General features: G+C 41.2%; 5 protein-coding genes and 1 long non-coding RNA gene across 19 annotated transcripts; 4 read left to right on the top strand and 2 right to left on the bottom strand.

Annotated features, from left to right (window-relative positions):
* The first annotated feature begins 444 nt into the window (after window positions 1-444).
* On the top strand, window positions 445-37,587 carry LOC147323603 (neurotrypsin-like). The gene is made up of 15 exons (XM_086304063.1): window positions 445-463; window positions 1,403-1,585; window positions 6,059-6,101; window positions 18,498-18,740; window positions 22,059-22,197; window positions 22,287-22,465; window positions 22,620-22,767; window positions 28,103-28,281; window positions 28,598-28,739; window positions 28,898-29,118; window positions 30,352-30,493; window positions 30,589-30,867; window positions 32,915-33,037; window positions 33,150-33,418; window positions 35,498-37,587. The coding sequence occupies exons 1-15, from the start codon at window positions 458-460 to the stop codon at window positions 36,031-36,033; spliced, it is 2,832 nt and encodes a 943-aa protein (XP_086160189.1). The 5' UTR covers window positions 445-457; the 3' UTR covers window positions 36,034-37,587.
* LOC147323604 (E3 ubiquitin-protein ligase TRIM21-like) lies at window positions 8,152-16,973 on the bottom strand. Its single transcript, XM_086304065.1, has 3 exons — window positions 16,400-16,973; window positions 14,755-14,861; window positions 8,152-11,781 (listed from the first exon to the last, which is right to left on the bottom strand). Exon 3 carries the CDS (start codon window positions 11,777-11,779, stop codon window positions 10,061-10,063), a length of 1,719 nt encoding a protein of 572 aa, XP_086160191.1. The 5' UTR covers window positions 11,780-11,781; window positions 14,755-14,861; window positions 16,400-16,973; the 3' UTR covers window positions 8,152-10,060.
* A 7,170-nt stretch (window positions 37,588-44,757) lies between the features above and the next one.
* LOC147323602 (calcium/calmodulin-dependent protein kinase type II subunit gamma) lies at window positions 44,758-86,689 on the bottom strand. Of its 14 annotated transcripts, none has more exons than XM_086304048.1 (23): window positions 86,419-86,689; window positions 84,282-84,376; window positions 74,676-74,735; window positions 71,387-71,441; window positions 71,168-71,233; window positions 66,080-66,152; window positions 64,847-64,949; window positions 64,313-64,396; window positions 63,917-64,011; window positions 63,343-63,465; window positions 63,112-63,195; window positions 61,896-61,938; window positions 61,040-61,102; window positions 58,427-58,467; window positions 57,587-57,670; window positions 55,712-55,756; window positions 55,517-55,571; window positions 55,231-55,311; window positions 52,566-52,706; window positions 50,116-50,191; window positions 49,913-50,007; window positions 48,495-48,731; window positions 44,758-47,347 (listed from the first exon to the last, which is right to left on the bottom strand). In XM_086304048.1, exons 1-22 carry the CDS (start codon window positions 86,481-86,483, stop codon window positions 48,499-48,501), a joined length of 1,860 nt encoding a protein of 619 aa, XP_086160174.1. In that variant the 5' UTR covers window positions 86,484-86,689; the 3' UTR covers window positions 44,758-47,347; window positions 48,495-48,498. The 14 variants fall into 14 exon arrangements, with proteins under 14 accessions (XP_086160174.1, XP_086160176.1, XP_086160180.1 ...); XM_086304050.1 differs by having other exon boundaries at window positions 55,526-55,571; window positions 86,419-86,688; XM_086304054.1 differs by lacking the exon at window positions 52,566-52,706.
* LOC147323601 (uncharacterized) lies at window positions 85,602-89,050 on the top strand. Its single transcript, XR_015130757.1, has 3 exons — window positions 85,602-85,767; window positions 88,628-88,816; window positions 88,919-89,050. It is a non-coding gene; the product is annotated as an uncharacterized LOC147323601 (long non-coding RNA).
* A 5,356-nt stretch (window positions 89,051-94,406) lies between these two features.
* On the top strand, window positions 94,407-104,288 carry LOC147323600 (uncharacterized). The gene is made up of 3 exons (XM_086304802.1): window positions 94,407-94,519; window positions 96,101-96,428; window positions 102,990-104,288. Exons 2-3 carry the CDS (start codon window positions 96,161-96,163, stop codon window positions 103,295-103,297), a joined length of 576 nt encoding a protein of 191 aa, XP_086160928.1. The 5' UTR covers window positions 94,407-94,519; window positions 96,101-96,160; the 3' UTR covers window positions 103,298-104,288.
* Window positions 104,289-110,614: 6,326 nt separating this feature from the next.
* LOC147323599 (uncharacterized) lies at window positions 110,615-113,253 on the top strand. The gene is made up of 4 exons (XM_086304801.1): window positions 110,615-110,649; window positions 111,135-111,329; window positions 111,519-111,922; window positions 112,466-113,253. Exons 2-4 carry the CDS (start codon window positions 111,191-111,193, stop codon window positions 112,640-112,642), a joined length of 720 nt encoding a protein of 239 aa, XP_086160927.1. The 5' UTR covers window positions 110,615-110,649; window positions 111,135-111,190; the 3' UTR covers window positions 112,643-113,253.
* The last annotated feature ends 436 nt before the right edge of the window (window positions 113,254-113,689 follow it).

Here is a 113,689-nt window from a genome sequence, read left to right as displayed (position 1 = left end):
GAGGAGGCGTTGGTCTTCCATCTGTCCATCCAAATTCACAAGAGTCACTGCTCTTCCTAGAGCATTGATCAGAATTTTATCAAACTTGCGGACAGTGGTCACCTAATGGGTCTTCATCCAAATTGTACCCCAGATCAAGGTCACATGTATCGCTTTATGGGCTGATCTTCATGGACACTAATAATTTCACCACATTCTCTCTCATGATGTACTGAACAATATTCAATTCAAACCCTTTACCATTTATTAACATAAGATTCTCAATGCACAAATTGATAAAGACCTTGAACTGAAATGAGGAACTAAGTGATGTGATAGCTTTAATCCTGTTCCATGTTGCATCCTGGTAAATGAATCTTTTTTCTCATAATTATATAAGGAAGGGTCCTGTTGGTTGACTCCAACATTAAGACGGTGCAGATGGGACCTTCCAGTGGAATTCTCATTAGTTTGTGCAATGAAGGTAACCCCTTTTTTCCTGTACTTCACACATTACAATAATCTGTGATTTATGTGCAATATTAAGCTGGATGAGCTTCCACGTCACTGATGTTCAGGTTTTATCTTCATGAGAGATGAGTGAAGCTGTGACACCATGAATGCAGTGGGTTACTCGACCGATGGCAGTCCCTGGCTTAAAATTGCTGCTTAAAACACATTACTGACTGAGTGCTGTGAAGCAAAACACCACTGTTCTGCTGACCTGAGAAGAACCATGCTCCTAATAAAAACTAATAAATGAGTTAATGCCCATCTAAGCAATTTGTAGCTGCTAGTGAACGTCCCAGGCTCTGCTTTGCAGGTAATCCTCGAATGTGTTTACCACCCCATCATAAGTCAGTCTGCTTTGTTTTTAGTGGCATCTCAAAATTGAGACAGTTTTAACTCAAGTTGCTGAATTTCCTTGACATACAAGGGTCTCTGGTTGTCATATCACTACTAATATTTTTATGTGTCCATTTGCCCCCTATAAGATGTTAAAAAGCCATCATTAATCATGCCTAAGTGACATGTCTTACTCAGAAATGTATTCATTTTCATACATTTTAAAGGTCACTTGGAGAGTTTTTGAGGAAAATTTTCTGCATAGTCTTAAATCTGCTACAGCTTGAGACCAACGACATAAAATGAAGTTAAATTCAGTTAAGTAATTCACCCTGACAAAAAATGTGTCCGCGCGCGGGCGTGTGAGCGCGACATGCTCGTGGCATTAAGTTTTTGCAGAGCTCAACATTATTTCACCCAAGACTGGTTCAGCGTGTGTGTGTGTGTGCGTGTGTGTGCATGCATGACTGTGTGTTTCATCCCGTTTATAGTGCCGCACCCTGCCTTCTGTGCGTAAAAGCCACCACGTAGCCGACATCATCATCATCATCATCACCGCACACCACGTTTCTTCCAGCAGCGGGACGAGCCGGAGGATAACGGTTCACCTCACGGGCAGGTTGGACACAGAGATGGGAGAGGAGCGGCGGCTTTTCTGGCTATGACACAGACACAGCGGGCGGGAAGGATGGCTCTCACCAGCCGGGAAATGTTGTGCTTGATCGGAACCGCCTGTCTCTGGCTGCCACTGTTAGCTGAGGTACTGTATCCTGCCTGCTGCTGATGAGGATGTGTTTTTTCTTTATAGTGCAATGTGCCCTGATTTATTTCTTTTCTTTTGTGTGTCTCTCTGTGTGTGCTTTCCTTTTTTTTGAAGCCATGTCCCGTGACGGTCACGCTTTGCTGACCTCTGCTGCATTTCATTAAAAAAAACCCCCAAAAAAACCAAAAAAATCGAATTAGTCCGACAGCCTGATTAAACTGACAGTTGTATTGATAAGCCTGTAGAAGAATTCAGGGCTGTGCCGCCACGTTGTAAGGTCTATATCACAGAAAGGATGCTTTCGTGTTTTTTCTCTCTGGGCTGCATTTCCAACAATGCAAGTGCAGGTCAGAAATTTAAAGAGCACCACATTTTAGCCAATTAATGGTGGCATGAAGGTACACTGCCCAATTAAGCGGAGTCTACATTGTTGCACACACCCATTCGTGCTGGGTGACAAACACAACCCCTCCACCTTCCTCTCTTTTCTCCTGCTCCTCATCCTCTTCCTCCACCCCCCGCGGCAGGATATCATGAGAAGAACCCGTCGGTGCCTCTTCTGCCCCCGCGGTGTTTGGGGAACGGACCCAGCACGGGCTGTTAAAGCTGTCACTGCATGTCAGCGTAGAAATGTTAAATTCGAAACGCGAGGAAGCAGGTGTTTCTGTCATGCGTGGGTCAGCTGGAAGTCAGGTTCACTCATTTGTTCTGTGTCTTGCAGAAGCAACGCAATCAATTAATGATCAATCAATCAATTATTCGTCACATTCGTCCAGTTTTCTTCTCACTGCAGTTGGAGTGTGTTGCGTTAATATGCAGCATATGAGCCGAGTAGCCAGTGTAGAAGTCATTAGTGGAGTACAGCAGTGTGCGGGATTTAATTAGACCCACTTACACTGAAAGCAGCCGTGCACATCGAGCACACCGAGCACGCTGCAGATGAATTCCTAATTTTTCATCTTTATTAGACAGTTTGTTTTTTCCCCCCTGGCAGGAATTCTTGGAATTCAGAAGCTCTTCATTTTGTTGGAAACATGTGAACAAAACAGAAAATTAATCTGGAGATCTCTATACCCTACAAACTGCTTTCCTGTGGCTCAGTCTGTGGAGACTAAAATGCTTGTATGTAAACAATAGGCAGAAACCAGCCTCCAATTTACATCACAGAATACATTTTTGTGTCATCTTCACTTAATAAAGAGCCAATATACAGCAGATTTACAAATATGAATTATATTATTAATAATACAGTAGCATAATGTTAAATAAAATGAATGTTTCTGCAGATTATGAACCCTTATTAGAGGCTACAACATCAAAGTTAATGGGATTTGTGATAAAATTGCTTTATGATTTACCTCTGCCAAGGAGGTTATTTGATGTATCGGAGGGTTGAACAATATTTTATCACACAAACTGAAACATCCAACTAAGAATCATATTCACAAATCTACAGGATACTAGTAACAGCAGAGGGTGGCAGAAAACACCCTCACTGTGAAATAAAACAGGGAGCTTAAATTGAATTGGCCAGTGAGGACATGTGCATGAACAAAGCTGTTTGTAGTCATCTATGGAATCTAAGGAATTTGATTGGAAGATTGGAATGAGGTTTTTTTAGGTCCTGTGTTTGCATCACTTTTGTGTTGGAGGAACTGTAGATTCATGAATGGTCATTTGCATGTCTTCAGGGACTGCAGTCCTCCAGGGATATTGGTTGGATAAAAGAGTGGAGCAAAAACAGTTGAGTATTGAGTATAGATGGTGCTTTCAGTTGGAGGACCTCTTCAGAACACTTTAGGACAAGACCCCATTCCCGTGTTCATTGCCAAGAAGATCATGTCTGTTAACTGGAGTAAAACATCACCACTACCACAAATCCTGTAGACACACGCATAATGGCGTTAGCGAAGCTGTGAATTAGTATGGATACATTCATAATGTATAAAGTCACAATGGCCTTGAACCCTTTAAACCTTAATTGTCAAGGAATGTTCAGCCATACTGTGTCCAGTGTTTAGTGTTCTGTGCAAGATTTATGAGTTATTAATAAGAAGTTGCAGACTGTTTTACTTGTTTTAGTTTTTTACCAAAGGTGTGGCTTGACCCACAAGTGGTTAACTTTTGAATTTAATCTGGATCTGAAGCCCCTTTTTCACAATAGTCATAATGAAAGAAGAAAAACTGTGAGACATTGTCATAAACTAATCTGGATCCAAAGACTCAATGAATGTGTGGTGTGAGGGGACCTTTCGGCCTTGGTGGAAGCATGCTCATGTATTATAATCAACTGATTTACTTTACTTTACTTCAGCTTTGTTAAATAAAAAAAAAGTCAGCTAGGATATCTGTTTATATCAGCTGAACCTCCATATAAATCGATGCTGATTTTGCACTGGCTAAACATTGAGGTTACTGTAGCGAGGAACTTTTTATAATCAAGATTTCTTTGTGTCACTTGCATAAAGGGGGGAATAAAAAAAATCATCACCTGTTTTGCCAAATTTTCATATTAAACATCAGGATTCAACCTCAATTTAACAGTGAGGTCAGTTAGTGGAGGAGAATCCTCCTAATCCTGCTCTGCTGGTTATAAACTAACCCTCTCTGCAGCTGGTTTGCTGTCAGACCTGATAAATACTTTCACTTTTCTTATCTGTGCCTGACAATCATTGTGTCACTATGCTTTCAGCACCACCGTGAAGTCTTCTGCAGGTCCCCAGGCTCCCTTGTAATAACACATAATAAGAAATGCCAAGTAAAATCACTCTACCCTTTAAAGGTTTTGACCCTTTTAAGGTTTCACATCATAAAAGTGACAAAAATCATCATTAATATCCCAAAACCTTACCAGCAACAGTCATCTAGGTGGCACGCACGAGTGTGATCATTTATGACTAAAAGCATCACTTTGGAGCAACTTCCTATCTCAGTGCTGCAGCGGTCTCGATTATTGCTTATTTATTTGTTGCCCTTCCATCTGGTGTGGTGCGTCTGTTTGCATGGCCAAACACTGGACGCAGGTGCAAGAGCAGATTAGTGCCGTAATTGAGCCGTGTGATTGACATGAGCGGAGATATCGGCACCCGTGTCTGCTATCACAGGTCGCCTGTTCCTGATGTAATACCATTAAGCTGAGTCTTCTGGGAGGCGTTTGCGTGTTGGTTTCACGCGTGCGTGTGCAGTGGCCAGAAACAGTGACAGGAAGCAGAGAGCAGAACTCACTTGTGTGACGGTGAAATGCGCTGTATATCGCTGCCCTCTCAGCAGAGCAGATGGGCTGTGTGTTGTGTAAATGTGTATCTGATATCTAAAATGAAATAAACACTGCAATATAAACTCTGATGCTGTCTAGTACTGTGTGTGTTTGCAGTTACTGTGCTGTACTGTCGTCCCTGGGTTGCTTATACTTATACTTCAAGTGGTGAGAATCAGGGAGTAAACTCATTAATACATCGAAAGTACATCGAGATGACTTCATGTTCAAGGATAAATGCCAACAAATCAGAATACTTTAGGGGGAAATGCTTGAATCTGCATGTAAAGTTGCACAAAAACTAAATATACGCAATACTCAAGGGATTACCCCGTGTGCAGTAAACCATTAAAGAGGACCTCTTCTGCTCGTCTCCAGCTCCATGTTTTTTATTCCATGACTCAAGAGTAGCTTTGCATGATTCACAGATCAAAATAATCCTTATTTATCTTATTCTGGGCCTTGGTGCACCCCCTCAGTTCATCCTTTGTCTGAAATAGAGAGTTTCAGTTTCTCTACTCTTCAGTTAACTTTTATTCTGAGTGGCTGTCCCTCACAAGTATTAGGCTGGAACAGCAGGTGAGCAGGGCACCTGTGCTTCAGATATATCCGCTCCTTATGACGTCTTACAGAGCCATGTTTAACACGAGCATCTGTGTATGAGGCATGAAATGAAACGAAATTATCTAAAATATACACCTTATAGATAGAAAATTACCTGTCTTATTTTATAACAATGGCCACAGTTGCTTTCGTGCTCAGTGAAGGTAATTGTAGAGATAATCTTGAGACCTTATGACTCTCTGTCCATTAAATTTGTTTCTAATTAGACTCAATGAAAGGTTTTTCCCCTTTTTGGGGGTGTTAAGGCGTTATTATCGAGCTGCAGTCCAGCTGTTTTGGTGCTTTCACATTTGCTTTTTGCAATTCATAATTATGAGGAGTCAGATACGGCCTGTAACTAATCATCATGCATATTTTAGAATGTTGTTTATGCGTCACGACTCACTAAAGTTCAGACTTTGTGGTGGAAAATGAATCATGCGCTGGTGGCCTAATTTCCACCAGTTTTCAACCAAATCTGCTTAGAAGATCTTTGCCTTTTTATGTTTGCTTTTAAATGAATTTCATGTTTTTTTCTTGTTCTTTGTTTACTATTATACCAAGATGAAATTCTGGTCCTTTGTCTCACTCTCTTTCTTTTGTGCATGCAGGTGGTGGCTGAAGACAGCTACTTAAATGAGGTGCAGAACTCAGGTAGGCGAGAGGTGACGCTCTCATCCTCTTTCTGTGCATTTACTTTCTCCTCCCATCTGTCCTCCCCTCCTACACCATCGCTCTCCTTTCTGCTGTTTTCTCCGTTCCCTCCAGTTTAACCCACATTCTGACTCAGACTCTCACAAAGCCCCTCCCACTCTTTCCTACCTCTCCTCTCCCCCTCATCCTGGCCTGCGCCCCTCTGCCTTTCATTTTCCTCTTCTTTCTTTCTCCGCATCCCTGAGAGGAGTGAAGGGCATGATGAAGATAGGAGGGGGGGTTGGGGCAAAGAACTCCTCCCTCTCGGCTCATTTCCAGTGCGGTGAAACATCTCCGCTTTAACACTCGCTACACACTGACAGACCCATGCAGTCAGAAACACACCATCCATCACGGGGAATTCAAATTGTGGCTTTTTAACAATACTGAACACCTGCATAAATTCACATACTGCTAAAATTGCCTCTTTTTATTGGGTGGAAATGAGGATAAATGGTGTAAAAGCAAATTTCCTCAGGTTTCCAGATTTATTAGTGTGTTTTGTGTAGAGGATGTTGTTGCTACACACCCACCCCCCATACAGCCAGCCTCCGACTGTGAACCGTGTCAAATACTCATTGTGGCTGGGAAACGGATTACGGGAGAAGGGAGACTGAGTGTTCCCATGGCGATGGGCAGAGTGCGGTTGTCGTGGCAATGAGGAGGGTGTCGAGTATTGTGTGAAATGCATTAAAGAGCGTAGTGAAATATTAAAGTGGTGAAATATAAACAAGGGGAGAATTTAGGGATCATATTGAGACATGAAAAATCATAATAAATGTTAGTTTTGAGCAATACTGAAAATGTTGCTTTTCTTTAGTTACGTAACGCTTTTTTACTTTATTAAAATTTTATGAAGCTGAAGATAAAAGTTTGATTAATGCTACTGTGCAGCTTTTAAGCATGTTTTTGCCATTCAGCACAACAAATGCAAAATATATATGTGAAAATATTACATGATTTACATGGTAAGATTACGAATTACAAAGCAGTAAGGGAACATGGCAGTGTATCCTGTGTTTTTTATTTGATGATTGTTTGTTTGTATTTGTGCCTAAGTGCTTAAAAAGAAGGAAAAATGGCTCAAAGATAAAGTTGTGCATTTATTTTTCATCAGCATCGACACAAAATGTCAGCGTTAACTCTCCAGCGACCCAACTAGTAACTACAATGACCTTGAGGTGTAATTCCTATCTCCAATTGTGTTTATCTCATCTATTATTTCTTTTCTCTTGCCGATATTCTAAAATGCTCAACTTATTTTGATTTTCAATCATTTTTAGCTCATCCGGCCAAACGTCTGATGTTTTATGCCACGAATATGTGTCAGATGGACAAGAATTGCAGGTGTAGTACCTGAGCACAGTGATCATATAGTGGATTTTCACCCAAATTCTGCTCAAGGCCAAAGTCATGTTTGTCACTTTATTGGAAATTTTACCATTTTTCAACTTCGGGTATTTATGGAAGAGGATTAGGGCCACTGAAAAACAAAAGTGGGCACGTCTTTTTCCCCCTGCTTTTCCAGAATTCTGAGAAAAAAGTCACAAGTCTGACTTTAATCTCAGAATTTTGACTTTTTTCTCAGAATTCTGGAAAAGAAGAAAAAAAAAAAACGTGCCCCCCTTTTTTTTTCTTCTTCTTCCTGTGGCCCTAATCCTCTTCCGTAGGTATTAGTATTAGTATTTAGTATTTATTTATTTATTGTCATTGTCAAGAACAATGAAATTGCGTTTGGGGCTTCCATACAACCCAAAAAAAGAGAAGAAAATAATAAATACCCCTTAAAACCCAAGTGTACATATTTAACCCAGTGTGACTCCAATGCAATAAGACAATCCTTAGCAATAATGTTCGTAGAAATTCAGACAAAGACCTGAGAAACATGACAAAATACAACAATGCAACCCATTCAATATTATTGTACTGTGAGATATGATATCAGATATGATAGTTATCTATTTAAGAAAGAGGGGGGGCAGAAGGGGGAAGAGAATAAAGATATGATGCACCAATGCAGACCAGTTCATTGCTATTAAGAAGTTGGATATGGTTATTGTCCGTGAGAGGGGGGCAGAGAGTTCAGGAGCCTCACAGCCTGTGGATACAGGCTGTTGGCCAGTCTGGATGTTCTGGCCTGTATAGACCTGTACCTTCTCCCTGAGGGCAGCAGATGGAAAAGGTGGCGCGCAGGGTGATGTTGGTCCCGCAGGATACTGTGCACCCTCCTCAGACAGCGAGTGGGGAAGATATTACTGATCTCTGGCAGACTTGTTCCAATAATTCTGCCAGCTTCTGCCGGTACTGTCCAGATTTTAGTGCAACAACATTAATTTGCCTTGGACATGACTGTTTGGCTCCTCCTTGACTTCTCAGTGTATTTTAAGCCTCATTTGTTTGCGGAGTACTGCCAACTAACCAGTAACACAAAAACCTATCACTTTCTTTCTGTACACATTACATTAACTTCTAAACTGTGCTGGATATGAGAGAGGTGAAAAAAGGAGCTACAAAATCCACAAATTGTAGGCAAAAAATGTCATTTATTTTGACTTTCATTCCCCACAAATATTATTTATTTGGATATTGCAAAAAAATACAAAAACCATTGCAATGAGTCAGGGAATTATGACTCCAGTTGACACTTGAAAATTAAATCAGATCGATGTTCAATCAGGTATATATGTAATATTAAATATATCAAAATTAAAGGGACAGTGTTTTTCTCTGACTTGCTATGTGGATATATCTGTTGTATCTGTTTAATATACTGGAATCTACTTTAGCAGTGCTCACAGTGCCCAAAAACACATACAAAAGAATACACTACTCCGCAGCAACATTTCTTTCTACAAATCCGTAAACACGTGCAAAATGTGCATCTATTCGTGACTTACAGACGCACATCCTTTTAGTCCTTTCACCACTTTACCGACTCCACTCGTACCTCCATGTCGGCTATATAAGTAAGAACACCTGGTGAATTCATATTTTGTCTTGAAATCACAGGGGTTGCTCCCATTTACAGCACCACTTTCTTTTCAGTTAAATCCTCAATTTTATTATTTCCACCCATTCTTCCCCCTCGTTAACATGCTGTTCAATCTTCTGTGCACGAAGTGCCGAACTCGTTACAAGCCTCGAACCTTTCACCCTTAAACTGACGTCACCATATGTAGCAGAAAAAACCCCCCTAGTCTGCAGATGAAGCCACCGTCCTACATTCATAAGACAATTATGAAGCTGCCTGGCAATGTGTCATAACGTGATAGACTAAATAATTTAATTATTATACGAAAAACTGTGATAATAAATAACTCATTAGTCATTAAATGCACATCTAAACTTTCTGAAGGTTTGAATATTATTTTCCTCCTTAAAACAAACATTGAGAGACTTTCATATTGAGATTCACATTCACTGTTTTTATCAGTTTGCTTTTCCTTTTTATTTGTCAAAACTGGATTTATTCTACTGTCATTTCTTTATATTTTCTTTCCAAGGAGCCAGTCTTTCTTGTAATTTTAAAGTGGTCTGCAGCAATAGTTCTTCAGGCTTTCTGGAAGATTTTTCCATCATTTTCAGTCCCATCCTTGTACCTGAACATTTTCAAACGAGAGAAAAACGCCCAAATGTTGTGTCAGTTTGACGAGGAGCTGAAACACGTTAGAATTGTTGATCTATTTTTCTCTAGCTAATTAATAGCAAAAAGAAACCAAACAAAACTGAAAAAAATCTGTACTTGGATAGGCGATTAGCAAATTTAGCAAGAAAACCTCACATATTCACATTATCTCACTGATAAATATCTGATAAAGACATTAAATATCCAAAACGTCCTTCATATTGGATATATGTCTTTAAATGTAAGGCACTTGGCTTTTACCCCACAAAGACTCAAACAGAATAAAATATTTGATTCAAAGGGTGAGTCTCTGAAGCCCCGCTGACTCGCTTTCACCAACAGGAACTATTATCATGGGATCTAAATTGGAGCCAAATTCATTGTCACAGGGATTAAAGTACGGATATAGCTCCTCGGTAAAGAAACACTCAGTGAAAGAGTAAATAAGTGTTGCAGCCTCCGTGTCCCAAAATGATATTTGACCTTGGTCGTAATCCACAAAAACCCCGATCCGCTCCACTTTCCCAAAGTGTACCAGCTCATCCGGAGAGTTGAAGGTTTCAAACTTATTTTCCAGGAACCACATGGCCCACAGCCCACTACGCGAATCCCGACTGAGTGACCCTCTCCTCTGGACCGACGCAGCAGCCATGCCCAGACACCACTCGGTCTTCTGGCCCACGTAAACCTCGAAGTAAAACTTGCGGGATGAGAAGCTTCTGTTTCCCAGAACTGCAAGATGCTCAGTGAACATGCTTGGGTTCGAGATTTGGTTTGCCAACCATCCTGAGCGCATGCTGTATCTTACTTGTTTCAAGTCGTCCGATATCATGAGCAGAGGATGAGCCGTGTCCGGATCCAGCAAGACGTTCACCTCGTACTGCTGCATATATCTGAGCGTGGCTTTATTTGACACGTCTGATCTGTCGCACAGTTTTTGTATGTCTGTGTTCATTTTGTTGAGCGTTGTTCGCAGCTGGGAGACGGAGTTTTTCAAAGATTCGCCTATGTGTTGTATCTCCAGGTGTCGGTTAAAGCTGAGATGGGAAGGATCCATTGTTTGAGGCAGGACAGAGGAGCTTGGGTAGTGCCGGAGAAAATGGAGCTGATCTTTAGTCTGCTTTAGCTCAATCAGCTTCACACTTGTCACCTGCAGCTCTGTGATCTCCTTCTCCATATCACTAATTACCCCTCCTGCTTCTTGTTCTACAGTTTTTTGCTTCTCCTCGATGACCGCGATTAGCTCTGTCTGACTCTTCTGAATCTCAGACACCAGGTCTGTTAGGTCCTGCACGCCGCTGGCAGTCACCTTTTCAGTTTCTGTCTTGCTTAGCTTTACTGATTCCTTCACTTTCACAACGTTCTGGAGCCTTTCCTGGATCATCCGCTGCACTTTACCCTCAGTGTGCTCCAGCAGGTTCTTCTTCTCGTCGTACGCCCGCTCCACAGGAACAACAGAGTGCTCCTTGTGGCGGGAGCTGGAGCAGACGTCACACAGCAGAGCGCTGTCGTCTCTGCAGAACCACATCAGCAGCTTGTTATGTTCCTCACAGATGCGCCCCTCCAGGCTCGCCACAGGTTCAATCAGCGTGTGCTTCTTCAGTCCAGGGGCAAGGTGATGAGGCGCCAGATGAACGTCGCAGTATGAAGTCTGACACTCCACACATGATTTAATTGCTTCTTGCGGCGTGTCGGTACAGATGCCACATAGCACCCCAGCTCCAGGGCTGGCCTGCAGTGAATGAGCACTCCAGGTGTCAAAATCTTTAGCTTTAAGCGACAAGACGTTTGACGCGAGCTCTGAAATGAAAGTGTTGACCTTGAGATCCGGTCTTCTTTCAAAAGCGTGATTACAGACAGGACACCGACAGACTTGCGCATCTTTCCAGTAGGTTTCAATACACAACATGCAGAAGTTGTGTCCACATGGAGTGGAAACTGGGCGAGTGAAGACATCCAGGCAGATGGGACACAGAAACTGGTCTTCAGAGAAGAGACTGCTGCCAGATGCCATTTCTAAGAAAACAGACAAACACTATTAAATCTAGGCCAACATTCAGATTAGCTGCTTTAGCTAAAATAAGTTCATGAGCTATTCTGGAGCTTTTAACAGCAGCTGTCACTGCATTTTTAGTGGAAGTTACATTTTTGCCTAACTCTTTAAAACAACCCCCGAGAGTTTACTTATATAAGCAAAAGGCTTATCTTTGCATTTAGTGCTGTAATTATTTAATGCTGACTTTAACCATTAAAGTTAAAACTCGAATGGCAGGTTTCGCTCTGTTGTTTTCAGGCTGCAGAACAGGATGCGACCTGTGCGATCACCTTAATGAGCCTCAGTATTGCCCGGGAACAAATTTTTCCTTTTTCAGCCAGCATCGTCCTGATAACATTCAAATCACTTCATAACCAGATAGTCTGCACTTAAACCACAGAGCAAATGTACCAAACTGCACCATCATCGAGACTCAGGATTAAATGGACCCATGCTTATAGACTGGGTTTTTAATAAATGCCATTCTTTCTCGTTTCATTTTCTAACTATGTATTTGCATCGTTTTTTTTTAACCTGTTGCTATGTAGTAAATAGGCATTTTCCTGTATAAATAAAGATGAATTTATTGCTAACTTCATGAATCTTTATTAACTTTATTAACCTTATGAATTTAAAGCCACTAACCCATATAAAAACAGCACCTGGCTGTGCAGATCTGAGCTGCAGATCTCTAATAACATAACTACTGATGTTATTCACAAATAGACTGATTAGATGAGCTAATGTGAGAGCTCACTATATGGAGATGTGGGGTAACACAAACCCACAGAGCAGACAGGTCTGGCCCGAACCTGGTGTCAAGCCGGCACTGCTGGGTGACTTCTGGCATGGGTAAGTGGTATGTCATCCAGATATGGGCCATGCCTGGCATAGATGGCACTGTTTATGTGATGGCATGCCACATCTGGCCTGATTGTGGTTTGGTTTATGTGGCCCAGGCTCATAGAAAACAGGTCTTCCCTGGATCCGGCATCAAGCTGGCCCTTCTGACTGACTGGTGTCATGGCAGGGTGTATGTCAACCAGACGTGGGCCAGGTCTGGCAATGACAGCACTATTTATGTTCCTATTTTCCTATTTTAGTTAGAAGACCCAAATGCCATGTTGCAATACTATACTGCTATGGTAGCCAACGTTTCAAATGCAGGTTTGACAGGTTTGTGAGTGTACACTTTATCCTAAACCTAGTGAGGGTTTACTCATGTTTACTACTGGTTGGCTATAGCGCAGGAGATAGAGCAGGTCACCTACTGATTGGAAGGTTAGTGGTTCGATCCCAGTCTGCATGTCAAGAGTTTGAATGTAGTTATGAAGCACTCAATTTAGAGGAAGTGGGTGAATGTGGCATGTTGTATAGAGCACTTTGTGTAATCTGGGAGAGTAGAAAAGCACTATATAAGAATCAGTCCATTCACTGTCTGAACAGAGTTTTCTCATGTTACTATTGTGTTCTGGCACATGTTGTTATTACATGGCTTGATTAAGGTACACATTAGGCTGACATCTGGGGGCAGAGCTGAAACTGTTCTGGGTCAGCAGTGTGTCTGCAACTGGCCTTGTGCGGGCCACCTCTGACAAACCTGATCTGGGCCACCAAAGGGTCGTCATACTTTGCGGTATGTGGGCCATGTGTAAGCACATTGTGTGGGCCAGATCCGGGCCATACAAATTTTGCTATGTGGGTATAAAAGCACACTACAGTCACTATGCACAAAAAGTGCAGTAAGGACAGTTAATAAGATCGGATATATTTCTAAATTCAAAAATGTGGAAATTCACAGATCTGGTCAGATTTAAAACTGGTCAAATAATATTCAGAAGAAGAAATAATGTGTTACCAAAAATTTTAAATGTTAAGTTTTCACAGACAGAGAGGGGAGCTACATTTGAAAAAACACAAAGCGAGGACAACAACGAGGAGCATGCAGTTAACAGCCTGTGGAGTGGTTTTGTGGAGTAATGTGGAGAAGGCTATACAAATATAAATCAGTTAAAAAAATTATATAAAACACCAATAAAGCACTATATGGAAGCGGTGGGGTGTTAAATCTTTATATTAAGAATGACGTATTATAAAAAGCAATACTTTTGGAGAGGTGTAGTTAAATAACTATAGATCAGTGTATAAAGGTGTATATGTTAATATAACACAGGACTGTGCATTTGATATTTTTACAAGTATATTTATAGCATATATGTATATTTTAGATTGTATAATTAAAACAGATATATACGATGAATTAATACAAATTGAACTGGATAAGACCAACATTTTTTTTCCATGTGAATGTGATGACTTTTACTGATTTATACTGACTTATATTGATTGATTAATATTGAGTCTTACTAAAAGGAGTTAGTAGCTATCACAGATGATCGTAGTTGTGCATTAAGAGGAACTGCTCGTTTGATATCTTGAACGTCATTATTTATATATTGATTTATTCATTTTTAAATCACATGTGATCATATTTGGAAGTTAGTTAATGCTTGCACTAGTTAGGGTGGATGGTTACCGAGCTGCCACTGTGATATTAAATAGGATGCTGATTTTGGCAACCAAACAACAGACTTGAAACAAAATGTACCTACTGGGGAAAATAAACAGCTGATTCCTTTTCTTCTTATATCTCAGTGCTGAATAGGGCAAACCCAGCTGTCAATCAAAGGGCTTACACCCCTTATAATCAGGCTGGTCTACGAGTCCCTGCCTCTGATAAAAATTTAAGAAATTCCCAGTGGGGTTAAAGTGTAAGTAAAATTGGCTTTCACTTTCAGTCTGAGAAGACTAGCAGGAAGCATGATCTTAGCTGTTTCAGAGCAAAAGCTACTCCTAATCAAATAAAAGAGGATTAAAAAGGATTCAGAGTGACAGATTTTGCAGTAGTCTCATGAAAAAGACAGAAACATTTCTACTGAATATCAAATACTCACCTGGTTGTTGACATCAGAATTTCCTACACTGGTGAAGTCTTCTTATATCGCTGAACCAGGGCGGCTGTCTCACATTCTGCACTTAGAAACCGTTGTTTTCAGGATGTCTGTGGAGAAAAGTTATGTACACGGATTGTTGGCTTTGCAGTTGATGGTGGAGTTGTGGTGATGGGCTGATGGGGAGGTTGCAACCACATTTCTGCGTTACATCATCCCTAATATAACTGTCATTTAGTGCATCGTTCACATTTAGAACTTGTGGTCCATGATGCTGTAAAACACATTAGAGAGCTGAGTCATTTTCACACATTTATTAGTTCGTTGATCTCAGCAAACGAACAAGTTTGCCTCCTTCTCAGTCGGAAGATTCGCAGATATGGGTAAAAGAGGGTTTACAGATGACAGATTTCCTCTATGGGAAAAAAAATATGTCATTAAAGCAGAGAAAGAAAAAATCTGCTGGGACAGAATATCATATTTTGTGTTGTTTTGTAATTGGCACAGCTGGCCAAATAGCACAAAGTGAAAGAAGTCACAAACGAAACAGTCTGTATTGCCTCGTTTTATTGGCAATAAAATATTACACATTTTAGTTTCACTTAGAAACTACACAGCAGAGTATACGCTATTGTCATATGTTTAAGTTCTGAACTTTCAAAATTCACAATTATTCTATAAACATTACATTGAGAATAGAATACATTTAAAAAAAAGTTCTAATAGGCTTAAAAATATACAGGACCACTCTAGTTTCTAAATTATTTTCATGGAAAAAGAAAAGCACATATCACACTCTGCTTATGATCCATATGTTTAAGCCTTTGAACAAGTAGAAATTTTTTTTATAAAATCTCCACGCCTTGTACAGCTGCCATGAATGGGGGAAATCATCTATAAGAACCAAATCTGTTTTTTCCTCAGGATGTACAAATGCTTTTCAGTTCAGTTCAGTTCTTTTTTATTTCAAACATGCTCTCCTGCTGTAAGTTTAGGCATCTTAACACACTCCTCTTTTAAAGCTAGCATCAAGTGGCCACTAGAGAAACTGTAGTTTCTAGCACTTCTATTAATGGATTCGGTTTTATCAACCTTTCCAGACTTGTTTTGACACAGTGAGGCAATGAATGAGAGAAACCACTTAAACTATTACTCATTTGGCCAACTATGTGTGGTACACAGGTATCATCCCACTCTGTCGGTAACCTTCAAATAGACTGGCAACTTCCTTGAACTTTATGCTATTGTTGGAGTCATAATCAGATAAACTAAAAAAAAAAAAAAAGAAAATTATAAAATTAGTCCCACGTGGCCTTTGTATCCTTGGCATATGCAGCTGGAAAGTATGTTGTTATTGTTACTTTCACTTCTCATGCTTTTTGCCCTAAAAGCTGCAGTTCAGAGTTCACTACGGACACCGGAAACATAGTGAAACGTGGGAAATTCGACTCCGACAATTAGACAACAAATATCTTCAATCGGGAATATCACTAAAGAGATCGTGTGATCATATTTTTGAGCTGTGACAACATTTCTCAGCTAAAAGGCTTTACCGGCAAAAAAGTTTATGACCGTACAGCACATAAATAATATTAATTGCAGTAGCTATGTGTTATTAAGAAAGCTTAGGTTACTAGTGACTACTTACTTGTTGCTCCTCGTTGGTGTGGGAGTGAGAATAATGAGTGTGGCTCAGTTCCCTTTCTCCAGAAGTATTTTGCTTTTGGTTTCCTCAGTGTCAAATTTCCTTAAAGGGACAGGCACCCTTTTTCTTGCTGCTTGCTCCGCATTCAGGTTTTGAGTCCAGTATGAGATTGATTTAGATTTTTTAATTCTTAAGGATACATTTGTTCTTTACTTCAGAATTGCTTTTCCTCTTATCTGCCTCCAGTCTGTCTGTGTGTGTTTGTGTGTTGCAGTGTTGGTCACTCTGCAGTGAAATCTATGGATGTGCGTTAGTGCGTGAGGTGAGCTTCAGGGTTGCAGGGCGGTGTGTGCTGAAGAGATAAGGGTTGGGGGTTGCTGATACACTGCTACCATTAATCATGGTTTAGTAGCCGCTTGGCCTCCGAAACCCCCGAAGCTTTGGTGAGGGAAAAGTAAGTTCTTTAGAGGAAGATGCAACGACTCAAGAGGAAAACACTCCTGTAGCTGTAGAAAACAACATTCAGTCGAGCTCTTTCTTTGGTTTAGGGGGTTTTCATACTTACAGATCAGCCAAAGCGAAACTTGAAAAGACAGAAGAAGAAAAAAACACTCACTAGCCACTTTATTGGATGCAACTGCTGTTCAACTACCTAATCAGCCAATCGCATAGCAGAAACTGCATTTAGGTTAACATGGTTAAGATGACCCGCTGAAGTTCAATTCAGTATCAGAATTGAACAGAAAGGTGATTTAAGTGACATAAATGTGCAGTGGTTGTTGGTGCCAGAGGGGCTTATCTGATTATTTCAGAAACTGCTGATGTACTCATAACTATTTCTAAGGTTGACAGAGAATTGTGTTACTGATGCAGGAGGAAAATGGCATAAACAGCAGTTCAGGATCCTGTTGTATCTAATATAAGTTAGATGGTAGGCTGATGTAAGCGCATTAGTGCTAAAAACTGCTCATTTCAGTCTGTTGCTAGGTGGTTGTTAGGCAACAAAAGGCAATATAGATAAGAACCTGCATGTAGCCCGAGTTGGCAGACAAAGTTGTGTATTATAGTTAACATTTTGTTGATATTTGTAATGAACTTGGCATAATTTTCACCGGGATTGTTTTATTTTTTCCTCTTAACTGTCTTCGGCTTGTTTGCTGTTGTGCTGTGAATAAAAAATGTAGTGACTGATTGTTTGTGCCACATTAAGCAGATGTTGATCTTTCACAGGAACGAGTTTGAGGTGCTGCTGCTCTGTCCACAGAATGGAAGAAAAAACAGAAAAATCATTAGCAAACATCCTGGATATCTGTACCAAAGTTCAGCCACCCTTCCCACATTTGTCACAGAAGCAAAGGACTAATGCAATCAGCAAAGGTTCAGCCATTGTTTAACATGTTATAGTTCAGTGTGGCCCTGCAGACCAACATTCCAACAAATATGCAAATACAATAAAAAGATCAAGTAACTAAAGTCAGAGAGATCCTATTTTCCACTCTACTTGTATAAATCATTTACCTTTTTAAGTGACTTTGCACCTCTGAGTGTGCTGTGCAGTGCCTGTATGTGCACCACTCTCCCCATTATATTTTTTAGCATGATTTCTTTTCATTAGCGCATTCTGTGTGCGTTTTAATCAGCTGCAGCACAAAACCTGCTCTACATTTTGTGGCCTAATTTTGCTACACTTTGATGTCAGCAGTTTCCCTCTCAGACTGTCGAAGCTTCACTCACCCATTCCTCCCTCTCAGAGAAGATTACTGGCAGTATCTGGCCACCACCGTGTTAAATAAGGAGGTTCAGGGTCATGGAAATTTCCCCAGTTCACCATGGATCAGTGTGGTTGAATGCCTTAGAGGGGATCCTGCTGCAGTACTGGAGAATCATCCATGTAGGGTTTTATGTTAAGATATAATAAAGACACGGGGATAATGTGATTTAAATAAGACCCGTTTTACTCCCATTTCACCTCTCTTTTCCCAAACTATCTCTTTTATTCTCATTGTCCTCGCTGACCCAAATACCCGTCCTTTCATCCAAAACATCTCATTCTCTCATCTTCCTCAACATATACTTACTCTCCTCTCCCTTTGGTGTGCAGTGCCTCTGTCATGCTCTGAGGGATTCACAGAACTGGGATACTACAACGGCACCGTGTCGCAGACGGACTCTGGTGCCCCCTGTCTGAAATGGACTGAGTTTCCAGACTATGTCATGCAGTACCCGGGCCGCGGCCTGGGTGACCACAACTACTGCAGGAACCCGGATCGTGAGTCCAACCCGTGGTGTTTCTTCCGACAGAACTCAGGAGCAATTGGCTGGGCCTACTGCGACTGCCACCAGGGTATATCCACAGACGCTCTGAACAGTTCATGCATGATTAAAAACAAGTTGACCTTTAAATTATTTCATTCCACATTTAGTGCTGTGCGCATCCCCCCCCAGCAGATTCAAATGAAACATTTGTTAGCTGTTGGTTAAGCTGTTCACAAGGTTTTCACACCAAAAAAAAGGGGAAGATACTCTTTTATGTAAAAGGTAATATCTGCAAAACAACTGCAACAATTCAAAATCCAAAGAAATTTGGTGTGTAAAGATAAAATTCTATTGATACTTGGCAGTCATGACTGATTAATGACTGAGCTGCAATAACGTGTGGACCCTTTGTGCACAAGTTCCTTAAACTGCATTATTTTAAATGTCCAAAAGGGGAATGTGACGCTGTTTTTCATTTTATTTATTTTAGTAAATATTTTCCTGATGAGTTTATATTCTCAATGCAAGTTTGAAGAGTTCTTTAAATCAGCAGGATGTTCATTTTGTAAATTGTGGCTCCAATTACAGTAAAACAGTCATAAACCGAACCCCAGTTCCTCTTGCAATGAAGAATAATTTCTAAATCTGGTTTCTGGCATGTAAAATCTAAACTTTCTATATCAGTATTACTCAATTTAAAAATAAGCCTCTGACTGGCTCAACAACCAATTTCTAAACTGATTAGAGTTCCAGGTATTTCAAATGTTACCAACATCTATGAACTTAATGTATTTAATAGAATAACTGCTTTCAAATCCATGTGATTGTGGGGCTTTTAGTATTTATTTACACTCACCTGACACTGAGGATCCCTTTTTTCCTTCACAACTGCTTCAGTTGTTTGTGGCTCAAATTCATCTAGATGTTGGAAACAATCCTCAGAGATGTTGGTACTGTTATGGTTCAAAAATATTGGAGATGGACACCAGAGGAAAAACCCACAATAACAACACTGGTCCGGTCGGGTTGAGTCAAACGATGATTTAATGATCACACACATGGGAGATGGACACTGTATGCAGACAGTCTCAGATCTCATCTCAAAAAACACATCTCCATAGTTTTAGAAATCAGGGTATTAGAACGCCCCCTCATGCGTAGTGACAGGTGTAATACAATCAATGTTGACAATTTTATTTAACACAAAGAATAACATTGTCTCCTTCCCGAGGGCAGACGCTAACTGCCCCCCTTCTCCTGGAACCGTCTGTACCCTGCTGAGACACAACATGGCAACTACAAGGACTCTTTCATTTATTAAGACCATCAGTGTGTATTGCTCTAAATCAAGTATATAATATTAAATGAATATTGCTGGATCAGCTACTTCTACTTAAAACATATTAAAACATGACTAAGCACAAAATCACCAAGAATGACATCTTATAAGTGCTGTGTAAGCGCGTGCGGCCTTCCAAGCTCAAAGCCTTTGCCCTCCATAGATCAGCCAGACTCGCGCTGGCTGTAGCTTTTAACCTTTAATTACCTTGAGCACAACTCTAAAATGAGCAACAAACTGCAATGTGTATGGAATGATCATAGTTACATCTGCAATGGAAAATCATGTTATTATTCTGATACCTGTAAGAAAGATCAAATTAAAGTTATCACCATCACTGTAATGCAAAGAATAATATAAGATCAAAAACTTCAATTTATGCTTAATGCAAAGCTGGTTATATACTTCTAATGAACTAATAATGGCATATTAAAATATTAAATGATAATGAGAAAAACATCCCCTCCTTATTCTACAGTACCTACTGACATGATAGCATCACATTAGTGATGTGAATCTCTTGTTCCACCACATTCCAAAGGTGCTCAGTTGGACTGAGATCTGGTGACTGTGGACTCACTCAGTCAGTTCAAGAAACCTGTTTGAGAATACCTGATCTTTGTGACTCAGCACGTTATCCTGTTGGGGCGATCGTGGCTCAAGAGTTGGGAGTTCGCCTTGTAATCGGAAGGTTGCCGGTTCGAGCCCTGACTTGGACAGTCTCGGTCGTTGTGTCCTTGGGCAAGACACTTCACCCGTTGCCTACTGGTGGTGGTCAGAGGGCCCGGTGGCGCCAGTGTCCGGCAGCCTCGCCTCTGTCAGTGCGCCCCAGGGTGGCTGTGGCTACAATGTAGCTTGCCATCACCAGTGTGTGAATGTGTGCGTGAATGGGTGGATGACTGGATATGTAAAGCGCTTTGGGGTCCTTAGGGACTAGTAAAGCGCTATATAAATACAGGCCATTTACCATTTACCATGGAATGCTTTCATGTTGTTTACAAAATGTTCTCACACTAACATGTGTGTGTTGCAGCAGAAATCAAGACTCAATAGACCAGGCAATGTATTTCCAATCAAATGCAAACTGTAGCCTCTGTTTCCTGTTCTTAGCTGACAGGAAGGACACGCGGTGTTTTCTTCTTCTGCTGTAGTCCATCTGCTTCAAGGTTCTACATGCAGTATGTTCAGAGATACTCTTCTGCACACCTTGTAATGAGTAGTAGCAGGACAGAGGACGCTTCTGCTCACTACATATTTTTTCTTTTTCAGACCAGTCTCTGTAAACCTTAGAGATGGTTGTGTGGGAAAATCCAAGTAGGTCAGCAGTTCCTCAAATACCAGCCTGTCCAGTACCAACAACCATGCCACATTCAAAGTCACATTTTATCCACTTTGTGTTGCTCAGTTTTAACTTCAACAGTATCATTTTGATTAAATGCACTGAGTTGTTTCCACATGGTGTACCTAACAAAGTGTCTGTTGAGTTAATTTTATCTGATAAATGTAAATGCTTTTTAAAAAAACAAAACAAAACAGGCCACTGGTTTTGTGTCATCTTGTAAAACTGGTCTGCTGGGAAAACAAGTTTAGTTTTGTATAGCTATATATTTGCTATGAAACAACAGACAGCCACAGATGATTACGAGCTGTTGCATGTATTGGAGGGATTAGCATTTGAAGAGACAGATATTCCCCTCTGGACAAACGAGTTTAAAGGATGACTGTCGATTTTAGATACACCTGAAACCAAACTTCAAAGGAATGCTAATGTTTGTCTGCAGGATGTGTCAACAGACAAGTGCTTGATAAAGTGATGTAGAGGTGTTCAGTGCTGAATATTGAATCAAACAGTGGAGCTCTGCCAGAGATACGATCACAATCTAATAACTGAATAACAAACACCTTGATGAGCGGTTAACCTCACAGTATGTGTGATGCCTGTGAAGACGAGTTTGTACTGAACTTATTTGGGTTATTATGTCAAAATTATGTTTATTATCTACTTGTGTTGCCATTGTGAATTTTTGAGTTTTCTGATCATTAAAATTTGCGTGTTTGTGATTTTAGGTGCTACACGTCTGGTTGGCAGCTCGATCTCTGGCAGCGGGCGAGTTGAGGTTTACCTGAACGGCCAGTGGGGAGCAGTGTGCGACTCTCACTGGACAGACCGGGATGCCAGTGTGATCTGCAGACAGCTGGGTCTGGGGTAGGTCGGATGAAACATCTGCTACGAGTTACAGTGACGTGTGACTGATGTAAAAAGTTCATTCTCACCGGTGACGTTTCTATTTTCAGCGATATCGGCACAGCATTGCAGCACTCTCAGTTCGGCTCGGGCTCTGGCCTATTTCACTACGAACGTCTAGGTTGCCGGGGTGATGAGAACACCCTGAGTAAGTGCCGGAGCAGGATGTTCGTCACTGGTGACTGTAGCCATGGAAACGAAGCAGCAGTGGTGTGCGCACCACCAGAAGGTCAGTGTGACTTCCACAATGTCGTGGCAAACGCACCTGCATGTTTCGGCCCATACATAAGAGGCACAGAGCGATTCGGTACCAATAAAATGTGTGTGAGAGCATTCAAGGTGGATGCTGCTGGATCTCATGCCATCTTTTAAACTCCTCTCAGGCAGTGGCCCTCCTCTGCGACTGGTTGGAGGTGAGGAAGACTTTGAAGGTCGTGTGGAGGTGTTTCATGCAGGAAGGTGGGGCTCTATCTGCGATGACCAGTGGGACGACAGGGAGGCAGAGGTGGTGTGCAGACAGCTCGGTTTTGGGTACGTTCACACCTCCACCACAACTAGATAAGAGATGTATGGAAACATTTTGATCTTTGTCCTAGTTTAAAGGTTACGTTGTGAGCCTCAGGCCACAGAGACACCTACTGTAGTAGGAGAGCCACAAATGTACAGATGAAGAAAGCAAACACTATGCCTGTTTTAAATTGGCTTTCTATCCCCTATAAGGTCTTCTCCTTGTGCACCTCTGGACCAGGTCCAGAACTGCTGCTATTTCTAGATCACTCCCTGTATGTCCTGTTCTCACCACCTGGCAAGTTGACCCAACTTTCATGTCAAGGATCGTCACCGGCTCGATCTCTGCTCACGAATAAGAGGCCAAACAGTTTTTAGGGGATAAGTGTACTCCTAAAGTAGCAGGCAGCATATGTACTGCGGTACCTGCAGAGTCTTTTATGTCTGTCACATGTTCTCAGCATGAACCTGGTCTCATTGGTAAAGAGAACCGGGTGCCACTGGCACTGCCTAAAGATGATGAGTGCTCATGCATCCCTCAAAGTCTGTTTGCGACAGTTAGGTTAGAAGAATGAACTTGAGTAGCCCGCTGCAGGTCCCTGTGTCGGTCTGACAGTGAGCCTCCTGATTGTACAATCGTACTCAAACAAAGAAGTAGATAACGGTTCAGCTGCTGGCTTGTCCTTCTATAGCCTTGCCCAGCTCTCCTCTTGTAACAGCCCGGAGACACAGCAAACCTTCCTGTGATGGGACGTATGGATACGCCAGCCTGAAGGAACTGGAGCATCTGTGCAACACTCAGAGTGTAGTATTCTGTGGCCACCACCTGCAAAACCATTCTGTCACGAACCAAGGTTCATACACACAGAGTGGGGATCAAAAAGCAGACTCAATACAAAATTCACAGGAACTATGTACAGATTTATTTCTCTAACATAAATGATCAGGAACAACCAAGGGAACGAGAATAAAACTCAAGCCGAGGACCTGAAATTCCCTGGGAAGCTGCAAGAGAAAGGGGAACAATTACTTGTGTGCAGGAAGGGAGAGAGTCAAAACTAAACCAGAATTAGAATGCTGTGGCTTACAATCAGAGTCAGACCGTGGGGCTTGGATGGGAGGGTGTCCGTGGGAGAGAATCCAAGGAGGGAGAGACGGAGACTGAGGGAGTTCTCTTGCACGCAAAACATGCAGGAGATGTCTTCAATTGCCAGACGGTGACCACTAAGAGTGACTAACGGACTGGCGTGGAGCAGCCATCCGCGCTGGGTGAAATAGTTCTCCGGTAATTGGTAATTAGATGGAATACAGGTGCGATGCTGTCGACCCAACCCGAGGGCGTAGCCACTGAGTCAACACGAACACTACCTGTTCCCACGGACCATGACACATTCCCTTTTTGGGACAGTTGTTGCTGCCTCTCAAGTGCACCTGTTGTCAATTTTATTTGCACTAAAGCAGATGAAATGGATTCACAGTGGTTTATGGTTCCAAATTGGAAAGATTGATATCCCTGAAGTTTAATTAACGTTGTGTATACTGTGATGTTTGTGTGTTCCCTTAATTTTTTGAACATGGTATATAAATATGAGGTTGTGTGCTGTGTATTGAACTCCCCCAGGGTCTCTGACTGCATTTACATTACTGTAACTCTTTGATGCATCTGATGGAGAAAGAGCAAACGGCACATTGGAAATGCAGGATTTTTATTAGCCAAAGCAAATGTATCACACCACCTGCCCTAGATGCCCGATTTGGCTCCCTGTGACTTTGTCCTTAAAGTGTCGCCTTTTTGACTCAGTGGAGGAGATCCAGCACATATCCCAAGTGTGCAGGTTGTTGCAGGGCTGCTCAAGGAGACGACCTTTAGGGGGATAGCAGCCCAGTGTAAATCCGGTCCAGGTTTTTATGTGTGGAGTTGCATAACTTTTTGACTGCACCTTTTGGTTGTGCAGGTGTTTATTTGTCCCACTCTCAGTGGAAAGACTAATGGCACCACCACAAAGATTTACAGTGTGGCAACTGAAACTGACTGAATTGATGGGGCATTGTGGATGACACAAATATAGGGAACATTCAGCTCTGGAAATTTCACTAATCACTTTACAAACAGAAGATGCCAGTATCTTTAAAATCCCAGAAATGATCCCTCCATCCATCCATTCGCTTCCGCTTATCCTTTTCAGGGTCGCGGGGGGCGCTGGAGCCTATCCCAGCTGTCATAGGGTGAGAGGCAGGGTACACCCTGGACAGGTCGCCAGTCTGTCGCAGGGCCAACACATAGGGACAGACAACCATTCGCACTCACACATTCACACCTAGTGACAATTTGGATTATCCAATTAACCTATCCCCACAAGCTGCATGTCTTTGGACGGTGGGAGGAAGCCGGAGTACCCGGAGGGAACCCACGCAAACACGGGGAGAACATGCAAACTCCACACAGAAAGACCCCGGCCTGATGGTGGAATTGAACTCAGGACCTTCTTGCTGTGCGGCAACAGTGCTAACCACCGTGCCACCGTGCTGCCCCAAAAAAGATTTAAAACTGAATTATTTATCAGATGCCGTTGAGTAAGCTGGAGATGTTCAGGATTCTCCAGCAGAGCAGATTACAGTTTGTCTCATCTTGAAAATACTTCCTCACACACAGAATGTAAACCCTACGGAGAAGAAAGTGAAGATCTTCCTCCATGTTTAACACGAGGTTGCATTTCATCTCCCGAAACACCGGGGGACACCTCACCATCTGTGTTTGTGCGTGTGAATAATAGATGTCCTGACACTGATGCACAGGTTCCCACACAGCTGTGTACAGCTGTGCGCTGATGTGTTTTGACACGCAAAACAAAACGAAGCAAACTCGATTTGTTTTTCCCCACATGGATTGTATTCGTTATTTTTTGTTTCGCTCTGCAATAGATAGAGAATACGTGTCAAACATGTAGACACTTTGCATGCTGGCACTAGCTAACACTACTCCTCCCTGTGAACAAACAGCAGAGGAAGAAAAACTCAAATCTGTGACAATAATCAATTACAAGTAAGAGTGCAAGTTTTTAAATATAATGAGGAAAATGGAGAAGTAAAAACATTAAATGTAAGTAATGAATGAAAAACACAAGGTTTTACTTTTTTTAACTGATTAAAAAAGTAAATTATTACACTAATAAATAATTCACAAATGAATTGATGATTCATATGAAAGAAAATAAGAATTCTTTTAAAAATTATATCTGAGAGGCTGTAATTGCAAATGTTCAGTATACATTTACCATCCGTATTTGTATTTTATTTATACAATGTTTATTTGTAAAATTTAAACAACACATGTTAACACGAGTGCATTTAAACAGAATGCAACTATACAGTGCATATAAAACGTTTAGCCACAGCTACCTTGCAGACCGTGTCCCTGGTTGGGCTTTTTAAAGACACAACATATCAATGCAAATATCAGATCAAACAGAAAACAGCAACAATGACCACACAAGCCATAATTTTGCCTGTTAATTAAAATTTTTAAGATTTGATGGCAAAGAGTTCAGAATCTGTGCGCCTTTTAAAATTTAAGAAGCTGTACTGAATAAATTTCACTGTATAAAATCATTTCTAGATAATTTCCAGCCCTTCCCTGCTTCCCGTACTCTGATTCCTCCTATTTTTTCATATTTATAAATAACAAATAATTAGTTGATGGTTTTCCTGCAACATTTTGTACAGGGTGGGCCATTTATATGGATACACCGTAATAAAATGGGAATGGTTGGTGATATTAAAGTCCTGTTTGTGGCACATTAGTATATGTGAGAGGGCAAACTCCTCAAGATGGGTGGTGACCATGGTGGCCATTTAGAAGTCGGCCATCTTGGATACAACTTTTGTTTTCTCAATAGGAAGAGGGCCATGTGACACATCAAACTTATTGGTAATGTCACAAGAAAAACAATGGTGTGCTTGGTTTCAACGTAACTTTATTCTTTCATGAGTTATTTACAAGTTTCTGACCACTTATAACATGTGTTCAATGTGCTGCCCATTGTGTTGGATTGTCAATGCAACCCTCTTCTTTAGGACTTTAATATCACCAACCATTCCCATTTTATTACGGTGTATCCATATAACTGGCCCACCCTGTAGTTTGATATGTTTTACTTTTCTTTTTAACAAACCTGCTGCATGCTATTTTTAGGTTAAACATCACTTTTAGCACAAGCAGAAGCACAAAAGGGCTTTTTATAGCAAGCTGGGATTAAGAAGACATCACAAAAAAAAAGCAGTTTATTATTTTGGATGATTTTATTTATTCAAAGAGTATCTTTAGAGTATTTTTTGTCGTAGTCGTGTTTTTCAGAGTTATATCCAGCAGACTGACAGATTTTGTGTCAATGAATCGTCCTCCTGGGAAAGCTGATCGTTTTGTGCGACACTGTGTAGCTTTATCAATGCCAAATTGTTGGGTCTAAACATGCAACCCTGCTGGAATCAGACCACGAGAGACTGCGAACAGAACACAAGATCCACTCGTACGTTTTACTTCCAAGGGGAGACTGCGCTCAGAGCTAACACAAGCACACCTGTAGCCAACTCCAAAGCTCCAGTCTCCCCTCACAGCTTTTACTCCGTTACACAACCTCTCACCGTAAAACCCCTGTGGTGTATCGTAAAACCTAAGGCACTGTGTGTGTGTGCATGCATGTGCAAGCACGTAAGTGCATGTGTATGTGTCTCTGCAGATGTGACTTCCTGCCACACAATATATGCTTACAACTGTTCAACCACATTTCCTAGTTATCCAAAGGTCATCTCCCCTCACCTGTATATGGCTTAACCCCTTTAATGGTTCGCCATATACAAGCACAGGCGAGCCCCTAAATGGCCGGGAGTAACCATCCCTTACCAGATAAGGAACCAGAAGCTTTAGATGGAATGTGCCTGCAGTTAAACACTATACCCTTCTCTACCATCCTGCATGTGGGGGAGGAGAACAGAAGAATATCTAAACATGCAGTTTAAGACAAGGTTTACAAATTTAAGCACAACAATGACAACATTTAACAATTCACCCCAACACAAATGCTGTGGGACGACAGTTTTGTACTATTCACTGTTTGGCTGCCTGACAGCATTTTATCTGATCCCTTTGTTTAAGTAAAACTGCCATCACTTTAGATGTTTGACTCTGTCAGTTAACCTGATAAATAAACTGAGGTGTTGAGGTAATTGGTTTTTAACTATTTATTAATGGCCTATTTATTCTCAGGTCCCTCTACTACCCTCTCTGCTCCTTTAGACAATATACTTATCTTATCTTAAGTAACCTTCTGGAAAAACCTGTGTGTGTGTGTTTGTGTTGTAGTGGTGTGGCGAAAGCCTGGTCCTGGGCTCACTTCGGTCAGGGTTCAGGTCCCATCCTGCTGGATGCGATGAAATGCACAGGAAACGAGCTGTTCCTGGATCAGTGTCCTCATGGCAACTGGGAGCAGCACAACTGTGACCACATGGAGGATGCTGGGGTCTCCTGCAGCCCTTATACAGGTACATGCACCCAAACACACACATACATATACACAGTCACACATAGCAATTGTACACACTGATGAGCTTAAAGCTGCTATTTATAGCCGCTGGGCTCCGAACATCAATAAATCATTACTGCATAGAGCAGCAACATCCTGTTTGTGACAAGTAGGAACAGGATTTATGTGAGCCGAGCAGTAACATATCAATACATGTGACCAAACTCCAAAAATACAGATTTTAATATTAATTTCAGATGTAGCATCTATAAAACAGAATCTTCCCTTTGAGAAAAGAGGATCTGATTTTTGCTTATAACCACAAAATGTTTCAGACGGTGTGGTGCGTCTGGTTGGAGGAGACAGTCCCTGGGAGGGCCGAGTCGAAGTGTTTCATAACGGTGACTGGGGGACGGTGTGTGACGACCACTGGACCCAGCAGCATGCAGAGGTGGTCTGCAGGCAGCTGGGTTACAGGTATGAACACAGTTTTAGTCTTTTTGCATGCAGCTTTTTTCAGTGAAAATTGCAGCTGCACTCTTTGCACCCCAAGTTTGCCATAGTTACAACTAAGAAGACTGCTGTTTGCATTTTGATCACTTTATAAGTAGATGATAAACTCTTCTCATCTCCAGGGGTCACGCTGAGGTCGTATCTGATGGGACGTTTGGCGAGGGCGTGGGCCTGATCCTCCTGGACGATGTCCAGTGCGAGGGATCTGAAACCTCGCTGCTGGATTGCCAACATGGGATCTGGGGACGGACCGACTGCTCCCACAGCGAGGACGTCGGTGTTCGCTGCAGAGGAAGGTCCGACGAGGAGACTAATGAGGTGCCGGTCATTGCACCTTCCACAGGTGAGTGATGGGGATGATTTCATGCAGTAGTTTAGGATGAATCAGCCGATTTGTTTTTTAAATTCTGAAACATTTTTAACTTTTGGGATAATTTTCCTCAGGATCCGCCCTTTACACACCTCCAATATATTCTGGTAGTGTCACATAATGCTTTTAAGTGAGAGGGAGTCAAGTAGACAAATACATTCCTGGGAAAATTTTCGCTGCTGGATCCCTGCTTTGCGTTATGAGCATCTTTTGAGGCAAACATGTTTGTCACTCAAGGTTTTCCACTTTTTATGATTCCATCACATCCTTCCTGATAGTTTCGGCAGTGTCCCACCAGGAATTGACAGATTCTGACATCTGTGAGACCTTATATTGAGGCGATGGCTGTTATTCTCTCAATAATAACTGATAAACGCTAAAAAAGCTGCAAAGAAAACATAGTCAGAAATGCATAGGAGGAATCTGCGGTACTGAACAGGCCAATCGAAGTAGTCATAGCTGTTTCAGGGGAGTTATTGCACACATACGACGCAGATTGAACGCAGAAGTTTAAACCAACTGTAAGTCATCATTTATATACAGCCTTTGTTGTGAACAACTTGAGGCTACCGCCTTGCCGAAGGACATTACAGCAGCAGCACTCACCACTTAGATTTATTTCCCCAAACTGGCAAACCTCCAGAGCTCTCCTCCTCACCCTTTAAGCCACTCATGCCCAGTGTTTGTATGGACAAAAATAAAGATCAGGTTTTAAAAATAATAACTTGAATTAAATTTACAAAGATATATTTCCTGTCTCAGAACATAATCACAATTTTAAAGAGTTTATTTTCTTTTTCATATAGTGGAAGAAATAAACCAGTTAAACCAGGAGTATCATTGCACCGCACTGCAGAGATTTGGTGGAGCTGAAATTTATTTTGCCACAAAAGGGCAAGATGTTGCTGCAGGCCGCTGCTCGCATGCTGCCTGCCTTCCTTGTTTAAACTGGTGTTTTTCTGTCCAAATGGTTTACATGTCACATGCTGACAGCTGTGAAAATAAAGCGATGTTACTGGCTCTGTTCTCCAGAGGTCCTGCTTCTCCTGTCGACACACACAGTCCATTAGAATGAGAACAGCGGCCGGATAAAGAGACACTGGATGACATTTAACACCGTCAGCGGACATACAGCTACCGTCTCTATAGATGCGCAGGCATGAATATGAATGAGCGTTGTTTTTCTTTTTTCTTTTTTTTGGTTAGGTCCCCTGGTGCGTCTTGTGGGTGGCAGCAGCAGGAAGGAAGGTCGAGTCGAAGTGTATCTCCATGGTGACTGGGGAAGTATTTGCGACTCAGGCTGGAACGATCTGAACGCAGCCGTGGTGTGCAGACAGCTTGGACACAGGTTAATGTTTGTGAGGGTGAATGAGAGATGACAGTTTTAGTGAAAACAAAAACATACCATAAAGTCACATCTTCTTGAATGTGTGTCATCCCCAGCGGTCGAGCAGTTGCAGCTGGAGGGTTTGGTCAGGGGAAAGGACCCGTCCACCTGGACCAGGTGAGGTGCACAGGGAAAGAGGAGTTCCTAGGCGAGTGTCCCTCTCTGGGCCAGAGCATCCAGGGCTGCAGACGAAGGGAGGATGCAGGGGTACGGTGTGACATCACGCCACGAGAATCAACGGCACAGATTAAGCCTGAAGAGCCGAGCTGTGGGCTGAGGAAGATGGCCGAGGAAGATGGCAAGAGGAGGAATCAGGGAGAGGAAAACATACTCAGGTAGGGGGAAAAAATCAGGTAAAACAGAATTAATGAAAATTTAAACCTGTTTTGCTTCACTTCTCAGACCATTTTCTCTAAAATATTCTCAAAAATATTCTCATTGGTGGCTTAACTGGATAGACAAATATATGTATATACACTCAACAAAAATATAAACGCAACACCTTTGTTACTGCTCCCATTCCCCATGGGATGGACGTAGAGACCTAAAATTCATTCCAGATACACAATATAACCATCCCTCCCAAACAGTGGTCACAAATCAGTCCAAATGTGTGGTAGTGGGCACATCTGCTATATTGAGATAATCCATCCCACCTCACAGGTGTGCCACATCAGGGTGCTGATCTGACATCATGAGTAGTGCACAGGTGTACCTCAGACTGCCCACAACAAAAGGCCACCCTGGAATGTGCAGTTTTGTCTCACAGCAAAATGCCACAGATGCCACAAGCAATGAGGGAGCGTGCAACTGGCATGCTGACAGCAGGAATGTCAACCAGATGTGTCGCCCGTGCATTGAATGTTCATTTCTCAACCATAAGCCGTCTCCACAGGCGTTTCAGAGAATATGGCAGCACATCCAACCGGCCTCACAACCGCAGACCTCGTGTAACCACACCAGCCCAGGACCTCCACATCCAGCAGGTTCACCTCCAAGATCGTCTGAGACCAGCCACCCAGACAGCTGCTGGAACAATTGGTTTGCACAACCAAACAATTTCTGCACAAACTGTCAGAAACCGTCTCAGGGACGCTCAACTGCATGCCCGTCGTCCTCATCGGGGTCTTGACCTGACTCCAGCTCGTCGCCGTAACAGACTTGTGTGGGCAAATGCTCACATTCGATGGCGTCTGGCACGTTGGAGAGGTGTGCGCTTCGCGGATGAATCATGGTTCACATTGTTCAGGGCAGATGGCAGCTGAGAATGTCCCAGTTCTTGCATGGCCAGCATACTCACCGGACATGTCACCCATTGAGCATGTTCGGGATGTGCTTGACCGGCGTATACGACAGCGTGTACCAGTTCCCACGAATATCCAACAACCTCGCACAGCCATTGAAGTGGAGTGGACCAACATTCCACAGGCCACAATTGACAATCTGATAGACTCCATGCGACGATGTGTTGCACTGCATGAGGCAAATGGTGGTCACACCAGATACTGACCGGTTCTGGGTCCCCAGACCCCCAATAGCGCAAAAAACTGCACATTCCAGGGTGGCCTTTTGTTGTGGGCAGTCTGAGGTACACCTGTGCACTACTCATGATGTCAGATCAGCATCCTGATGTGGCACACCTGTGAGGTGGGATGGATTATCTCAATATAGCAGATGTGCCCACTACCACACATTTGGACTGATTTGTGACCACTGTTTGGGAGGGATGGTTATATTGTGTATCTGGAATGAATTTTAGGTCTCTACGTCCATCCCATGGGGAATGAGAGCAGTAACAAAGGTGTTGCGTTTATATTTTTGTTGAGTGTATATATATATATATATATATTTGGCTCACCTCCCACCTCCTGCTGGATTATTCATGCAACCTGTGGCTTTCACAGAAATAACATATACAGCACATGCAGGACTTACAGGATTAATAATATTAAAAACGGGTTTTCTAAGATTCTTAGTTTATAATAATTTGTATGCAATTTATAAAAAGTAGAAAAAAGCTGATGGCTGAGTTGATCTCTTTCTACACATCCAGTTAGTAAATTTCATATAAGACACACTATTTAAATTGCTTTTGCCTGCCTGCAAGCTGCTTTGCAACCCACCTCCACCCCGGCTCCTCTTTTCTGTGGTGTGTCTGACTTGGACCTGCTGACCTGCTGCTCCCAGAGCAGACATATGAAACGTTTGGCTAGCTGGTGAATCTTGCACAACTTTTGCTTCCGAGTTGGAAAACATCACATATTTTGTGGTTATTTTGGTTTGACTGACATTTATATGTTGAACAAAAGTTAATTTGAAATGGCAACAAGATCAAAAAGAGAAGCAGGAAGTAGTTTTGATCTGTTCGTTCTTCTTGCTCAGGACCACGTGGCCATGGCAGGTGTCTGTGTGGCTTCGGTCTCAGGAAGAAGACAGCAGTCCTCTCTGCAGTGGCACTCTGATCAGCCCCTGCTGGGCCCTGACGTCTGCATACTGTGTCACCAGGTAAATCCAAAGCAATATTAATAAATCAGTTTCTACATTGAGGTGGAACCACTCAGCGCAGTAATACACAAGTGTAAATCACCCTTAAGTTGCTTCTGTCTCTCTCCTGAAGGTTTGGCGGCGATCCGTCCCGGTACGTGGTGATAGTTGGGGGGTCCGAGCGGCGCCTCACACCGGAGCAGGTGGTGGTTCACAGGAAGTTTAAGGGTCAGAGCGGTGGACACGATCTGGCTTTGCTTAAGCTACCTAGCTCAAAGAATCACTGTCTGACCTTTGATCCCAACACCAATGCAGCATGCCTTCCTGCCACTGACACAGACTCAGGGGGAAGTACTCCATCTTCTTGTGTGGTCACGGTTACAGCTGGCTGGACGGGTCCAGGTAGGCAGTTATATAAAGATAAAGTCTGAAAATATGTTTTAGATGAAACATCTGGGTGGAGGAGATCACCAGTTTGTGAGTAGTGTGTTTCAACACAGGTGCACAAATTTGCAGAAGTACAAGAATAACCTGGAATTGTGGAATTTTTGAGGTTTACTTTGACCAGTAAGTTTTATAGAAGGTGCTGGGCTACAAATCAGAAACACTTTCATTCTGAAAATCTGTTCAGTTACATCTGCAGTAACATCTTTAATGACAGTCTAACATTCAACAAACACATATAGAACAGTGAAAATCAGCAAATCTTCACATCAGTATTTCATAGAGGACAGAATATAAATGAGAGAGCAGATGAGCTGGACTAGTGTCAGGAGCAGGATCCCAACAACATGAGGCCGGATTGCTATGAAATTACTATGGAATTTAATACAGGTTTTCCTTTTCCACTGCAAACAAATCACAATGACATCGATGAGTTCCTAACTTTTCCTCTGGCGCCACCGTGTGGTTAATATGTGCACTGTTTGATGAAACTAGCCCTCAGTGGTACATGGATTAACAGGAAACTGCATTTCATTTCATTCCCTGTGATTTGATTTTGTTTAATTAACAGTGAAAGTGCTAATTGACCAATAGGAAAATAACTGTAAATGAGACATGACTCTAAAGGTTCATTTCTATCTGTTGTCTGGTGAAGCCAGTTACAGCAGCTGCTTGAAAATGAAAAAGAATTGTCTCAGTTATCACATGCAGTAGAGCTAATTCATACTGACAAAAAAATTAGCAAAATGCACATCAATCATCAGGCTACGTAACACAAAAGGCAACGAAGAAACAGAAAACATGACACACGCACATCTAAGCCCTCCCACAAGATGAATTTTAATAACTCTGGAGATCCCATCACATTTCATCGTCTTTGTTCAAATACGTGTACAACAATGGCATTTCCATCAGCTGCTTCTGTACTGTCGGGTGCTAATTAGCAAAAGTTAGGGCTTACATTAGAATACTAACAAGGTAATCTAAGCCTGCCCCCCCCGCATAATCACGGCTTCACAGAGCTGCTGTAATCTTTCTAAAAATGTTCTAATTTGCAGACTTTTTTCAAAGCAGAAATATAAATGTTGGATAAAGCCATATTCAAAATTATTGTTTCATTTTGTTGCGACATTTTGAACTGAAGGCCTTCATTGTTATGATAACATTCAAAGAGGAAAATGTAACAATAATCTTGAATAACTGAAAAATTAAGGTACTGATCACAGAACAACATCAATTTTCAAGACTTTGTTTAAACAGCTCGTCAGATTCTTACTATAATGATCAGTAGTTCATACAATGAATGGCAACAACACCTTTATCCAACCGTAGTTAAAGCAGATGGGCTACAGCAACAAAACCCAAAATGAGTAAAGTATTAGTATAATATTGTTATTATTAATTATTGAATTAGTGATATGTTGATGATTTTAAATACTTCTATATATTCCTCAGTAGCTTGGTCTAAAATAATGCAATTAATCTGAGAAGTTATAAGTAACTAAAACATTAAGTAAATGGAGTATGAAGTTGAATATTCACATTCAGAATGCGATGGAGTAAAATCAGAGCGCAGCATAGTACAAGTACTTGAATAAATATACTCTGTAACATTCCTGCTGGCTCTATCCATGCTCTCATCCAGTGGTTTTGGGGACTATAAGATTAATGGTACTCTACTCCAGTGGCTATGGTGGGGTGGGGGTTCAGGAAGGGTTGGTGCCACTCTATGCGATTCTTCTAGACACACCCCTGAAAGATGGTTGGACATGGATAAACATGAGACCAGTCGGGCAGAAAGATGACTTTATATTCTGTTTCTAAAATCAGTTTCTAAGTTATTGATTGCAGATGTGAGAGTGCTCTGTTGGTACTCTCTCATGTGCTTAAACACAGCACTAATGAGTCCTTTGGCCTAACATGTTATATACCACGGCCCAAAATGAGCATAGAAACATGTTTATACCTGTAGCATCGCCTCAATCAGCTGTTTGCTTTAGTATTTGTAATCCTCTTGTCTTCTTTCTCTTCTTCTAGACTCTGTTCTTGCTTCCTGGGTCCCTCTGATGTCATCATGGCAATGTAAGAAGCGCTATGGCAACAGTTTCTCCAGTCACGGCACCCTGTGTGCTGGCAGTCCTCCAGACACCAGCCTCCTCCATGACGACAGTTGCCAGGGCAACTCTGGAGGCGGGTTAGTGTGTCAGGCGGAGACAGGTCGATGGATCCTCACTGGCGTTGTCGCCGGGGGTTACGGCTGCGCTGATCCCTCCTCACCTGCGCTCTACATGCGAGTCAGCCGCTTCAGGAGCTGGATCGACGAGGTCATCAATGTGCAAGCACGCCCGGAGGCGCCAAACGCACATATACAAGGAGATCTGCCACACAATGACATAACACACATGCACAGCGAGGGCAAAGATGTGTCCTTCCACACGCACGGCAAACACGCACACGATCAGCAGCCATCAAATGAAATCAATGAGATTAAACACACACACTCTCATCATTCACACACCAAAAACACACACACACGCCGGGCGGAGGACGCAAACACACAAATTCTGGTCTGATTGAGGCCGTGCCGTTGGCTTACCACCTGTGCCATGTGACCGCCTGAGGAGGGTTAAAGGATGAGGAAAAGAAAAGAAAGATGCTCCCAATCTTCAGTCAGTGCAAATGGCCGTCTGTCAAATCTGAACTCCGTCTTCGTGAATCGCGGGTGTGTGCTGTGGGCAGGCTTTCCTGAGCTGTACGGGTCATTTGCGGTGCTCGACGTGTGAGTTTCAGCCCGTTTAGACCGAAACAGGTCGACAGATTTATCAGCACGCCGATCAGGCCCTTTTACTGAAAAAAAAAAAAAATCCCAATTGCATGTACTTTAAGGAATCTACTGCTCGCGTAAAATATTCCGGGGGGAAAATTTTGAGACGGTCACACAAGAATCTATGCTAATTTCACCTATTTACATTGTGTGAGCTTAAGAAAAAGAGCAACACATCAAGTACAAAGGCTGACTGACCATCACTGATGTCCCTTTGAGATGATTAATGTAGATAAACTCCAAACTCCTCGCAGAAGGTGAGGCTCGTCCCACATTAGGTTTTTATAAAAATCCAGATGTGGCTTTCTTTTTCAAACAGGGCTTCTCTCTTCAGGCTGTTGTCTTATACCTTTACTGGTGAAAGTGCAGTTGTTCATTTGGACCCATGACTAAGCTACTCAACTCAGGACCATACCACTGATTTAGCAAGTTTTAGTGCATTTATTACAAATGAGGTCACTTTGCGTTACACACGTTCTCCTTTAGCTTGTTTCTTATTTGTATAGATTAACCTTATTTGCCCCTTTTAAAGCGCTTATTAATGCCTTACTGAGCCAATCTCTTTGTAATCTCTTTTATCTTCCTTCCTTTCACGTCAACTCTCAACCAATCACGGTCTCTCCCTGATCCTGGTTGACCCGGAGGTCTCTTCCTCGTAAAATTGAGTTCTTCCTTCCCACTGTTGCCAACATTGTACTTACAGGGGACTGTCTGATCATTATAGTAAAAAAGTCTATTGCATCAACTGTTTGGGAATTATTAATACAAAGTTGTTGTACGATTGACTGACAGTCTCATGACCAGATAGGGCAGTTCCCTAATTCTTCTATAATAAATTAAACAGATAAAAGATGCAAAGTTGATTTTAAGTGTTGACCCTGCATTTGAAACATTTAAGGCACAAAGCAATGAAAGTGAAGGTGACCATCATTGGGCTGAAGAACCAAAATAAACCCATCAGAGAGATAGCAAAAACTTTAGGAATGGCCAAATCAGCAATCTGGGACATTCTGATTACACTCAAGAACAACAAGGCCAGATTAGGCTTTGCCAGAAAACAGAGGGACAGATGAAACCAAGATTAACTTGTGGCAGAATGATGGGAAGACAAATGTATGAAGAAGGAGAGAAACAACTCATTAAGTTCTGTCAGAGCTTTGCAAGGGAGGAAGCCGAGCATTTGGTGTTGTCCATAGGTTTTAGACTTCAGGCGGGGTTTTGATCCAAGAATTAAAAACAACTGCTATATTGAAAATAATGCCAGTTAATATGTTTTAAAATGGCTGTAATTCCCAAACAGTTAATGGAAACCCCTTGAATTAAAGCTGAGACTCTGCACTTTAACCACATATTGATTGCGTGATTGAAAATCCACTGCGATGGTGTGCAGAGGCAAAATTAAAAAAAAAATAATCTTATTGTCCAAATATTTATGGACAGACCTCTACCTTAACAAACTGATGTAGTGATAAAGTCATGCAAAGTAAGGGATTATTATGTGCTTTGTCTTGATCATTGATATTTGCAGTAAGCAGCAAATATCACACAAACTTAGACTAACCCAATACAACCAAAAGGAAATAAAAAAAATTGAAATACATATGAGAAATTTAATCATTGTGTGTTACATTATATGACAGAAATGTATGATTTTTTCTATTATGCCAGAACCTTTAATAACAACAAAATGCATATTATTCTTGGTTAAATGAAATAAATTTTAAAAAAAATGGTTAAAATAGAATTTTATAATAATGCCAATGATTTTCTTTTGGCTGTGGTTAAAAAGAAGAATCCCTGCTAGTGTGATTAATGTGTTATTAATTAATGTGATTTTTGTGCAATACTAAATCAAAATCCCTCACACTAAATGTCTTATCTGTAGATATTTTCTCAGAGTAGTCTAGGGGTAAACCAGGCCGCTCATCCTATGATAACAGCATAGAACAAACAGCTGCAGGCGTCTGATCATTGATTTCTGATGTCTGAGCAGGGAAACAAAGGAAACGGTGGCTGAATAACAACAACCTTGTTTGGAAATAAGTCAACGGTTGCATTAAGTGTACTGGTTAAAGAGCTAAAATGTGCAAAAACATTGGTATGGTCCTTTAAAATTGTACAGGCCTCTCCTTTTAAAGCCATTGGAAGCTGACTGTTGAGTCATAAATATCTTTTTGTACTGGCTCTAGATAGATAAATAGACAGGTCCTCAGATAGACAGATAGCTAGCTGCTACTTCTGCATTTAGATAGTATGTGTTCTGCATTCATTCTTGACTGGATTAGATAGCCGAGCTGGTGAAGTTAAACGTTGTCTGATCTGTTGTTCTCTGAGCAGATGTGTGATCTGACCAGAAGATGGCGACATTGCTCTATTTTAACAGGGTCCGTCAGGTACCCTGGTGGTTCTTTTTATACTGTTTATGCTGTAAGTGTATGGACTTGTGCTTAATATACTGTGAACCATTGTGTCGTGAAGCATCCTGTAACCTTCAACTCCAACATTTCTCCAAGCCTGTTGTTATAATCCTGTACATAAACTCAAGCCCTGCTACCACAGACTTGATGTTTGACCATGCAGATCCTGTTGGTTCATGTAAATACTGTATGTCTCTGGCTGGGCGATGAGGGCGCAGACAGGCTAAAGGGTTTCAGATGTACTCTTGCTTTACCTGTGTTAAACCCATCAGCTGCTCCTCAGTGTAATGTGCTGAATCATGGTTGAGTATTAAAAATGTGTACCTGCTGAGAACAAGTGAGTGTTGCTGTCGTCTCTGTTTTTAGCACCAGATATTTATTAATTAGCTTTCCTGAACTCTGTTTTCCCCATGTGGCGAGAAAACAAGAAAAGAGCTAAAAAATGCAGTTCCTCTAATGACCACTTGAGGCTCTGAAAGGGAGTGAATTAACATGTTTAGAACCTGAAACGGTGGTTTGGTTACTTTTATTGACTGTATTCTACACATGGGCACTTCTCACGCCAAGAAGAAAAGAAAAATGTGGCCAAAATGCTAAAATTCAAATTGTAAATAACCTAAACTAGTGGTTTTGTCCATCTTTTATTTACAGTCTATGTTTTCATGTCCATTAGATCAGCGATCCCCAACCTTGTCTGACAATATTTTCATGGACTGACCTTTTAAGGTGTCGCGGATAAATACAACAAAATAAAAGCAGTAACGGTACCAAAAAAAGAAGATTTATTCATAACACACAAAGACCCAGGGAAACCGAGCTAACGATAAAAAAATAACGATTAAAAACCCCGAAAACCATCAATTTTACACCCGAGCCTCAACTTTGCGGCCCGGTACCAAATGACTGATGGACCGGTACCGGTCTGTGGCCCGCTGATGGGGACCGCTGAATTAGATTATATTGTCTCAACACTTTCCACTAAGAAATATTAAACTACAAGAAAATCTTTCTGATTTTAATAATCTTGGTTGGTTTCCATACTAGAAACATGGATTTTATAAACTGGGGGGGTGGGGGGGGGGGGGGGGGGGGTGAGATTGCTTACAAAACGTTTCTACCGTCCAAGTAATTGAAAAGTAAATCTGCTTAGCTGCTGCTCTCAGTCACCCATGAGCGCTGTTAATCTCTTCTTTTGTTGGAATGGGCTCCCCTCTGAAATAAAAGGGGATCAGAGGATACCCTTGCTGGACTGGATTGTACAGACTATTGAAAACTGTAGAACGAGTGATTTATAACGAGTATAATTGAGATGGTTTTGTTGGGACAAGGCTAATTATTTATAAATCTGACTAATGATGCTAATGATTTGAACAAGATGGGATGCGATTATTGGGATACAAATTTGAATTTGGGCTGGGAATATCGGATTAACATTAAAGTGTATAAAAAAATCTTTGCTTTTTATCTTTCTCACTGTTTGTCTTCTTGTAACCTTTCCTTAATTTTCCCTTTATTCCTTTTATTTCAGACGTGGATGAAATAGTACAATTTATTCTCATTTAAGGGTACTTATACCACAATGCAAAAAAAAAAAAACCTAGAAAAAAAGTTAGTTTTATCTGACTTATAGTTCAAAATAATCCTTATTTAACTTGTACTGGGTCCTCTGCCTTAGCTCCACTCCCTTTAAACTGCCTTTCTTCTGATTGGCTGCCACTAACAAACAGCAGATGACCATATTAGGGAAATCCCCTCCCTCTGATGTCATAGAAAGCCAAGAATAGAAAAAAAAGGGTGAAATTGAGCATCTGAGCAGTCACATGTTTGATCCCATCCCACCACATCCCAAATGCACTCTGGTGGTTATAAAAGGATGGATATCTTTACTGTATACATTTGTAAATGCATTGATTGGAGGATAAGATATCTGATCAGCAATTGGTCGATAATGTGTCAGATGAGTGTATATATGATCGAAATGAAGGAAAATTGTGATAAAACCCCTTCAGATAATGCAAACTAAAAAAAAAGAATTTTCCAAGTAACACAACTTAAATTGTCTGATAAATCTGTCAAATGTAAGAAATAAATGGTACATAAAAACATCTGCCTAAAACAGGGTCAGCAGCGGTAATACTGACACAAACACCAGAGCAAAAGTTCAGACAGATAATGATGAGCTATAGAGAAACAGCGCACAGTGGTGCGTGCACACGGATAATTGCTGTGTCATTTTCTAATTTAAGCTTGCAGAGCACGTGTATGGGCTGCATTCATACCCTCAGGTGAGTGGATGCATCTGTGTGAGCCAGTGAATAGTGTTATGTGGGCCTTCGGTAGGATACAAGATAATATGTTAGTTCACCTTTAACTGAAAGATTAGAGCCAAGTTAATCTGGCTTATTCAGTATGTTTGAGTATCAGGGCAAAGAAAACACGAGCTCGGAGATGAAAAACAAAAGCTGATATTGTTTTCCAGGAAGTAACATTGTGGTTTACGTAAGCTTGCCGCCATGGCTTCCTGCAGCAGTCTCTGGTGTGAAGAACAGTTTCAGTGCTCAACCTCTGAGGTCTTCACTGAGCCCATGTCTGTTGCAATGTTTCCTCAACTTTTGTGAGGCCTGCTGGGACAATAATGACCACTGCTAGTTTGCAAACTGCAAGCAGGTTAACAGAATTTCTCCATGAACGCCTGACATCTTTGTATGAGAGTCACCTGGAGCCTCCACAGGGTTGAAGGCCTGAAGAGAAAGACATGCTGTGCAATCTTAAGATCACTGTGGACCACAGGTTGCACAAGAATCGCAGCCTTCTTCTGGACTTGCTTAGCAGGACGGAGCGTGTTTGCACTCATTCTAGACTTTGAATGAAGAACTCGACCCATATTTACCCTGTAGCACAGATCCTATGGCTATAATCCTTGTAAAAGCTTAATATCAAGATATGTATTCTACACATTAACAGGATTAAGGTTCAAAAGTGGGCATTTCAGTCCTGTCAGACCTAAGGTAATATGTTCAGATGTTCAAACACTTTATGTTTTAGTAAACTTACATTGTGGTGTGGCTCATCTAGACAAGAATAAACACCTGAGAGGATATATAGTATCGGGGTGCTGTGTGCAGGAATAACACAAAATAAACTGCAATGCTGATGCTCATGGTTGCATGATGCAATGGTCTGATGCGTTGTTAACAGTTTTTGGGCTTCAAGGACTTTTGTAAAAGCTTTATGAGACAAAAGATTTGGAGTGAATAGTGTGAAGATACTGAATTTATTCTAACACACATACAACTTCCCCCCCTTAGCTGTGCTGTTTCCTGTGATAGCCTTTGAAACTTTGCTTTTTTTTGTACTGCCAGAGACACTGAAATCTAAAAGAGAACTCTGCAACAGCAAAGATAGTGGAACAAGTTTAACTTTTAGGGGTTAAAAAGAGCTTAAAAACATTATTTTGGGGTGAAGTCAGCAAACCTTTTAAGTGGTTTTTGTCAAATTTCAGTTTTTATGTCCCTGTAACTGTCCCCAGTAAATGCTTTAAAAGCACTTTAAAACTTTAAAAGCATTTTGTACTCTTTGATGTGCTGACTTTTGGGACTTGCAGTCAGTGAGCACACATATTTCACCTGGACACTTGATGTTGAAAGCTGGGACATTTGCTCTTTTCTCACTATTATTTTTAAAACTTATATTTTAAAACGATTCCAGTTTTGCAAACTAACCAAATAAACTCACAGTGGATAGAATCTGTGGGCTGTATCTATGAGTCACTGGTGAGTTTCTAGTGGTAGTGACATCAGTGGTTACCACCTTAGGCTGAGGGATTTTGTTTGTGCGAGGCTGACAACAACCGAAATGGGTGGAGCGGGTTTGTGGACTGGATACCGGCACGCCTCGGTGGCAAATGTGTGATTTTATATGATGTTTTTTAAGTAGTTACAAGCATTTTGCAGGATCACCTTGCCACAAAAGCTGAGCATGATTGAAAAGACTTTTACAAACTCTGAGATGAAAGAATGAAAGACGGGGAAAAGTCCTTTCAGACCTCAAAGTCAAAAGTAATTTACATTCAGGAGACTTGTTCTGGCTTTTCTCCCAATTTCATAGGCACTAAAAAGTCAGAGGTCAGAGAGAGCTAACAAGACACATTCCCTCCAGAGTTCCTCCCTTTCTGTGTCTTTGATAAAGTAACTATAAGTGTGGAAGTTAACCAACTGCAGAGCTCTTCTCATTAATCACACAGAAAGCAAAGGAACCGGGGGGAGCTGTCCTACATCCCAGATTCACACACACACAAGCCAGACCCTTAAAATAACCGGGACCATCATAAATAACAGCAAAAAACCTTTTTAAATGAAGCTGAATCATTACTCAACACTTCAGTGTTCGGCTCAAATAAGACCACTGGAAAACGGTAAAGGCTGAAGTGGTGAGAAGGGAAGCTGCACTATCTGTTGAGCAGCGATTGCTTTAGTCTGTATGTATGTTAATGGCCTGCAGGCTTTGCAGTGTTACTCGGGGCTTAATCTGAATTCGTGATGCGATGACAGTCCTGCACAGAGGGCAAATATTATGCCAGCTGTTGTTGCTCAGTGACACACAACCTACTGCCAGTTTGTTTAACTCTGCTCTAATCAAAATCTTCCTCCTGCAGCAAGCCAGTGTCTCCTTGCTTAACATCGCCTGGGACAAACTAGTATCCTTCCTAAAATTCCCCAAAAGCGAGTATGGGAGCAGAGATTTTCAGCATAGCTAATCAATGTTGCAGTGTTACATAATCTGCAAAGTGTGTTACATCTCTATTAGCGCCAAATTTGGTGATTTCAGGACAAGTATGAGTGACCATGGTGACAGAAAGCACACTGGGTAAACAAAGGGTTTTTGGCAGGTTCCTCTGTCTGGGAATGGATGGAGTGCAAGCGATGGATACCTTTCTACTAAGATTTTTTTCTTTTTAAGAGAAAGGACAAAAATGTTTCCATATGACAGTGGCTTTCATGAGGTTAAAAAAAAATAGCAACAAAAAAGAATCCAAGTTGAATTGAATGAAAAACAGGTCAACAGCATAGCATTATTATCCTCTGGGGCCCACTGGGGCCAATGCAAACCAACGCATTTTAGCACATTACACCTGGTCAAGACAACCTGCTGAAGTCCAAACTGACCATCAGAAAGGAAAAGAAAGGATTTAAGTGGTCTACCCTGATCTGCACACAACCATCTTTAGGTTTACAAATAACAGTCTGATTAAAGAAGAAACTATTCAGTGTGTGGCAACTCTCTTGGTGAAAATGCCTGTTGATCTCAGAGGCGAATGGCCAGATTAGACACAAACCACTCATTCCAACTGTTGTACGCAGAGGAGTGTCTCTGGACGTACAACACATCAAACGTTTATTAAAGCACATGGGCTACAGCAGCAAAGATCACACCAGCTGCCAGTCGTGTCAGCTAAAACAAAACAGGAAGCTGAGGCTACAAGTTGTACTGAATTGCCAAAATTGGGCAATATAAGACTGATCTGTGCAGTCTGAAAAGTCTCTTCGGCTGTAATACTTGAATGGTAGGGTCAGAATTTGGTGTAAAAATTGGATCCATCCTAATTTGTACTTATAGTTCAGGCTGGTGTTGGTGTAGTGTGCAGTTTGGCACACTTTTGGGGGCTTTAATACCAATTAAGCATTGTTTAAATACCGAAGAATACCCCACGTCCATCCCTTTGACCTCAGTGTTGCCTTCTTCTGATGGCTGCTTCCAGCAGGATAACATGTCATGTCAGAAAGCTTTGATCATATCAAACTGACTTCTTGAACATGACAGCGAGTTCACTGTACTCAAGCCTCCAGTCACCAGAATCGTCATAGATGTGCAGCAGCTGTGTGATGCTGTCATGTCAATATGGACCAAAATCTAAGAGGAATGTTTGCCACAAAGGACAGGAATCTATCTGTACTAACGTGGTGTAAAGCGACAGATGAGTGCATCGTATTGACATCGGCTTGTGTTGAAGCACTCGGTGAAAGTCCTCGCGACAATAAATGACTCTAAAGACAAACCAGTGCTGAAATAGTATTTTTATTAAATACTTTCAAGATCCAAGTTTGAAGAATAACAAAGCTATGATGAAGACCAACTAACACTCAGACAAACACTTGATAGTCGTCAATTCATGGTTGTATTTCATTGTACATCATGATCATGCAAAAAAACTCCAGCATCCATGTGAAGGCTGGGGAGAAAGCGCAGCCCAATATTATATCATTACAACGCAGGGAAAACATCGAGGGCCTCATACCAAGCTACGGCTCCTGAATCTATTTTTTTTCTTTAAATTTTGCTTTTTTTTCAAATATTTTTCATGTCACCTATTAAACATTCTGGATGGAGGAAATTCATATTTCAAAAGATGCAAATATCATATATTAACACTAGCTCCATCCGTATTCCGGTAGGTACATGGTAGAAATGTGTAACTGAAACATGCATATAACTAGGTCTTCCCGCTCTGCTTCGTGACATGTGTAGGTCCCAAAAACCTGCACGCCCACACCAGAACTTTCTCAAAACTCCTCCCGACTGAGCAGGCACGATTTAAAACCACCAAGGGTAGATTAGATAAATAAATAATTTAGTCCTGATCAATATCTATCATTTCATTTCGTCTTTACTGCTTCCCTCTTTTCCCCCTTTTTTTTTTTTTTTTAAATTCCTGTGTGCGAGGGACAGTGCAGAACTCCAGCTTGGCAGATCGGCAAATTACCAAAACGACAAAGTTAACAGCAACAACAACGAAAGAACTCAAACCAGTAACACGGAAACAACAGAGAGAGAGAGGTACAAATAAACATCTCAAGAGCAGAGTCTGAACACAGAGGGAGGGGGAGGCGGGCACCTTGCAGGTTGGGGGGTGGGGACGGTTTCGGATACAACTGTCGCACATGGATGGAGACGATTAAGCAGCACGGCGAGGGCGGCGCCGATGGTTGCAGCAGCGGTGTGGATATGTTACACAGCTTAAAAACACCACCAGGCGTGCGCGTGTGCATAATATGATATGAAAAGATGGCTCACAGCATTGTGGGATCAGGACTAACGACACTATTATGAAGGTCTTCATATCTAAATATGCATCTATTAGGCTGAATTTGGGGGGAGGGGTGCTCAAACTACTTTTCAACCTGTTATTTTTCTTTTATTTTTATTCCCCGTCTCGAAAAAAAAAAAAAAAAAAAAAACCCAAACAAAAAACAGTCGTACGGCCATGGATCTAAAGCTGGTAGCCTACACAAGCGTGTGTATTCATGTTTGTCGTGATCGGTTGGAGAATTTAAATTACAGGGGAAGACAAAACCCAACAACAAATGTTGCTCCTAATCTACTCGGGGAGGTCACAGAGGTCATGGGGTGATTCCCACTGCCCAAGTGCACAGGATGAGTGTCTCTTAGATACATGTACATATATTACACTTTTCTACATATATCTATACATACACTGTATTTACACAGTGATTATAAACAAACCAGGGCCTTGCAGAAAGCAGAGAAACAGCGTGGGAGGGAAGGTTAAAAAAGAAACTGGTTAAAAGAGAGAAGAGAGGCGGGAAGGGATTAATGAGGGAGAGGTGGCAGCAGCAGCCCACTCTCTCCCTCCACTGCATATAGACATAACAGAACCTGCTAGCAGCTAAGGTTAGCTTTAAATTTGCACAATAAAAATCCCTCATTTTTAAAAACCAAAAAACAACAAAAACTCAGCTGCTTTAAAAAGGAGCCAGAAAACATAATGAAGCGAAAAGGCTCCGGTTATTCACAGGAACGCAAAAGGGATCAGGACGCTAAAAATGCAACAGAACACATACCACCCCCCCACCCCCACAATAACACAGTTTCCGTTCTGGTGAAAAAACAAACAAACAAACAAACAAAATAATAATTAAACAAGCACACAAACACATAAAAAGCCTAAAGTTCTACACTTTGGTGCGTCATGTTTTTGATATCAAGTTTCTCTGGTCATCGACTGTCTGACTGAGCCAACCTGATTTGTTTTTCCCTCTTAAATTCAGTGGGGGAAATAACAAACTAAAAATCTCCCTACATCTTAACAGCAACAGTCCAGGTAGTGAGCAGTTTCTACCCAGTAATCCCTAATGTGACCAAAATCTCAGCTGCTAACTTGACACTCCTCCCTGTTCCTCCGTTATTAGATAGTGAATATAAATGCTTGGTTGGGTTTTGGTGGTTCTTCTGGTACATCTAGTCATAATTTACACAGTATATTCATAACTCATACTCATAAACTGTCACAAGTTCAACTGTAAATTCTCTGCTCCCCCAGGACGTCTCATCTCGCGCGGGCAGAAAAAAGATGGCTGCCAGGGGAGGGACAGAGGGCAAAGACGCGCCCTCCAATCAGGCGCCAGATGCATGCATCATCCCATGGGGGCGGAGTCTTGTGTTCAGCCAGCCCCCAGCAGGTCAAAGGAGGGACAGGATTGGTTGGTATCGTGGAGAGGGATGCGATCTCGCCCGGCCGGGCTCCTGGCACTAGCCAATCCACGCAGAGGACGGACCTCTTAAACACGCTCGCTGAAAAAACACTGCCCCCCAAAACACACACTCCAGTAGACTGGAGGCTCAGGACCACTGGGAGGGGAGGGGAGAGGAGAGAGGATAGGTTGGTACCACAGCTGGAATCATCAGAATGTAAACAGTTCCAAGAATAGTTTGAGTTTATTGCTGGTTCTTATTTTTGTTGTTTCACTAAGTTTGTGTTTTTCTTACAACATCACAGTCAGTGCTGCTCCAGGACTATGACTGAAATGAACCAATCACATTTTTGCAACCTATGGATGGCAGGTGTGTCTTCAACGCTTTCTGCCAGAAAGGCTTTTCTTTAACTTAAGTTCTTACTCCTGTCAAAGCATCTGATTTACTGATAACCATCTTCGGCTAAATCTAACCCAGATTTCTCTTCTTTTTGCTTAAATTTGCCATTTTGGTGGCGCAGCAGTTATCACTGTTGCCTCACAGCAGACAGTCCTGTGTTTGGACCTTGATAGGGCCCTTTAGCGTGGAGTTAGACTGGAGGCTTGTGCTACTTTGTGCTAGTTTTCTCCAGGAGCTTCAGCTTTTCCTGTCACTGCCCATCTGTGGCCAGATTCTTGATCTCAAGAGTTTGGCCACAGATGGGCAGGAAAATGGCCACAGATAACGGTTGATGATTAAAAAAATAAAAATTCGAATAATAGTCCAACAAGCCCTTCCATCATCCATCATCATCACTTCCTTTTTTCCTATCTTCCTTCCCAATTCTTCCCAAAACTTCATTTCTACCTTCTTTTCATCTTTCATCCCTATCAGTTTTCCTTCTTTCCTTCCCTTCTAACCTTTTCTCCTTTCCTTCCATCCCATAACACCAAACCAAGCCTTATTTAAGCCAGTTGAAATAGTCCATGAAGCACCATTAATTTGAAGTTGAGGAAACAACACCAACCTGGTGATATCAGATACACTAAATAAAGTCACATTAGGGAAAAACAATACAAGATTAAAATGATCAAGGGTCCAGGGGTAGTTTTAGGGGGCATTTTTGGTCTGCCTGCAGCAGAGATTCCCAGCTGGATGTGACTAATGGGATGTCTCAACATTACTAAAAATGTTAAAAAATATATATATTTTAAATATTTAAAACTGTCTCCTGTGGACTATTTAGACTTTTCTGTAACTGATCATGTTTAACCCAGTAATGCAGAAACAAAAAAAAACTCTTGTGAGGACTAAGGATGTGTACCTGATCACTGTAGTGGTGCAGCAGGCGCTCCAGAGCAGTGGAAGTGGACGTTAAGCCACTTGCCATCGCGGCGATGCCACACTCTGGTCTCCTCTGATTGGCTGGAACGGGGGCGGCCGGTGGAATCCACGAACTGTGTGAGCCGGATGTAGGCGATGCACGCGGCGTCCTCGCCGATCAGGTGCACGTGTGGGTTGAGCAGGGTGGTATGCACGGGCTTGCTGTTTTTGCTCAACACTGCACAAAGTAGAAGATATGTCCATGGTCAGCAGCGACCTCCAAGCATGACAAATGAGCTGCAGTTCCTTCAATCCATAATCGGGTCGTACCTGAAGTTTCCTCACGTTAAAAGGTGAAACAACCATATTTAAGCCTGGCATAAATATGGTTTACGTAAACTGTAAATATTAAGGGCTTGGCTCACTGAAACTATTCAAGTCACTTCAGTGGACCTCTCGTCTTTTTATGTTACAGAATGTCATTTATGTGTATGTCAGTTTTCTGTGTTGATGTGATGCAACAGTCCATGAATGCACCATGCTAACAAAGCTTAGCCCTTCACCTTCTCACGCATACATGATTTCAGTGTGGCTGTGTTCATATTTCACTTACAGTCTATGGATCACAGCCCTCACTGGATACAGAGACACCACAGGATTAACTCACACTGACGGCCAAGCAAAAATACTCTTTGACTCTTTGACATTCACTGGGAACAATTCAGCTATTACTGGAAGAACATCTCGTCCCATAAACTGTGCAGTTAGCAGACTTGCCAGCTTTACCTGTAGGAGCCTACAGTGTACCTCACTACATGCTTTAATGCCTGGTACTAATACTGTATTCTTCTGTTATTTGTTTGCTTGCTTGATTAAAAAAAGGCTGAAATGTGTTGGTCAAGTAATACTACAAGAGTTGTCGTAGCTTTGAATTCTTGAGATCATTGTTCTTTTTTTTAAATGCACTTTTATTTAGAATTTATTTTTTCATATTTAAATCCTTAAAATAAATATTTTAAAAACACAATCACAACCATTTTTGACAGATACTCGTCTTAACTAAGGGCTGAACACTAGTTCAGGCTGTGGATTGACAGAAAAATGAGGGACAGGATGTGTACCATCATCACGGTTACATTTTCCTGCTTAAATCAGGAATCTTGACCTTCAAAATTCAACAGTTTCCCTTTTATTTATTGGACATAATTCTGTTTACAACTAACTTGAAAGAGCCACCAAAGCTGTATGAGCGGAGCTTATTTTCTTTAAATAATGAAATGATGAAGAGTTGCAGTTATAAATATTCCAATAGTGGAGTTTATCCACACTGCCAACTATTCTTGCTATTTCCTAACTTGCCTGGTATTTCAAACCCCTTAAAATAAACGGTATATTATGCAAGTAAAGAAGAAGACTCACAGTTTTCAAAGTAGAATTTGTGAAAGTCCATGCCCTCCACCAGGTTTCCCAGAGCCTCTGGTTCGAAAGAGGTGAGTCCAGGATCGCAAATCCTCCTGAACATGAAAAAAACGAAAACAAGATGAGCCTGTTACCAAATTGCACTCGTTTTCACTCACAGAAAGCATCTGCTGCTTTTCACTTTTACACACAGTTGTACTCACGTGTAGGCATCGAAATCTCCATTGTTGATTGCTTCAATCAGCTGCTCCGTAATCTTGATGATCTCCTGTTTACGAGCTGCAGACAGAACAAGAGACAGAAAGAGGCAAACAGATGGCAGCTGGTGAGATGCCAGTTGGAAGGTGAGACAATAACAGTGTGGTGGGTTTCTGCACAATGACATTTTGTCTCATCGCTTCAGCTCCTGCCTTCCTTCACGCGCTCTTCCTCTGTGGCTACGGCTCAAGTCCCCTCTTTAACCTGGTCGCCCGGATCCAAAAGCTGCCTCGTCACCGGAGCTCGACCCCCATCGCTGTCTCTCGCTCAGCTTCTCGCCTTTGCTACGACACAACAACTGACTGAACACGACTCTCCGCTGTGAGCACACACTGCCAACCAAACAGAAGCAACAACTCTGCTAGTAGAGATCACAGCCTTCCTCACTCGAGGCCCACTTAGCTTTCTCCTGCTATGACCAACTGTTAGATGCACAAGTGAGCAAACTTGCCAGACTTTGATGGTTTTATTCCCTCAGCTATTCCATGAACTGATTAACAGTATCAGTCTGATCAACTTCAATCCCTTTCCTCTTTAAGTTTCTTTATATGTTCTTAGTTAACATCTGTTCCACACCAAACAAGCCATGAACCTACAAGTTTACCATTTATTTATGCTAGTTGCTATTCAGTGTAAAGTGCCTCACACACTTTTAAAGTAACAGTAAAACCAAATGAAGAGATTACACGTGGTACAACCCTCCTCTCCACAAAATCAATCAAGCGATATTTTCTTGTAGTCAACAAATTCTATGAAAAACACTAAAACCAGCAATAAACCGAGAGCACTGCATTTTATTCTGTGCCTTAAGAGCTCTACTGATTTCTAAACACATCAGTGAACCACACTGATGGGCCAGACGACATGCTTGGTTATTAAAATCAGCATGAGCGCTACAGCTTATCTTGACTCACGTAGTTGTTAAGTTGTTCCTTCTACTTTTAAGATGAAAAGCAGAAACAATACAGACACTCCAACGAAGTTTTATTTCATTACTCGGAGCACTTAAACAAATATCAACGGTTTCTAGTAAATAATTGCTAAACATCCTTTCACCTGCATTGTCAGGATTACTGCTACTATACAGTATTACAGTATTATCTAGGTCATTTTATGTTAGTAGTTCATAAAAACTGTGTTGCATGCCCCACTTCAGGGAAAAAAAAAAAAAATTCACACCTCAAAAACCACAATTTCTGTTACTAATGATGTAACAAGTGAAATAAAGATCAGCATGACAGACACTTGGGAAATTCACATTTATTTTTGCTGTGAAAATTAAAATCATATTCATTCATTCATCTTATTCATTTTCCATGTTTTTCTCATCTATGGTGCACCCACATAATTTGAAAATCACTGCCATATCTAATGGCTGCCTATTACGATTTCAGAGATTATTACTAAGAAATTGTAGTTTAATAATACAAGTTGCTATAAAAGTTCTTGCCATCTACTACTGGTGTAAATTATCTGGCATGTTTCTATACATGTGACGTTAAAGACAGCTTTCTGACGCGATTCACTGAATTAAGGGGGCATTAATGTCTTTTTTCCCCCCACCTGACAAGTTGTATCATTACTTCAATAATAAGGCATGAACACACCTTTAATCACACACACCATCTGGCTGCCTGAAATACTCAGAAGGGCAACAAAACCAGAATAACCTCTTTTTCTTTCAGCTGCTCCCTTTAGGCGTCACCACAGCAGATTAACTGCCTCCATCTCACACTATGGTTAAAGTTAAACCAGCTCTCTGCTTGTATTCCTTCACTACATCCATGAAACCCCCTGCAGCTTCCTCTTTACCTTCTTCCTTCCATTCTCCAATATAGCCACCATCACTCTTCTGCACATGCCCAATCCATTTCAGGCTCGCCTCTCTAACTTCATTTCCAAACAGCTCATCCCGAGCCGTCCCTCTGACGTCCTCATTTCTAATCCTGTCCATTCTAGTCACTCGCAATGAAAATCTTAGCATATTCAGCTCTGCCTCCTCTCTTTTTGTTAGCGTCACCCTCTCCAAGCCACACATTATAGCAGGTCTCACTATCAACTTTGGAAATCTTCTCTTTTAGTCTTGCTGTCATCGTTTTGTTGCAAATCAGGCTTTACTTCGGATTTTTGATCTGGGTGTTTAAGCTCATCGGCCTTCACTACTTCAACATGGAACTTAAATCAAGACAAGTTAACTGTAAAGAAGCAAAACTGGCGACCAGACAATTTATTTAGAACCAGCTTTAAAAAATAAATAAATAAATAAATAAATAAATAAATACTCAAAAAAAACACTAACACACTCAAGGAATGCAGAGTTTCAGCGAGCAGCAGGTAACAGTGAGGCGCTGGCAGGGAAAACCGAGTTAGTCAGTCAGTGCGGATGTGTTCTTACTCTGCTTAGTGTTGCTTTTAGCAGCGACAGTGTTGCTCCCTAGTGGAGCGGCAGGTATGGATGACTGTGAGAGTTCAGACTCGGGGTAGGAGCTGTTGCCTGTGCTGTTCCATGCAATGCGCTTTACGTCATGCGGTGGAACTGAAACACACAAGGGGTGGTCAACAAACAAAAACATGTGGATGGACAACAGACAAAAATGACAGAAATATGATCATTTACACATAACGCGCACACATTTAGCTCATGCAGGGAAAAAAAGGTTGATGAAGGTGATGTGGGTTAGTACATTTGGTAGAATAAGAAAGAAACAGCTAACATTGCGTTTATGACAGACATGCAGATGGGTGACATGAGGACAGGGTAGTAGCTGGAAGCCAGATCAGTGCCGCTCTGATCGTGATGCTGTGTGATGTGGAAGTCAGTTAAATGCCTGCTCTGCTCACATCTACTCTACTCATAACGCTAATACACATTAACATTAAGCCTCCTCTGATGAACTGGAGCACTGAGCAAAGAGACGATCGAAGCCATTGTTTGTTATTTGCTCAAGTTATGCCTGTGGGGAAACTTAGCATGTTCAGGAAGGAAGGCAGGAGTGGAAAATGCACACAGGAAAGAAGTTAGAAGAGGAGGAGGAGGAGGAAGGGAGAGGGGGAGAGATTAGATTGTACTTTAGTGCAAGTTTGCCTTGCAAAAGCAGGAGGATGAAGAGAAGAGGTCAACAGACTAGAGGAAAGATGATAGAGAAAATTTGATTGGTGAAGAATGGTGTATTAAGAGAAATGGAAAAGAAATTAGAAGATAAAAAAAAAAAAGAGTACAGGAAGACTGAGAAAGTGTGAGGACGTGACGCTCTATGGCGTGCAAGGTTCCATTGAAGTCAGACAGGCTGCAAGGTCTGTGAGACTGGGCGACTACTTTAGGACGATCAGCCGCAAGGTAAGCAAGACTTCCTCCAGATGGAGCCGTCACATTAGGAGGACAAGGGGATAGATGTAGCCATCACCAAAAAAGAAACGCACACGCACTCTCACACACACACTCTCACACACACACACACTCTCACACACACACACACACACACACACACACACACACACACACAGGTTTCAGGGTTCCCACAGTGGCCCCGATGACAATAAAAATCTGTGTTTTTGAAATGACTTTCCACTATTAGAGTTAACATGAGAAGAAAAGAAACATAAGACAAGGTCTGTTATTTTTTAAAAGTTTGATCAGAGCACAGTGATGTTAAAGGGGACCGTGATGCTTTTCCTCATTTTCTGTCTGTTACAATAGTGGATGCTCATGTTAAACAAAGTGTCATATAGCCAGAATAAATTATACGTTTTTTCCTACTCTTGGTTCTAGATGATATCAAAAACATAATTAAAACGGTCGTCTGATGCACCCGTCCCCACCGTCCACTGTTCAAAACCTTCTGTTTGCAAGGGGCAGCCAATCAGAAAGAAGTTAGCGTAAAGAAGGGGGGTTGAAATGAACTATTGATCACACAAAACAACATTAGTAGAGTCAAAGCATTAAAAACAAGATCGTGTTAAAGGAGCATAACAGGTTCCCCTTAAAGTGTCCATTAGAAGTTACACAAGATCTGTGTTGCCTTGCTCTCACACAGCGAGCAAGAATGGAGAGCAGGAAGTGTGTCAGCAGTCAGTGTGCTTAAAAAAACCCAAACAAATAGCATGTTTGTCATAACTGCTGAAAGATTATTCCAGTTTATTACAACTTAATTTCAATAAGACTGCATATAAACTAACTGCTCATATCTGGAAATGCAGTGGCACTGTTGAGGTGAAATCCAATAGGCCAAAAACACAATTGACCGATTACCCAAGATGTAAAGCAGTGACTTAGTGATTTGGTGGTTTTCGAAGAGAACATGATGCTGATCGTGTGGTCACAGTCAGAAGACTTCGCTTGAAGCACTTATAATCTGCCCGTTTACTGTTTTTAAAATGACTGAAGCAGTTTGGGATCATCTTGACAGAGTAGAGCAAAAGGGAGGAAAACTCTTTTGTGCATTTGTGGGTACGGTGAATGAAAGATTAATTAATTATTAATTATCTGAATACTGAAACGTCTCAATGGAAACCTGAGTCCAAGAAATAGTTTTGCTACTGGGGAAATAAAGATTTGTCATTTAATTCAATGACTTGTTTCTACTGGAATCTGTCATTTGTCAATGTGCAGCAAATGCTACTGAAAATAATAGTTTTCAGAGCAAGGTAGTGCTGTTGTGTCCCCATGATCCTGTTGAAAAACTGATTATTTAAGCCGTGTTACACAGCATTAATTGGAAAGCCGTTGCTACAAGATGGCCAAATGGTGTCGTTATGCTAAAACTACCAAACTAAGATAAAAAAATGCAATAAACTGGAATTAACCTACAGAAATTTGTAAAAGCCAAACAAAGGTGAATCATTTCAAAAATCTAAAACCAGTGGGAACCCTAAAAGAAAAAAAAAAAAAAAAAAAGCTTGGTGGATCAGAGTGAGGGTGGGGGCTCAGAGATGTAAGACGTTATTTTTGGTGACTACAGAAAGCCAGGGTGGGAGTGAGGGAGGGGGGTTGGGGGGGGGGGGGTGTTATGTCCTGGCCAGAGGCGCCCGTATAGCTTTCCGGTTGCCATGGATAAACTTACTGGCAGGTGAGCTTTGAGGTGAGGGCAGAAGTGGGGGCATCTCCTCTGTAGCGCTGCCCTGACTCAGCGCCGTACTGTCCGCTAGAACACACATACAAAACGCAGCCAGACACACAATAAATACACACATACACACACAACAGACACAGTCAAAAGTGTGACAGACACGCGTCGTATCTCAGCACACCTGCCAGTCAGTACAGTCCAAAAATAAATAAATAAAAAAACTCACTAAATGGGAGACAGAAAGAGAGAACAGGATAAAGGGAATAAAACACTGGAGTACCTTTCCTACCTTTCATTTCCTCCTCGTCGTTGGTGGCATTGCTTTCTGTTGATCCCTGAGATGCAGAGGAAAGAGACAGACACATGCTGAAATCAAACGCTGCCAGGATCCGGCAGCCCATCAGGTGCGTGTGATGCTCTGCGTCGGGCTTTCAGACAGAAATAAAAACAACAAAACACAAAACATACATCTCACCTTGACGCCATCGGGAGCATTGTGCACCACTGTGCTCTGAGATTCCTGCGATACAGAACAAAACAGTTAGTCCAAAATATTGTCCTCAAAGAGTGCCTCTCAACTGGATTTAAAGTGGGCCCCCCTTTATCTTTTACCTCAGCCAAAACTTAAACATCTTCACAACAGCTAGTAGATCCAAAACTTTCAAGAGTGCCCGTGGCAATGGAGAGGAGACACTTATTTTGGGCTGTAACTAATGAATGTCTCGTCTATAAAACGCCAGAAAAGAGTTTGTAATTTCCCCAAACGCTAGTCACACACTAACATCTTCAGATGTTTGTTTGGTCTAAACACAGAGATGCTCTCAGAGAAGACGAAACACAGGGGAATCATTTGCTGAGAGCTCACTCAATCAATTAATAGCCTCATCATTTCTGGTCTGTTATCATTTATCAGATTTTACTGGAACTACACCGAGATAATGAGAGCATACAGCGTTATTGTTTTACAAAACACAGTTAGGAGAATTAAATGCATTAGCTGCAGTTTTCTGTTTTATGTGTGAAAGTATCATAAATATTACTTTGAAAAAAAAAAAAAGACGCAGATTCTGTTAGCTTTTAAATAACCTCAAAACAGACACCTGATACTTGACCCGAGACTTCACAGAGCAAAGAAAATGTGGCCACAGTCCCACAAGCACTGGGTCAAAGAGTTAACGTCCCATTTTAAACTGGAACAGTTTAAATACAACGCCCGAGGCTGCACCCAGAAGTACCACAAGATCTGGCAACTGTTTCTGTCCCATTTCAGGACGGAGCTTCTTTCCTTTCACCACACAGTCCGTCCTTCTGTTTGTTTTCAATTCTGCTCATATAACCAATAAATGCATAAATTACTTTACGGAAGGAGTTTTGTACTTTTGAGTCCATAAATAAAAAGCTTAACTATTATTACTCAGTTTAAAATATTTAAAAAATACATAATTACAAACCCTCGAGAATGAGAAGCTGCTCAGATTTTGCTCAGTTAAATGGGTAATATTTCATGATAATTGCTGCAGGTTAACAGTAGGTTGATTGGCTCCGTGTAGTTTTACCGTGTATGCATTACATAACTGGGGAACTGCTCTTTGAGCTGATCATCAGTTTCTCTATTAGACGGTTTTTTAAACATAATATTTGTGTCTTTGGGGACCTGTACCTCCAGTTGAGAAGCACTACCAAACCAACCCGACAGTGTTATCCAACCACAACACTACAAGATGTAATTTAATGCATGCTAGTAAAAGCTTCTCAAAACCACAGCATGCTAGTGCTGGATTGGAGCACAATGGTCAAGTTTTTCACTACAATGAGGATGTCAATGGGGATGTTATGGATGGTGCGAGGTTAGAATGACAAAGAACAGCTGGCTAAAATATGTAATGACAAAGAAAGATGTTAGGATGGGAAAAAGATAAGAAAGTAGCCGATTGAGGATTATATAGAGATATAAACATGGGGGCCATTACATAGGACTGAATTGTACTCTGATATTAACAGGTGGAGGTCTCCAAACGGGGTCTCGACAACTTTACGAGCTGCCACTTTAGGTGCACACAGTCCTGCAAACAAGGTCATGCTCCTGTGGCTGACAGGGTGCACATGTTTAGATTTTTTTTAACTAAATTTAAATAATTTCCAAAAGTGTTTCACCTAAATCAGGAGCACACGTGCACCACGGTTGGTAAGCTTATTGGGACAGGGGATGTTACAGAGCAAGATCTCCTGGGTGGTAGATGAAGGATGACAAGCAGATGATGGAGGATGAGGCCCAATGGGTTACTATGCAACTACTGAGGGGACAGGGGGGATTAAGAGGCAGGGCTGACACTGCGGCGGCCTACTGTACCATCTGTGCGTTCGTTGCCATGTTGGTGTCTTTCAGGGCATTGATGGCGCTCACTATACTGTTCTTACTGTTGTTGGTAGAAGGCTGGGACGAGAACGCAAACACTCAAAGTGAACACATACGTCACACACACATAGAGAAAGATGCATTAGAATTGAAACACGCCTTTCAGGAAACGGGGCTAATGTTGGTGGAAGCTCCCGGGCTATTGAGAGCTAACAGGGTAAATGAGAGGGTGAGTGCCACAGAATGGCCTCTAGATCATCCCTTTTACTGCCTCACTAACTCTCTATGCCGCTCCCACTTAACTACACAGAGTGACCCCTGGGGCAGAAAAGAAAAAGAGGAGTGGGGAGCGAGATGCTTAATAGCAGCAGAGGCTGATGGAGATTGCTGGGAAACAGAGCAGCAGACATTTGACTGAAACTGACTAAAGGTGAAAGAATAAAACCAGCATTACGGAACTAATATTTATAAATTATGAGTGAAAACGTTGGTTTAAAAAAAAAAAAAAAAAAAAAAAAAAGGTTAAAAACTTGTGGAAAGGACTGCAGGATTATGGGATCTAAAAACACGCCATAGAAAGAAACTCCTCTGCAGATATAAAACAAGGTCAATGTGAAAACGAAAAAAAAACAAACAACAACCTTAAAATGAATAATAACTACTGCACAACAAAAGATATTCATTGAAATAATAGGAGGAAAAGTGCGCAAAAGAAAGACTGTGAAAGACAGAAAAAGAACAGAAGGCAGAAAATCGAGGTCAGCTGACAGAGGAGAGATAGGACACCATGTAGCAGAACAAAAGAGGGCAGAGAGGTGATGAAGAGAACCTTACCTTAGCAGAATCTGACTTCTTGTTGAGTAAACTTTTGCATGCTGTGGAAAAAAGGAGGATAGAAGGGGAGAGAAACAGGTAGAAAAGTTAAGATTTACTGATGATGATAGTTCGTTCGTACCTCTAACCTACGTTACATCTATGAATCCCCAACACCTCAGTCACTGTGACAAAGTAAGCTTAGATGTTTCCAAAGCACAACATGCATTTAATGGATTTCTCGGGCATTTTACGCCCCTTGGCTGTACAGGCTGCTACAATCTGCAAAACCCATTCACATCATAATCCATTCATTGCCATCTGGGGATATAAGAGAAACCTGAGAGCAAAGTAAACTTCCTCAGTCCATTTCCTGCCTGGAAGACCCCAGCAGATCTAGAAAGAGAATGATGGCCAGACTCAAACTGCCGCCAGGACTGACAGTGATGAGCTAGGTTAATGTAAATCATTGATTTCCTTTAAGGGCTCCAGTCACTTTTCCTCTCAGTCTAACGCTCTCAACTCTCTCTTGCTTGCTTTTCTCTTGTTTTTCTACCAACACACACAGGTTCCAAAAATCTTATCTTGAGTTTCTTACCTTCCAATAGGAAATTGGAGAGGGATAGAGGGGGAGGGAAGAGGGGGGAGGGTTGTAAGAGAGGGCTTAGTATTTCAATACATGAGAGGAGAGATAAGGGGCACAGCATTTACAGCAGCAAACAATATCAAGTGAAAACTCATGCTCCCTAATCTTGGCTGTTGCATTGATAGCAGCTTATACTTTGGCCTGGCCATGCAGCATCCAAAGGAAAAAAAAATTTAAAAAAAATTAAAGTTTAATTTCCAGTTTTCATTTTCATTCAAAAACTAGATAAAGGACAGCTGATTGTTCACAGTGCAAACATCTGCTCTTCATTTGGCTACATCTTCTATCAAGCAGTCACCAGGGTGCTAATGTGACAGCATGGGACTACCACGTTCACATGCTCTCTAGCACAAATTTAACATGGCAAGATGGGTAGAGGTCAAGGTGACCCACAGGAGGAGGGCTTCACCACTCGAGCAAGATTCTAGCTCGGTGATGAGAAAGGAAAAATGTGTTAGAAAGCATCTGAAGGTGTGTCTCCCGAGAACATTTTGTAGGAATTAACCACACAGGACACCCACATGCGAAAGGCAGCAAGGCAAAAACCGAATTAGAAACACAGAGAGATGCTTCAAACTCACACTTCTGTCACATTCTGCTATAATGCCATTAAAAGGAAACATCATGAGCAAACGGCCAAGCCTTGCCTCAGAAATACTCAGAAGTGCAAGGAAGCAGTTATAGGTTTGCAGTGATGAGTGACATCATCAGAGGACCAAAAGCCAAAAGCCAAGAAAAAGAAAATAAAAAACAAAAATCTTGATTATGGATGACTTAAAAGGAGGAGAGATGAGGAGTCCAATCTGGAGTGATGATGTCACACATATTTACAGAAACTTACAAAACAGGCAACTTGGTCCAGTCTCAGTGAAGGAGCCCGCATTCGGAGGGCTTTAGCTGACAATTAAAGCACCACAGGCACCCCGAATCTCAGCGCACCAATCACACATCCTAGGATTAACACCCGCCTCCCCTTAGGTGTCTCAGGTGAAGTTATCTCCCCATAAACATTTTACCTTTATCCTGCCTACAAACAGATCCTATGGAGAAGTGTATAGACACTGCAGAGCAAAAAAGATCCTCCGTTCTAAAAAGGGAGACAGAGAATCCAGTCTGCTCTACATTGCTTCTAATGTACTCAATCCATGGAGCCACCATTGGAATCGCCGACCTTCACCACCCATCTCCACCGGGCAGGATGAGAGGAAAATCTGATTTTAATACTTTCAAAACAATCCCTCGATCTAATGTGGCAGACTTGCTGCCACATTAGCTTGTGGGGTTCCTGTCTCAAGGGGGAACTTTGCTTTGAAAGTACTAAAACAGACCTTAAGAGGGGGAGTTGAGACGTGGGATGCCTTTAACCTCAAGTGATTCATCAGGAAGAAACGGTGATGTTTTCAACAGTAGCGGCACTGAAGTCAGCACTCCCATCCTCCGTCTCAGTTATTCTCCCCTCTAGCTCCTCAACATCCAACTTTCTTCCTTTGTCCCATCAAACCCAGGTCTGACGATGGCAGCACGCCAACCCAGCTCTTGCCGGCCCCCTGCAATGTGAGTTCCCGCCCCCAGGATACATGCCCCTCCTCATCCCCTGCCCCAGTCCGCCCTGTGCGAGCACAGAGACGTAAGGGGTCAGCTGGAGGTCAGGATGGAGCTTGCTGGAAGTGACGCCATAACTAAGTGAAGATGAAATGTGGGTTACGAGGTCACGATTGAATGGCGCTGATGTGTGAATGTAAAAAGCACTTTTTAGTGCAGGCTGACGTAAACTCAAGTGAAGCTTATTTACATGATTGCTACACAATACCCCTAAATGAGAAAAATCTGTGAGGGGATGCATGCTTGTGGGTGTGTATGTTGATGAGGATGCTTGCAAAGGCTGCATGCAGGATTTGGGGAATGGTGATGAGGGCCAACCCTGTCCCATGAAAGAAAATAGTTGTGTATGTAAAGAGGAAGTGGATGGGCGTGTCTCTGGGACGTACCTTCCTGAGCCAGTGAGGCCGTGGAGGAGGCGGCAGCAGCAGAGTTGGTATGCTGCCGGCCCACTATTGGATAGAAATGCTACAGTTGGGAGGGGCTAAGGAAATTATGCAGGTCGATCTCATGCTGTTCAGTCATGGGCCGAGAAAGCTACAGGGGGTGCTGGCTACAGCCCAGATGCATCTTAGACTTTGATACAAACGGGCCAAAGCAAAGACGTGCACCCCTGTGGATTCCTAGGCCCAGGGTTGAAATCATTAGCCATCGACTGACCAATTACTTAAAGGCTGAGAACAAGGCTTCAACGAAAACAAGTCACTCTCAGCAGGCTGAGATAAAAAACACAGAATCTTAATAGTCACCTGGTTTTATAACACCACACTTTCCCCCAAACATTAAAAAAGAAAAATCTCATTAAAGTCTAGGCTTCGTTCTCTCAAACATGCTCCATGGGCAGCAGAAAAGAGGGACACATACGCGCGCGCACACACATACACACAGGGAGAGATACATTAGCACAGACAAGGACATAACTGGCACCCACATATAATCTGGAACAGATTATGACAGAATATCAAATTTTAGGCTGCTAACATACATGATAATGCACTCATAATAATTCAGTAATACAATATTTCTATCATATCACAAAGAAGCTTCGTGTTTCAGTTCAGTTTAATGTTGTAAGCAAGCAAACTCCTGGGCGCACACAAAAACATTGTTATTTTGAGAATGAGTGGGTGAGCGTGCGTGTGTGGTGGGGGGGTTAAAAAAGGTGCAGAGGACTCTATCCACTTTCCTTCCTCCACTCCCTCTGCATGTGCTGCGTGGGAGGCTGAGGGCGAAGGGCACACCCACCTGAGAAGTTTCTGGACACCAGCATGGTGGTGAGAATGGCTCCCTGGAGGAGGAGGAGGAGAGGAAGGAGAAGAGAGAAGTGAGGGGAGGTATAATGAGAGCATGGCGTTTTTCTTTATTTACTTAATGTTGTCTGTAAAACTCTGCCTAATGTTTAAAATAAAAAAAAAATAAAAAAAAAACCTTGTATGCTGTCTGGGGAGATGCACCTTTAACTGTACATTCTCACATCTCAAAGCCCTATATTCCTCTATGCAAATTAATTTAAATGATGTGGCAAAACAAAATAGCTGATACTTGAGGCATGAGTTTGCATCAGTGGCAGTGAATGCAAACTACAGTAACTGGAGCTGGTTGACATTTAAAATGTTTCCAATAGAGGGGGGAAAAAAAAGCTGAGGTTCTCAAAAGTGAAATGTTCATACGCAGCAATTTAGAAGATCAAAGACTTTGGCAGACATGTGATCTCAGAGTTTGGCTGATAGTTTCGATGGTTGATATCAACCCCTCAAAGCAGCATAATTTACAAACCGAAACATTTTAAACCTCGCAATCCAAAATATATGTCGAAATGATATAATAGACAGGGCAGGTTTCAACAGCTTCACAGCAAATGACAATGAATGAGATGCACAGCACAGCGAGTTAAAATATTTTCAATAGTCTCCAAAAACAGACGCATAGAGTGAACTCGAGCTTTCCAACACTATTGCATTGTTACATTTTAGAAATAATCGTCCAAACACAAGTTTCCTTATTTTTGTGCTACGTTTCTATGCTCACACAATAACTAACTCATGAAATGTCACGCACAATAACACCCATATCACAACTACATTGCACAATTATCTAAGATACACAACAATATCTGTGTAGCTTAACATATAATACACCAAACAAGGGATTAGTTACTTATTCACTGCACTGTTGTATTGTTGTGTCTTGTTATTATTATTCAATTCAGTTCAGTTAATCAGTTATATCATCTTTCTCTGCCATGTGCCCCATTCGAGCCATGAAATGCTGACAGATCAAAGTGGAATGATGAATATTTTAAGAGCACCTACATCTTTTAATAAAAGTGTTGACTGATAGATCACATCTCCCAAGAGGAAGATGGTATACTTCCACGCTGATATTTTGTCCCAGCCCTTTAAAACCACAGGATAAAAAAAAAGTAACCAATCAAGGCTGGTTTAAAGCCTGAGAAGCCTACCTTGAGTTTTCGGCGAGCATTGAACTTGCGGAGACATTCGACTGTTTCCTGTCTGTGCATCATGGACGCCACTGTAGAACGGTGCTGTAAGGGGACAAAAATGGAACAAAATAAGTCAACAGATTCTCAGGGCAAGTATGAATCCGAGTTATAGTTATGTGACGGCTTTAATATGGTAAATCCCTAGGTTTTTCCATAATGTACTCTGTGGTCATTTAGGTGAATACTTACGCAGATCCATGGGTGTTTGAGAGCCTGTTCAGCAGTGATTCTTTTGGCTGGGTTAATTGTCAACATCTGGTTAATCAGGTTCTTTGCCTCTGGGGTCACCGTGTCCCACTCTGGAGACGGGAACTGAGGAAATAGGAGAAACAAGTGATACGTCAGTTGTGAGAGATTTCTGGTCAGCTGATCAAGTGGGTTTCTAGCAGATCCATGCCATATGGAAACCAGTGCTTGAGTTAACTCCTTAAAATAGGGAAGATTATGGAGGGGGGGGGGGGTTGGAGTCACAGAAAACATGCTGCAGTTTTAAAACTCAAATCCCTGCAAACAGGCTGAAAAGTGACTTCATTATTCATCGACTGAGAGAGGAGAATACCCCTTCTCTGACTCTCACACACTCTCTCTCACACACACACACACCCCTCTGCAATGCGTCAGGAAGGCCCTGATAGGATCAATAGCTTTGGACCACATCTCAATTGGACACTATTAAATGTTCGAAAACTGCTTAGCAAACCCCTGCACTGCACCCATCACACCTAACACACACACACACACACACACACACACACACACTTACATCGTATGCCCCAGCTTTGATCTGCTGATAGAGTTTATGTTGATCTTCGTCCCAGAATGGTGGATATCCCACTAACAAGATATAGAGAATAACACCTGACAGGAAACAAAGAGGTGAGAAGTGATTCAGCAAGATCATGTTACAATACCATTTACCGTGGGCAGCAAAGAATAAAATCAAGACAAGGAAATGCAACAGTAAGAAAGGGAAAACTTAGTTATTGCAACACTTTATGAGCACAATGAAGTCACCTCTCTGAGAGAGGCTGCAAGATCATCATGCTTTTTTTTATGATTCCCATTAACCCCTACGAAAACAGTTTTACTTTTAAATGATACTTAAAAGCTGTTGAATAGGTTCATTCGACCCGAGGCACACACAGGTGTCAAAACTCACCACAGGCCCATATGTCCACAGGCTTGCCATAAGGGTCCTTCCGCAGGACCTCAGGGGAGAGATAGCCAGGAGTGCCTGCAAACCCTGCCCAACAGATAAATCAGAAGATACAATTAACTCCCGGTAAAGGCTACTTTCATGCCGTTATATAAACAGCTTAAATTATAGCGACCCGTATGAAGGGCCAGATTATGATAGTGTAGAGTCACTAGCAAATACCCATTAATCATTTCATCCCCGCCACAGAGTCAGCCAAGTGCTGGCAGCTTGGCTGTTAGCCAAGACACAATGACCTAAGCATGACCTGGAAAGTGGCAGTGAGCCTCTTAATCAATGCTCCTGCAAATATTCTGTGGCTTCAAAGCAGCAGATGTGAAACTATGTGGCTTGCTGTATGAAAGAGGGCCTGTTCAGCAGTGATTCATGCCCGGTGTAGGAACTATCAAGTGCTAAACACCCAGATAGAATAACAGATCAGGTAAAGGACCTGCTCATTTGATATGCGTGTTTGTGTCACTGTTTTTGTTTTCTTACCAAACCAAGCCTGCTGGTCCCCCTGCACTTCAATAGCAAGTCCAAAGTCTGCCAGCTTCACTGCGGCTCCCTTCATCTTACTGGCCAACAACAAGTTCTCAGGCTGAGACAGACAGACACACACACACACACACACACACACACACACACCGCAAAGCAGAGATCAAGACAGTGAGAGACAGGCAGTTAAAGGCACTCTTCAGTAAAGCCTTTCCTCAGAAATATTTATATTTGATGTGTTTGACACAGCATGTGGGGGTGGGATAAAGGTGTGAGAGCGTGATGGAGAGACAGAGGAGGTAGGGAGAGGATAAGTAGTTGAGAATCTCCCCAACACCTTATATGGGCATGGGTCCGTAGCCATGGAAACCACTCGGGAATCATTTAGGTAGAGCTGCAGACTGCATGCTAAATGGAAAGTGTACTTAGCGCGAGGCGGCGTGTGTGGCAGTTGTAAATGGCCGTTGTTTGGGCAGCGGGACATAAAGGGCTGCAGTAAAAAGCCCACTCAGGATAAAAGGCCAACAAATCAGACAGGCAGCGCTCGAGGTTATTCTCTGACATAGTGTGCACACGTACAAAAGCCGCCCACATGTGTCTCAGACATCCCTTGAGATAGCGGGTTTTTTTCCCTACCCCCCTGCCCCTCACTTCGTAGTTTCAAATTCAGTACATATATTATTAACATCTCATCAACTTAAACTGGGTTAAACGTAAAACTGCAGGCAACAGAGAAGCCATCCTCATCCTCTACTCTTTACATCTCAACCCATCAGCAATTTGGGACAAATCAAATCTCCTGACGCTTGAAGGGTGGTGTGATGTCACGCTCGTCTATGCCTCCGCCCAAACACAGCCCCCTCACGAGTGAGCTTGTGCACGTATGAGCTCTTGAGTCCTTGCCATAGGTGAGACGAACCCTTCCACGTGATCATGACTCAACATCTCTGTGCTCAACACGAACATACATCATGTGATTATGCACGCGCAGACACAAAAACACACACAGTCCCGGTCAAGGACAGGCAGGATGACAGATCTGACAACAGACAGAGGAGGGCGGGGGCAGTAGACGACAGTAGAGCAAAAATTGCGGAGAGGGAGAGGAAGAGAGATGGAGCAACTGAGAGCCATCTGTATGTTGCCATGGCCACGAGCAGAGGTGTGTGTGTGTGTGTGTGTGTGTGTACATGTGTAAGAGTGTGGTTGTCATGGAAACGGGCAGCCACTCACCTTGAGGTCTCTGTGCACAATATCATGCTGGTGGATATGATTGACACTCTCCAAGATCTGACTAATGCAGTGACTATGGAGAGAGAAGAGGGGACAGAGGGAGAGAGTGAGACGTGTCAGTCACCACCCTTCATTGGAAAAAGAAAAAAAAAAAAACACCACACATTTACCCCACATGACTCGCCTGCCAGGCAGAAAAAAAAAAGGATGCATGGTATTGCCATCATTAGAGAAAAAAAAAAAAAGAACACGCCCCCAACAACGAGACATCGTTCTTGATCACTGTGACAACTGGCAACATGAAACTGGAGCTGTCGCACAAATGGATTACATATTTTCCAGAGATAGACAAAAAAAAAATAAGTTCAGACAACCTGCAGCGTTTCCCACAGAAATAGATTCTATTTGTGGCATGTAGTGTGTGTGCTCCACTGCAAGTATTTTAATTGCCCAGTCCCTCGTGACAAATACGAAACAGCATTCAGCGTTGTATTCATTGCCTCTTCAGTTAACCTCTTGTCCCAAGAACCAACTCCACTGCATCAGACAGCACTGGAAACTGTGCTCCTTGCTTTGCTGCACAGCCCTAGTCACATCTGTGTAACAGCAGAGCCAGCGCTCCAACCTGCTGCAGGTTCTGGTTGAAGTAGCTCTCTAGCTTGCGACTGATCTCCAGAGCAGAATAAGGACTACAGTCAGCTGAAGTCCATTTGACCATTGGGCAGCTGAATGATTCAGCCCGGCGGCAGTCCTATTTTACATGCACGTTTGTGAGACAAAAATCATACAGTTTGAGAAAGAAGAGAAAACGAGCTTTACAGAGTTATTTGGTGTATCACAGCAGCAGAAAGCATTCAAAAGGTACTGCTGTCTGAACACAGACAGAAAAATCTGTCCCTGGCTAGATTTGACCATGTGTGTTTCACGTTAGCGTAACTCCTCGACCAGTTTGGGCCAGAGAGAAAATGCAAATGTTTCCTGAAAAATGAGAATTATTCTATAAGACAGCCAAATTACAAAATTCTTCCAAGTAGCTTATATGATCCTTGGGTTAAGGACCATATCGTCCTAGTATGGAAAACTGGTTGAGGAAAACAAGAAAACTTCTAACTAGCTAGCAGCTAGTTAGGAGTGATTTAAGTTTCAGTATAAGACTGAGGCGAAAATGTCCCCCAGTAAATCAATCACGGACAACCTCACGTTCTTGGACAACTGGAAAAGAAAATAATGCTGGCAAGGCTGCAGTTATCATACCTGGGCAGCCTGCCAAGTAAAGTCTATGTGTGGGAAACACTGGCTTTTGAGTGATGAATTAAACATTTCAAAAAGCGAGATGTAGTGATGGAATGATAGCCAAAAGACCCAGCTATAAGCGTTTTCCAGGCAAAACACTAATACTGCATTGCTACAGCTTTTGGAAAAAACTGCACCTTTTTGACTTTTAGCTGTATTTTAAAAAGTAGTATGAACACGTCACTGTGGATATAAAGCTTATGTAATAGACGCTTGACGGCCAAGAAAGTTAACCAGTTAAAACAGTTAACTCGATTGATTAATGAGCACACTAGCTGTTAATTGCATCTCTACCGTGATCCCTAAAAGCAATCAATTTTACGTTTCAAACCCATTATCCAGGTAGAGTAGCTTAAAGAACAAATACTACGTATCTGATGTGGGAAGGCTTGAACCATCCAGTCAATAAATCTGTATCCCAGTAGCAATTCTAATAATGGGGGCGGCAATTCAGCTGCCACCGATATTGTTGCCATTATTTCTCAACACTGGCTCATAAGCATGTTTCACACAATCCTGTGGAGTGTGTTGGCACATTACACGTATTCTGAAATTTTCTTACATGCCCGTACAAGACCATCCTCTTACTGTTGTACACACTGTGGCACCGGGTGATGATTTCACTCTCCAATGCTCATGTTCAGGTTAATGGGTCAGATGTCACCTGCCTACAAAGAGTGAAGCCCAGGCTTAAATCATATGGCTTGGTTTCTGTGGGTCTGTTCACAAAGACCCCTACGCTAACTGCAGACAGAATTCATAATCTGCCCACCACACAGCCACAGGAGGATAGTGCAAACAAAGACAAAAAGATTATATGAGACAACACCAACAAAATCAAAGAAAATCATGTAAAATGCCAAATAAAATTTCACAAGTTGCCAAGGCGAGGTCCCCTAAACACATTCAGTGAACAGTAATACAAGTCTTCACATCCGAGCAGACTGAACTGGCGTTTTTTGCCAGAACTGTTGGCTGACTGTGCAATTGTTTCAGTATTATTTGAATGGTCCTATACAACGCCTATTTTAAGACAAGTTAATCTAAACTTCACATGTCTGAATGAGGTCACTAAAATGCACAGATTATTCAATCTTATCCACAGTAGGTTATTACACACAGACTACAGACAATATAACCTCACTCCTATATTTGCTCTTGCAGCCAACGACGCAACATTTGCTGTGCTCTGCTAGCTGAGACATTTTGGAGAGTGCTACTCTCTACCCCTTTGCACTCACTTCTAAATAATATAGCAGTGACAAGGCTGGATTACACACTTTCTAGCTGATTGATTATCACTTGCTTACAGAGCCGGGAGGGCGCTCGATATGACAGTATATTTTTAACAAATTTTCATTTAAACGTCACAGTTTATTAAATCAAAACAAAAACAAATAAACAAAACAAAAAGAACAGAACTGCATTTTTACTATAATTGGGGGGGGGGGGAAACAGAGTGAGACATGTGATTAAAGAGAGAAGGGGGAGATTGGGGAACCAATGAACTTGTTGACAAGTAAATGCATTTCCTGATAAGAATACCAGCAAGCCAATTACATGCACCGCTGTGTGCTTGTGTGTTCATAAAATGAGAGTATTTATATATTTAATAGGATTATGCTGTTTGTCTGCAGTACCGTGTGTCTGCATGCAAAAAACCCATATCCCAAAAACGATTGGGCTATTAGTAAGTCATTTAAAACTCAAATGACTGAAAAACAGTACACAAACAACACAATGTTGAGAATGAGGACGATTTTTACATATATAAACACATCCATAGCACAGCATGTGAAAACAAGGATAAAGTTGAAAATTTGTTTTGTTTTCCTTAAATTTCCAAATTTGAAAAAAAATAAAATAAAAATCTATGTATCTTTCTTAACCTTGAAGATGCCACATTGTCCCAGTCTTTAAATTATTGTGGTTTAACACCAATGTAAATAGATAAAGACTTCAGTCATGTCAGCAGCTTCATAAAGGGGGCATATTTTGCCGTGCACTGGTCTGGTTCTACCTTTAGGCATGTGTGTGGTTGTGCTCCAGTTTTGCTGGACTTTGTTTTTGGACTACATAACAGTTTTGAGAGATTCCTCAGACAGAGAACTTCACCTAAACCACAGAAATACAGGAAAGCCTGGTTGCATCATTGCTTGGCAGTTTTTGTACACAGCCAGATTCTTGGTCTGAATCTCTGACCAGCCTTTCCTGTGCTGCGTCACATATTCAGATTATAAAAGCCAGAAACAAAACAAAAGCTAGGTTCTGAGCAGAAGGCTATTAGATTATTCTGTTATTATATGTTACCTTATATATGTAATCAAAGTAGTTGAATTAGAATACTGCTGTAGATCATATTATACCCTTTAATATAGAGTGTGTGATCTGTATGTAGTTTAGTTCTCATTATACTTTTGAGTTAAAAGAACATATTCACTTATTAGTTTATTAGATAAGTGTGCATCACTCTGTATCCTTGATCTGCTGTGAATGTGTTACATGCTTAATTGTTGAAACATGAAGAGAAGATTGTAAGCAGGAGACTCTGTGTCTAAGGCAGGGGAGACAGACAGACCACATTCCACAACCCCACCTTACAGAAAGCAGAGAAACAACTGCCGAGGTCATAACTTAGGCGCTGTAACAGAGAAAGAATGTGATGTTTTGGCTTTTACGACTAGATGGGGGCCACTAGAGACTATAAAAAGCTGAGCAACCCGTCACCATTTTGAGACTTGCTGTGACCCTCTTCAGGCATGTCTCCCCATCATGATGGTCCTTATGCTCTTAAGTGTTGAATTGTATGGAAATAAATGATTGTTGATTGAGCATAAATACACCGAGTATTGTCCTTCCTTCAGCCCAAAGATTCAAAGAATTGGGAGATTTCAACAAGGCTGAAGTACAAAACTTGGTGTAATATCGCACAACCAATGAGGTTAACAGGTCAATAGCACAATTGTGCATATTAAGAGATATCCTCTATTTTAGTAAAAATGGAGAATATCACCACATTAATGATTTTCCCATCCAGTATTTTGCAAAAGTAAAATCATTTCTGAACTTAAAATGGCAAAGAAGTGGGAATGTCAACATCTATGACACAGAATCTTAAATGATTCAGACAATCTGAAAAACCTCTCTACAGACGAGGGACAAGGCTAATAACTAAGATCGTCTGGCCTTCAGACAAAATGTAAATGAGAAGCCTAAGAACACTTTCTAAAAACCAAACACCATTCTCAGTGAACACAGAAGCAAAGAGCATGTCCTGCAGAGTAAAAAGTGCATCTAGCTTCTTATTGGCACACAGTTCAAAAGCCAGCATTCCTGATGGATTCAACAACGTTTGAGGGTGCTTTAGTGCACGCAGCATCAATAACTTGCACATCTGTGAAGGCACCTAAAATGCCAAATAATGTATATATTTAGGTTTTGAAGCAACAAATGTTGCCATCCAGTCAATGTCTTCTCTTTGTAAGACCTTGCTTATTTTCAGGATGACAATAACTGAATTTAAATGAGCATAATGGTGCAACAAACCTGACATCCACTGAAAACATTCCAAACTGTTGAGCAGCTGAAAATCCTTTATCGAGCAAGGATTTTACGTCACATTTTTGTTTTTTGAAGAGGTGATAAAACACAATTATGAACATGCCAGTCAATATGTTTTCATTGCACCATTTTCAAATTAATATAGAATTCAAATCAGTTGCAAATCATCACATTTGTAATTCTTTATATTTTACAAAGTGTCTGGGAAGAGCAGCTTCATTAAGGGGCGTTTACCTGGCGTCAGCCTCACTGTAGTACTCCCTGGCTACAATGTCTTCAAAAAGCTCTCCTCCTGTCACCCTGTAAGGGGAAGGGAAGGAAGAAGGGTCCGAAGAAAGAGATGGAGAGAGACAGGGAGTCAAATAACAGAGAAGTTGTTAGCATACACAAACAAACCGCAGTCACACGCACGGATAAAATGTCATTGTGTGTGTGTGCACAGAAGATACTCACAGGTCAAAGACTAGGTAATGAAAGCCTTCCTCTGAAATGCTGTCATGGAGTCTCACTGCAAGAGAGAGGGTGGGAAATGAGACTGACAGCAGCTAAGTGAAAGACATAAAAAAATAAAAATAAAAAAAAATACTGTTCTGTTCGGCTGTAAAGCTTCACGTAAACTGAAAAAAACAAAAAAAACAAAGCTCAAATATAAATATGTGAAGAGAAGAGAGGCAGACATGGAGAAAAATAAATGTCATTTATGATTGTGATGTATTGATTCTCCTTTCTTAACCACAGCAATATGAGCACACCCAATGATTAGGCAATTAGTGAGCACTTAATTCAACCATACTCTCCCTGCAATTACTGCAACTGAGTGATGGTTTCTGGAATGGACTTTGTTTGGGGCAAAATTACTGGTGGTTTAGAATACATCTTTATAATGGACACAGTAGGGTTAGCATGCAGGAGCGACTATAAGCAACTGTAATTGTAGGTTGTGATAGCATTGCTTAAAGCTATGTCTGACCAAAACAGTAAAGCCCTATCAAAAGCCCACTTTTATCCAAATTAAGTGATTATTATTTCAGGTTTAACATTACTTCAAACATATTTGGTGATAGAGAAAGGACATAACATGTAACATGTACATGTATTTAGACAATCTGGGGGAGTCTATGATAGTTGGTGGTGACTAAATAGGAACCATGTGGAGCAATAACAAACCAGGGTATATGCTAAACCATTAGATTACTTGGACACCTCTAAACAGGGGTATTTTGTCCCAAGCAGAGAGCAGTCACTCATGCACCCTTTCCTTCTTTTTACATGTCCACTTACAGGGTTTTGTTTTTCTGTTTTTCTGCCTGTTTCAGGTACACAACATCCTCATTCTTAACAAGAAAGCACAAAACAAGACCCAACGTAAACCTCTAAAATAATTAATTGCAAACAAAGACCTACAAAGACCAGAACCAGTCTAGGAAATGTTATTTTTTGTGTTTCCTGATTGCTGAGCTATCCAAACCCCTTGGTCTGAAACAGAAGTAGCGAAAGCACTAATGAGTTCATTCTGCGGTTATGCAGTAACCACGGCGGCTCTTAGCTTGTCAACTTAACTAAACAGCAGCAGAATGACGAAGCAGGATCCAGGCTGCACAATCCACGAGTTACAGGATGGGCCTGAGACACAGCTTAGGTTTAGTGTCAAGAAAGAAACTTATTGTTATGTAAAGCGAATATCAGTTGTATAATAAGATGAAGTAGGATGGCCCCTGCAGCAAGAAACAAGAGCGACTGTTCTTTACTCCTCCTCCCATCTTCTCGCTCTCCCTCCATCTGTCTCCTACTTCTGCTTTCGTCTCTCCATCTGTCTCATTTTCGTGCCCTCTTTTGTCTAAAGTTTGAACATATACGATGCTAAAATATGCCAAAAAAAGGGGAAAGGACACGAGAGCGAAATGTATATAGAAAGGGAAAGAACAGGAAAAGTAGGTGAGGGACAAATGAGTGCCGGGGAGGGGGCTTTTCAGAAAACTAGGACATGAGGAAAATAGAAATGAGCAGTGCAGTGAGAAAGATGTCATTGATTTTGTCATTTTCCCCTTTGTGCCCTTTACCAATCTCTCCTGAACATCTCTATGAGATGTATAATTCATGTCACTGCAATATGAGTTTCCATCAGAAAGGTAAATAAAATAACTAAATAAATATCACTATGTAAAGAAGGCAGAGAGCACTGCTCACAAGTCAGCTTTGATGATCTTAATTTTTCCACACACACACACACACACACACACACACACCAAGAGTCAGCTTCAAGGCAACCTTCAAGGCATCTTCACACATGCAACATAGGTCTAAACCTTTCTAGATGGTCCTTAACCTACTAGCACCCAAGCACAAACTCCGTGTGATGTCGGATTGAGCTGAAGTGTGAATATCGCAGTTAATAATCTGGTGCATTCATCGTTAGCGAGTGGGCGTCACACGTGCTGCCTCCTGTATGTTCTATCTATGCAGCTCCCTCGCCTATGAGTATTTCCAGTAGTGCGAAAGTGTTTGAAGCAGCCTATTTCCTGCTGTGTGCTACATACAAGGCAAAAAAAGAAAGGACTGTGGAAAATATCCTGACCTGATTTTCCCAAAAACTGACCAAAGTTCACGCACAACTGATTCTGTGACCTCTTATTCTGAATGGCACTGCTCATATCGTTTGTTTTTAAATTAGCGACGGCGATGTCATCAACAAATGTTTCTGTTATCATTTATAATACGCCATAACTTCCATGATTGCTACAAAGGGTAGTTTTTCGCTAGCAGGAAGTGGTGCAAACGAGCCTGATCGGTGTGTCGTTAGTAATCTAACAGCCAAACATTGGTATAGGCAAAAAGTTGTTATCAACCCAACAATTCAACCGCTGCCTACCGCAGAGACATTAGAGGAATGGGTGATGGAGATCTCCAGAGATTATTTCAAAAAATCAACAAAATGAAACCCTGCTGCTGCAAATAAGATACGACAGCAATGCTCCAGGAAACGATTAATCTTGTGATTTGATCATCACAAGCACAAGCTGGAAAATAAATACATTAACTCAATTCATGTATTTATTTTACCACTCAGTGCGTTCTTTGTGATTCTGTTTATTTCTAATGTGACAGCGGCACGTACAGTTACACATTACAGCGTATTCAAAGAGTCTGTCCTATAGATTAGTAATGGAGATGGTCACCAGATTAAAATTAAAGGGATTTTATTGATTTACAGGTATTACTGATGGGAAAAGAGGCCTACAGTCAAACCTTCAAGATCAGTATCTCCAGTTTCCTTGAATTGCTTCATATCTGTTCGGATAAGATCCATCCTGGATGTAATTAGCATGCTGACTCTCAAATGATCCATCATCGTATAGTTGACGTGTCTGAGTTAAACATTATGCCAGTGTTACTGGAGTGTTTATTCTGTTTTCTATAAACAGATTATGAAGACTTTAAGTGCATTAATTAAATATTCCAGAAATCCTAGCAGAACCACAGTATGTGGTATGTGTAACACGCCAAATGATCTATTACATAAGAGTCACCCACTTGCAGCTCTGCTTTGAAATACCACAATAATATTATAACAAAAATATCTTAATTCAAGGTCAAATCACTCGCTTTTCTTTCCTCTTATTTCTTTGTATTTTAACAACCATTTCTATTTACAAAGACATCTTAAGCCTCACAAACAATATTTCTGAAATTCTCTGCTGCAGATAACGACTACAAGGATTGCATTAATTGGTCAGCTACTCACCAATGTTGGGGTGTTTCAGGAGACGGCAGATACGAGCCTCTCTCTCAAGCTTCTGATGATCTGTGTAGACAAAACAAAAAAAGGTTTATTCAAATTCAGCCACAGTAATAAAGTATTTAATAACATAATATAATTTCCACTTGAGGAACTTTAGCAAAACATATGTTCAGCTGTACACGATGGATAAAAATAACTAAACACCTATTAAGTGACCTGAACATTAGCGTTGAGATGGGATTTACTGAGGTTAGCAGCTGATGATCATCTAGTCTGCCACATTAATTTTGCACTTCCTCCATGTTCCAAAAAGTGATGTGAAATATTATTAACATTTCAGATGTTTTATGATTAAGGGAGGTAAAAGAACTGGCTCTGGTAAAACAACAGACAATATATTATCATAAATAGGTATTTAAAGATCCTGACAGAAAAAGCTAGAGCCAGTATTTGTGACAATGAGCCGATCTGTTTAAGTCAGCTATGCTGTTCTGGGTTTACTGTCCCGGTGCATCAGTGTACCGTTGCTCACCGATGCACTGTCGAATCTGACATTGCTTTATACATAAAATAATAATTTCCTATACCTTGCTCATAGTGATTATTAGAGCTTTAATTTAATTGGTATATGTAACTAATTCTATATTGCTTAAGTATACATATCAGTAAAAGAGTTAATCCCTGAAACAGTTATGTAAATCTTCATAATTCAGTTATTTTTAGAAATACATACAGGAAAGGTAAGGGGAGTCTAAACCATGTGACATGCAATGCTTCCTTGGTGGAAATGAATGGGGGACAATGTGGTTTTATGGTGTGGGCCTTCACCTGCTAGGTGCTACATTATCACCAAATGTTTGGAACAATAATGTTTGGTTTTTACACACTGTGGTGTTGCCAACAATATACCCATTAATGTCCTGCAGTTAGAAGAGAAGGGCCACCTTTTACAAAGCCCCAAGTATAGCACACACCTTCATTATTTATGTTCTCTCCATCCCAAATAAAAATTTCAGTGCCTGAGACTAGAAAACCAAGGCACTCATGTTCCTTTTAAAAACTGAGCTACAGATGTTTAGTATTAAAAAACTACTGAGTCATCGGGCACTTTCCTGGGGAATTACGATGTATGGCAGCTGTCAGTCATAAAAGTGTCTCTGTATGCAAATATTTAAATGAAGATGTGTTTTATGTGCAGAAAGAATAAAGTAAGCCAACACTCATAAGCAGTAGCAATACAGTCATTTGCATGTAGAGACAGTCTCCATCTCTAAAATCTAACAATATGAATTAAAACTGAGCTCCAGTGCTAGCATTTCTGCACATGTGGTTTTAAAAAACACACACAATCAAACGAAGAAGTCTGTCTGTAGCAACAGGTGCAGCGGTTTGCATGCATGTGTGAGTGTATGTGCTACAGGGTTTAGTGTGAAGCTCAGTTATGGACAGTGCAGTATTTGCACTTTAGACAAAGATTACACACCCGCCTCATCTCCAAACCAACATCCTTGTTTGAGGATTTGTCCAAGTCATGTAGCAACGTGCGTTTACACGAGTGCGTTTGTGCACGGTTTGCAGGTCTAAACCACACGATACTTTTAAACTACTCCATCTAATTACCATGGGAAGAGGCCATGCAACTGCTGAGGTCAGAGGTCACATGGGGTAACTGTAATGAAGAATGACTCAGTGTGTGTGCTTTATCACTGTGGTGAAGCCAACTCAACTCCACAGCTCCATGGCGATGACACCACAGAGACACAGACTCAGTAAGATTTGCATTCATTTCCCCAGCGCAGCAACTACCTCAGATAAAATTCACATGCTGTTGCTGAGTAATCAACTATCACCTTACCCAGCTGTTCTTCTATATTGCAGTATAGCGTTCACAGGCATTACAGCATGTTACTATAAAAGGCAACGTTATTGTTCTGCAGTTTTCTAGATGGTCTCTGGCTGGCATTTCTACCAACGCTGACAGATAAATTATATTTACAAACATATGTTATAAACGCATTATAAATGGTTGCCTGAAAAGCAATTAGAACAAAAACTTTATGAACATGCACCATATGACCCTTGGCTTTTGAGTCAAGATACATCATACCTAAGATTTAAGAGGTTTATTTTTTTAAATAATAATAATAAAAAAAAATGGAGATTAAAAAAAACCCCCAAAACAACAATGATGGGCATTATCTAGTATGACTTTTGGTTTCTGGAGCTGCAGCCAACACACAGGCAGAAGGAATACTCCAAACCAGGAAAAAAGTGAAAGGTAACCAGAATTGTTAACTTAGCTCGTCGTCAAGTTCAACAAAAACCTTCCTGAGTAATACACCAATACTGCAAAGGCTTCTCTCTCAAACCTGCCGGACAGGAGGTGTAAATTTGCAGAAAAACGTAAAATCTTCCTTTTCGATCTGCTTGTTTGAACAGTATGTTATGCTACCAGTTCTGTTCCATTTTAACATGACACATCTTTTCAGATTGTTGTAAACTTGGCTCTAGGAAGACAGCATTTTTAATCCACCTATGCATAGTTAATTGAGGTTTTTATAGAAAGATATTTGCTGCTGTAGATATTACTGTTGCTGCTCTAGAAACTCAGTTTAGTTACTTATGAATATAAACATATCCTATTATATTTAAAGCCAAAGCTAGCCAATAATTTAATATACAAGATGATTAGAAAACCCCCAACCACCTCGGTGCTCTAACCCAAGCACCTACGCTCTCCATAAACCTGGGAAACATTTTGAATTTAAGTGTACAATTTATGTTTGTTTATTGTACTTAATATCGTCATAATGAAAAGCTGCAGACTTCACATCGTGAAAGCCTACTTTCTTTGCTGTATTCAGCTCTATTTTTTTAACTTGCTGAAGATTTGTTTGTCCGTCCTCCTGCACCGTGCTACAATCTCTTTTCCACGAACCTCCCTGTTGTCTCGCTACAGGTGTAGATTTCCCTCATCTAAGAGAAAGCGAGTGAATAAGGGAGAGACCTGAACCACCTCCTAATTACACCAGTGACGCAGGACAGAGACAGACAGACAGAGAAGGAGGGAGGATTATATGAAACGTCCATTTGCTAGAAGAGGATCACAGCTCCCCTGTGTGTGTCTGTGTGCATGCGCACGCAAGCTTCTGTGTGTGCGTTTGTGTACAGCTGTCTACCCTGGTGCAGTGTCACTGCAGTGCTCACTAATTCATTCAATCTCCTTATTTGTTGGTGCGAGAGTATGTGGTAGAGGAAGACAGGAAAGAGAGGGCTGGAGGGTAATTACTGGCACTTCCTGCTGCTCTCTAATTGGCCATCTGCTTTGCCATGGGGCGGGCCCACAGCCATCTTACATCAGCTGAGAAGGATGGAGAGGACCTGACACACATACGCACACCCCCCCTCTTTCTGCCACACAAAGCTGACAATCTGACTGAAGGCTTGAGGATCCAGTTCAATCTGTTTCAGGCAAGTTTACATCCAAAATGTTAGGACGGGAAATACTGACAAAATGACGGAAACGGTGTCAGTACTGGTTACAAAACCTTATTTTAGGGGTTCGTTATTTCAGATAAGTTTTTACTAGTAGGGGTGCAACGATATTCGTATCGATATTGAACCGTTCGATACAGTGCTTTCGGTTCGGTACGCATATGTATCGAACAATACAACATTTGTAATTTATTTTATCAACTTTCCTTCTGACGATGCTGTCTGTGTGGAGCGCTCAGTGAATCTGCGTTCGACTACTCCGCCTAGGCTGCACTGTCGAGCGCAGATCCACTGAGCGCTCCACACAGACAGCATAGTCAGAAGGAAGAGCGCAGGGCACCTCCCCCACCCTCATTCAGATCTGGCGTTTGGAATTATTTTGGTTTTCATGTGACGTATGACCCTGAAGGTAAGCGAGTCATGGACTAAAGTAAAACAGTATGTTGGATGTGCCATGCAATGCTCAATTACATGGGTGGGAACTAGTGTGTTAGCACAGTTAGCTCGTTAACGTGTTGGCCGTCTAGCCCCATGCACGGGGCGATCGGCGGTAGCTCGTTAACGGAGATTTGCCGTGTTGTGGTGTTAAGGTCATTTCAACGAGATTAACCTGAAAGCACTAGTGGGAACACAACGAATATGACTGCACATTTACGCCGACATCATCCTAGTGCAAAGACAAAAACAACAAGCATGCTACTAACTTTAGCCGAGTCATTTAGACAGCTGTTAGCACATGATTCTCCTTATGCTGCTGAGAATATAGCCCAGAAGAAGCGGATAGTATAGCTTTTATTTTGGAAAGAGACATTTCTCTGTAATAAACTCTCTTTTCCAAAGATGCATGATTCCTCAATCAGATACAGGGCTTGCAATATCGCTAGCCTGACGTCCTGGGGCTAGCGATTTTTTCAGTCGGGCTACCAAAATCTATCTCTTCCCTGCCCGTCGGGCTATTGTAGGAAAAATATATGTCAATGCTTTTGCATTCTTTCAGAAATGTAGCTGGGTTATTATGTCATTGGCATCGGTGAGCCACTGTCAATATGTGACATATTGAAGTCGCGTTTGAATTTGCGCTTGTTTTTTTGCTTTCACTTTGCAATCGTGCGAACTGTGTATAGAGAGCGACAGCACTGATCTGTGAGTGATGATAATTTGTGCACCAATTCCTCTGACATCGTCTTATTAATCGTTAGCTTACTATGCAAACATGACAAGTGAAATCTCCCGCAGCAAGCTTAAACATGTGAGAGGTTGATCGCAGAGAATCACTGAGCGTTATGTGAGTGCGTGTGTAAAAGCAGCAGGATGTATATTTGACTACGATGACCTGGATGACTGAGAACCTTCACAGACAGATATATATTTTAGTTCTGCTGAGCCAAATAAGACAGGTCAGGGTGAAGAAGTGACAGCCAAAGAAAAGCTTACCACAAAACGGAGAAGTTATGACAAATCAGACTATAAGGCAAAAAGAAAGTGCAGCTTTATGGTTTCATGGACAAAAGAATTTCTGTGGCTGCAATATGATGAGCTAAATAACCAGGGCTGCACATAAGTGGTCCGCAGGTGCGCATTCGCTGTCAAAATAAAAAACACGCACAAGGGTTAGGGTTAAATTTAAAAACTGTACTTTTGAGTTAAAATATATATTTATAATTTTAATAAATGACAAATTAAAAATGCATGAACATTTTTTTGTATCGAAAAAATATCGAACCGTGACACCAAAGTATCGAACCGAACCGAACCGTGAATTTTGTGTATCGTTGCACCCCTATTTACTAGAGGTGGTTCTGTGCTGCTTATTTTTCCTAAACTTGTGGTTTAAGAATTAAAATAATATACGATACAATTAAGATATAAAACTGTTTTTCCTGTTCCTTGAAAAGTATGGCAAAACTTGTCCTATAAAGTAGAAATGTTCTCAAACAAAAAGCACACATCAAGTAAAACACATGTACTATTTCAATAAGAGACACACGCACAAAAAAGTAATCATTAAATAAGCCGTGCTACACACACGCAACATGTTGCCCAACATGTTGCTTCTGAGAAATTACTTTAAAGCCACTATCAAAAAGAACGAGAAGGGAGACATAACATTGATTCGAATGTCACTGGGATATATATATATATATATAAAACCAGTTCCCCCAACAAAAGGTTTAAAAAGCTTTTGTCTGATAATACTTACCTACTATGCATGTGAAGTTTTACCTCCATTTCTAATAAGCATGTTATTGTATGATAATAATTAGAAACGTCTGCCACCACACAGCTGAAACAGTCTCGAACCCCTACTGTGTGCACGTGTCAACGCAACACGATTGGCTAATTTCCCCCCCCAATCTGACCATTTACTTCCTCCTTAAGTAAAAGCATAAAAGGTGCTCAAGGGAGTCTGAACTGTCATTTAATTTCCCTACGTCATTCAGTCAGAAAACATTGCTAATATGCAATCACCAGCCACTTTATTAGTTACACCTTGCTAGTACTGGGTCGGACCTCCTTTTGCTTTCAGAACTGCTTTAATTCTTTGTGGCATAGGTTTAACAAGGCCCTGGAAACATGCCTCAGACATTTTGTTCCATATTGACACAACACCTGTTGCACTACATCAAATAGGTGCTCTATCGGATTGAGATAAGGTGACTGTGGAGACCTTTCGAATATAGTGAACTCATTGTTTAAAAACAAAAATGTAAAAAAAAAAAAACCCAGATGATTTGAGCCTTGTGACATGGTGTACTTTCCTGCTTGGAGGCAGCCATCAGAAGATTGGCACACTGAGGTCATAAAAGGTAGGACGCTGTCAGCAGCAAGACTTAGAGAGGTTGTGGTGTTTAGACCAACCATTTAAAATGGTTTAGTACCAAGGGCCCCTAAGTGTAAGAATAGCCCCCTAAACCATTACACCAGCAGCCTAAACCGCTGTTATAAGGTAGGAGGGATCCATGCTTTCATGTCGTTTACATCAAACTCTAACCCTACCAGCTGAATGTTGCAGCAGACTCAGACCAGCGAACACTTCTCTAATCTTCTTTTGCCCAATTTTAGAGAGCCAGTGTTAATTGTAGACTCAGTTTCCTGTTCTTAGCTGATATGGAGGGCACTCAGTATGTTCTTCTGCTGCTGTAACTGCTTTAAGCTTCAATGTGTTGTGCATTTAGAGATGCTCTTCTGCATACCATGGTTATAACAACTGTTTATTTGACTTTATGTGTCTTTCTATCAGCTTGATGCAATCTGGCTATGCTCCTCTGACCTGTGGCATTTTCACACCAGTCCCTGTAAACCCTAGAGATGGTTTTCTGGGAAAATCCCAGTAGATTTCTGAAATGCTCAGACCAGCCTATCTGGAACCACAACAATGCTATGTTCAAACTCCCTGGAATCAGCTTTCTTCCTCATTCTTATGCTCACTTTCAGCAGGCTGTCTACATGTCTAAATGTGTTGGTTTGCTGCCATGTGATTGGCTGATAAGAGATTTGTGCCAATAACTGGTTTAACAGGTATACATATCGTTCTGTAGGCAATTTCAGTGATTTAATACCTTTCATATTTAAATAAATTTACAGATTGATTAATTTTTTTAATATATATTTATGCATCATTTACTTGAAAACCATTTTTTTGCTCAATTTCTGTAAAAATAAATAAATAAATAAAAAGAAGAGAAAACTCATGGAACAAAGAGACTTTATGAAAAGTAATTCAGAGTTCTAAGCCTCCTTCAGAGAGAAAACAGATGAATCTCACTGGTTTTCTGTTAACAACAACAGTAACAAGTGACTCTGGCAACAGGAGATGAGCCATGAACCAGCGATGAAATTGCTGAGCAATAAGTGCAATTTGTAAAATAGAGCAAGAGAAATCATTTCACTGGAACAATAATATCGCCCCAGGCCACTAACTGTAGGAGGAGAAGAAAAAAATATTAAAGTAGTATTAAAGCAGACCATTTGTGTCTCTCACACACACACACACACACACACACACACACACACACACACACACACACACACACACACACACAGTTGCTGCAGACAATGCAGCAGCCATCAACCTTCCAGTCACTCCAATCAACAAAATAAAACAGAGCATTCATACGGCGCAGATAGACTCATGCTACGCCAGTGCAGATTTAATACTTTGCATCACTTTGTTACATTTTTCACAATTTACCTCACAGTCTGTCATTTTAATTAATTACACGCACAAATCTTTGGCAGCCAAACAAACCCCTACCCCACTTAGCTAAAGCTGCCAAAATGAAAACCTCCATTTCTTTACAGTGAGAAGCAGGTGGGTGTCACTGCCTACTGCGCATGCTGCTGCCCACTTGCATCCATCCCAAAGGGCCTGTGGACAAAACTATACCACAGCCAACTCCCTACATTTATCTATTCCCCCCGCCAACATCACCCACTTCCTTCCTTCCTGTTTTTTTTGGTTTCCTTCCTTCTTTCCTTCCTTCCTTGTCTCCCCCCCCTCCCCCTCAGATTACTGCAGTGTTTACCAGAGCTTTGGGAGACTTACCCACCAGGCCATGCAAGAGGTCAGACTTGCCCTATTGGGCTTTAAAAAAAAAAAAAAGGACAGACAAAAAAAAAAGAAGCCCCACCCAAATCCTACTGGGCAAGATGCCTGCTCACGCACTGGCCTCCTGGTGTGGACGTTGTTGTGTTTGTGTGTAGGTGCATCTTGCGTCAGCAAGTCAAGACAGCCTACTGCAATACTTCTATTAGCACCAAATTCTCTAATTCATTCCTTTGTTCAGTCTATTGCATCTCCTCCTCAGTCTCATTTCATCTCCCTCCCCTGGTGTGGAGTGTCACCAAGTTTCTTGCAAGACTACACTGTTGAAAATCTCCTCCTCCTCTCCTGGCCAGCTTTCTTCTCCCCTGGCAAAAACACACATACGCACAGACCTACATTGTACTCCATGCCTCTGCAAAGAGCCAACAGTTTTCTGCTGAGCCTGTACTTTTCCTTGGTGGGACATTAATACTGGTAGCTGCCCTATGTGTACACTTGATGGCAGGGATAGAACAATAACAGCATTACAACACACTCACACAAAACAGACATACTCCATTAGTATAACTCCCGCTCTCTCTCAGTCTCCCTTTTCACACAGACACACAAATGCCATAAGACACAGACAACAACAGGGAGGCGCCTAAGGAATCCGTGGGGTCTTAGTGGTTGATGAGATACATTTAGCGTAAGTGGATTAGCCTCAATACAAACCAATCCCCCATTGCAGCAAGACGAGAGAAAGGCAATGAGAGAAAGGCTGGCTGAGAAAGAAAGAAAGGCAAAGGTATAACAAAAGAGTACAGGAAAGGAGAACAAAGGTGTGTGTGTCAACACCAGAAAGGAATCTGCAGCACTAATTTGGCCCATACAAAACTGAGAAAACCTGAAGTCAGGGGAGGTCTTGCCATAGTGACATAAGCTCCCGTCATCATTGCAACATTACACGCCACACCATGCATGAGCATGTGGGTGTGAACGTCTGCAGGGAGGCACACAAGTGAAGCAACTAATAAAATTCAGGTGTGGACTGTGCAGCAGCAGCAGCGCCAATCAATTAATTGTACAGCGGCTGTCTGCTCGCACCACAGAGGAGCGATTGAAAGTTATTTAATACCGAGTTTCTAAAGAGCGTTAGAAGATTCTGATAAGAACTCCCCACGGACACAACGACCCAATAAAAGATTTCCTCTGCAACTGGAATCATGGGACTTCTGTTTCTGCACAATTTCCAATAAGCAGGATTTTTCTACACAATATTGGGATATTTTATAACTTCAATATCTGTGGTAAGCCACAGCAGGAGGTGATGAAAAAACAAATCAGTGACAGAACTGCTTTTCAACAACACTGAATTTATGGGATTTATACAACGATATGGTGAAGTACCTTGATTTGTTAAGCATTAGTGCACTGGATTAGCCACAAGCATGAATTTAAACCTGTTATTTCAACTACAAACTGCTTCTGAATATGGTTTTCCGTGGCATCAGTGCGTACAAAGAAAATAAGCTATACTGCTCAATATTTATCATTTGTCTGTGTCAGTGAGTGTGGTGTTAGCATACCTCTTGCAGACAGCTTCTTAGTGTTGATGATTTTTGCAGCATATTCCTGTCCTGATGATTTCTTTACACACCTACGCACCACTGAAAAAGCTCCCCTAAGAAGAAAGAACATAAACAACCAAAAATCAGTTCCATTTCAGACACTGCCTCTCTGGCACACACGCACACACACACAAAGTGTGACATTTGAAGCTGCATCTACATGTGGCAGTGGTTTGTTGTGAATACTAACAATCTCACCCTTTCCCCCCTTCTCTGCCCGTCCCTCTGTCTCAGACTCAGTTTTTTTTATTTTACAGCCATCATATACTACATCACTATAACAGGGGCAGTCAACCTGAAAAGGTGAGACAATCAAGCAAACCAGCAGTCATAACAAGCTTCTCAAGCAGCTATGAATATGAACGACCGAGTACTTTCTCTAATCTCTGATATGCACACAACACAATGCAACCTACTCCCCCCCAAGAGGAAATTCAATTTGCAACAGGCAGTACAGAGACTGGGCTGCGTTTCACACAACAATCGTCAACATTTAATACATTCACACTCACAAATGCACGCAAACATAAAAGGAAGTGCACACTACAAGACGCCTGCCACTCTGAGGAGTTTCATATTGACCTAGATGAATGCTCGCACAGTGGCTCTGGTGATTCTATGAGTCTGAGCAGTTACACAAGATGTAATTACACATGGTTTTCATAGCATCTGGACAACCTGCAGTTTCGGGCCCTTGAGAGTTTCCCTAAAAGAGAAGAAGGGCTCCTTTTTTTTTTCTTTGTTTTTTTTCTAATGCGGTGGATGATATATGGAGGGCTGCTCCTTTCTGCTGCACACTGCTCCCGGTCTCGATGATTCACCAGTAAATGAGAAGCGACAGGTGACACAAGTACAAGTCCGTGACTTGACATTAATAAGCTATGACGGAGCAAAATTCATTATCAAACAGGTGCAGAAAGAGAAGCCAGGGTAAGTGGTCGGTCTGCAGGAAGATCAGGGGCAGTGGAGGGAAGATCTGTAGATGTGTGCGTGTGTGCCAGTGGACTGGCTATGTAATCAGTGCCATCGATTACTGTCAATTACAAAGGACAGAGTGGAAGTGGCAGTTGAAATTAAGGACAGTGTATCTTTATACGGCCAGCGTCGCCCTGCTGTTGATTTGAGGGATAAAAGCCTTAGCCGGCCAAGAACAGCAGATGCTGTCGCTGCTGCTGGAGGGAGCAGAGGAGGTAGCAGTCTGATTTTTCTGCCGTCATCAAAATACCGAGAAAACACGTCATGCCTCTTACACAGTAAAAGCCAAATTGCCCTTGTAACCACCCAGAAATCACAGATCGGCTCTCTTACGGAGCCTTAACAGCGATTCATTTATTGATAACATGATGCAGGGGACAGCTGGTGCGCGGAGCTTATAGGTATTACAGTGCAAACATAAAAGCGGCAGAGCTTGGACCGAATAACTTCCTTATTAACTGATCCAGGGGTACGTAGCGTTACTCAACACAGTAACACAAATCATCTGCAGCTGCTTGGAGAAGAAGAAGAAAAAAAGAAAAAAAGGGAGGGGGGGTCGGCCTAGTTAGCTAGCGACCACAGCCTTAGGTCGAGCCCGCACAGAGCTGCCAGCCCCGTGGGCTGGTGAAATGTCACAGGGCTACGTCTCCGGCGTCTCTCGGGGCCCGGCTGACGGGTCAAGCAGACCAGAGAACACCGGCTACCAGACGCGGAAAGGCCAGCAGCTGCTCATACACCAACATCTGCGCCTTCTGCTCATCCCTACCAGCGATTAAAAGACGCAACGCTAGTCGGCTAACTCGGCCAGTTTATCAATATCAGCGTGGTAGCTCCCTGGCTAGTAACTGAACGTTAGTGCGCTCTTCCCGTTACTGCCCGAGCAGCTGTTAGCCTATAGCAGCGGTTATTTAGCCTGACTGCACTACGACAATAGCACACGCCTGCTAGCATGCACTGACAGACCACTAAAAGCAGGCAGCAGAATTAAGTCTACAAGCAATTTTGGCTAACTATCACTGCTAGCTGGCTAACCAGAAATAATATGAGGCGAGGTTGCGGGGGTGGGGGGACAAAACGACAAGACAAACACGATGCACACTATAACGTTGAGGCTGCTTACTTCCCGAGCTCCTCGTATAGCTGGTACTCATCAGTAAACCGGGTGGAAGTAGCGGTGGTTGCCATGGTTAGAGCCGTGAGAGGGGAGCCCGAGCCTTGGGGTACGACGGCGGCAGCTGCGGCGGCAGGCTCTCGTACGGGGTCCGAGAGGAGGGTAGCCTAGCCTCCAATACTAAAGCACCTTTCTGACAGGCAGGCAAGACTGAAGAGAGGCGAGCAGAGACGGAAAGGGAGGGGCTGGCTACAAGAGGAGGAGGAGGAGTGATGATGGTGGTGTGTGTGTGTGTGTGTGTGCGTGCGTGTACGTGTAGTAAAGAGGTGCAATCCTCGCGAGAATAGGCTCGTGCAGCAATGAGAGCGGGGCCTCCAATTCAATGAAGTCACTGAAAAAAGTGGGGAGATGATGGTGAAATGTTCTCTCAGTCATTTAGATTAAATAATTCATCTTTTGTCGGGCAGTGGATCTCACAATGAGATGCCGCTAAAGTGTACAAGAGCCACGTGACGGTCCAGAGAAACAGAGTTGGCATCCAAGATCCGTCTCTTCTCATTTCTTTCAAAATAATATTGCAGGCAACAACCTGGCAGCAGCGTTTTTACTGCACCGGTCGGGATACACCCATCACTGGGTCACACCTCACTGCAGCAGAGTCAGACTGTGACACACACACACATTCATACACACACAAGGTATAAGTTCACACTCAAGGAATCAATATTGATTAATGCAGGTCTTGCTCTCAACACAGGAGGTCGGCCTTCCTGAACAACTGAATTGACTTTGCATTTGAGGGGAGTGCATGTGCATAAGAGAGGTAGGGATGGTTAATGGGAACAGTGTGACTGCTGTATCAGGTTTCCACTGACGAGCATCCACAGTGTGAGGGCTGTTGGCTTGGCGGCGCTAAAAGACAGTGTCACAAAGATCCAGAGTGCCTCTCTAAATGTTTAATGTGGCATGAGTGGGAGGCCATCAGAGGACAGGCAAGGTGGGGCTGGAGAGTTACAGTTAGAGGGCCTCTGCATGTGAGCAGTTCAGCTCAGAGAAGGGACAGCACACAGACACAGTCATAAGAAAAAGAGAGCAAAATGGTGATTTCACTTGAAAGTCTTTATGCGTGGTTGTCAGCGTGGGAACGCAAAAGCTGAAAACGCTGAAAAGTTCAAATATTACGAGTGGAGCCAGCTGAATCGGCGATGGAGAGCATGAAAAGGAGGCCGGCATTTATGTGCGAGCGTGTGCATGTTTGTGTGTTATGTGGAAGACAAACGAGCACTGCATTGTAGGCTACTGGCCCTATGCTGCCCTCCTTTTCCTACGTGCTAACCCCGCTGCCTCTCCTCCTCTTCCTCCACCTCCTCAGCCTCCACAAAAGTTATATAATGGTGAACTCCTCAGCCTTTGTTATCTCACACCAACCACACACTACGCCTTGCCCGCTTCATGAGAGACAGAGGAGTGAGGAGAGAGAGAGAGCGAGGAGAAAGTGGGATGATTTCTCATGAAGAAAAGAAACATAATCTGTGATTTTTCATGTTTTATTTTCAGATTGTAACAGTCACGCATATGCACACACTGTGCACTTTATATGCATGTGTTACCTACTGTGACGCAGACACTGGTTGACTGTGACTTCTCTCTTGGTTTTGCAATGAAAATGGTGCATGAAGGTGGCAGCTATTTATGCTGACATCTCTTATTACTCCCATGCCGCCCTGCAGGGAAAAACAAAGCACTCAATGTCTATGAAATTGCACTCAATCTCAAAGGAAATGCTGAATTATCATCATATTATAACATGTTTCACTATACACATTAAAGGCACTTCAAAGGTTTCCCTTAGTTAATGTATAGCTGCAGAAATGTATTTAGTAGTTCTTTGTTAAAAGCACCAGTTGAGGTTCTGCGGTAGTCAGAGCCAAAATATCATATTTCTGTTTGTAGCAGACTCTCATTGCTAACTGAAGCTGTGTTTATACCCAGAAAAGACTAACTGTGTAATCAAAGCTTGAGTAGCTGCGATACATTTAGGAATGAATTTTCCTCTGTTGTGACTAATGAGGGTGAATATGCCATCTGTTACATCATCACAACTGAGAGGGTGGATGTGGCCAGAAGCTGAGTGATGACACTCCCATTCTCCACTGCTTTTGGAGAAATAATCCGACTGGGGGAAGTGAATGAGTAACACTCTTCCTTCCTTCAGCAGATACTGTAGTGATGCCCGCGAGCAATAAGCTACCGACCCCCAACCGCTCAGCAAATCTGTCGTTGATGGTCGTGGCTGGGCTGTGCAGCGCCTGGGTGTCAGTGTGAGAGGCTGCATGGGCGAAAAGCAGGGTGTTGCTGATGAAACGCCAGTGTGCTCTGTCAGCTCGGACAGGATAAATAAATAATGGTAAGTTTGTGAAGATCACAGCAAAAATCAGGGGCGACATGTACTCGGCTCCTGTTCTTGATGATTACAGAGTTTAGTCATTCTGTGTTTCCTTCATTTCAGGGCGCGCTGCTAGAAATTCAAGCTCTGCTGACTCAGCCTGGGATTACTTCATGTGGACTATTTCACTACCTATTAAAAAATGAGCCATGAGCTGCAGTATCGGTCGGATGTTTACACACACTCATCACAGGCATGAATGTCATGGTAATTTGGGGCTTTTAATGGTTTCTTGGAACTGCTCTTTTTTACAAAATGGAATGATTGTACAGCATACATCTGTAGTGCAAAAGGTTGCATATTTTGCATTTTCTCCACACAGTATCAAACGTATAAATACAGGTTCAGATTTATACATACACTCACTAAGTGGTGCTGACAGTTCTACAGTGTCTTCTAACTTAACAAGGCCAAGGCCTCTTAATTCCTACCACAACTGGTAGTTTCTCTTTGCCAGTATAAAAAGTATTTGTTTGACAGGTCTCTTTGGATTGACCAATACTCAGAATGATGGGGAAATCCAAGGAACTCAGAAGAACTGTAGATTTACACAAGCTGGGAAGGTCTGTTCTAAACAACTGCGGATTCCAACATCAGTTCAGTTATGTACAATTGCGGCTGTACATACAATCGGGGTGGCTGTAGCTCAGGAGGTACAGAAGGTCATCTACTGATCTGCATCCAGTCTGCATGCCAAATATCCTTTGGTAAGACATTAACCTCAAACTGCTCTCAGATGCATTCATGGGAGTATGAGTGTGTGCAAATGTTAGATAGAACGCATGCAGGCTTAAGCCTGCATGAACTGAAAACTGCTTGAAGAACAGCATCACTTTCCACAGTGAAACAAGTCTCATCACCGGGGACTGAGAGTTGCCCCTGGTCCAGAAATACTCCATTTTTTAATCATTTTATTTTCTGCATGGTCAGTATTTTCATTGTTACCTCCCTCACACTTTTATTTAAACATAAATCTGGATTGGTTACAAAAGTTATTCATTTGTAAATGTCGACAAAGTTGATAAGATTAAAGGTGATAAAACAGAAGAAGATACTGGATGTAACCCCATTGTGCAGCCCAAAGATAAATAGACATTGTGACATCACCTGCTGGTTTTGGACTTTGCATTTTGAAGCCTCAATTTTGTGGAGCCAGAAGTGATGAAATCTGGATGAGAGGCAGGAATGCTAAGTCATTGGGTAATGCCTGCAAGCTTTTTTAACAAGCAACATGCACAAACATATGTACATATGTGCTAATTAGTCCCAAGTAACATGCAAGTATACTCACCAGCTTTGTAGATGTTAAGCACCCCACAGCATTCTGTATTACTTGCCAGATAACTCCATTAAAAATGCTCCAAAATACACAAATACCACAAACACTGTGGAGAGGTCCAGTTCACTGACTCTAATTAGCTAAGCTTTTCAAGTGTAACTCAAGGATAAGTTATACAAACATTTCCCGCAGTGCAGTTATTATGAAAAGGGAACACTAACCATAGAGGCTCAAACCATTTTTATTCCACTCTGTTAACAGGCTTTTTAAATGCAGTGTATCTGGACATCTTAACATGGGAATCTATGGGAATTAACTCATATTTAGGGCCCTCAAGTGGCCATCGGTGGAAGTGCTGTTTGTGTGTTCGGCATAGCTCCTTCACAGACCATTAGGTTGTTTTCCACTTCAGGGAAAAGGATCTAATGGTCGCTTTGTGTGGCCTGCAACTTCATGTGCATTCCCACGATGGTACACTGTCCTGTAGGACTGTGTGTGTGTGTGTGTGTGTACAGATCATCATAGAGTAGTACCTTTAATATTGAGAGAAAAGAGAAAATGGAGACAGCTGAGATAAGCCTGGAGTCTATGTTTTTATAAATGGGGAGCACAAAAGAGAAATGTTTTTAAATCTCTCCTGTGTTAAAGCAGCTGCCGCTACATCAGCAGGCTAATTTGAATAACCTTTGCGTGTCTTCATCGTAGCGGAAACACAGACAAACAATGACCTGAAGGGATATTTAAGTGCTGCGAAAAGGGTTCCTGAGGGAAAAGGTTCCAGGTACTTTAAATGGAAAAATAACTACTGGTTGTCCTAGAAAGTTTATTCTCGTCTTCTGGATGTTGAATTTTTTAGTGCAATGTTTTCGGATGATAGAGAATGCATAAAGACTGTAGGTTGTGAGAGGTGGGCACATTTTATTTTATGGTGGCCAAGCCCATTATTTGGTTATGCTAATGTACATTTAAGCAGAGAGCTAAAAAATTTCAAGTCAACTGCTTTGAGATACAGGGCACTGAAGCAGTGTCCTTCTTACACTGTACTTCCAGTGTAAATTATAGGGGAAGGAAAAGAATAATGCAAAAACACATTGAAAACTTTGATTTTTAATTCCTGCTTTAGTTGGTCTTCCTCAAGCTCTGCTTAGAAACACTGTGGACAAACAAAGAGGGACAGTATTTGATGATTGAGATATCAACTCAGATGCATTGCACATGTATTTTATATATATATATATATATATATATATATATATATATATATATATATATATACACACACAGCAGCTCTCGACAGCAAAATACTTGCGACTAGATGAGTAGCCTACAGTTTTTGCATTTTAAGATCATCAAAAAAATTTTAATGTTAGACAAAGTTAGTTAAAGTTGAAGTTAGACAAAATGCATTTTTTTAATATGATGTCATTTGTGATCAGAGACAAGCTATCCAAACCATCCTGGCTGAACAAAGGAGAGATGGTAGCTGACCAAAAAGAAAACCAAAATAATACTAGCTTAAAACTCCTAATCAGTAATTGTGATTTCAAGTATTTCCTTGGTCTTTAAAAAACAGCCTTTGATAATGATAATTTTTCTCTGGGGGTTCTTGTTTCTTTGGCCTGCATGAAACAACACGGTAAGAACACTTTAGAGTGAAGCAAGATGCACATTTTGTAATCTATCAGAACATTGTATGTAAACACATCAAACACATTCTTAAATTGTCAAATGTAAGTGTAAATAAGTCTTTATTTGTTCTCCTTCACACCTTTCTTTGACCACATGACGTCTTCCATCGAGGGCTGGGAAATGTGGTTATGAAAAGAATGTAGGAGGTACATTTTTGACAAGTCAACTGCACCCCGGAGGTTTTGTAAATTAGCAGAAGTTGGCCCCAAAAAGAGGTTCTGTAGGGTCTTGACATCACTATATATAAAATGATCTAAGATGAAAAGTGAACTGAATCAGTTTAGGCTTGTGTTCCACACACTTTAAAAACCAACAGTGCACAACTTGGACTTTACTTCCATCTTGTGTTCAACAGAGAAAACTGCAGCATGAAGGAGGGGAATAAAAACATCTGTGAAATGCAGCTTTTCACAGCACTGGTGACTTACTGTACACCACACTAGTTAAACACACACGCACAAGCATGCCTGAGAGAAAGAAAATCCAAAATAAATTCAAGCTTGTGTCCCCAGTTCTTGTTTTTTTCTTTTTACTTTTTTTAAGTCATTAAAGATGAATGCTGTACAATCAGTCCAGCCATCAATGACGAGTGTACGTAAACGTGACCACAACTTTATATTGTTCTAAGCTTTTAAGAACTGCCTAGAAAATAAGCAAACAACAAAACAGTACATTTGCAGCCATAGATCTTAAACAGTCGATGTCATTTATCTACTTATTTTCTGCACTGTCAGTGCATTCTTTGTTCATATGTAAATGTCACAAAGTTGATAAGATTAAAGTTGAAAAAACAGAAGAAGATACTGGATGTAAACCCATTGCAACCCCTCTGTGAGATCACCTGCTGGTTTTGGACTTTGTATTTTGAAGCCTCAGTTTTGTGGAGCCAGAAGTGACGGGATTTAGATGATAGGGTGGCGGCTGATATCAGCTACTGCCTTTTTGTTTGTTTAGTTGCAACTAGTTGTAACTAATAAGTGTCTCGCCAAGGGACACTATAAACTGTGTCATTCAAAACACTTATGCCATTTAGTTCATTTTCAGCAAAAGTAGACCAACCTCAGTTTCAACAAAGACATAAATGAAGAGTCGCACATCAACACTCATGAAGTCTTGTGATAAAGAGTCCTTCATCACACGGAGTAGTAAAAACATAACTTGCTTATGTATTTTTACTGCATGTGTGATGTTGCAGTGTGACCATAGCATCTGTAAGGACAGTGCGCAAATACGGGGTGTGTAGGAAAGAAGTGTAGGAAATGATCATCTCATGGACGTCAATCCCAAGCCTCTGATTAATTTTGTTCCGAACGTCTTGAATAAATGCTATAGAAAGAGGTGCTCCATCCATCAGAGTCATAATAAGTCAAGAAACTTTATTTGCTTAATGCCAAATGCTGAATGTTAAACTACGTTACATTTACTCTAGCAGATAAAAATACTTGGAGTTTGTTTTTCATACTGTTGCTTATAAAGCTAAAAACGATCCTCTGAGTTTTCATTTAGATCCGTGAAGGTTTTTGGTTCATTGACTTTAATGCAAACCATTGCGCTCGTTTCCGGGTTCATATATTTTTTACAAGAAAGAAAACGGAAAGAAAAACACACCCCAAAAATCTTTTACTGGGTTTTAGTGCAGACTTTAGTTCATCCCCCGTTTGGAACAAGCTATTTTAGCATCTCCTTTCAGTTAGTTTCCTTTTTATATTTCTGTGTTCACACCCAGACCTGTGTGATTGTGGTGAGTGTATTAGGGATATCTGATCTTAGTGAAGTCACTGAATAGAAAGATGTAGGGAACAGAGCTTTTAGAGCAGTATTAAGCATGAATCTTTGCTGCATGCACACATACACACTGTGTGTATGTGTGAGTGTGTGTTCATCTGGATCACCTTCCTTCTCTTTGCCACACTTAGAAATAACATCCAGATGTCTTCACTGTAGATCTGGTGAGGTTTAGGTGAACTGAGGGAACAGAAAGGGAACACAGAAGGGAACTAACAAACCTAAAGTAAAGTAAAACTAAAGTAAAAACAAAAGGCACAAATAAAAGGACAGGAAGCAATAGAAATAATCTTAGGATAACTCATACACACAAGAAAATACAAAGTAACACTGTTAACAGAAAACTCTAAATAATACAGAACTCCAACATGAATTGCTTCTCAACACCAGAAAGAATCACGATTTGCAGAAAAATTCAAACCCAAGGGTCAAAGACGCACACACACATAGTACACTGTGCAGTCCAGAAGCCCCACTTTCTGTTTTCAACCAGGGAGGAAAACGTATAAAAAAATACCATCCTGCAGACAGCTGCTGGCATTTGTGGCTCACTAGGCAGACAGTAGGCAAGTATTGCTTCTATGGGTGTGTACGTGTGTGTGTAAATAGGTCATTACAAAGACCTGCAGCTTTGATACTTAAAGAACGTGAACGAGACGGAGACAGTGAACATGTAACCTGTTTGCTATGCATTTTTAAACAGAGAACACAAAAGAGATATTTTTCTAAAGACCTGGGTGAAAACATCTGTCTGAATAATCTTTGAAGGTTTGCACTGCAGTGGAAACACAGACAAACACTGATGTGCAGAAAACTTGAAGAAACACGGAAGTATTTGTTCAGGAGGGTGGACGATCAGATCTGCAGAGCAAAAAACTAGAAGCTACTTGGAACAAGGACAGAGAACAAAGGTGAGCGGCAAATTATGCTAATGAGTGATTATAACAGTGTTTTATGTTTTTGCATGGAATCAATTTAGTCTGTTGTTTTTACTGTGTGTCAGCTGTTGGGGTGCGTTTTGTTCAGCAGGAGTAGACGAGATCCAAATGATGCCAAATACAGCTGCTGCCAAGAAATGTCGCTCCCTAATGATTAAAAACTATAAACCAGTGCAAAAATGACAATTCACTATAGACAATAAATAACTAAATATAATCCACTATCCTCAAATCACACATTACAAATACTTAGCGTTGGTTTGTGAATTTTTGTTGCTCCCTAAATTGGCGCGCAAATCATCAAAACTTTCTGAACGTGTTCTTTCGTTTAAAGTTACTGAAAACCATCAAGTTTTCACATTTCAGGCCACTTTGTGAAACTCTGTGGGAGAACAAGTTTATTTCCTTCTATCAAAATATTTATCAGGTAGCGTGAAGGTGATATAACCTTTTTTATTTTGATCTGAAAGGGAATATTGCACACTTTTTTTCATGATTTCAAAGACCAGTCTTATTATTAAGACCGGGTTTATTATTCTAATGGTCACTTAGCCTTTAAACATTGTAAATTTACCATAGGTAGTAGAAATAAAAGTAAAGAGAATGAATAAAATGTATGTGCTCCGAGCTAGTGTGTTAGCAAATGAGGAAGTGTTCCAGTTGTTGGGAAGTTTTTCAGTTTTAAAAAACTGAGACTTGTTCTGTTTGATTTTTTGTTTTGTTTTGTTTTGCTTGAGGTTGAATTTTACTGCAGGCATGTTCAGGCAGCTCCTCCACACACAAAGACAGGGAAGCACGAGAGGCAAAGATGAGGTATAACTCAAAGCAAATGGATGTTTTACCTGCAGAGAGAGAAAATGGGTCCAAAGGATTTTGTTTTCAGTGCTTCACAGCTCTGCTGTCCACAGGTTGCTGACAGAACCAACTAAAGTTGGAATCACATCTAACTGACAATTTAATTTTTGTTTTGCTTTAGAGTGGCCTCTGTTTTTATTAGGGTGAGGGTGTGTTTTCTTTTTTTCTTTTTTTGCTTGTTTACTTTCTTCTATTCATTTCTGACATAAGAATAAGCTCCAGAAGTTAATAATTTCAAAGTTGCACCAAACTGATAATATTTAACACAAACATGTCCATAATGTTTAAAGTAATCCTTCTTACAAATGACCTAAACTAATCGCAGAGTTCTAACTTTAATCTCAAAATTCTGAGAAAAAAGTCAGAAATCAGAGAAAAAATAATTCTGAGAAAAACATCAGAATTCTGGAAAACAAGAAGAAAAAAGAAGAAAAAAATAGCTTCCATGTCTGAAAAATAAAGCGGGCACTGAAATGCATTAAATCTGCTTGGCCAGCAGACCTTCCAGTTGTATATTTGGCTCCATTCCTTAGCAAACGAGCTCAGCAAACACTTTGATGACAACTTTATGGGCTGTCAGTATCAGACAAAACAATTTTTTATCTGTTACATGATTTTGATGTTTAGATTTAGATAGTCATTTTGTTCCACAAATTACTTCTAACATCTTCTTATTTGTCTTTCATCATCAATCCACAGACCTGAAGACCCTTATCAGCTGATTGTGCACTTCCACATAAGACTTGCTGACAGTTAACAATGACTACTCTAGCACAAGTTAAAAAACTGCTGAAAGATTACCTCGACGAGCTAAATGAATCTGATCTAAGATCCTTTCAGTGGTACTTGGCCTTGAATGAGACAAAGGGACAACAAACTATCAAGACATCTCATCTGGAGAATGCTACCAGAGAGAAAACTGTGGACAAGCTGGTCCAGGTTTATGGGGAAGATGATGCTGTGAAGGTGACAATTGACAATTTCAGTAGCATTAAGCGCAATGACCTGGCAAAAAAGTTAACTGAAGGTAAAATGCCATGGTGGTGTTGACACATCATGCAAACATTGAATATTTGTTCATTTGCATCTTCTTGTCTTGTTCATTATCTCTCCCAATGCGTAACATACCGTCGATTTGTCACGTCCATAGGCCTCTCATAGTAACACAAAAGGTAACTTTCCACGTTCTTATGAAATGCTCAGTTTTCAATTCAATCAAATAGAACGCTGCAAAGCGGCTTTCTATTCCATCCCTAATCTTAACCGTACCCTTAACCATAACCTTAATCATAATTTTAACCATGCCTAACCCTATCCCTAACCCTGACCCTATCCCTCCTAACCATAACGTTGTTAAGTTGATTTTCATGTCACACGTAAAACACTTAAAGATTCATTCCAACCGACTCTCATGTGTCCGAAGGCGTAACTGTGATGGGGTTACACCGTCACAGAACGCTGACAAGCAACATGAGTGCAGGCACGCACAACCACAATTAGATTCCACACTCTTCACACGGTGTTATTGTGGCTACGTGTCGCTAAGCCAACAGGTCAGATAAACAGGAAGGGGTGACAGCTAATTCAGATATCCTGAACACAAAGGAACCACAGAGACTACCTCACAGTCATTTCATTATTTACACACCTGCTGCCTGGGCTTTAAGGGGGTTGTCTGCAAGAGGAAGACGACTCAGTCCATCATCATTACTGTTGTTCTTGTCCTCTCTGTATTTAATGAACATACTTATATGCTCTTAACAATACCGCCTATCGCATGATCCTCTGTGACGCCAACAGAGGGACGGCCTTCATCTCATGAAAAAAAACTTATCAATGGCTTGTGATCCATGATAATCATATACTTCCTGCCATACAAGTACCTATGAAAATACTGTACACCTGTCACGGTTAACGCTGGCCAACCATGGGGATGTGGGGAAAGGAGGACCCAAATGCTGGTCTCTTTGATGCAACAGTGCATTTATTTACAGTGCAGGGAAAATAACAATAAATCCCCAGTGCGTTCCCGACTCCCCTGACATATCTTCTTCCCAGTGTTAGTGTTCTTTGTCTCCGCTCCTTAGTGTTTGAGCACCCATGCTCGCTGCCCTCTCATCTCCACACTCTCCTGTGGAATAACAAAGAGGCAGCCGTCAGACACACCACAATGCAGCAGACTAAACTTACTAACTGGCCAAGAGACTAACGTGAAGTCACGCAATGATCCAGCATCGGAGAGAGCTCCACCACACTCTTAAGTAGCTCCTCCGATGAGGCTTGATCAGCTGCAGGTGTGTGATGGTCTTCAGGTGTGGCCAACCACCTGGCAGGGCCACACCCACCAGGTCTGAAGGTGCTCCCAGATACACCTGCATCCACACACACACACACACACACACACCAAAAATACACATGTCCATAATTGCTCAGACCCAGGACCCTGACAACACCAAATATTAAAGCCAATCCTTCTTTATCCAGCTGTTAGTAGTTCTTTTCTGTTACGTTCAGTGTACGTGATGCAAACCCAATAGGTTTCTCCTGACCATCTGCTGAGCTATCTCTGCTCCCACTAGGGGGATGCATTGCAAGAAAAAATCCAATCTTTCTTCTCATCATAGTGCACCAATACACTACTTGACAGTTGCAATAGTTCCTTTGACTTACAGAAAACCTTCTTCTGTTCTGGTCCCCAACACCACGGTTCCTCCTTTCTCAGATGCTTGTGCAGTGGGGCCAACAGCATGGACAAGTTTGGCAAGAACTTATTATAGAACTTCAACAACCCCAAATAAGCTTTGAGCTCTGTCGCTGATTTTAAGGGTGGCACCTCCTGCACTGCTTTCACTTTTGCCGGCACTAGACATAATGTGGTCATATCCACCCGATGTCCTAGAAATGTCACTTCCTTCTCCATGAACTGACATTTGCTCCTTTTTAAACGCAGCCCCGCCTCATCTAAGTGCTGCAGTACTCCATTCAGTGTCTGAAGATGTTTTTGGTCATTTTTTGTAGTCACCACAAATCCTGGCACTGGAGTCTGGCTTTAGTATTGGTACAATGGGTGCTGCCCAATCAGAGAATTTCACTGGCTGGATAATTTTCTCCTCCAACAGTCTCTCCACTTCTTGCTACACTTTCTTTTTCATAGAAAACAGAACTAATTGTGTCTTATATAAGCAAGGTTTGGAATCACTGGCTACATGTATCTTTGCTGCGAACCCCTTTAGCGTTCCTAGCTCATCCTTAAACACTGTTGCATGTCTGGCCAGTATCTGCTGCAGCATCTTCTCTGCCTTCTATCTCATGTATAGGATGCCACTCTAGTTGGAGGGCCTTAATCCATCCGCGACCCATCAAAGTAGTTCTAGCCCCTTTAACCACCGCCATCCAGTGTTTTTCTTACTGTCTCTGAATTCCACCTTCACTTTGGCTGCTCGTGACCTTTGGCTACCTTGTGGCCTCCACACGTTCTCAGTTTGATTCCACACTTGCTTACTTTGGGTGCATTACTGCCTTTAAAAGGTTTTTTAAATGTCTCCTTTGACATGATAGTGAAGCCACAGCCCGTGTCTGTTTCAAAAATCACATTCTGTCCATTTACTTTTAGTTCCTTTCTGATGGGTTCCTCCCTCGGAATACTAATCTCCTCATGCATATTGTACATAGTCACACTACTTGCCTTTATGTGCTGATCTTTTAGGATTTATCTTTTTAAATTATGATCGTGTTCTTATTTGTGGTGATTTTAACATTCATATATGCTGTGAGGCGGACCTATTGGCTAAGGACTTTCTTGCCCTTATTGACTCTTTTAATCTCACTCAGTGGGTGAGAAAATCAACCCACACTAAAGGCCATATGCTGGACTTGGTATTGTCGTATGGACTGGATATTTGCATCACAGACATTAATGATGCTGGGATTTCGGACCATTTCCCAGTTATCTTTGATGTTCAGTTATGCAATATGGAACTGAACTCTGAGGGTCCACTGTGCTTATCGCGTCTGATTAATTCTGAGGCTGTTGCCCTTTTCTCTGCGGCCTTTGCTAACTCTGTCTGTTACGATGACATTAGTAATGCACCTCTCTCGGTTGATGGCGCAGTCAACTCTTTTATTTCTACATGCTCTTCTATTTTGGACACTGTGGCTCCAGTAAAGACTAAACGCCGTAAAACCTCTCGCCAACCCTGGCTAAATGAATACACCCTCGCTCTTAGACATGAACGTCGTCGAGCTGAGAGGAGATGGAAAAAAGATCAACTTCAGGTGTCCCTTGACATCCTGCATATGAGCCGGTCTAAATTTCAGAAGGCTGCCAAAATGGCAAAAACTTCTTTTTTGTCGAACATCATTGCAACTAATAGTCACAATCCTTGAGTTCTGTTTAAAATCTTTAACTCAGTGGTTAATCCTTGCTCTGATGTTTCGATGGGTGCCTCCCCGGCCCTCTGCGAAAAGTTTCTAAATCATTTCATAGATAAAATCTCAGTGTTAAGGGCCCCACATTCTCCGGCAGTAAATCAAGCCCCAGTTTCCGAATGTTCAACGGTTTTTCAACAGTTTGAACCTGTGTCATTCTCGACTTTAAAGGAAATAATTAATAACCTGAGAAGCTCAAATTCTCTGCATGACATTATTCCTTCTCGTATCATTAAGGATGCATTGAAAACAATCGGGTCTTGTATCTTATTTTTAATTAACTCATCACTGTTATCTGGCTGTGTTCCGACTGTCTTTAAACATGCAGTCGTGCAACCTGTTATCAAGAAAAGCAGCCTTGATCATAACACTCTAGCAAATTACAGGCCGATTTCTAAACTCCCTTTCATGTCAAAAAGTTTAGAGAAAATAGTGCTTCAGCAACTACAGACCCATTTAGAGATAAACGGTATAAGTGATAAATTGGGTCCTGTGTTGTTTTCTCTGTACATGCTGCCCTTGGGCTCCATTTTTGAAAAACACAATGTCTCTTTTCACTGTTACGCTGATGATATTCAAATCGACCTCCACTTGACTGGGGATGTTTCGTCTTCACTACATCCTCTGTTTGATTGTCTGAGGGATGTCAAAGACTGGTTATCACGTAACTCTCTTACTTTAAATGAAAAGAAGACAGAAATTATTGTTTTTGATAGAAATATGCCTCTGGAACAACTGACTGGCACATTCGGGCCTGTTGCTAATCACCTCACTGATGCTGCTAGGAATCTTGGAGTTTTCATAGATAGTTCCTTCAAACTAGATAAACAGGTTTCTACTTTGGTAAAAACCAGCTAATTTCTAAGGCTAAACCTTATATACCATGCAAAGATCTGGAGAAACTCATTCATGCTTTCATCACTTCAAGACTAGATTATTGTAATTCTCTCTACTTGGCCCTTCAATCTTCCCTCCTTCAGCGATTGCAGCTGGTCCAAAATGCTGCAGCACGTCTCCTGGCACTAGAAAGTATGATTCTATCACCCCTGTTCTAGCCAACTTACATTGGCTTCCTATTAAATATCGAATTGATTTTAAAATTTTATTGTTTACTTATAAAATCCTAAATAATATGGCACCTGACTACCTAGCTGATCTCCTCTGTCTGTATAGCCCTAAGAGAGCACTAAGATCATCGGGCCAACTGCTCTTAGTGCAACCTAGGTCTCGGCTGAAGACCAGAGGAGGCCGTGCCTTTGCCGTTGCCGCACCCAGGTTATGGAATATTCTTCCTCTTCATATTTGCGCATCAGATTCTATTCAATCTTTTAAATCACGTCTAAAAACGTTCTAGTTTAACCTGGCATTCCAGGCTAATTAGGGTAATTTACATCTGGCTTTGCATTTAGATTATGTAATTATTTTATATTTTATATCTGTAATTTATATTTTATATTGTGATTTTTATCTGTATCATGATTTTACTGGAAAGCATTTTGGTGTACTTTGGTCTTTAAAATGTGCTATATAAATAAATTTTGATTGATTGATTGATTTCAGCTTCTTTCTCCTCACTCTCCCCATTATCCAAAAGTTGATTCTGTTCATCTGGACGTAGCGTTTTGTGAGAGAAATGTTTCCTCACTTGGATGAGTGACAAAACATTTCTCCCACAAAACGCTACGTCCAGATGAACAGAATCAACTTTTGGAGATTTACTTTCCTGGATGATTGAGAATGCATCAAGATGTTTTCTCCCCATTCTCCTCTTCTAAGACATATGCTTGTTTTCCTTGTCTGCCAGCCACACCCTCCTTTTTGTTCCGTTTTTTCTGCGGACCCTTTTTATGTGTCCCACCTTGCCACAGTTGTGGCACTTTTCTGTAACAAACCTGCAGTCACCGGCCACATGATTTATCCCCCCACATCTGTAGCATTCCCTGATATCTTGTTGTGACTTCGAGCCGACGTCCTCCATCTTGTTCACCAATCCTATTCGTTTACTGAATCACGACTGCTCCGTCATGCTCCTCAAGCCCACAGTGTCTCTGTTACCTGCTTCCTTTGCTTGAGAAAACTTCAGCACTCAACAGCACTGCTCGCTTCTTCTCCTCCTCCTTAAAATAATTTGCGACAGAGAAGTAATCCAAAATCTCACAATATTCTTCCCAGGATTGCAACTCGCTATCAAACAGCACCACCAGGCCCATGGTGGTAGCCATCATTCCTCACCCAGAGTTATACTTTTGTTGGGGGTTTTCTGTAGGACACTGTAGGTTTCCAGAAAGTAGTCATAAATACATTTGTGATTATCATAGAAAATATGGCTGGAAATGAGCAAAGAAAAGTATTGTTTTGTGAAGAAAATTGCCTTGATTGATAATTATTATGCCTACTGGGATGGGCAGTGGAGTATAAAGGAAGGTTATCAGGGCCTACTGGAGAGTGTGAGATGGTTACGGTTGTGAAATGGTTACGGTGAGGGTAACATGTAGGGTGGTTCAGCCACTTGAGCTTTGCAAATAGACTACTTTTTTTTGTTTTTCATTGAGTTACGTTTATTTATTTTTTAAATTCTTTCTGTAATTAGTTCTTTGTGCACTTGGGAGGCCAGCATAATAAAGTACACACTCCGAACCCTGCCTGACTACGCCTATATTTGTTCGGGAGAAGTTTCTGAGAGGACCCCGCGGCAGTAACATGCTGACGATTTGTCACAGTCGTCGGTATGTTACGCGTTGGGATGAGAACCTGTTCATAGACATCATCAAAGATGGATGCAGCTTCTGGGGCAGAAAAATTAAGCCAATGATTAAATGCCTTAAACCTGCATTTCATGTAAAGGCCACCAGATGGCGACAAAAAACCTCCAGATCTATACAAGTCTCTCTGTAAACCATTTGCTCCTGAGTTCAAGGTCTCTGTCATTTATATTCGGTCATACTGAATAAAAATGGTCTGTTTTGTAAATTTTGGTTATTTTGTGATATTAAAAATGTGAAATTTCTTTGGTATTCTCAGTCGTTGGCTAAGAACTCATCAGTACTGCATCCATCTTTTATAGTGTCTACAGCATTGGTTTAAATAGCAGTGACAGAGATGCCACACCCTTTGCACTGGATTAAATAAACAATAACATTTGTATATATTTTATTTTAAGCAACTTCCAGAAAGGACAAGCCAAATAATGAAGAGGCAAGTGGTGAATATTCAATTGATGAGGAATCACAAGATGAAGAGTGGAATGATGAAGAGGAAGAGGATGAAGAGTGGAATGAAGAAGAAAACGAGGATGAAGAGTGGAATGAAGAAGAGGACGAGGATGAAGAGTGGAATGATGAAGAGGAAGAAGATGAAGAATGGAATGATGAAGAGGACGCAGATAAGGAATGGAATGATGAAGAGTCAAGAGATGAAGAGTGGAGTGATGGAGAGCCAGTGGTCAAAAAGAGAAGAAGAGTCCATTGATTGAAACCTCAATGATGCGCTGGAGGTGGGAAAAAATCTAGGAAATGTCGCGTCATCAGCAAGTCGTCTACAACCCTGAACCTCCAATTATTTTTGAAACTGTCTTTTCCTAGTGCAGGGGTGTCAAACTCAAATACACAGTGGGCCAAAATTCAAAACAGGAACAAAGTCGCGGGCTAACGTTTATATTTATTGAAATATATTTATTCTCCAGATATAAGAATGAATCTTTTCTTATGGACTCAAACACGTTTGAGTATTCAGTTTTTTCTGAAAAACGGTATATGGAACAAGCAAAGCTTAATACTAAACAATATATATATTAGCTGTATAATACCAGTAGGCCAGCTCTAATAGTAATCTGGTATGGCTTCGCGGGCCAAATGTAATTAGGCTGCGGGCCAAATTTGGCCCGCGGGCCAGAGTTTGACACCTATGTCCTAGTGGATCAACTGACCACTAGGAAAATACAGTTTTCTTATTTCTGTCTGTTTGTAATTTTTTTTGTAATTTGCAGATGTTACTTGGTTTAACATGCTTGAGTCACTTGTAAGAATTGCTACTGACACAATTGTAACAAATTCAGATTTCTTGGTTTTAAAATGTTACACAGTACAAAAACTCCAAAAAGTGTTAAGTCCGCCAAAGAGTAATTTAATAATAGAAAAAATAAAGTAAAATATGTTGCAGACGTTTCTGTTGAGCTGCTGATGTATGGTAAGACTATTCTGCTTATGTACAAAAATCACAGTTTATTAATCAAATACCATCAAGATGATGGTTGCAAATAGTTTGTTTCACAGATTTTAACTTTTGTTTTTAGCGTGTTTTGTTTGGCAGCTTTAGCTTTTAAGCTAAACATATTATCTTTTCCAAGACAAGCTCTAAAACTCTCCACGGCAATATTCCCTCTAATTTTTCATGTGTCTGAGCGAACACACAAACTCCCTGAGCGGTCCCTTGGACCACTGTGAGCGACAGCAGACGTGTGCACTGTGGTCACGCCAGCATCCAAGTTACATGGTTTATTAAAATAATCAAATTACAGCATTTACATTTATGTTAGACTACTTTTAAATAAGTGCTTTATCCCACTTACAATGAAAATTAAAAAAAAATCCTGTTCATGACCTGTGTAGTATGTTAACACTATTGGAAGTAAAAATAACTTGAACTCCAGTTTTGAAAACACAACTTTCTTTTTTTTTTTTTTTTTTTTTTTTAATAAAGCTCTGACTTGTATTATGAGTCTGTGGTCTGGGAGAGAGTCCTGTAACTCTCTGTCTGCAAAATACAGTAAATAATGACCAATGTTGGGCAATTAATTATATAGCTACTTCTTATATAGACAATAAACAATATAAACAACGATAGTATTCAGGAAGAAAACCAAACATTGCATATATTTTTTATCATAACTCTGGTTTTACGTGGCCTATCAACACAATTTATAAACTGGTATAAAGTCCACATTTTTTCCGTCAATTGTTCCGTCTGTCCTGAAAAGATTTTCTCCTTCATTTCTGTCAAACAATGCTGTATGAAACGTTTTCAGCTGTTAGTATCATGGTTGCTAGGCAACCTGGGCAGCACGACGGAGGCTACGTCCCATTTCACAAGCCTCGCACTTCCGGCCTTAGCGGTCTTTGAGTACGTGGCCCTTGTTGACCGTTAAGGCTGCGTACTTTAAGGCTGCAGACCCTGAATTGGGATACAGCCATAGCCTGTCAACGACGTTGATTAGCTGCGTATATATACGAATGTGAATCGCATCATTGGTTGGACTATGGCAGGGGTGGGCAATCTCAGTCCATGAGGGCCGGTGTCCCTGCAGGTTTTAGATGTGTCCTCGAACCAACGCAGCTGATTTAAATGGCTAAATTAGCTCCTCAACATGTCCTGAAGTTCTCCAGAGGCCTGGTAACGAACTAATGTTGACCCAAGGTGAGATCTAAAACCTGCAGGGACACCGGCCCTTGTGGACTGAGATTGCCCACCCCTATGGGATAAGGTGGCATTGTTCTAATCCCATACGGGAGCAGCCAGTCACTTACTGACTAACATTGTCAAACAGAATTGTTAACGTATTTATTTTCATTTCATGCGCAACACAGATTTTCTGTGCGCAGAGACCGTGCCAGCAGTGCGCAATTGCGCACGCGCGCAGCTTAGAGGGAACATTGCTCCACGGAGTCTTCTTTTTCATCTTTTTCTTTTTTTTAAATATATGTGTGAAAAAGGTAAGAATAAGACGAAAGTGCACTAGTAGAAAAACACAATGGGTTGCCACCTGTTCCACCTGTAACAAAAAATGCACAACCACGCCTGCTACAAACACTTTTGTAGTCTATCCTCAGGACATTGAGTCTAATTCAAGTGCAACTGGACGTTCTGCACTGTGTGTCTCTTTTGTGAAGTCTTTCTTAATTGTTCTTCATACCTTTCCTTGATCTTGACGGAAAATGTGGAAAATATGGTCAAGGAAAGGTGGCTGAAAAAAGAAGACAGGAGGTTACCTTTAGACAACTCAACTGCAACCTGGTAATATAGATTCTGATGTCTAACTTATTCATCAAGGTCTAACTTGTAGTTCCTGTTAATAGGAACTACAATCACCTTCCGCCTCTCATTCATGTGCATACTACGCCTCTTCAAGAGTGTAAGCCAATGAGAAACCCTGGGGCACAAAACATTAGACCACAAAACACAAACTGTTCACAAACCATAACTGTGTTAACGTTCAGCATAGAAATTATGCTGTGTGCGATGTATGTGGAAAGACAATTAAAAACTGTGGCAAAACAACAAACCTCGTTAAAAAAAAAGTGGGGAGCTGGCTCTCACTCGATGGGAGTTTGCTCTTCTGATTCACTACAAAGCATGACACATTACTGGAAGACAGTGTCAACAGTTTGTTAAAAAAGAGTAACATGTCTGCCCTGCATTTTCTTGTTTGTAACTGTAACGGCGTTGAAACAATAGAAATAGTTATTAGTTAGATTACTAGTTACTGAAAAAAGTAACGGCATTACTAGTAACAGCGTTACTAGTAACGCCGTTATTCCCATCACTGTTGGTGGATAGTTTGATGGGATCGGTCCCTTCTGGGGGTCTTTGGGGATCAGGACTGTCCGGCCTTCAGTTAGCTATTCTGGGTTACTCTCATGGACTAGCAGCTGATTCATTTTCTACTGCCAGATGCTCGTGGAGCGGAGTCAGCTTCTTCAGCCGTGTTGTGGCCTGGTGCTGTCCGGCTCTTCAGACTGGAGATCCTTTCTTGCATGCCTGCCACTGTGATGGTTACTGGATCCTGTTCAGGGCTACTCTTAGATCCACAAGCCACTGAGCATTGTTGTTATGTGTTGCATCCTTCTCCCAAATGCTCTTTCAGTATTACTTCGTCTTCAGCCTTGGTGGCGGTGCTGTTCTCATATTGTTCCCTTACCACTGAGAGTACACCTTGGCTGGTTCTGTGGAGAACAGCTGGTTTGTTCTTCTGCCTTCTATCTCTCTGGTGTATCTTTTCAAACAGCTGGCCAAGGCTGTGAGTCTTACTTGGCAGTTTCCAAGGCCTCAGGTATGGACAGCTTACTATACTTCTTAGACGCCTTTCTGCAGCTCCGATGGCACCGTGAATAAAAATTATGACGTGACATGTAACCTTTAAATTTGCAGTTTATCAATTGCCTCTGCTTTGTTGAAGGGAGTTTACTGTTGATTATTTTAGCTATTATATTAATATACAAGATATCAATTATTAGAAATGTGAGTAAGAAGCTCTGGTCAATAAAGGACCACTTTCTGTCTGCACCTTATACCCACAAAAATAGCCAACTTCCAATGAATGGAGAGAATAGTTTCTGCTTATATAGTAACTGGTGTGTCTAGTTTACTGGAATGTACCGGCCTTAAATGGTGGTGACAGATGTTCAACAGGCAGAATTCGCATACAAAGCCATGACATCAAGGTCTAACTCATTTACATAAATTCTTCAAATTTAAAAGAAAACAATCTAAAAGGACTTCAGTGTTGTAAACCACAGTTATTCATGTTTATTCATGTTGTGCTACCTGATGCAAATGTAGCACACTTAACAGCCATCTCATGGTTAGAATAACTGTTTTTCCAATTACAGTGACACAGAATAACATTTCTGATTATTCAAGAAGTGACACATTGTCTGAATCATTATCCTCTCTGGGCTCTCTGGGTTCCAAATACTCTTGAAAGTCCTCTAATATTAATCAGAATTCTTTCTCCACAAAAATGAACTAAAGTCACAGGAGGTTGCGGACAAGAAGAAATAAACAGCATCAGTGTCTGAAGATACCCTCATGATTTGTCTCAGCTCAGGTTGGTCATATTAACGTCAGTTCAATATATTTTCCACAGACTGTCCTCACCTGTTTCCTTGTCCTGCGTGTGTGGGAGGTGTTTCTTGAGAATCACCAACAGTGATGTTCCAGATAAGAAGCAGCAAGACCAGAAAAGAAGCAAAACGAGCCTCTTTTTGTTTTTACTGTGCAGGCATGAGGGGAGCGTGTTTGCACAGATCTGTTTACTGTTTACGGAAAGAGTCCGTTTCTGGCAGAAATCCCATTCAGGAGAAATTGCACCACAGTGCAACACTTCTGCCCCCCTTGCTGACTTAAGGAACAAGGAAACATTTATTTGAGAGCGCAGCAGAACAGCTCTACACAAGAAAACAGGAAAATTATGTTAATAAGCAATTGGAAATTTTTAAGATGTATTTTAAGTGAAATTTACATTTTTTTCTTGTGTTTGCTTTGAATTCTGGTCACTTTATGTGTTTTCACCCCATTCAGTGTGTGAAAGTGTGAATGTGTGTGTGAATGGGTGGATGACTGAATGTAGTGTAAAGCGCTTTGGGGTCCGTAGGGACTGAGTAAAGCGCTATACAAATACAGGCCATTTACCATTCAATTTTTTTTTAGTCAAGTAAAAGTGAAAAAGTAGAGGCTCTGAAAAGTACTAATTTGTACCACTGATTTTTAAGCTAACTGAACCTAGCTATATTAATTTAATAATAAAATAATTATTGTTAGTGGGGTTAGGTTAATTGTGGATTCTTAATGCTCATACGTGTGAATGGTTGTCTGTCTCTATGTTTGGCCCTGTGAAAGGGTGTACCCCGCCTCTCGCCCTATGACAGCTGGAATAGCCTCCAGCCCCTTTTCCCCCCAACCCTGATAAGGATAATTGGAAGAGAATGGATGGATGGATGGATAAAATATTATTAGTAGATGGAAACACAAACTTTATTTTGGTCTAAATTTTAATTCTAATTAATTAATATGGTCAGGTAATTAATCAGGTAAGTAGAACACGAGCAGAGAAAAGAAAGAATATAAAAATAGCTCTGTTTTCTGTCGCCTCATTGTCGTGGGTGACTTTGTGTTTAAACAGGAAAACGTGTAGAGTCAGGGGTTCAAGTGGGTTTCAGCAGGTGGGGGAACCCTAAAATTGACTGTAAAGCTCAGTGTGAGGAAAAGAATCACAACTCACAAAAATTTCTATTGAGAGCTCCAGTAGATTTTCTTAATGTACAGATCGTGATCAGCTGATCTAAATCCATCACAGTACAGCAAACTAACCGGTTTAGCCAGCACTAACCTGCAGCATTTAAATAGCAGTTTGTCTACATCAGTTCTTCTCTGAGGAATTTGAGAGGGATAGTCTGCTTGGCCTGCTGATGGCACAAGAAGGTACAAATCTTTAATGCTGACTCTGTAAGAGAAAAAATCAGGGCCATAAATTCTGGTGTTAGGGAATGCTCTCTTTCCCCCTTCTCTCTCTCTGCATGCCGGACACCAACCTAGGATGGTTGCCGTGGTGATGTGAGAAGCAACATCTCCCTACAGGGAGATGTCCGAAAGGTCCAGAAGATAAAATGTGAGCGGACATGGGGTCTAAAGGCTTTCCTCCAACTTTGACCAATGTTATGTTAACATTCTGTTTTTACCAAGTGTTTACTGCCTGGGGATGGCAGCCTTTGTCTCCTGGAGCGGTGCGGAGAGATGGAGGTCCATGTCACCATGTAAAAGTAATTTGAAATTCTAACCGTTCAATAAAATTTTTTTTGCAAACTTATAACTGACCATGTTTGCCTTTGCAACACTTGTAGCACCTGTGATACTGTTTAGGCTCAATCTGGATTAAAGGTCCACAGTGACGTTTGACTAACCTGAAATTAGTCAAACCAAAACTAACGAGCCTGTTTTGAAAATGTAAGGAGTAGAAAGTACAGGTAATTGTTTAAAAATGAAGGGAGTAAAAGTAAAACAGTTGCCAGAAAAATACGTACTCAAGTAAAGCACAGATAATGAAGTACAATAGCAAAGATTTGTACTTTGTTACTTCCCACCCTATTTAAGTTGTATTACACTTCATTACTGTTTAAAGGATTTTTATGTTAGAGGTTTAGTTGTGGATTCTTATTAGTTATCATATTAATACAAAAATGTCCCATGATTAGAACTGTCAGTGAGAAGCTTATATCGGTCCGCACTTCATACACAGAAAAACACTCCACTTCTAGTGAACAGACTGTTATTTTCTGATTTGCATACAAACTGGTATGCCTTGTTCACTGGAATGCACGGACCTTTACGGTGATGACAGATGTTGAACAGGAAGAATCTTTACACTGAAAGTTGTGCTCTTATAACATATATACATATGTTCTTCAGCTCTGCAAGATAAATACTTTCTTGTTCCCTAGAACTTGCTAACTGTCCTTAGTGTCATGCAGGTATACTTGTGAAAATTTAAATTATATTTCCCTGACTCCACAGACACAGTGATATCATTACATGGCATGAAATATATAGCTACTAATTGTCCAAATACCCTCATATGTACTGTTATAGAAATCGTCTTGTGTGGCTTCAAGAGGTATAACAACAGATATCTGACACAAACCCAAAGTAAGAAAAAATGGCAAAATCTAGAAATAATAATAAATTTGACATTATTAGTTTCTTAAATTGACAGATGACTCTGTGTCATGATGTTTGCTTTGCTGAATATTCATATTTATAGTTGTCATATTACTATAAATTATGTCAAATAATTAGAACCGTGAATGAACAATTTAACATCGCCTTCAATCTGCCCCTGCAAAAACAGGGGCAAGTCGAGAGGTTAGTTTGTCCGCTTACTTTGACCAATCGCATTAAAGAGAAACCACATTAACAAACAGCAGCCCCGCCCCCTTCTGTTCCTAATAACTTGAGCAAGGTGAGCAAGTTGTTGGTTATTTGAAGAGTGAAAGACCAGCTCTACACAGGAAAACACCAGGAGCTACTTGGAGTTAGCCTGAAAGACAAAGGTGAGCATCAAATTAATAAGTTTGTTCCATTTTAAAATCTATTTTAAGTTAAAAATGTAAATTTTGTACTGTGTGGGCTTTGACTTCTGGTCACTTTCTGCAGCTAGTATGCTCTCACAGCTGCAGACAGATGATGAGCTATAAATTCCTCATTATGCAAAGTACAGCAGCTGTTAATGCACCTCAGTAATGTTTAGACAACTATAAGTCCTATGTTGGCTCCTTTATTGGCACTTAGAGCTGAAACTTTGAGAACCTTTTCAAAGAGTAAAACAAACCAGGCGTAAATTTTCTGCTTCCTGTCTTTTTTCTTTTTCTTGCTTTTAATAGAAAATTTAGTGACTTTATCCTTACTCTAACCTGTCACTGTAATTCTATGCAGCCAGAAACTGCTGGTAAAAAAAAACCCAATTTCTAAGCCTAAATAAAATTTAATTCTTCTATAAATTAATTCTAATGTCTTGTTTCTGGACTTTCACCATCAGCCCACAGCTCTACATTTCATTGGCTTTGCACAGCATACGAGAGAGAGAATCCAACAATGTGCGACCTAGAGAATACTTTCAGAGAGAAAACTGTGGACAAGCCGGTAGAGATTAATGAGAAAGATGCTGTGGATGTTACAATGGAAAAACTGAGGAGCATTAAACACCACAGCCTCACAGTAAACTTCACTGAAGGTAAAATGTTGTTGTACAGCGGGTTTGTCTGTGTGCAAGGCACAATCTGTATCTGTGCATCATGCAAACATTTAAATCTTCATTGATCTGCAACGATTTGTTTGTTACTAAGCAGTTAATGTGATTAAATGAACCATACCATTTCTATTTCTTTACCCTTTATTAACGTACTTTTTAAATTTGCACCAGATTGGCCTCAAGTGCTGAGTCACAAAGATCCAAATGATGAAGTTCTAGATTTTAAAGTTCGAGAACGTGAAGATTCAGGCTTTGAAGATCAAGTCGATGAAGAGCCTTCTGAAGTCACAAAGACAGATGAAGAGTCCAACAGTGGTTTAAGCTGGAGTGATGAAGCGTTCATTGAGGATTGTTGTCCACTTTGTTCACATGTTTGCACTGAGCCTGCGGTGCTGCAGTGTGGCCACAGCTTCTGTAACGGCTGTGTGCAAGAATGTGAGAAGTGGAAAAAGTCTTTTAAATGTTCACTCTGTAACAAAGTCAACAACAACCCAGAGCCTCCAGTTAATGTTTCCATGATGAGTTTGAGTGAAAGCGACAGAGTTGATCCATCAGGAGGACAAAGAAATGTGCAGGTGAGTGTGCTTCATTCTTTACTGTTGATCCAGAATGTTTCATACTCCCATATAAAACCATAAAGCTTCATCTTAATAGGGTTATTAGGCACTTTGACTCAATTATGGATGATCTGCGATAGCTAGTCAACATCATCTTTATTCAGCTACTTATACAACCGCACAGAGTGCTCAGAAAATTAGCAGTTGATTCTATGGAGCTCATTTTCAGCTCTAAAATTTTACTCTGGGATTCCAGAGAACAGCTTTTTTATTATTCACTGACTTTCCTTGTGCTTCTGAGTGTTTGCTTTCTTGAAGTTATCCATTATCCATTAGGGACATGATGGATGATTATAGTAACCACAAACTTTTTCCACACAGTAACTGTGTTAAGAATAAAAAGTGAGAACCCCAGAACGCAAGGATAAATGTGTAACACCTCCAGTCCAGGATTAGAGAAGATGATTAGCAACATAAAACACAATAATCTTTAATCCAGAGAAGATTTCATGTTTCTTACTCACCATCAGTGTTTTTCTGTTCTGCTCTTTTAATCTGCAGCCCCTGAAGTTGTCGACTCCTTCATCTCCAGAGCTTCCACTGTCTGAAGATCTGACTGAGGAGACTTCAGTGTTTGGCAAACATAAAGAAAATGTTCCCCATGTGCTCATCATTAAATTTGTTGAAACGTTAGTTGTAACGACTGTTGTCACGTTTGGTGAAGCTGATGAAGACTGAAACCTTTTCAGTTAACTTCAACATAATAACCTTGATGAGATATGAGGGTTAAATGAGCCAGTGCTCCTTCACGACCCTCTCAAACATTCCTCCTTATGAACATAACTCCTCATATGGTTTCTCTTCATGTAGTGCATTAACAGGCTGGCGTTAACTCATCACGAGCTGGTCTTTTTATGAAATGGTTTATTCTGTTTAGTCTGTAACAGTATATTTTGAGGTTTTTTTTTATCCCTCTTTCTTTCAGATGAAAAGTAGCACAGTTTATGTTAAATATTCTCTCGTGTTTTTCCTGTTAGTCTTATTTATTTGTAGATCTTACATCATTTAAAGTTCTTTTGGCAGTATCGTGTGTTTTGTATGCCGTAAAAGTGACAAAGCACAACTTGGACTTTGCTTCTATCTTGTGTTCAACAACCACAGCTACAGTGTGCAGGTCTGAGAGTGTGAAACCAAACTGTGAACTAATATGTTTTTAACTTCTTTTCAGTGACTGATGCCTCGCTAATGCTTTCATATGTAATATTCTATTTTGGTAGAATCAATTTCTGTCTTCTATCGGGAAGGATGATTTGATTATCTTTTATGTTTTTGTCTGAAGTTGCATTAAATAAAATGTAAAAGCAAAAATTAAGACTGGATATTTTTAAGAAAGCAGAACCATTCTGATCTAAACCCAGACGTTCACTCAGAAGCTTTACTCTTATCTCACTTTTTCGAGATAAATGATGCTGATGATGACTAATAATATTATGGTGATCCTGTAGACTAGGAAAATGATGTTAGTCAGGTCTAATACAAATCCATGAATCACAGGTTTCAGTAAAAGTGACATAATTTGATGCTAGTGTGATAACAGAATATCACACTAACTGTTCATGCTGTTATTATTATTATTAATCCTTTATTTATCCAGGTAAAAAATCTCATTGAGATTAAAAATCTCAAACTGATGTATGTAATCACACTAAAAAATGTTTTATAATCTAAATAAATAGATAGATATAGAAATGCTGGTAAACCCACAGCTGTAACAGAATCTGTTTC

The sequence above is a fragment of the Aulonocara sp. 'chitande type north' Nkhata Bay genome, linkage group LG8 (genome assembly GCF_057382095.1).
Source record: "Aulonocara sp. 'chitande type north' Nkhata Bay isolate Kocher_YH1m ecotype deep benthic linkage group LG8, A_spYH_male_GT1.1, whole genome shotgun sequence".
NCBI lineage: Eukaryota > Metazoa > Chordata > Actinopteri > Cichliformes > Cichlidae > Aulonocara > Aulonocara sp. 'chitande type north' Nkhata Bay.
Note: the sequence above shows the minus strand (reverse complement) of the source record. Positions and strands in the feature narration are given on the sequence as shown.

Excerpts from the sequence above, each read along its gene's own strand:
- LOC147323603 (XM_086304063.1), top strand. Across the intron at positions 6,102-18,497 it reads AAATGAGGTGCAGAACTCAG|TGCCTCTGTCATGCTCTGAG; the intron begins GTAGGCGAGAGG and ends TTTGGTGTGCAG. Across the intron at positions 29,119-30,351 it reads GGTCATTGCACCTTCCACAG|GTCCCCTGGTGCGTCTTGTG; the intron begins GTGAGTGATGGG and ends TTTTTTGGTTAG.
- LOC147323604 (XM_086304065.1), bottom strand. The coding sequence starts at position 11,779 with ATGGCATCTGGCAGCAGTCTCTTCTCTGAAGACCAGTTTCTGTGTCCC.
- LOC147323602 (XM_086304048.1), bottom strand. The coding sequence starts at position 86,483 with ATGGCAACCACCGCTACTTCCACCCGGTTTACTGATGAGTACCAGCTA. Across the intron at positions 71,234-71,386 it reads CATTACCTAGTCTTTGACCT|GGTGACAGGAGGAGAGCTTT; the intron begins GTGAGTATCTTC and ends TTCCCCTTACAG. Across the intron at positions 63,466-63,916 it reads TCAAAGCTGGGGCATACGAT|TTCCCGTCTCCAGAGTGGGA; the intron begins GTAAGTGTGTGT and ends CTATTTCCTCAG.
- LOC147323600 (XM_086304802.1), top strand. The coding sequence starts at position 96,161 with ATGACTACTCTAGCACAAGTTAAAAAACTGCTGAAAGATTACCTCGAC. Across the intron at positions 96,429-102,989 it reads GGCAAAAAAGTTAACTGAAG|CAACTTCCAGAAAGGACAAG; the intron begins GTAAAATGCCAT and ends TTTTATTTTAAG.
- LOC147323599 (XM_086304801.1), top strand. The coding sequence starts at position 111,191 with ATGTGCGACCTAGAGAATACTTTCAGAGAGAAAACTGTGGACAAGCCG. Across the intron at positions 111,330-111,518 it reads CACAGTAAACTTCACTGAAG|ATTGGCCTCAAGTGCTGAGT; the intron begins GTAAAATGTTGT and ends AATTTGCACCAG. Across the intron at positions 111,923-112,465 it reads GAGGACAAAGAAATGTGCAG|CCCCTGAAGTTGTCGACTCC; the intron begins GTGAGTGTGCTT and ends TTTAATCTGCAG.